Genomic DNA, 111,537 nt, shown 5'->3' on the forward strand with positions numbered 1-111,537 from the left:
TGGGATATTTACAATTGACAAAAAATTTTTGGTGCTCAACATTTGTAAATCCCATCGAGGAGAACTTGGTTTGAATTGGAGAAGTGGGAAAGTACACTGTACCTATCCAAACCACTATGACAGAAGTAAAGCAAAAGCAGACGGTGGCCAACCCAACTGTTTGAAAAGAGGTGTGGTTAAGAACTAGACATATGGTGCCAATAGTATCAGATATGACAATATATATATGTACATGGGATAATTGTCACCGATCTTACATGTAATTGCCTTACCCACAATATGTCAATAAGATATCCGTCCCATTTTTGCCTATAAAAAAGGGTTAGTTTTTTTTCGTTAATGCGTAAAATAGTATTTAAATGATGTCTTTCCCTTTTCTACCCATTTTTCAAACACTGCAGTCCAAAAAGATTTTATGACTGGAGAATTTCAGGAAAGGTATCAAAAGTCTTAGCCTACGGGTACCGTGGTGACAGGACAATTTTTTTTAGCCCTCCCCCGTTTTCCCCAAAGTCCGTTATTTTTTGTTATCTGTTTTTCTTCTGTATACTATGAACATGCATATACTACTCAAAATATAATGTATTTACTGTTTACTACCAATTCAAAGTTTATTTACTAACCAGGTCAGTCACTGATATATTATATAGGACAATTTTTTCAGCCCTCCCCCTCTTATTTTTTAATTTCTGTATGTTCTGTATACTTTGAACATACATATACTAAAAATAAAGTGTATTTGCTATTTACTGCCAATTCCAAGTTTACTTACTATCCACGGCAGTCACTGATATATTATATAGGTCAATTTTTTCAGTCCTCTCCGTAATTTTTCTGTAAACTATGAACATACATATACTAAAAATAAAGTGTATTTGCTATTGATTACCAACAAGTTTACTTACTATTCTTCATCTACAGCAAGTTGTCTTTGTTCACCTGGAGGTGTCGATATCGACAACTAATTTAGTAAAAAAATCATTTACAGTAGGTTGTCTTGGTTAAGCTGGAGGTGTCGATATCGACAATTAATTTATTTACTTAAAGCATTATAATGTTCAATGTTTTGGATTAATCTTAAGTAAATGTTGTCGATATCGTCAAGTTAATTTCGCCCATCATTGCATTGAAATCTTATACATTGTATGCATATCAAAATAGTATAGATAAGCATATTTAATATTGATTCGTAATTTAAAAACGGTAATTCTGTACATTAATTACATTTCAAACCAATGCAATAATAATTTTAATTCAAATTTTATTTTTAATGTATAGCATCCATTCTTCAACTTGATTAGAGTATACGTTGTGTGCATCTTACAAAACTAGAGTCTATATCGTGATATTCATGAGCACCTGAGATCACCCCTGGTTTTTGATGGGGTTCGTGTTGCTGATTCTTTAGTTTTCTATGTTTTGTCATGTGCACAATGTTTGTCTGTTTGTCTTTTTCATTTTTAGCCATGACGTTTTCAGTGTATTTTCGATTTATGAGTTTGACTGTCCCTCTGGTATCTTTCGTCCCTGTGTTAGACCAATATTTCCTCCTGCATTTAAGAATATAAACAAGTGTGAAAAACAGATTATTTAAGTGAATTTTGTTATTTCAAGGACAAAAACACTTCGGCCAGAAGTAGAATTTTAATCACTTGGTGTGAGACCTTTTCTGAAACTTTTTACAAATCATCATCAAGAAATGAAATAAAAATCATATGTATTTCGTCTCATTTTTTACATAAAAAAACTACGTGTAGAAAAAGTGTTGGTATAAGCAAGGATTTGTATACAAATCCTTGATATAAGTTAACTGTTTGCAAAAGTATAAATTATTCGAAATACTAAGGATTTTCTCTATTCCAGGCATAGATTAACTTAGCCGTATTTGGCACAACTTTTTTTGAAATTTGGGTCTTCAATGCTCTTCAACTTTTTACTTGTTTGGCTTTCTAACTATCTTGATCTGTGTGTCACTGACGATTCTTGTGTAGACGAAACGCGCGTCTGGCGTATTTAATTATAAACCTGGTACCTTTGATAACTATTTGCAAACATTACATTAATTACTGGACCTGTGGCCGGTCTAGCTAGGAAAATACGGACAGTCAAACATAAAATAGCCCATAAAACATGTAAAAATAATCTTGATGTTCTTATTAGCAAATTTTGAAGGCTTAACCTGGTACCTTCGATAACTATTTGTAAACATTTATTACATTAATTACTGGACCTGTGGCCGGTCTAGCTAGAAAAACACGGACAGTCAAACATAAAATAGGCCATAAAACATGTAAAAAATATACTTGATGTTCTTATTAGCAAATTTTGAAGGCTCAATTCGTAGTCCGCTCTCTAAATTTAAATTTTATTGTAAAATAAATTTCATATTTGAAAAATCTAAAAGTCCAAAATGCGAAACCAGTTACTGTGTATTGCTACCTTATATTTGGCGCGGAATCAGGATAACAAATATCGACTTTATTTGATACTAGAATAGATTTTAGAGTTCTCAAAATAAATTTTTGCTTGAACTATTTTATGGTATACTAAATCCAATTTGGTATATACTTATATCATTTCAGGGTATTCTAAAATTGATTTAGTTCATACTTTAATCATTTTAGGGTATTCTAAAATCAATTTAGTACATATTTAAATTAATTTAGGGTATTGTACAATTTCGCATATAATGAATTATGCAGCTTATACAGAAACATTGGCACGGAATTCAGGCCATAAATAACGATTTTAGTATATACTAAAATCGATATGTATGACCTTGATTCCGCGTCATACTTACAAAAAATTATATTTGATCAAAAGGAGACTTTTGTATTTTTGTTTTCAAGTCAACGACAATATCATCACAGCTGTTCACATTTAAATTATTTGTCTGGCTATGCCAGTGACGTTAGTACCGTACCAGAAGTCATTTTATTTTATAAAAAATAAAAGAACAGATATGCAGCCAATCGTTATTGAAGGCCCTACTGTTACCTGAATCAAAGACTATATTACATGTGTCTCTGTCTGAATCGATGGGTAAATATTCACATCATTGGTGCGTGGATATTCAGTTCATAAGCCAACTCTCACCATGTAACCCTATTAAAAATCAAATCACAAAGACCAACTTTAAAGGCGACTATTAAGAATATACAAGTGATAAGTAAAGTTTAAAGGTGTTCTATAAATTGATGCTTAACATTTCACAATACATTATATATCGTTTTAAAAAAATATTCAGAGCTTTACTTCTTCACAAAGCGTAACTTAAGTGTATCATAGATGTTTCCATTGAAATTTTTTTAAAAACTCTCTTCGCCCCGATGCTCTTTGAAGTACTTAACCAATCGGGTTTTGTGTGTGTGTGTGTGTAAAAATTCATATCGTTGTTAAATATTTGTTTGCTTCTAGATTTTAAACGGTTCGCTATTTCCCAAAGAGATCACTGTAAACAAATTATTTGATGTTATGTTTTGCATATCTATCTGATCCAGGTTTAAACTTTTTTGGAAAAATAAATGGTCAAAAGATGGATTTACGATTAAAATTCGCATTCATGTCTGCTGTCACTCTAACATTGATGCCAAGAATTACAACAAACAAGCACCAAAGGTTTGAATGGACAAGTTTAAAACTTCGATTTAATATGTTTACATCCTTCCCCACAACAGAACGTGATGCTCTCCAAACTGGATATTCAAAAATATCGGAATGTGTAAGCAACCCTAACTTTAGAGGAAAGCAGTTTATGAAGAATGGGGATCCACAAGTTATTCTTCTGTTTGACGTTAACGGAAATATTGCAGGACTACAATCTGGAATTCCTTTTGATATAGATAACGAATATCCACCAGATAATATGCAGCCGCCATTTATCCGTGATGGAGAACTTTATTAACTGACAGCTTATTTCACAGACCCAAGCACTATTTGTAAAAGAGGGAGATCGCAACAGCGAATTCAATTGCACGGAATAGCCGAATACCTACTAATTCAGAATGGTACTGAACCGGAAGAAGATGTGATAGAAATTGCCTTAGAAGAGTCCAGGACAAAATGGGTAAATGGTTTATGCTTTCCCGGTATGGGATTTCATTACTTTTACAACATATATCTTGATATGAATTGATCTAACTTTTTCACGGTTGCTCTTCTGTATTACCACGAACAACTGATAGGATTTGTTTGGTCCTATGGAGCGGTGCTGAATTCAACAATTATTCCATATGAATACCCTGAACCATCCTTTTTCACTAAATTGATGGTGGAGGTCCCTCTTTGTTTAAGGAACCTAAGAAGATCCACACTTCATGTTTATTTTGAAGAAAATCCGAGCAAATACGACTGTGTTAATTTCGAAAAGCGATCGGAATGCAATACGTCCACTGCTGATATGTTAAAAGTGTCAACTCTTGTATGTGTTTTCTGGACATTTACGTTTACTTTGTTTCGAAACTAAATTTTGAACAGTCATAATACACTTTAATAAATTTTAGATTTCAAAAGTGGAAATGAATTAATCATCTTTTCAGGCCATAGAAAATATCATTACTGCATAAAAACCCTGACGAGAACTAAATTGTACAAGTTGCGAATCCATCAAGATCATGTTTAGTGCTCTTGTCATTTACTCTCATTGCATTGTCATTCACATCTAGAAATTTACAATGAGGGTCGGATGAAAACAAAACTGTACGACCAGTTGTGAACTTTTCATTTCTATGTTGCAACATTCCAGCAGCGCCTGCATACGGAGTATATTTCTCCCAATTGATACGATATACCCGGGCTTTCCGAATTTCCTATCCTGATTTCCTTGTTAGAGCGTTGGTGCTTACAAGTAAGCTATTAAACCAAAAGTTCCAAATTGTGAAGTTGAAATCATCCCTTCGTAAGTTTTAAAGTTGCCATCACGAGTTGGCTGACCGTTATGGAATATTCGATCCACACATGATATCGGATATGTTCCTTTTGTCGTTACTACCATCCCGTTCCCTTTTCACGAATGTGACCTACCGAAATAGACTTATAACCGGGTTTGTAATAGCATGAGTAACAAGACGGGTGCAACATGTGGAGCAGTATCTGTTTCCCCTACGGATTACCTGAGATCACCCCCCGTTTTAGGTGGGGTTCGTGTTGGTAAGTCTTAATTTTTCTATGTTGTGTTTTGTGTACTATTGTTTGTTCGTCTTTTTCTTTTTTAGCCATGGCGTTGTCAGTTTATTTTCGATTTATGAGTTTGAATGTCCCTCTGGTATCTTTCGCCCATTTTTTGCAGAGTGTAAAAGAACGAGACAAATATAAACAGAAGATGTGGTATGATTGCAAATAGGCCACTGTATGGCTTTCAGCAATGAGCAAAACCCATACCGCATAGTCAGCTACAATAGCCCCAAAAATGATAAATGTAAAACAATTCACCACGAAAACTAACGGCCTAATTTATGTACAAAATAATGAACGAAAAACATATGTTACAGAGAAACAACTGAAAACTACTGAATTACAGGCTTCTGTCTTCGAACAGGCACAACAGAATATGCGAAGTTAAACACATTTGAAGGCGCCAACCCTAGCCTAATCTGGAACAGTGTTGTAACAGTAAGAACATACCATAAAAATCAATTGAAAAAGGCTTAACTCATGGATATAAATATAGAAATACATCTAGAAAAATATACATGGACATGGACGGGTACTTCCCTACTACAATATGGAACTACAGATTTGAGAGTATTCGCAGTTACTGACATCTAGTTCAAAACCAATACCAACTTATAAAAAATATCATGCATCTAAGATTAAGTTATTAATCACTACACACCCAACAGCCAATGGATTTAGTGTAAAGACGTCAGAGAAAAAAACATGACATTGTGCAATGCTAAGATGCAGATATCGAAAGATTGTAGAGCCATGAATGTGTATATAAAAATCATATTTAGTTGATTTTAATTTACTGATAACAAAATCAATATTGATACTAATAAAAACATAAACTCATGGATCTAATTACAATTTTGAATAGGTAACCTTTTTTACTAAGTGTATTCAAAGAATCGATAAGTTTACCCGGATTATTTGTAAATGTTCGGGCTCGGTAAACGACATCTCCGTAAAATAAAGGATGTGATAAGATACAAAGATTTGATTTGGACGTTTGGCTGCAACCTTTTACAAATCAGTCGGAAACCCGGTTGAAATAGAACAAAAGAATCGAAACTCTTTGTTAGAGAAGGCGATAAATGCTTACTGTAATGTTTACTATAGTGACAAAAAATTCAAAAGTTAATAGAAACAAACAAAATTACAATTTTCTTCTCAATTACGAAGTGTTTTATTTTAAAACACCATTTGCATTAGTTTTCAGTTTATCTAGTACATAGTTAAGCAGAATATTTAGATATCAAGTCGACGACATGGGTATCTTTGAAGTTGGATGTAGAAAATGCATAACCTCCGATTTTTTTATTTTTTTTTTACCACGGACGGAAAACATATAAATCTATAAGTTCAGTAATTTTTTTGTCTGCCCTTCCATTATGTGACTCAAGAAAAAAATCCAAATAATGGGTAACAATTGTATCGAAAAGAGAAAATCGAGTGCACCTTTTTATGTTAGGGCTTGTTTTAGTCTCGATTATCCAGAGGTCTCATATGCAAATGTAGAGTCTGGATCCAATCGGTTCGAATGATTGTAATGAGATGGCGTGTCCAAATATGCAAACATACGAGTTATATATTTTCGGAATGTTTCTAGACTTATCGTTCCTTTGTTAATATTATAAAGATACATTACAATGAAAATCTAAGTATATTTCAAAACCAAATACTAGTTTAAATCGTGTATAAATTCAAAGTTTGTTACATCCTTCTAAAGCTGAAGATTACACTGACATATTAAAACAGACTATTTTGACCGTTATGTTAATTACTCTTAATTATAAAAGGAACGGTTTCATATGTCACTTGACTTTGATACCTTCACGCAAAAATGAACAGATTCATGCTGTGATGTTCACTTAACAGATTGTCTATATATTCAAGAAGGTACGGGTGCTATTTCATAATCATATCTTAGGCACTGGTCTTAGGTCATAAAAATAAAAGTCAATCAACACCTAGGCCATATGGTATCATAAAGTTTTACCTTAAACTATTAATTTCACAAGGCGACAGTTAGACACAATTAATATACCCTTAATAATCATAATCATGTTCTGACAGTTAGGTACCATTAATTTAGAAATATATGTTCAAAATGCTAGCCCTGATTGCATGTGTGTATTAGATTTATATAAAGTTTATTGTGCTTAATTCAAATGCATCAGATATTGACAATTTTTGAAAGGAAGGGGATCTGGGTCGTTCAATATTTTATTTTGACATATTTTGATGCATACATAATATTGTATACAGAATATCTTATTAATTTCAATGAGATTTAATAAGATCTTAAACAGAATAAAAGATACTTTCTTTTTGGTTGTATCTTCAGAAAGTGAATTTTCACACATATATATCTAGTTTGACATTTGATTACACACTTTTAATGAACAGTTCTGTCGTATATTTATTTTTGTGTCAGAAAATTCACGTTAATAGGTAGAAAAATTATACTAAATAAAAAAAAAAATATTGTTATATTACAATTACTATAGAAAAAAGACCCCCCTTAGACAGCAAGGGGGTCTTTAAGATTTATGGGTGAAATTACTGCCTACTTGGATCTTTTGACATACATTCTTCTTTTTGACAAATTTCGCGAAAGCGATACTTGGCGATCCTAGATTCCGTCGTCAGCATTTAGGTTCAGTCTGTGGTTAAGTTTTGATTTACATCAAAATCGTTGTCAAACATTATGGAATTTCGGGAAATTGGGACAGTCCAAAATAACAGTATCCGGGGCAAAACTTTGCAAATATTTATTTTCATTTTACCGTACGCGTATTTTACTACTAGGTGGACTTTGTTTTTCCTTAACAGTTAATTCCATGTTTTGTCTGAGGTTAAAGTTTTTTTATGCAGTCATCAATAACCGTTTTGTTTAATCGTCCAGTTGCAAGTTAAATGCATATCCATGCAGGTCAAGATCATGATAACTTATTTAAGTATGGGTGATCAAGGAACGTATATATTGTTCCAAGGTTTAACGATCAGACTATTTATACAATATTGAAAACATAACATTTATGAAGCCATGGTTATTCATTTTTTTAATACACCGCATAATATCATTCATGGTATCGACTATGTGTTTTACAAGCAACAACTTTTCAAAAAGCTCCGTTTTACATGAAAGTCAAATGGTTTAAATTGTTAATCTATATTCTCCCGAAACAAGCTAAAGAGAATAAATTATGTGGTGTCACCGTTGTATGATAAAGCTATTTTGGCAAATAATGCCTTACACCAGCATATTTCTAGAAATTATTCTCAATCGCCAAAGATGATATTTCTGCACATAAACTTCCTCATAGTTCTTAACAGCTTGCAAGGACTTGAAGGACCTTGTTCATTCTTTATCAAACATATTGATCGTTTTGGTAATTTGCAAGCCGTAATTTTCAAGTTTCCTTCAAATTTCTTTCTCAATTTTCTCCCGTAATTTTCAACACTGGGTCTCGAAATTTTTCACAATATTTTTTATTTTACTTTATTAAACATGAACATAAACAAACAAAAACAGATGACACTCAACGACTTCACAGGTAAACGGGAAAGCGGCGGGTGTTCTAATAAAACATCGAATATTGATGTGTACCATATATGACTTTGCCCCCAGTTCATCCAAATCTCGCATAATCTCGCATGAATTTTTAATTAATTAAACGCTTGACCCAATTCTAGGTCGCGAACAAGCTTTCCCAGAACTAGAGTATCGACGATAAATAACCACAACTAATCAATAATACACGCTTGAGCTATTTTACGACTATCTTAAATAGTGTTATTACACCAGCCAACTTTTGTATGAATTTCTTCTTGTAAATTTACATCAGTGACGCTTTCACGTCCTCGGTAACATGCAATTTCAAGCACCAAGTTTTAATTCATTCTATACACGTCTTGTCTACTAGAAATCAGGGCAACGTGTTAATTGAGGATGAAAACGAATTGTAATACGTGAAGGGCATACGATACAGTTATGATCCCGTATTTACATTTTGATAGAAAAAAAATCCATATAGACTATGTTTTACCGGATTAATTCAAATATGTAAGAAAAAATGTACCTTCATGTGTTACTTTTGAGTAAAATGAGGTCGTATATTTGCTCAAAATTCGGATTTGTGGCCGTATTTTCCTTTTCGAAAGAAAGACATAACTTTTTTGTTAAAAAGAATAAACACAAATTGTTTTTTTTGTTAAAAAATTTGTAATATCTGTTTTTATAAGTCTCCCAATTTTTTTTACATTTTTTATTCAGAAATAGCTCATATTTATCAAATGTTCATGAATGTAGGAAAAAACATCATTTGTTTGCTGTATATTTATCAACTTTAAAAAAGTTGCACTATTTACGTTTTCATGAAAATTGGCACACATAAACTTCTCGCGTAATCAAACCAAATGGCATCATACCCTTCCGGAGCACCCCTAGTTTTTGGTGGGGTTCGTGTTGTTTATTCTTTAGTTTTCTTTGTTGTGTCATGTTTACTATTGTTTGTCTGTTTGTCTTTTTCATTTTTAGCCATGGCGTTGTCAGTTTGTTTTAGATTTATGAGTTTGACTGTCCCTTTGGTATCTTTCGTCCCTCTTAAAAAAGGAGGGGTCCATGAACTCGTTTTCAAGCTATAGAAGTTTCAATGATAAAACTCAGTCGAAAACTGAATCTTTTCCCATAATTCATAGTTTGACGCGAAAATAACAATTTACGTTAGCAACATCATTACATCCCCTGTAACTGGATCGTATGCCCTTAATACAGATGAGTAAAACGGTTGAAAGTTGTTAGTGATTGCAAACCATTTTTGATTGGAGATGTACCATAACTTCCCCATCAATTCTCTCACGTTATCCGTGTCCCAATTAAAAAGCTAAGTTTCAAATGCGTGTTTGCTGCATTCACAGAATTTAAAGGTATATTACGGTCAGAAATGGAACAAATACCAGACAGTTGGCTCACATAATATATAATTAATTAACTTTGTTTTATAAGAACTTGTGAAACAAGTAGTAGTCACAAAAAAAACTACCTTTTATTAGAATATCTGAGTTATAAGGACTATAAATAGTTGCTAAATTGGACAGTCAATGGATACATATATAGATCTGTTTTCTCGTTTACTAAAGTACAAAGTTACAGAGATAATGATATATGTGTGAAAGTTGCATAATTTAAAACTGTACTCTAACCAGAAGTACAGACTTTCAGGGATATGTAATTTATAAATCTACCCAACTGTTCTATTAAGGTTAATGTGGACAAATATTATTACAGCATGGTGTGCATTCTTATATACTAATGCAGTGGACTCCTTATCATCAGTTAGCTGAGTAGAAGACTTTTGAAGCTGCTGCTGGTCATTTTTCTTACTGTGCTTTGTCCTGTGTGCCATTTAGTGTTTCTTTGATTCATATGACGTGACTCTGTATTTTCACATTCCGTCATTTTGGTTTGTTCTATTTGAAAGACCACCATACCGTTACAGTAGTTTCTGCATATACACATGCTTGCACCTACCTCGGACAATGGGAAGAAAATTTATTTCAAAACAGCAATTTACAACCATTTTCATATTGGAGATATGTTGAAGACATCTGGGGGATATGGGAACATGGTTTAGATGAATTAAAAAAATTTCACGAAATGTCAAATAGTTTGCATCCGCGAATTAAAACAGAAATGCGTTACTCAAATGAAAAAAATGAATTTCTTGATGTGTTTGTACACATAGAAAACGGACAACTTAAAACAGATCTTTATACAAAATCAACAGATAAACTCCAAATTTTTACATGTGTCGTCAAGCCATCCAAACTCTGTAAAAAATGCTATACCATATGGACTCGGTATTCGTGTCAACAGAAGAAGATTACAAAACAAGGAGAGAAGAAATAAAAACGCACCTAAGAAAACGTGGATACAATAACTCGTCCACTGAAGTTCAATTGAAAAAAGTCGACAATTTAAACCGAGAAGATCTATTACAGTACAAACAGAAGAAAGAAAACAACAGGGTTCCTTTAGTATTTACTTTTTCCAAAGCGCTTCCAAATGTACATTTAATTCTTAGAAAAAATCTTAAAATTCTCCATCAATCCGAAAGACTAAAAAAATATTTCCCGATCCGCCTATCGTGGCATTTATACGTTATAACAACATAAAAGACATCTTAGTGCACAAAAAGCATAATTTATTGTTTTATAAACAAACTAATGGATGTGGACCATGTGCACTATGCTCACATATAAATGAAACCAAGGTATTTTGTGACAACACCGGCAAAGAATATACCATTCAGGGACAAATAAATTGTAAAAAGGCGTGATATATGCGATTAATTGTACAAAATGTGAAAAAGTCATATATGTAGGACAAACGAATGATACTATCAGATTATTACATGGCATTTTTCATATGGCATGTATTATCAGCCTAGGTTCAATATCAGCACAAGAGCCGCATGGCTCGAGGGCTGATAATACATGCGATATGAAAAATGACATGTTATGATCTTTTTATCATATATATGCTTCAACAGTAGAGGAAAATAACAGATTCATATATTGATCCTTTTACGTGGTTCCCAAAAAGAAGTCGAAAGAGTAAAAAGTTCACGGACGTCGGACCCAAAATTTGATACATTCAAAATATGAAATCTTCCTATCATATGCCTGAGCAGAGAAAAAAACCCCACATTTTTATAATGACGAATCGACAAAAAATTTCAACAATATACATAATGAGCATTGTTTGGAAAAGTCAACTTTTTTAAAGTAACTTTCTAATTTATGTTTCAGGAAAACTTAATTAATAAATGCATTTATTTAATATATATATATAATTTTTTAATTTAACTTAATTATTTTACACAATATACTTACCAGTGTTCAAATAATTGTTTTGTACACTACTTTGTAATGTTTTTCACTGAAAACGTAGCATTGAGGTGTATTTTCCGGAATTTGCCGAGTATCACCGGAATGCCATGTCATAACGTTACGGAAAGGCATGTGATAACAATCGAAGCATGTGGTAAACTTTTCATATCAGCCCGCTAAGCACCAATTCGAAAAATTCTTGAATTTAATGCTATTATCACGCCGTAAAAATCATATGTTATTTAGTATAAGTATATGATAAACTATATCAACGAATGCTATTAAACCTTTCAAAAATACGAATAAAGAAAACAGAAGATCCAGTAGCCAACCATTTCATGCAGAACAATCATTCAATGACAAATTTCAAAGTTACCGCCATAGAAAGAGTATTGGGACAGAAACTAAAAGAAAAACTAAAGAAGCCTTCTGGATAAAAAAAAATAAAAACTCTAAAACCTGAAGGACTCAAGACAATGTATGAACGATAATAAATATATTTATATTAAAAAGCGAAAAACGCGGCAAATGAACGTCATAGAAGTTATTATAACGTAATGTATCCAAGTGATGTAATTGTTGTTTCAATGTTGTAATTTATTCCAATGAAGAAGGCCGTAATGGCCGAAACGTATGGGAATTTGTGTTATAGTTTTTATTCTAATGCAAATCTAATGCAATTATTTTGTAACATTTGTTCTGATTGGATGACAGCAAGCGTAAAATTCTCTATCTCCTTGTCTGTAACTAAGGAAGCCGACATTTTGAATTTCGGAATATATTGACATGTTATTTCTACAATAATAAACAAAAAACTCACTTGTTGCGCCTAAAAATCTTCTTTTTATCAAATTTTATTACATTTTGAAGCGGCACAGAAGCCAGAAAACGCCCGGTGTTTATGTTTGACGCCGGAAGCATACCTATGACGTCACTAGTGTAGGGACCAAAAAAGATAACATCTTTTCGCGGAATTTTCTTTAATGAAGATTTTACACTGAAATAATGGTTGAAATTTAATTATAAACTTGTTTTGCATTAGAATAGAGATAACTGTATTGTATTTGAAGCTTTTCGGACGTCCATCGGTAGTTTTACTGTCGCAAATACCCGTTTACCTGTCTCCGCTCCGCGTCGCCAGGGAAACTAAATTTGCGACAGTAAAACTACCGATGGACGTCCTTAAAGCTTCAAATACAAATCAGTTATCTTTTAATTATACAATCATTCAGAGACTTTATATATATAAATATCTTATATTGTGTGTTTTAAGTAAATATATGAAAATCTATATAGAATTGGCTCATGACTTGCTACATGAATCTTTATTTCATTTAAGTGTTGTTTTAATATTATAATTGTCTGTATTTGGATCACGCCTCTATTGTGCTCTATCCAATAAAATATTGAATTGAATAACTTTTGTATTCTTGACTTTTACTAATGTGCTTTGTCTATTTGCCTTGTGTTTCTATGATACACATAACGTGGATCTGTACTTCTACATCCCGTTATTGTGAATTTTTGTAATCTTGTCTTTCATTTTTTTCTAATGTGCTTTGTTACATTTTTTTTTAATAGTGATTATGATTATAACTCAAGATGTATTTTACCGCTGTAACCAATTTTGGTTTACATTACATTTTTTTATTTTGGTTTGTTGACAAATGGAGTTTGACAGGACCTGTGAGAGGTTTAGCTAGCTCTAAAACCAGGTTTAATCCTAAACTTATTATATTTGAAATTGTCTGTACCAAGTAAGGAATATGACCGTTGTTGTCCATTCGTTTGATGTGTTTTATCATTTGAATAGGTAATTGTCCTTGGAGTTCAGTATTTTTTTTAAAATTGTTTTTAACTTTTTTTCACTCAACAAAACGTCACTGCTGTCTTGGTAGAAAGTAGATGAACCGGGTTTATGTAAACTAAACGTCCTTTTCTGAAATGTTTTTCGTCCAAAGATACCAAGAATCTTACTTCACAGAAAGTAATAATTCCTTTAAATGCAAATATATTATAATAAACGGATAAATTGCTCCTTTTGAGGTATATTTCTGGAACATTAAAGCTTTTATCTGAGCGTCACTGTTGAGTCTTATGTAGACGAAGCGCGCGTGTGGCATATAACATTATAACCCTGGTACTTTTGATTACCACTGTCAGAACACAAGAATATAAAGCAAAGTCAGAGATAAGAATAATAATTCGTCACCTAAAAATTATACTGGTTAAGGTCCAGTTTTGTCAATTTGGGAAAAAATAAGACTTTAAGTTTATTAACTCGTATTTATTTTTATATTAAACTCAAGCTTTAATTTAAAAAGGTGTAATGCTTATACAAGTCCTAGGTGTATTCTTAGTGCTTTACATGATCTATTACTTTGATTAATTCAAAATAAATTGAAATAAGATATTTCAGATAGAACTTTGTTTGACCAACAAAGAAAGAAAATAAATAAATCTTATTAATGTGATTCTCGTATTGTTCTTAAATTCATCAGTTAAAAGATTGTTTTTCAAGTTGAATTTAAATTCTTCACATTGATCACAACTATCTTTTTTTTCGCAATGTGAAATTCTAAGTTGAATTCACTGTTAAAATACTTCAATAGATATGACTTTTCTAAACTTATATGGACTTGGATTGCCATTCTTCTGTATACAGCCGATAAATTTTACAAAGGGACAACATTGGTTTTAAGTATTTACGAGATGAATTAGCTCTTCAATAATGAGTTTCAACTACAGGACTGCAACTTGAATTTTGTACTTCATATGTTGTCCTCAAAATCATGATTCTAATGATCAAAATACCACTCTTCTCCGCGCATTTATATGTAGAGTGCTTAAATTAATAAAATTCTTTGCAGGCCGGCACTTTCATCAGACCAAGGATGCAAGTGTACTCATAAGAACATCGTTTTCTAGTGCGATGCCTTTTCTTTTTGTTTCGTTTGTCCCAATAATAAAATTAATGAACGTATTTACAATCGTGAGCTGGTTGGATTTCGGTTTCTTTTAGTTTCTCTTGTTAGCTCTTGTTACGAGTTTTTTGGCAAAATTTCATTTATTCATAATGGATGTGTTGTCTGCAATCTTGATTCCAAGAATATTCATACTAGTAAAGAAAACAAAAAGGACAAAAGGTTTAATGAGCATACAATTGTATAGTCTGTTCCAACTTAGGTATGGTCAGGTATATAGTTTGTAAGTGTTTTCTACATATTCAGGTTGTTCTTTTGTAGAGAACAATTATTAAAAAAATCAAATATTTTTTCTCATTAATTTAATCTAAATTCATTTAACAAACAAACATGTACACAACAAATAACAAAAAATGATATTCAGTTACAAAATTGATATATGATATATGAAAATGATATACAGTTGTATTATATGTCTCTGATAAAAGATATCTTTTATTGCAAACATAATTTAATAAATTAATCAATTTTATAAATGCATTAAAACGTTTAATCCCGCTGCAAATGTTTGCACCTGTCCTAAGTCAGGAATCTGATGTACAGTAGTTGTCGTTTGTTTATGTAATATATACGTGTTTCTCGTTTTGTTTATATAGATTAGACCGTTGGTTTTCCCGTTTGAATGGTTTTACACTGGTAGTTTTGGGGCCCTTTATAGCTTGTTGTTCGGTGTGAGCCAAGGCTCCGTGTTGAAGGCCGTACTTTAACCTATAATGGTTTACTTTTTGAATTTTTATTTGGATGGAGAGTTGTCTCATTGGCACTCACACCACATCTTCCTATATCTATTGCATGAGGAAATATGTTAATAAAATTAACGGTACCAATTTTCTTGCACCAGATGCGCATTTCGACAATATATGTATCTTCAGTGATGCTTGTGGCCAAAATATTTGAAATCCAAAGCTTATACAAAAGATGAAGAGCTATAATCCAAAAGGTCCAAAAAGTATAGCCAAATCCGTGAAAGGAATCAGAGCTTTGCATGAGGGAGATACATTCCTTAATTTATAATTTCTAATATTTTGTAACAGCAAATTTTAATAACACAAAAAAATCCGTATTTTCATGCCAGTACCGAAGTACTGATGAATGTTAAATGAGGATAAATACAATCTTTTATATTTACATCAAAAGTCACAAAACATTATATTTACAAAGTATTCGCTTCATTGTCCAGTTCAAATGAAGAAGATGGGATCGATCATCGGCTGCGTCAGAGTAATCTACAACGCTGATTAGTCCTTGTTGGAATCTTTCTTTCAGTAGTTGGAGTCTGGTTCTATTACTCTGTATTGTCATCTTTTTAGTGGGCGGGTTCCTCCTGTTGCATACTGGATAATGTTGCATTCTGTTAGTGCATGTGTCTTCTTCAGTAGCTCAAAGATCTCGTAGATGTTTGCGTGTGCATGTTTGAGTCTCTTCTTACGTTTGTTGTGCCACCATTCCAGGTGATTTGTGGTGCGGGATCCTTCTGTGTAATAGTGATTCCATATAAAAGGGTAGCTTTCAACCCAAAACTCTGTCATGTATTCTGTAAATGAAGTTGTAGCGGGTATGTTTAAGTTTCTCAAATGTCTTCTTTAGTGTTTAGCCAAATTTCCCCAACAAGGTGGGTTGGAACAAGAGGTAGTACTGCGGCCCCTCGTATCAGTTGAGTTATGTCTTCATTTTTTTTATACTAGGACTGTAGTCCGTATTTCTGTGACTATTGCCAAATACACCGGGTGAAGTGGAAGTAGCAGCCTTTCACATTAACCCCTGGCCACACTCTTCGTGCTGCGTTGTTGGTTGCTGTCTCATAGTCAGTAAATAGTTTTTTTTTGTTGAAGTTCTAACTGGTGTTGTTAGCAATCATGATTAATAACTGAACAATATTTTATCGTTGTTGTTTTTTTTTTTTAAAGAAAATGGTAGCTTGGATGCAGATGCAGATTCAGATTCAATATTTTATTAAAATGTCACTACTTGCAATACATAAATATACAGTACATACAGAGTATATACACAATATAAAACAGACAATACACAAATAAGAAATCCAAATACCATTATTATGAGAGACTGTAAAACAATTTTTATATAAAACTAGTTAAAATACATACGATAACAGATTACTGTTCAAACTGTGTCATATTTATAGCTTGATTACCGAACAGTTGCATTTATATTCTAGTTGTTAGAATTAATTGGATATGTTTTATATTAAATTTCAGAACAGTGTATTTTATTAAAATTTTAAAAAAAATAAGTTAAATAAAGGCCAAAATATTCAATGAGATTTATTCTAATAAATCGTTAGTTTCATTCTTTTACTTTTTATCTTTTTTTTTCATAATGTACCAATAATTAAACCTATTTGTTGATAAATTGGAATAAAAATTCATTTCAAGTGTACATATTTTTCCTGGTTTTTGTATGAATAAAAATACATTTTCCTGCCAAAAATACATAAAATTTAGAAAAGTTTTGCACATTTTCCTTGATTTAATAGCAGAATATAATGGTCTTTTAAACATTTACAGGTAAAATAAAAGGTAAAACATATGACTATATTTCAGAAATAAACTATAATTGTTAAAACAACAATTCCCTATAGTAAAAAGATTTGCAGACGATACCAAAGCTTATGCACCAACTTCTAAATTTGATGACTTACAAAATAACCTAGACGCTCTATACAATTGATTCATGTGATGGGATATGAAATTTAATGGAACAAATGTAAGCGGATCTGCTATGGAAGAATCGATCCTGAAAATGACTAAACCATGGACAAGAAAAGGATCTTAGGATTATTTTTCCAAAGGGTCTTAAAATTTCACAACACATTTCAATTAAGATAAATAATGCCAATGGTATACTTGGGTTGATTAACTGGACTTAACTTTAAAGATCAATATTTTTTTAAGACTTTACGTGGCATAAGTACGACCCCACGTCGAATATGGAAACACAACATGGTATCCGCATTTGAGAAAGGTGTTAATGCAGTTCAAAAGTGCAGATGTGAGAAACTTGATTTATTCCAGATACAAGACAATTGGGTTATGAAGAAAGACCAAATTTCCTTGAATTGCATTCGCTTACTTGCACAGGGCGAAGAGGTGAAATGATGCAAACTTTTAAAAATATGAAGGAATCGAGGAAAGATCTTAGGCAAGTTTCTAAATGTTATCAGGGATAATACCCATGGGTGCAATTGAAAATTATCGAAACCTAAATATAACTCTTCGTAATACAAAAACTGAGGAAGCTTTTGAATTTAGTAAACATCGTCATGTATCTGTTCAGTAATTGATGAGAGCACTCATTGTTTTTCTATAATGTTTAATTGTGTGAAATATTGCACCAAACCATGCCGGATTGATGTTTGTATCAGTTTCAAAATAAGATAGACCAAAAAAAAATATAGGATCCTTCCATATGAGTTCCACAACGTCAATGATATTACAGGTAGTGTAGAGGATTCTAGGTGTTGACATTTTAAATAGCGTGTTATAGGTTTCTTTTATATGTCTTTGTTAATTATTACCTTTTTTTGGTTATAATGACATGTACTGTTAAGCCCTTTTTTTTTGTTAATATCCCTTTGGCGTGGGTATTTGTCTTTCGTTTTGGCTTTAAATGTGCATTTCATAAATAAATAAATAAATAAAATTTAATATGTTTCGTCTAGTTGCCAATATTTAGATTTTCTTAGTTGACATAGTGGCAGGTTTTGTTAGCTTAACTTAAAGGTTTAGTTTTCTTTATAATGAAACGCATACAACAAATCGGGAATATGACAGTTGTTTTCCATTCCTTTCATGATCTTTTTATTACCGAACGTGACAGTTTTGCCGAGTGTGAATTCGTATTGCTTTAAGACGTGGCACAGTACTTTTCCATCCCAAATTAATTTGTTGAGTTTTGATGTTGTGTTTGTTGTTGTCATCGAATTTTGTCAAATGTCTTAACAGTTGTAAATCGTAATTTTTATATGTTCACGGGTGAAAAATGATCGTGAAAGAATATCTAACGGCGGTCAAGTATTCAAAGACGATCGTGAAAGTTCTAGTAACGGATCGTGAAAGACATTTAATCGAGAAGACATATGAAAGGTCAATAAATATTCTAATTAAATTAAATACACAGACAAATTAACGATAAAATAAAAACCTGTCTGTCAAAATGGTTCAACATTATGATCAGTATGTGAGAATATCCAGTTTAAAAGAACCGAGTTATTACAAACAAAAAAAGGCAGATTGCACAAAAATAGATTTTTCGGATCGTGAAAGATCACGTACCGCATTTTTGAAGATCGTGAAAGATCTGATGCTACAAAGATAAATTACTCTTCAATTTAATCATAATCAATATTTGTTATTGGTATTGTAAAATGCTAGATAGGTCAACATCCTCAATAGGTTTAAGTTTTTCAAAGTATAAATATTTTCAGAAAATGAAATAGTTGGATGATTGTAGGATGAAGCTTTTTATTGTCATGTGAAGTACTCGCTTATCACGAGTTACAGGATACCCACATTTTGTATATTGGATCCTATAATCCCGAGGGTATCACCAGCCCAGTAGTCAGCACTTCGGTGTTGACATGAATATCAATTATATGGTCATTTTTATAAATTTTCTGTTTACAAAACTTTGAATTTTTCGAAAATCTAAGGATTTTCTTACGCCCAGGAGTAGATTAGCTTAGCCGTATTTGACACAACTTTTTGGAATTTTGGGTCCTCAATTCTCTTCAACTTTGTATTTGTTTGGCATTTTAATTGTTTTGATCTGAGCGTCACTGATGAGTCTTATGTAGACGAAACGTACCTTTGATAACTACTATAAACTATATGTCCGTCAGACAGGATTCACCTGACCCCGAATTTGCCTCATTTAATGGATGAAGATTCATTTTGTGGTCAAGTCAGTATCGCTGATTCGTTAAGCTTTAGGATAACTGTCTGTTGTTATGATTGTAAGGTGTACATTTTAGACTTCTGCAAGGTTTCAAAAAACATCGCAATCAATATCCTGCATCATTCAGCAATGTTTGTTTTATGTTGTTTAGCCTTTTGGATATATACCTGTATGTTATAGCGCCAAGGTATTTCGTGTATAGTGTACAAGTCTGTCTGCATGTTTCATTTTCATATATGACCATCATGACTTTAATTGTATTTGATATATTGCATGAAAGTAAGATGTTTATGTCTTGCTGTCGGTCAGGGTTCTTTTACTTTTGACCTTATGTTCCGAATTAATTGTCCAAGCATAACTTTTACATTTGTCAGTTTCTAAGGCACTATAAGAATCGGAACACATTTATTTGGTGTACAGGATATTTGTAGAGATCTGTATGACATGGTATTCTGACCTTGAACTCTTTTTATGAACCATAAATGTAGACACGTTTTAGTTGGGCTTTCATTACTTTCGAGCTAAAGTGTTGAATAGAAAAAAGATAATAGTTTTAATGTCCATCCTTATCAAAAGAGTTACAGGCTTCAACCGGTTGCAGGTTTATCAAATGGTAAACAAATTTACAGATTTCTGATTACTAGTATAAAGTCTGGTCACGCATTATATTTCACGATTAAAATAATGCGTTGCCTGATCTTTCACTATCAAGTTTGATGGAAATTCCACAAATTCAAGGTTTTCATATAAAAATTAATGCTTTTAAGGAAAGAACATACTTTAATTTTACTGTACACTCATCAGATACAACAAAGATTAAATTTCAACTATATCATAAAAAACTGAAATATGACCCTTATAGGTACATAAAGCGTGTTATTTGTAATTAATTTCATAGACATGCATTGCGCCTTTTGTGGTTTTTCATAAAGTACTGCATATTTTCTTTATCTTATTTCACAGTTATGATGAGGAAGTTAAACCATCTTGACAGACACAATTCTTTGTTTGGATTTGTTCAGCGTTTTGAAAATTAAGCGATTTTTTCAAAGATTCTGAACTAGAATTTACATGAAATGTCTTTCACGATCCATTACGAGAGCTTTCACGATCGTCTCACAATACTTGACCGCCGTTAGATATTCTTTCACGATCATTTCTCTCGTTAAACCGAATGACACCCGTGATGTTGTATTCGTGTGTTTTGTGGGGATAACTACTCAGCCAGTTCATTTGGTAAATTTAATTATGGATCAACGAAATTTACACGATATATTTGGTTTGCAGTTTGATAAAAAAAAAAAACAACAAAGCTAGATAATACAATTAATTATCTAAGTATACCCCCGCTTTAAAAAAAGGGGGGTATACTGTTTTACCTCTGTCTGTCCTTCCGTCAGTCCGTCCCATGAATATTTTTCGTCGCATTTATCTCAGGAACTACAATACAAGGATTTCTGAAATTTGTTTTCAGGGTTTATCTAAGTCAGCTATACCGTGTGATACGTTTTCAGATTGATCACTTGACAACTTCCTGTTTACCGAACACTTGTATGATTTTACACATAACAGCCAAGTTGAAAATGTTCGTCACACTTTTCTCAGGAACTACAATACAAGAATTTCTGAAATTTGGTTTCAGGATTTATATAAGTCAGCTATACCGTGTGATGCGTTTTCAGATTCATCACATGACAACTTCCTGTTTACCGAACACTTGCATATTTTTACACTATTGATATTATCCACTTGCGTCGGGGGTATCATCAGTGAGCAATAGCTCGCAGTTTCACTGGTAAGTACTTCAATTAAATATTAATTATTATTATAACTTTCACTGTTATTGATATAAGTTACATAAGTCATACAAATCTAATCCTGAAATTCATCCAAATTCATTATTAATTTTCGAAACACGTTTTAGGAATTTAAAGGTGACGTCTCTTTGGTCCTCTTGGTGCGTTGCATTGACTATGGCTAACAGGGCTGTGTTTTGTAATGTATTCGTTTTTATTCTATAGCTATATTTTAAAAAGAAGATGTGGTATGATTGCCAATGAGATAACTATCCACAAAAGACCAAAATGACACAAACATTAACAACTATAGGTCACCGTACGGCCTTCAACAATGAGCAAAGCCCATACCGCATAGTCAGCTATAAAAGGCCCCGATAAGACAGTGTAAAACAATTCAAACGAGAAAACTAACGGCCTCATTTATGCAAAACAAAATGAACAAAAAACAAATATGTAACACATAAACAAACGACAACCACTGAATTACAGGCTTCTGACTTGGGACAGGCACATACATAAATAATGTGGCGGGGTTTAACATGTTAGCGGGATCCCAACCCTCCCCCTAACCTGGGACAGTGGTATAACAGTACAACATAAGAACGAACTATAAAAGTCAGTTGAAAAAGGCTTAACTCATCAGATAGACTAAAAATGCAAGTGGACGTGGCAGGGTACTTCTACATCCCGACACAAAAAGACACAATGAACAGATCTGAGAGTACTCGCAGTTATCTGACAGCTAGTTCAAAGCCACTAACAACTAATACAAAAAATTATGCCTCTAAGACTAAACACTCAATCCGTACACATCCAACATACAATGGATTTAGTGTAAAGACGTCATAAACAGCCAGAGAAGAACATGACCTTGTGCAATGCCAAGTTACAGGTATCGACAGATTGTAGATCCATGAAAATGTATATGTATATAACATACTAGTAATATTTTGTTAGCTAGTCAACCTCTTCAGTTTAGTCATGTTTATCTATTATATAGTCATTTTAGGTAGTATTCTTGATAATAATAATGTGTTTGTCTTTAATAGGCGGATAACCCTGGACTCACAATTTTTTGGAACTTTTGGTTCTCGGCGATCTTCAGCTTTCCAGTTGTTAGGGGACGACCATTTGATATTCTTGGGCAGGGGCAGGAGGATTTTTTTGGATCGGTTATTTATTTTTGTAAACTAATATGACATGTTATCTATTTTCTGCACTATTGAAGCAAGATTTTTCATTTTCATTAAAGCAAGGGACTGATTATTTATTCTTTCACAACTATATTTAAAATATTCGAAAACATGCAATTTTTAAATTATTTGTTTATAAATTATAAATCATACATGTATAGTTAAGTCATCATGTACCATTTAATCAGAATTAATTAAAAATCCTCTGCAGAAATGAATCTTAACAAGCTATATTTCCAATTGCATATACATGTATTGCTTCCTTATACTATATAAAAGATTGATTGTATCTAGCCTATTTTAAAAGTATTAAGCCCCCAGTATTGGCAAACATGGTACGCCGAGCGGACCTTGGCAATTGTTTTTTAAAGGGTTTTGTAGCCACTGAAGGCACAAGAAGCTTTAGAAGAAATAATACAAAATCATGCTTTCTTGGTGTTCCCCAGACCCTTTCTTATTTTTGGTCTCAAAGCAAAATGTATACATTCAGTGTAAGACTTAAATTTTTAGGGACAACATCAATAGACCAATATGCATGTTAAAGCAAAAATGTAATTCACATAGTTGAAGTCTGGGGCTAATGTTTTAAAAACTCATGATCAAGTTAATAACAAAATTACTAAATTACAAAAGGGATGCAACACTAACAGAATACAGAAGGACAATCAATGAACAAAAGACAAATAAATAAAAATACATTGATCCCGAAAAATATGGGGCTACTTCTTAGGGAGAACAGAACTTGCTTCTTGCAAGGCACTCTACATGAAAACAATTTGACATTTTTGATATGGAGACAAGTTAGAGTTTGGTTTTGAAATTGAGGCATTTGCCTTAATGTAGTTACAGCCCTGTAATAAAAGTGAGGTAAGTGTTTTTGAGAAAACATAGTTACCTCAAGTTAAATGAAGCAAATTTACAGAAATTTCAAGTATATTTAAAAAATATTTATACTTTTATTATTAAACAATTTGGCAGTGTTTGCCGAAGGTGATTTTTTTTTGAAAAAAGATGAGTTAATGAAGAGTCTGGTGCCATTTCGTATTTTCAATTAATAGTTCTGCTGAGTTATTTATTTTCAATACATTGCAAGTCAATTTATTTTCAAACTACCACAGAACAAACAATTTACTTTTGTGATTATCAAGGCCGAGTTTTTCATTTTCAAAATCCTCCTGGCCCCCCCTTTTTTGAATATCAAATGATCGTCCCCTTATGGCTAGCATAATTTTGTGTGGCCGTAGCGCGCTTCTGGCGTATGAAAATATTTGTTAACCTGTTACCTGTTGATGGATATTATTCGTTTGTTTCTGTGTCCTGTGTCCTATATTTTCTCCCTTTTATCTGTTTATTTATTGTAACCCAGTCGTGTAATGTTGTCATTTTAATGTGATAATTAACACAGCCATTAAAGCAGTAGGTTTGGCATACCACAAAACAAGGTTCAACGCACCGTTTGGTTTATAAAATGCCCTGTACCAAGTCAGGAAAATGGCCATTGTTACATTATAGTTCGTTTCTGTGTGTGTTACATTTCGGTGTTATGTCTCTGTTGTGTCGTAGTTCTCTGATAATCATAGTAACGTTTCCCTCAGTTTTAGTTTGTAACCCGGATTTGTTTTTTCTCTATCGATTGATGAATTTTGAACAGCGGTATACTACTGTTGCCTATATTTAATATCTTTTGATTTTGCCATTGGATAAAGGATTTTTCTGTTTGAATTTTCCTTGTAGTTTAGTATTTTAGTTATTTTATTTTTTAATACAACTGTTAATTCCTTGATCAGAGTACAACGCAATTTTTATTATTGTCTTCATCTATCATCCATTATTCATGCAATTACAATAGACAACAGCATGAAACCATGTGAATAGAAGTTAAAGCAGCTTGATTGGAGGATTTGCAATAAATACGTGAATGAGAAGGAAAAAAAAGTGTCTGAAAATGATGATGATGATGGTAACCGTCTTTTAAACTTTCTAAGTGATTGTATCCATTCATCATGCATTGAAAACAAAAGATACCAGGATTTAAATTTTGTATTTTCGCAAGACGCGCGTTTCGTCTACAAAAGACTAATCAGTGACGCTCGAATAAAAAATGTTAAAATGCCAAATAAAATACGAAGAGCATTGAGGACCAAAAATTCCTAAAAGTTTTACCAAATACAGCTAGGGTAATCTATTCCTGAGGTAGAAAAGCCTTAATATTTCAAAAATTCTAAATTTTATTAAGATACCGTCTCTATAGAATGTTCCACCTATAACTATATTTTGTCAAGGCTTTAGTTTTTAATTAAATTGATGATTGGAAAAAATCTAAATCTTATTTTGTAAAAGATCAAAAGTTGCTTTTATGACACCTATCCGTTGGGATATGTATTTCTGACATGTATCTATATGTGTCTAATTAATATGACTTTAGTTTTACTGTATAATTGATAACAGTTTCAGGATATGTAGAACGTCCACTGCCACTTACTATGCATGTTTCGTCTATATATTTGATCTGCATAAACATCTGAAAGTGATTAGTTCAGGCGTACACAATCAAAAGTTTTAAAAGCACAATTATATCCTTCAAATAATCACGAAGAATATCAGGGTCGTAATTACCGTTTAAGGCAGGGGAATCCCTCCCCTGCCTTTTCTACACCAAACGTTTTTGTTTTAAAGTAATTAAATGAAATATTGATAATATGTACACGAAGAACTTGAATTTATCTAATATTGATAAACAACACAAGTTGACAGTTTTAAACAGTGATATCATGATACGTGATAATCTGTCATTATCCGGATTTTTAAACGAACTTGTAAGAGACAATTTGCAGTTAGTAACGACGGTTACAGGCGCAATTTCTTATGTTTACCCCGACTTGTATCCAAATGTCAATGTGTTATTAAAGTTACTTCTGACACTGCCGGTCGGCTAGTGTTTATGTGAGAGAATTGTCTCTGCTCCTCAACGCTTGAAGACATGGTGCACAGCTACATTAACAGAAGATTGGCTTTGTGATTTGACATTACACCATAATGACACGTAGGGCAAGTTAAAACAGAAATAGTAAATAGTTATCAACGGTACCAGGATTATAATTTAGTACGCAAGACGCGCGTTTCATCTACATAAGACTCATCAGTGACGCTCATACCAAAATATTTATAAAGTCAAACAAGTACAAAGTTGAAGATTTGAGTGGAAAACAGTAAGATACATCTTGCGTTTACCGCCGATTAAAACTTCAATAAAACATTTTCAGAAGCCAAAATTGCATGTTTTTATCGAGGAAACATTTACCAATATAACAGTATGAATACAAGAGGATGCAGTATATGCCAATAAGATAGCTGTTACTCTCCATTTAAGTTACAAGTTAGGAAATTGAAGGAAGTAAACGGCTCATTTTTAGCAATTTTACTGCTAAAAAATCGGTAACTAACCATATCTTTTTTAGGACACCCTATATCAAATATACAAAGTCACCATGTGTAGTCTTTTAACCAATAATATCTCTATAAATCTATACGAGGTAAGATAAACATACTTACACCAGCGTCTACCATGTTTTCATGCTTGAGACGAAGGCAAATACTATCACATACTATCAAGTTCTGAATTGTTGTTTGCCGCAGGTATTCTCATAAGTCACTGTCACAATTTGAACAACTATGATGGCTATGTAAATTTACCAAGTTAAGATTTCCATTCTACAAGAAGTCAGCCAAACTCAGAAGACCATTTCTTGTCCATTCGTTTTTGATGCGTTTTTTTTTTTTGATTTTGTGATTATGGACTTTCCAAATTGATTTTCCTCTGAGTTCAGTATTTTTGTGATTTTGGACTTTCCAAATTGATTTTCCTCTGAGTTCAGTATTTTTGTGATTTTACTTTTTTCTAAGGAATAGAGTATGAAATTACGTAGCCGGGGCAAAGACACTGTTAAGTTTTAATACGTGTTTGTTGAAATTATAAACTTAACAGGGAAACCACAGTCACAAACTAAAAAAAAATATGACAGATAGATACTGGTGAATACATTTACATAACATTCATCTAAGTTCATGAAACAAAGAAAAAACCAAGTATGAAACCAGAAGTAACCCAAAATAAACTATCAATAAACCTATTAAGGAAGCTCGCTTGTCCTGTTTTGGAATTTTTGTCAGATTTTCGGAATCCTCTGGTTTTATTCATTTGAATGCCTTAACAAAATTTGCCCGGTGACCCCCATTTTTCTTTTTATAATTCTTTTACATGTATAATGATAAACAGTCTGTTAAAGTCTTATAAAATTTTAATTACTTTTTAATAGTTTTTGAGAACTTAAACTTGTCAATGATAAAGCTATGAAAAGTCAAGAGAGAACATTTTCCCGCAAAAATTTCAATGGCTAATATCTCGAAAACAAGCATGGTGACATATATATATTTTTTTGCTCTTTTGATTCCTTTATTAATCCCCTATCAATATAAGCTAGTGTTTTGAAAAGTTAATTACTTTGAAACTGAGAAGCCAGCTCCCTTAAAAGTGATCCGAGTTGCAAAAAATATGTATGCTTAATTAGATAGTCAATGAATACATAGAGTAAACTACATATTCACAGAGATGATAATTGTGCTTTTAGCCAGGACAGACTAATTATACTTTAGCCAGAAGGAACGACTTTCACGGATATGTATTTTTATGTGGACTTGACAAAATTTACGCAAGAGTAAAAACAAACCTTTCATTATGGAAATGTTAAAAGGAATAGCATGTCCAAGATAAATATAGTTAAAATGTTTTTCATGTTTTAGAAGATCTAAGTCTAAATCTTGATTTTTTTGTGCACTTTTACATTTTTACAAAATTTGCAAAAGTAAACAAATTTCAATGAGAGTTTGCAAATCTTCCACTAAGGAAATATTTTGTTTAAACTAGAAATATGGGGACAATAGATAAATGACAATAATTGGTGATTAAAGCAGTGTCAATGAGTGGACCATATTAAAACTCACCTGTTTGTTAATTTTAATGTTGTGTCGTTGTTCTCCTCTTATATTTAATGCGTTTCCCTCAGTTTAAGTTTGTTACCCCGATTTTGTTTTTTGTCCATGGAATTGTGAGTTTTGAACAGCGGTATACTACTGTTGCCTTTTGGCTTTATTTATTATGTTCTAATTCGCCCGATTTGAACGAACATAAATTATGTATACAATAAAACTCAACACATGTTTCAGAAATGAACTCTCCCTGTTAGGGTAGCATACTTTTTATTAACCAATCATAATAAATCCAAATCAAACAGAACGTTTCAAAGTCCATTTAAGCACACTATGGCTTATTCTCAGTCATTACTGAGACACTTAAACAGTCATTCTGGTTTAATCACAGCCAGCAATCCATTAATAAATACAATTAAAGTAAGGTAAGGTAAGGCAGTAGTACGGCGTTATTAGAATAATAACATTATAAATTACTTTTTATTTATATCAAACAAGCACGAGAAACACGAGCCAAAATTATGCGATACCTAGAATACCTGTTGCGACAACTATTGTCCAATGGAATACATTGTAAACACTACAGGTATTTTAAAAACATGTGTTGATGTAATCAAACACACGTGTTTTACATAAACAAATACATGTGTTTCCATACTATTATTAAATATATTTATTTTCTGCAGGGACGAACAAAAATAAACTGTTTTGTTGTGTCGTTTTTGGATTTCAATGAACGGAATCGTATGTATTACTCAGTCTGGTAATTTTTAAAATGTGGATTTCGTTACCACAAATAAACTAAAACCTTAACTAAATTCATTCATAGATATACAGATTTCGTTTGGGACGGTGTGAACTTTGAGTTGGCTCTACACTCTGTTGATACCTTTGTCTAAACATTTCACAAGGTCATGCTTTTCTCCGACTGTTGATGGCGTCTCTACACTAAATACATAATTAGATTTTGGATGTGTACTGATTCACATTTAAGTTGTGGATGCATGTTTTATTTTTTTAATTGTTAGTGGCTTTGAAGTTGTTGCCAGTATAAGCGAGAACAATCAGATATTATAAAAAAAAAAGGTATGGTATGATTGCCAATGAGACAACTTTCCACAAAAGACTAAAATGACAAAGACGTTAACAAATATAGGTCACCGTACGGCCTTCAACAATGAGCAAAGCCCATACCGCATAGTCCGCTTTAAAAGGCTCAATGTAAAACAATTCAAATATGTTCTTTACTGTCTTTTTGTTGTGGGGATGAAAAAGTACCATGCCACATCCGCTCTGTGATTTTAAAAGGTTAGATATATTAATGCTTTGTAACGATCTGATGAGTTGAGCCTATTTCAACTGAATTTTACAATTTTTATCTTGTACTATTTCACTATTGACCAGGTTAGGGGAGGGTTGGAGTGCGCCTTTAAACTATGATACCATGCCCATCATTCTGCATGTATTAAAAAAAAAGCATCAGCCGTTTGTTTTATCGTTTGAATTGTTAAACTTTTGTCATTTGGGATCTCAATTATAGCCGGGTATGCTTCATGGTTTTAACTCTTGTTGAAGTCGAGCCGGGGACAAATAAGTGTTAATTATTGTCAATGTGTCATTTGGACTCTTGTGATGAGTTGTCTGATTGGCAATCAAAACACGTATATTAGGCGATTGTTAGTATCTGCCAAATTAAAACCCAACAAATCTCGAGTCTAAAGAAATCATCACGTGAACAAATAATGCGTTTGTGTGTAGTCTATGTCATAGCTTAATTTTGACAATATTTTGCCAACTTAACTCACTTCTACACTGCACTTATGACAAGGGTAAAATTGATTTTTTTCTGAAATTTTAGAAACAAACTGATGAGCTTTGATAATTGGTTGCTAGCTGAACCGTGAAATCATTATTAGGCAAGGTATATATCCCTCCTTACGAATTAGCCTAGTCCTATATTTTATAAAATTTACTGTTTGCAAAAGTATAAATTATTCTAAATAATAAGGATGTTCTTATCTCAGGTAGAAAACCGTGACCGTATTGGGCACAACTTTTTGGAACTTTTCTTTTGGTTCTCAGTGCTCTTCAACAGTGTACTTTGGCTTTGTATAAGCGATCGACGATAGCTATAGCTATGCACATCCGCCACAAAGTAGTGCGTTTCTCTGTCCTGAATGTTCTCTCATTTATTTGTCTTGTAGTCCTATCATGTTATGTAAAAATTAACATTGCAATAAAAGCGGGAGGTTTGGCATCGCAAGTATCTCGACCTTTGGCCTCTTTTGGTTCCCCTTCACAAAAGAAATTGTATTCTCGAGCAAGTAGCTCAAAATATTTTCTCTCGGTTTTTCTGGCCTAATTACGCCTTCCGCTTGTTCTTCCCATTGCTGCTTGTAGTTACTGATAAATCATTGCTATGGTACATGGAAGTTGAAAATCAGAAGAATGGTTTATTTCGAACTGTTTACTGTAAGTAGGAACCGACATTCTGGTGTTGTTGAAACCCACGTTCTGCAACATGTTCCTGTTGTACGGTACAGACGGAGGTCATGGGACGCTTGAAGAGGTGCAGGTAAAGCATTGACAGGGTTTTGAGACATTTCAACAGCGTTAGATGTGACAGTTTGATTACTTGGCGATTTTCCTTGAAGGAGTCACGAGTATTTTCTCTTTTAGGCTTCAGATAAGTTGGCATTCTACGAATCGATCTGCTCTCACACTTATGCCCTGTTATTTTCATGATTTCCCTGTTGGAAAACCCAGCATGGGACAAGATAGTAACTGTGATCGCGCGAACACAGTTGTTTGTGTAAATTTTACTGAGTTTTGCTTCTGTTTATCTGGCAATTTTCTCCGACTTTTTCGTTTATTGTATTTATTTTAATATCACTGGGGTTAATGTGATGTCCGTAACTGCGGTTACGTATATTCAAAGACGGCGGACGATGACTCTGGTCAATTCTGTAATAATTATGTAGTATTTTTATTAAACGTATTACTAGGCTTGAAAGTAAAATACAAAGGTTCTGTTAATAGTTCAACCGCTACATGTAGAAATCAGCAGTCCAAAATATCATGATGATAAGAGTAACTGAAGAAGTTATTTTTTAATGATATACGTACCTCAGAATATTGATATCCGTAACTGATTTTATCATTTAACAATTCAATCATGTTTGAAACGAAATAAATGTCTCCGTTTATCGGAGTGTAATAAATCTGAATCTAAACTGTTCTTGGAAATCTTACAAACATCATGTGAAAATATATTAATTAGGCTACCAATTCTGTATTTCCACAATGTCAGCAGTTAAGTGAGCTAGAGGAAGGAGTTTGATAGTTTATATTATTGCGGATGGAATCTAATACAATATTGGTGACAATCAAGATATCCATATTACTTATATACTAGTAACAAAAATGAAACTCAATAAAACAAGGTAAAATTTAGAACGGGTGGTTCTTTATCAAATGAATTGATAACAACTGTCATATTCTTGATATGGTACAAAAATTTCCTTATGTACAAAATAGTAGATCAAACCTGTTTGTATATGATAGAGAAGCCACTCACTTGTATGAGAGCAAATAATTCCATTGTAATTAACAACACTTTATTAACAAAGCAAACAGACATGTCTGCTCCATAGTCGGGTTGTTGTCGTTTTGACACATTCCCCATTTCCTTTCTTAATTTTATGATAGCTTAAAATATCAAAATTCAGGGTTCAATGTATCACAGTCTACATCGTTTTTTTTTTTTATTCTTAATCACTATAAATCAAAATGTAAAACTTTTAACTCATCATTTGGATGCAAATAAAAATAAATTTAACACAAAGTAACCGTGGGAAGGTACTTGTACACCCCAACATCAAACACACACTTATTACATATATGAGAGTAATGACAAGTACTGAAAGCTAGTTCAAAGCCAATAAAAACTTATGTAACAAATCATGAATCTAAGACAAAATTATGAATCATTAACAATTCCACGTTAACATCCAACGGATTTGGTGGAATATGTCATTTACAATATTACATATTTCTTATTTTGTAAAACCTTAAAATATGCATTATCTATAAAATAATATCAATTATATTGTGGGCATAGTTTATTTCATTTTCCGATCAATTGTTATCGTTATCGTTTGACGAAAAAATGACAGTTTTATTTCCGAAAAAAAAAGGATCATCCGAGCTATTAGATCGAAGATTATGAATGAAGCAGAAACAACGATACTCAACAGTTACGATTATCTTTTTCTGAACGTTAACGGATATCAGATTATCTTTTTCTAAACGTTAACGGATATCAGTCTATACAGTTTCCTGTATCCTCGCAATTTTTTGGACTGCTGATTTCTTGATTTAACAGTTGAACTATGACGAAGAAACTTTGTAAAAGATGGACGAAAGATACCAGAGGGACTTATGGCTAAAAATGAAAATGACAAACAATAGTACGCATGACACAACATAGAAAACTTAAAAATAAGCAACACTAACCCCACCAAAAACTAGGTGTGATCTCAGGTGCTCCAGAAGGGTAAGCAGATCCTGCTCCACATGCGAGATCCTGCTCCACTTGTGGCACCCGTCGTGTTGCTCATGTTATAGAAAATCCGGTAAACGGTCTTATTCGGTAGGTCACATTCATGAAAGGGAAGCGGATTGTAGTTACGACGTAATGAACATATCCGATATCATCTGTGAAACGCTTATTCCATAACGGTCAATCAACTCTTGATGGCGTCCGTAAAATTTACGAAGGGATGATTTCAACTTCACCATTTGGAACTCTTGGTCTAATAGCTTCCTTGCTAGCAGCAACCCTCTATCAAGAAAACTATGATAGGAAATACACGCAGGGGAATTTCGTATCAATTGGGATATATACTAGTATACCCCATATGCAGGTGCTACTTAGAAATGGAAGTTCACAATTGGAAAGCTGAAATCATCTCTTGTGTCGTAAAGTTTTGTTTTCAACCGACCCTCATTGTCAATTAACATAACTTGAAGCATTTGTGCATAGCTCACCAGCATTGTATAAAGTAATTTTGCATTGATTCTCTCTTATAAATTTATGACAAGAATGGTTGTATATTTTAGAGAGAGGACCAACACAACCAACATCAAGAGGTTAAGGTAAATGACTTGTATGAGCTGGAAGAATTAAAAGAATAATGATGTTTGCGTTAGCCCAGACAATTAACTAAGGATACATGCGACAAATGGTCATCATATATTTTAAGAATCGGCTGTTTTTCATACAGACCTTGAACAAAGCGAATACAATGAGATTGAAGATAATTTTAACTGTATCAGTGTTCGACATTCCGGTCGGTTTCACATCACCAGTGGTTCTAGGTGTACGTTCCTGAAGTATTTCCTGTCTCATGCGCTGGCCAGCTAAGAAAAGAAAAGGTTGTATTTGGGTTCCAATAGCATTGCCAGCAGCTATGATGGTTCTAGTTTTGTCTCTCTCTGATGAATTTATATTATCATCAGCAACAACCTTAAGCTCTGGATGAGTGTTCTGGGGAAATATCCTTTACGTCAATGATGATATACATATGATAATATAACAATGGGGTTTTTCAAGTCATATTTATTTAATGTATTCTTCTAACTCATCAAAAAATGGATCAATTACTTCCTTAGAAGCACCTTTGGACCTAGATTTTGACAAAGCACGTGGCTTCTGTAACTTTAAAACAGGTCACCTTTCTAAAAATGATCTAAACCACTAAATTGACAGTTGTCAGTTTTTTCATTTAATCTTATGCTAACAGCGTAATCAGAACTAGAGCTGTTACTTCCACTCGTGTATAGCCATATCTAATGTGGCTATTTTTTTTTAATATGGTTTACCAAACGAGCCTCTTGTTCAAAAGGGAGAGTGGTGGTGGGCCAGATTTCTTGGTTTCAGGGTCCACCTGTCATTATAAATATTGATTCTTGAATATCCAGCGGCGAATATTTCATGCATATTCAGGCCTAGGACAACAATATAGATTTTAATTCAATGGTGTTGATATGTATAAACATACTTTTTAAAGATATTTTTGTTAAACCACTAAAAAATGATAAAAATTCACCATTCCTGTCACTATGATATATTTTAGTTATCAATATTTTTTTTAATTTAATTTTCCTTTAATTTAAATATATAATGTATTTATGAATTGTGAAATTTATCACTGGCTACGCACCCTGCCTTTCACTTTGTCTATTAAGGTAGTAAATGGTATTCCATAAATAACTAACCCCTTATAGGCAGAAATCTCATTTGCAAAAACCTTTTGCAAGGCATTGCTCAATATTGTTGGTGAGTTTTGCCTGTATCTTTGCCTTTGACACTTGGTTTTTAATCTAAAAAGCATTTTCCAAATTTTATAAATAAATATAAAAAGTTCCAGTGTTTTTATTTTTATTTATTAAGGTTGTATTAAAAAGAGTGTCAATTAAAATACATATATGTATATTGAAAATATTGAAAAATGGATTTTGGACAACCTTTTCATTTGAGAACCATGTTCATTTCATCTTGCTGGTATGTAATAAGTACGACCGAAAACCACATGACAGTCATGTGACTTGAAGATCTGGTGTCTTACTAGCAGACAAAATAGCTGTATTTCATATAACGCTTCAGAATTTTTTACAAATAACTTTTCTAGTGGAGCAGAATTTTGACCTTAAATAAAAAATGGCTGAACAGGTTACTTTAATAGATTTTTTACTTACTTCTTAAAAGCCACTTTTAATATATTTGACAACTCTCACGGTGTATAGTTGTTATTGTTACTATTACTATTCCGTTTCATCTGCAATATAAAAAGTCGATGGTCTTGATTCTTGTGACTGGTTTTGTTTAACCTATTTATAACGTTATATAAAATTCTTTTATTTAATTTTTTTAATATTTTTTTTAATGTATTTTCAGAGATGTCCATTTGACGTTGATCGGTACTTGTACATCTTGTAATTGTGTTATTGAACTATGGCAAATATTTGTGTTCTTGCCTTTCATTTTTGATGGTGTGCTTTGTCTACATAAGTTTGATTTTATAAAGTGTTTAAAATTATAACACAAGGTTGACTGCTGTACCCTTTTTTAGACATTTTTTACATATGCCTGTTTATATTGTTCACAAATCGTTGTCAATATAATTGAATTTAATGCGATTGTCATAAAGTGAAAGGTTTAGTTAGCTATAATACCAGGTTTAATCTACCATTTTCTACAGAAGAATTTGCATGTACCAAGTCTGAATTGTGACAGTTGTTATACATTCTTTTGATGTGTTTGCAATTTGAATTCTGTTTTGAGTCGAGAATTTTGAGTGTTCTTCGGAGTTTGTTATTTTTTATTTATTTTATTTGATCACTGGTGCGTTTGTGACTTGCTGCCAGTCAAAATTACTGTCCCTATGCAACAAATATACTCTCATTTTCCAATTGGCAGTTGACAATTCCACGACCTTCAGTGCAGGACTTACCTATTGCCTTTATTGTTAATTTGTTCTCGTCTTGAACATGCATGAAGTATTTGCCACTTGATGTTAAGAAAAATAAATCATCATGATGCTGTTTATTAGCATACCTATGTGTCTCCTGTTTGGTAAATTACAAGATCTTGTTTTTAAACTGATTTTTTTTAACATGCATTGTGTATGGATCTTAAACGGTTGTAGAAACATAGTTAAAAGTCAAATTTGCCTATGAAAAAAATCATATCTGAACATACATCTAAACAATGACCACAAGATAAAAACTTATGTGTTTCATTTTATATATATGTCTCGTTTTATATTAATGAATAGGTGAAATTGTAGGGCAATCTATGACAGAATTTGTTATGCATTAAAAAAAATATATGGCATAATATAAGACATGAATTTTGAAAAATTCTGGGTCAATATTATCTACATTATTAAAAAAATCATTAAAAAATGATAAATTATTCAAACATTCTCAAATTCTTAACGGACTGGGATATTAGCTTCTTAGTGATAAAAAAATCATTAATTAATGTAGAAGTGGTAATCTAGTATGATTTCCACAAATAATTTTATTCAAAACAATTGTCTTGACATCATTCCTCTTTGCTGTGCCATCAAAAGTTTGGTTGCTATTAATGTTGCCCTTACAATCTTCATTTCCAATTTCCTCGATATATATTGTTCTTAAAAATGATATCTTTGAGGTTAATTCCAATATCATAAAATCAAACTGGATGTTATATATTTAACAGACTGACAACAACAATTATTATACTTCATGTCAAAATGCCAGATTTTGATTGACTAATACGAGGGTGTTATTTTACTCTATTACCCTTCATGGAGACGTTTGATCAAGTGTGCACTTTATTAAATACGATTCTATCCTATGACAAATAGTCTATTTTCCTTCACGGAGACGCTTGATCAAGTGTTCGCTTGATTAAATACGACTCTATCCTATGGCAAATACTCTATTACCCTTCACAGAGTGTACAGAGCGTGCGCTTTATTGAATGTTGTTATGTATTAGACGTCATAGTTTAATTTAATCGACTGTAATAACAGAACATTCAGTATAATAAATTAGATAACACATATCTGAGAGGGTGATAGAGCAGATTGTTACCCCTCGAAAAGACATTGTAAACCTTGGCTTCGCCTCAATTGAAAATATTTTCTCGGGGTAACAATCTGCTCTATCTCCCTCTCAGCTATGTGATATTTATATAATGTTGTTATGAAGCTATCATGGAAACAGTTAAACAACATTTTTAATATACTTAATGTGTGTTCTCTTAAAACTCGATTTCGACAAAGTGCTCTATTCAATTTTCCTTGGCAGTTATTAGCTGGACTAAGATAAGGAATCATCAGGTATTTGGTACATGGATAACCAGAGTCGCCTAGTAACACTCATTGGTTAATTCCTGTTGAATTAAATGTGGAATGTTTCCACTTCATAATATTCACAGATTGAATTTCCCAGTTATTTGTAGTCATTTACATGACCAAAGGAAAGTAACTACAAAATCATCACCCTTCTGTTGCTGCATAATTATAAATTCATAAGATACAAGCACAATAATTACTTGTGCTTGCCTTCTAACTATCTATATGATGATTTTATAATTGTAAGGAACATTTTGATGAACTTTTGAAAAATTTGACATTAGTTTTAATTACAAAAAACATTCAAAAGAGATTAAGTTACTATTTTCAAATTGTTGACATGGTCCACCTGTCACCCGATACGACTCAGGTTTTCCTATTCAATAGATGTTAGGTTATGTGGGGTTATGCTGTTCAGCCGATGACATAGTATACTATGTTACTATATAGTATCGGGTTATCCTGTTGAATAGAATAACTTAAGAGGAACTATAAGGTCTTTTCGAGCATGCGCAATTCCATTTAGCTAAGCACGCTGCATTCAGCATCACTGTTTTTGGCGGCCATTTATAGATTAAGAAAAAAGATAAAAAGTAAGTGCCCATATTTATAAAAACACCTTTTATCTGTAGGATAGTCTAAATATTTATGATATGTTGAAAGGCTGTTATATTTTTTTTCTTTGACGCCTTACATCGACGCTGGGAACAGTATATCTAACGTTATATGTTCCTGATCGACGGACAGCGTTATAGCAAAAATAGAAAATATCCTTCCAACAAGACGTTACAAGGTGTCTAGTCCATATAATTATGACGTCTTGAAAGGCTATTATAATTTGTTTCTTTGACGCCTTACGTAGAAGTAATGCGTCAAAGAAAAAAATTATATTAGCCTTTCAAGACGTCATTATTATTTGAACTACAAGGTGTCCAGCTAATCATGCCGTCTGCTGCGTGTATTTTTTTTATTTTGCCTTTGTTTTTTTTTATCCCACATTGACAAGGAAGGCGTCAAAGCAAACAATAACAATATTAGCCTTCCTTGACTAATTTGTAAGGGTGATTGCCACAGGCACTTGTTTCTACCCATCAGTGTCCATGGAAATAGTCCAAATCGGTGGCGGATCCAGAAATTTTCATAAATGGGGGCTCACTGGCTGCCTAAGAGTAGGCTGGTTGCTTCATGCTTCAGTGAATCCCTAAGCAACAATAAGAAAAATCTGAAATGGGGTCCCTTCCCCCGAGTCAAATAATTTAACTTTATATATAACTAATATAGTACAAAGGTGTAGATTAGAAATTACACCACTCCAGGCTCTTGTTTTCCACGTAATTAAAATTGCCAATAATTAAGAAGTTCTGGATTGAGTCTGATACCGATACCAATACCAATAGTAATTATATTCACATGTTACCAGTTACCTTATTTGTACGTTCCGCATCTGACAGGCGCACCACAAAACGGTGTATTCAGTATTAATATGCTATATTAATGCACGGGTCATAATCACAGGGTTGACACTAGGCCACATTTTAAAGAATGTCTGTTTCCCCTCCCCGGTTCTACCCTTTGTAAACAGACCAGGAAGGCAGGTTTTTTGGGTTTTTTTTTTTACTGGACGTGCTTGTCATTGCATGGTCACATGAATGGTTTGATTTGTCCAGTCCAGGCCACTTATCAGTTGTTTGTGCTCAATTTGAGTGTATTAATTTAGATTATCAATCCTTCTGCTTTCAAGCACTTTCCAAAAATGGAAACAAATTATTTTCAGGAAAAAAATAATTTTGATTTATTTGTGGAAAATAATATTTTGACCCGGGTGGGGGGAGGAGAAACAAACATATTTTTAATTTTGGCCCTACTAAATTGTCAAATTGTTACCTATTATAGTATTTTAATCAGTAAGACTTTTTAAGATAACAATAGGAATACTTAAAAATAAGGCGTATAGGTACATGCAGTTTTCAATTTGTTAGCGGGCATGATGTAAAACAGCGAATCAAAGAATTCAACTTTATTTATAACTAATAAAGGACAATGCTGTTGATTAAAACATACTCCATTCCACATTTGTTCCAGGACCTTTTGTTTTCCAAGTAATTAATATTACCAATGATTGATAAGTTCCAGTTCTACAGGTTCAAACAGAAAGATTTAGATTTGAAAGCAGAGAAAACTGTGCATCTTATAATCATCATGATATATCAGATGACAATACTTATACTTAAATAAGGCTTGCGCATAGTTATATACTTTAATTCAGTCACAGACCCGCAATATCATTGGTGTGTTCTAGTAACTATTAAAAATACACAGGAAAATACATATAATAGTTTTATGAACATTTCATTAAAGACTACTTACATAATATTTATTTGAAATTAACCAATGGCTCTGTAATAACACTGCACAATTAAAATAGCCCATGATCATGATGATTGTCACAATTGTAACATTTGAACATCACGAATTGAATGATATTTTAAGGTTGCAGTGCAAACCATGAATTATTTGAAAAACCACACCTTTTAACAAAGAGTGATCAATTACTTGTTTTACTTCACATTTATTACTTTTTCAGATGAAAAGGATTCACTTAACAACAAAACCACCCAAAATAAAGAGGACTGTTTTTGATGGGGCATCTTCCAAATTCCAAACAAAACATGTCAGGATGACATATAATGGTTCTGATGTTAGTAATAGCAACAATATCAACCAAGAAGTGACTAACCAACTTGCCCAAATAGACTATTCAGCTGACCAATTTGATTTTCAATGTGAAGGTATTTTTGTATTTTATATAATTGTCTGACATTTAGAATTTGTATTCTTGAAGAAGTATTCAAATAAATGTTCTATTAACATAAAATATTTAAGGTAATACAGTTATTCTTATGGATTTTTACCGGATTTTCTACTACAATGTAAACATTTATTGTACTATACACCATTTTCACTATATTTTTTATTATTGCATCTGTGGACAATATCTTGTAAAGATTGCTTGAAATTAGTCACAAAACGCAATTCACTCTGACTCAAGAAAGATGGCTACTGTTTAAAGTAATTAAAAGTGTTGGATAACAACAACGGTAAAATTGTCTGATTACACATTTTGTATTTTACTTTTATACACCAGTTTACAGGACGTATTATGATATTCTGTGCCTGGTGTGTCTACTCGATCATGTTTAACCAACAAAATGAAAACCACAAATTAAAAACCTGCGGCTGTATGAGTGTTTATTTGTCTTGTTAATTTGCCTGCTTTGTGAACTGATCGAATTACAATGATTATGATAAATTGACTGTTTTTGCAGATAATGTGAACAGTAATCCTGGAAGAATCAATCTTACATATGCAGAAAAAAGGAAAAGGGTAATGGGAGCATGGGACTTGCTGAGAGACAAGCTCATTGAAACCAGGTTGGAGGAACAGTCCCCAGCAACTCATTATTGTTGCTTTTGTGAATCATCTGTTGATGATGTTATTTTTTGTCAAGATTGTGGTCCCTCAGCATATTACTGTGATACTTGCTGTAAGAGGATTCACCAGAACATTTTGTTCCATAAACCACACCAGTGGAAGGTAAAATATGGCCACAATATATAAATAAAAAAAGATGTGGTATAATTGTTAATGAAACAACTCTCCACAAGCATACAAGAGACCAAATGACAAAGAAATTATTTACTATAGGTTGCTGTACAGCCTTCAACAATGAACAAAGCTCTGAAATGACAATGTAAAACAATTTAAATGAGAAAACTAACAGCCTAATTTTTGTAAAGAAAATGAACGAAAAACATATGTAACACATAAGCAAACGACAACCATGGAATTACAGGCTCATGACTTGGGTCAGGCACATACAGAATGTGGTGGGGTTAAAATGTTATCAATATTATCCCAACCCTCCTCTAACCTGGGACATGTTGTAATAGTTTAACATATGAACGAACTATAAAAATCAGTTGAAAAAGGCTCAAGTCATCAGATGGATAAAAATACAAATGTTACTAGTACAAGTGGACGTGGCCAGGTACTTGTACATCCCGCTACTCGCTACATTGAAGACATGTCAGTGACCTTCTGCTGTTGTTTTTTCCATGGTTGGGTTGTAATATCTTTGACACATTTCCCATTTCCATTCTCAATTTTATAAATTTTAGTCAGTACAGATTTGAGAGTACTCAGCGTCGCAGTTACTGACAGCTAGTTCAAATCCACTTACAACCAATAAAAGAATCATGCATCTAAGACTAATGTCAGTTTTTCATGTGTTTAAATGTAGTTTAAAAAACTTAACCATGTTAACTGAAAACTAGGATAGAAATGCAATATTGCAGCTTTTAGAAATGTTTAAAAATTGATATACTTTGCAATGCTTTTTGAGGTTATCTAATGAATATCATAAAACCGTTAATAAGTTTTAAAAATTGAGAAGTTATTACTCACTATTTTCAATAAGAATGTTCAAATGCTTAAAATGTACACACAAAAAAACACAATGAAATTCATTGAAAAATTGTTAAGACGAGATTGGTCTAATCGCCTTCAAGATACAATGTATATTGATCCAAAGATTTTTTATTCCATAAAAAAGAATAGGTTTGTTTGTCCAAACGCTACCTACCCAGAAAAAAGCTGCCTACTCAAATTCTTTTATTATCCTGATTTGAAGAAGTTTTTTTTTAATCAGATAGACATAAAGACTAATAAACACCAGATACTTCAATTTCTTTTTCGCCTACCTACCTACTCACTGTCTCAACCTTTGAAACCAAAAAAATTTTAATTGTGACATTGCCCTGTACTAATATATCTTTTTCAGGTTTATATTTAATCGTATTAACCTCATACAATAATACTATAATTTATATACATACTTTACCTCTATTACAGCAAACCATGTATGTACCTATTCAAATGACTAATGAACTTGCCAGGAAAGACCACATTTGTGAATCATCATACTCTACTTCCATATATGCTGTTGATGTAAAGGGTAAATATTTTTTTATGCTGCCCCAAAATAAATGTTCCAAATAATGGGTTCTGTATGGTTACTTTAGTATCCTCTTTTTCTTGATTGAAATTAACTTTATACAGATGAAATAATAATTTTGAAGGGGAAGAAACTGAATTTATTACTCTTTAGAGCCTCTAGTTCTTCTTTATTTAATATTTTTTTCTCATTTTGCAGGTTTACAACATACATGTAAAATCCAGCTATGCAGATGTGAAGATCCTGCTGTCACTTTTTTGCGTTACAGCTTATGGCCAGCTACACCTACAAGCCCTAAAATTGGCTTTGATCTCAGATTTATGGAGCTATTGTCTGTTTTGCAACTTGAGTGCTGTTTACCTGCAAAATCTTTTTGTGATGCTTTAGATACTATGCACTCTAACTACATCAAATTAATCTCAAACGTTGTAAGTTAATTTTAACAGTTTTCTGATGTTGGAAAGTGTTTTGTCTCTGACATTACTCATTTGTTAGAAATGCATCAATATAGACCATTAAAATGTTGATATATTTTAAAATTATTTATTGTCACAATGTGCTGTCTAGATGTAGAAAAAATAAGAAAAAAGATGGGAATTGTGGACTAGAATGTAAAGATATTTGGTTCACATTAAGTTTGTAAAAAAATGCTGGTATACCCTGTATATTGTGGGTACATTAAGATTTGTTTTCAACCTCATCAATGTATATTGTAAATACTTGGTATAAAACATAAGAATAACATCTTTCAAATATAACACCTAAATTATTATATCAATATAGCTTCTTGCGATCATTGGTTTAGTTTTACTCACTGGTTCATGCTACCGCCACTTCCCTTTGCTCAAAGCGAAAACAAGTCGCCCTGTTGTTTACAATACTCGCTTTCAGTAGCTTAGTTACACCATCAGACATTTGTTAAAACCTTAATTTTTTTATTGATAATAAAAGAAATTCAAACATAAACAATTCATTTTCTGAAGAAAAGAGGTTACAGCATTGACTTTACAGTGTGTAGCAGGTTACTTCATTTGAATCTGTTTTAATAAAATTCTCTTCTCTTTTCTTTTTAGGAAAAAAACATATATAGAGCTGTGGTTGGTGATTGCCTCACTGAGTACAATTACCATAGGTATTCACTGAATACCCGAGCAAACATAACAGAATCTTCTTTTGCCACAGAATGTCCGATATGTGTTAAGGTAAGTTTCTAAAATAAGTTTATATTATTTCTTTTTGAATTGATTTGTTCCAACAAACTTTAACTTATCATATCATTTTGGAAAACATATTAGCGATTTCATGTGTCATGATAAATTTTACAAATACAATTTTGTAATTGGTCTGTCTCGTTTGTCAAATCTGAAACAACGTACGCTATAATTGTTTTAACGATTTAATTTTGAGTTCTATATGACTTTATAATCTTTTCACAGACACCATCAATAGTTTCCATGGATGCCAACTTTGGTCTTGTTCACAAACAATCGTCAGGATCTGGTCAAGACAGACAATCAGCTAGACATAAAAACCTATATTTTCTTGATCATGGGGATCTCAGAAGATTTATCGATGATTACGCTCTTGACAGTAAAGCACCAAATAGTGTAAGTTATTTTAATTTCTAGCGACTGTGTATGGTAGCCATGATCCATCAGTGGAATGAAACATTTTTTATTAACTAGACTTGGGTAAAAGGTATTCAGAAAATAAGAACCAAATTCACATTTAACGTGTAACTATGAAAACAAAATATGACGAAAGTTCTATAGTTGGTTTTTTTAACCAATTTAAGTGTATTTTAGATTGTCAAATTATGTGCACACCCAAGAATTATACAATAACTAATCAAAGAACTTTAATAGATACAAATATTAATTAAGTGACTGAACAACACATTAATTCACATTTGCGGATATTAATTTTCATCATGTTCATTGTTTAAATGAAAACTTTGCATTTAATGCATTATTGAGACGACATCATGTTTCTCCATATTTTTGTTCTCTGTGCATTTCCATACATTATGTGCAAATTTGAAATAGTTGTCCAATGTTTTATTTCTTTGGCCAAAACTTACCCTTAAATACCCCTACTCCTTATATTGTTTATGGTTCCACCATGATAATTAAATTTAAAATGTCCTTTTTCTCAGATTTCTCTTTTTTACTTTCATATTAATATATGATTTTGAAATGACAATACATGTACAGTATACAATTATATTTAAAAAAAAAAATTGTACATTAACTAGAATATACTCCAATTTTAATCACATCACATGTGTATAAACCATAGATATAGATGAATTATAAAGTTATATATACATTTTAGGAATGTTCAAACTTCCAGGCTGGTAATGCCATTCGCTCTAAAGTGAAAAATGGTAAACTTGATGTTACAGGAATATTCGGCAGTGTATGCAAGCATGACATTCCAATATATTTTGCAGATTTGGTTCATGGAGAAAGGTATATGTACAAATGTATATTCTGTTACAACTGTTTTCCTATTAAAATCCTATTAAAAAAAGGCTGTTTGGTTTGGTTATTTCTCAGTTTCATTATTTATTCTATGGACAAAGTTAAGAAAAAAGTAGTATTTATTACCATGCAAAATTACCAATTAATAAACTTAATAAACAATTAAAAAAATCTGCTTTAGTTAAATTTAGTTGTAAGAAAAATGTCACACTCTTGGGAACCCTTGTAATTTTAATCATCAACTGTCATCTTATGACATGTTATTTACCCTTGAATTAAGAAATAATTTGTCAAACTATTTTATTTTAGATTTACAGTAGCATAGTTTTCATTTTTTATTAGTATCTAATGCTTCTGCAAATTGATTCATATACTTTTTTGTCTTCAAGTCTTTCCTTGGGCAAGTAAGAGTAAGTATGATTGTTTACTGTAAAAATATGATTTTCAAACAATTAACCTTAAAGGTGTAAATAAATATTTCCATAAATATTGTGAAATTTTCCATCTTTGTGTATGTTTATATGTAGAACTTCTTTAAATTCTTTCTCTTTTCAGATTGAGTTATCCAGTCTATATGTTAAAGTGTATATTGGAAAATAGGTCATCAGATAATTTGGTTGTCATGTATGACATTGCCTGTATGTTGCATAAACATTTGAAGGTAATCTTTAAAAAATTGTTTAATGGATGTTTGAAAAAAATATACTGTTTAAAGTTTTTTTCCTATTTAGTATTATTCATGGGATTAGTAAGTGATTTATTTCTTTGGAAAACAACATCAGTTACATGTATTATGGATTCTAAAATAAAATATACTCAAAAGAGTCTGATTGATTAACTGTATATACTCCCTATATATCAGCCCAACAATGCTCACACCACATCATCCTTTATCTAGATCTGTACATTTGTGAAAGCAAATATTTTGTTCTTTTAAGGATGTCTGACATTGTTGGGCTAATTTTAAACGAATTATCTATACAGAATGTATTGTCAGCCTTGTATCACCATCCCTGCTGGTGACCTGATGGATAAAATCTGCTATAGAGTTTGTCATTGGTTTAGAGGTACTTGTATATATATATATATGTTTTTATACAACGTAATTGTAGGTTTGAATGTTTTCAATTTAGACTTGTGTCTATATATATATATATATCTATATATATTGTTCCTTCTTATGCTGTTTGTATACATAAATTGCATAATTTACTCTCTTTTCATTTCAGAAAACTAATAACATTGATGTTTTAGAGAGATGTTCCTTTGCTGTCCCTGTTTTTCACAGTTTTGCACACAATACAGAATGTCAGGTAAACTTATCAATTTTATGAATTATGTCCTAGTCATATGATGATGGTAGCAATTTTTTTTATCTGTATGAAAATGGGGAATGTGCCAAAGAGACGACAACCCAACCATAGAGCAGACATGTTAGGTGTCCCAAATTTCATTCCCAAATTTTTGTGTTCTAAGATAACAAGACAATTGTTTGGACATTTCTTTAGTGCTAGTTTTAATTTTAAAGGCTGTTCAAAAGTTAAAATTGTTCCCCTAACTGCAATTGAATAGAAAATTCTGAAATTTCGTTGATTTTACTTTTAATGTTCCGGTACAACTTGATTCAAATAAAATGGGACAATTACATTTTTAGCTTTTGATTCAAACCTTATTCAAATGAGTTACTTCTTGAGTGTTATATTTTTTAATGTATTTTAGTCTTTCTTGTATGCTGTTGTTGTTGTAAGGTTAATTTTAGGAACTTTTGGAATGTTTTTTTATAGTTGATGTATGGTCAGAGATTTGCAGACGGAACAGGTTTGACAGACGGAGAGGGAATTGAAAGGCTGTGGTCCTATCTGAGGGGTTTTAGAAAAATAACCAAAGAAATGACAATCAATAACAGGCAAGATCTACTAACGGAAGCTATGTTGCACCACACAGAAAAACAAATATGGAATCTAGGTATGTAGCTAATATTAGATTTTCATTTAATTCATATATATGAAAATCATCTTTATGTTAGCCAAAAATATACCCATCGTCTGTCTGTAAGCATGTCCCAAAATTTATTTCCATTCTTCACCTTTACCTTGACTCAATATTATAATTCAAAATAGGGTTCTTAACATAGATATACTTTCTTCTTTTTTTCAGGAAAAAGAATGGTAGAGAAGAAGAAACGATGTGAGCAGATATTGAAAGAAAATGAGGCCATTATATCTGGAATTCTTGTTGATATGAAAGGTAGGATGACCTTTAAACTATTTATTGAAATTTGTATTATTTTGAAATATAAAATGGGTATCCATAAATGCTGGTTCATATCAGTTCAAATTAAAAAAAAATAACCTACCCCTTTATCATGCTGGCCTAAATTATGTTGCCTTTTATAGGCAATGTTTAGTTTTAATGTAAGTTAACCCATTTTATTTTATTAATATCAAGTAATTTGATACCCTGTTCCAATACTTTTTGATGAAATTATGCAAGATATAGTTCTCAAGAAGTACATACATAGGTCTTTTTCTCACTGGCACTCAAACAATATATTTATATTGATAATATACAATTATTGACTTTTGATGACGGTGATCTCGAGATTGTTGGATGATTTTAAGGGTCATAAATTTTTTAGCTAACTTGATGAATCAAAATATGCTAACAGATCAATGTAAGAATCAATATTTATTAACCCGAGATATGATATTCAACTAAAATCAAAAGTTAACTATTGTTTTATAGTCATATAATAACATGCTTTTTTTGTTATTTTATTGAGTAATATTTATTGACAGAATCTTTACCAATTTTAAAAATGCAGTATAATAGTCAAATTAATTTGTAAAAGAAGTATTCATAAAAAAGCTGATTGATAATATATGAGCTTCGTCAGATAGAAATAGACCTTATGCAAGTGCACATTGACATGTATATAACTTTGCTTAGTTTAAGGAAAATTTATCATGTTCAAGTACAAAGTAAGATGAATTTTGTTCTTTGTTAAAGGGTTCTTATAACAACTCGATTTATAAACAGTTCCAGACTTTTGACTGAGATTTAATTTCAAGTCGTCATGGCCAATATATTTATTCAAGAGTAGACAGAACTTTAAACTTATTTCTTTATTACAGAATCTAAAGATGTGATTCAAACCTGGAAGGAAGAATGGAAAACACAATCCAACAGAAAAGAAAGGAAAGGTGAGGAATAATATGAATGCTTTTTGTGGTACGGCTGGTATAATGCATAGTCCTCTGCATAAATGTTTGACTAAGCGTGATTCAATATGCAGTTTACAGGAAAGACCTTGGGAAGTAAACTTATATAATAGTTCTTGAAAAACTAGTCATTATCATGATATATGGACTGCCCACAGGACAGTGGTATTGACTATGATATTGATAATGACTGAGCTGAAGGCGAGGTTATTATTGCTGTTGCAGTCAATACCACCGTCCTACGGGCAGTCCATGTATCACAATAATGACCAGTTTTTCAAGAACTATCATGTTTATTTCATTAAGAAACCATGTTTTGGGAAATTCTCATAAATTCAAAACACCTAAAGCGAACTCAAGCAGTTGTACGATTTCTATAGCAAAGAGTGAAGACCAGTCGTAGTAATACTGCCATTCATTTTAATGCAACTTTTCAGTATATAAATTCTTAATTGAGTTCCCCTTAATTTTACTATTAACGAAAACATATAATAAACAATTCAACAACTTAAATGCAATATTAAAAACAGGAACATGCTTTATAAAAAGTACATCTTTCTAAACAGAGAAACCACGCCCGATTGGTCATTAATAGCAGAGAAACCACGCCCCAACAGTCATTATCAAAGGGAAACCACGCCCCAATGGTCCATATCATGTAAAAGTTCATTAACGACCGGTTTTCTGGTCCGTATTGTTCTGTTTATGACCGATGGAATTTATTACTGAAGATTAATGAATGTCATGTGACCCCTTTTTATCCAATAAGAGAATCTAATTCCCAACCGATATGAAATAATTTATAATAGTTTTCATTGGTAGCCTTCCATAAGAAATATTTTATAATTTTGAGTTGTAACGTGTAATTAATGTTTAGATTTGTTGTGCAGCAACATCCTGCACATACTACACATTTGCCACTCATTCAAAGTAAAAGCCTTGACAGGTTAATTTAGTTTCTATGAAGAATGATCTAAGATATTGGTTGAAAATTAGTACAGTTACACAATAAAATTGAGAATGGAAATGGGGAATGTGTCAAAGAGACAACAACCCAACCAAATAAAAAACAACAGCAGAAGGTCACCAACAGGTCTTCAATGTAGCGAGAAATTCCCGCTCCCGGAGGCGTCCTTCAGCTGGCCCCTAAACAAATATATACTAGTTCAGTGATAATGAACGCCATACTAATACAAGTCCAGAATCACAAAATACACTTAATACTATTACCTCACAATCTTTTCTATTTTTGGAAAAATGCAGGCAACTTTATATTATTTATTTTCAAATATATTATACTAGTTCTTAAAATTTATTCATTTAGCTCTGCCTTTGACTACTGATGAGCAGTATGCTGAACTCCTGCATCAGATTGAATCCAAAAAGTGAGTTTCAAGTAGTTGAATTGAGAACTTGAATGAAAAACAAATCATGTGGCTCATCCTTTTAAAACATTTAGAACCCATTGTGAAATAAAAAAATAAAAAAGGTGGATTGAGGGTTTATGTTCTTAAAAGCTAGTTTTGAAAACTAACATGATCTTAGGACAGAATATAATGTTATCTACAACTTTTTCCTGAAGGCCAAAACAAAATTAGAACTTTGATGGCTGAGTGATTTAAGTTATTACTATAATCACTAGTGAGTCAACATGGAGGTCAGGAGTTTAAACCCATTCTTGCTGCTCTTATCTTAAATGACTGGCTGCCTTAAAATGCCCCAAATCAGTGTTAGAATAAGTCTTAAATCAAACCCAAAACAGAATATATGTATGTTACAGTAAGCCAACCAACTCTTATTGTAGAACTAGCTGACTACATCATTTAATTTCTGTTATTTAGGAAGTAACTAATTGAAATTGTTGGACACAAGGGGTATATCTGGGTATTTTGCGAAAAAGGACCATGGCCAGTTATTGGAATTTTAACACGGTTATCAATGAAATTGGGAAATACAACCAATATTCCAGGTGGTAGTTAAATAGCAACTAGTTCATTTAAAAGATTCTTTTTTTTTGGGGGGGGGGGGGGGGAGATAAAATAAGAAACTACATAATTCTATTTTCTGTTCCTTTTTGTTTTTAGATTTAACAACAAGACACTCGAGTTTATTTTAGTATCAAATAAAAAAAAACATTCAAAATCTACTCATTAAATACACAGGTCAATTTGGCCTATAGACAACTCAGACCATGGAAATATGAATCACTTCATCCAAAATCATAGTGCCAAAATAAGATAAAAAAAAATGAAAATACTGATGACTTACCTTTCCTTTTTTTTTAATGATTTAATTTAGTCTGCTGTGGTAGTTCCTGCTACAACTGCTACAATGCTTGTGCATTGTTGTGACATTATTGTGGTTTTTTTTACAGGCAACTATTAGATATAACTGAAGCAGATGATGAAAAGGTGGAAATGGAAAGACACATTGAAAGGTGAATTTGACACATATATATGTAACATTTTTAATATATTATTGTAATATTCCTTATTATTTTGTAAGCACTAGCACTTTAACCTTTTCTGCAATCATACAGAGACATTACAAAGTTTTCTGGCATTTGTTGATGATTGTTTGTCATAGATGAAACATGCTTTGGGAAAAAAATGTGTACATGCATTAATTTGAATATGGATATTATTACAGTCATTAAGGGATAACATCAAAAGATCAATGTAAGATAAAAAAAAAATGGGTCAATCTTTTTTTCCAAATTAAGTTTAGAAGGAGGGGGGTCAGTGAAAAAACTATACGAATTAAGTTTTTTTATCCTTCATTGAACTTTTGATGTCATCCTTAAATATGTGAACTTTTCAAATATCAGCTCATGGACGTATAACCTATACAACTGAAGAAATGTATTTAACCTTCAAACTAAAAAAAAACCACAAAAAACTCAACTGCAAATGGATGAACACTTCAACTTTTAATTTCAACTTTTAAAAAAAATTTGGTTTATTTTTTTTTATTTCTATTAAGGGTTGCACTTAAAACATGTGATGATACTTTATCTGTTGATCATTAGATCTTACGCTAAATACACTTGTGATTACAGTATAGTTGTGCAATAAATAGAAATGTTATAAGTTTTCAATTTTACATTATGGAGTGAAATTTTAACCCCACTTAAAAACAAAATTCATTTTTTCTATTATAATGTCTTCTTTTCTAGGCTAATATCAGATTGTTCAAAGTTGAAGAAAAAAACAAATTTCACCCAGCTTCAGCTTACTTCAGATCAAGGACAACTGCTTTTAGAATCAGCTCAGACAAAGAGAAAAAGCGCATGCTTAGTCAAATTAAAGGAACTTGCAACTGACCGGCAATATTTGTCTAGCTTGATGAAGAAATATGCAGGTATGAAAATGTATAACTAGTATTATATTCATAAGAGCTGTTCTACATGTTTTTAAACTTACATGGTACCAACGGTAGACAATTCAAAACTTAATTAATCACCCATAGAGTCAAATTTATAATTTCAATTCAATTTTCAATTAATTAACATTTTTTTTTCTGTAATTATGTATGGCTTTCTAAGAAGTTGTGATTCAAGCTTTATACGTCAAGCTATACAATGTGTTAAATTTTAAGGTTTACCCCTCAGCAACTATTTGTAAATAGCCATATAGGAATTTTTTATTGCATTTTTCTCAAAACTACAAATGAGTCCTTCAAAATTCAAAATCAAGTGTCATATAACCTGCTTTTCATTGCGAATTGTTCACAAATGTTTTTCTGTACAACTCTCTATTTACCGTTTTACTTGACACATAAATAACATGTTACCATTATTTTTATCAGTGTTATGTCCTTTTTTCTGAGAGCCAATAAATAATTTGTTATATCAATTTTTCAGAGGGTCAAGCCATTGGAATCCGTATAAGCAAACAGTTCTCAAGCAACTTTCTAAAGATAAAAAAAGAAGTGGACAAACTGAATGCTATTAACAACACAAATTTGGATTCTAAACAATTTTTGTCACTTGAATCAGAAATATATGATCAGTTGGAATCGAGAAAGATATCTGAAAACCAACAAAAGGCTGTTCAGTCCAAATGTTTGATAGACCATGCAGAAGAAGAAAGTAATAATATTGACATTGAAATAAAAAAGTATTTACTTTATTTAAGTAAACAGAGTAAGGAAATTATTGACACAATCAACAATCTTTTACCTTTAGAAGGAAACCGGTTCCATTTAGGCAAAATTAATTACCTGTTTGTGAAACATTTTAATATTGAAACTCTTTTTCATTCATGTTTCACATAATTTGAACACACTGTTACAGATGTTTCTATTGTACCAAGAATAGTTCATGATAAATTGAATACTGAATTGTCAAGATCCTTAAATTTACCAACCAAAGAAGAAATGACAACAATATTTCAGGAAATTGAGCAGTTTGAAACTAATGATTTGAACAGTATTTATATAGAAAAGGACAGTGATGAGGAATTAGATGAAGATGATATTTAAATTGATAACAGTGGTTTTTTTGTGTTGATGACACAATTATTAGATCGATAAATAAAAGAAAAGCTTAAACCATGTCAGTTAATAGCACTTGGTTTTAAAACTCAATTTTTCAAGGGGTCAAGCCATTGGAATCCGTATAAGCAAACAGTTCTCAAGCAACTTTCTAAAGATAAAAAAAGTGGACAAGCTGAATGCTATTAACAACACAAATTTGGATTCTAAACAATTTCTGGTTTCAAAGGGTCAAGCCATTGGAATCCGTATAAGCAAACAGTACTCAAGCAACTTTCTAAAGATAAAAAAAGACGTGGACAAACTGAATGCTATTAACAACACAAATTTGGATTCTAAACAATTTCTGGTTTCAGAGGGTCAAGCCATTGGAATCCGTATAAGCAAACAGTTCTCGAGCAACTTTCTAAAGATAAAAAAAGACGTGGACAAACTGAATGCTATTAACAACACAAATTTGGATTCTAAACAATTTCTGGTTTCAGAGGGTCAAGCCATTGGAATCCGTATAAGCAAACAGTACTCAAGCAACTTTCTAAAGATAAAAAAAGAAGTGGACAAACTAAATGCTATTAACAACACAAATTTGGATTCTAAACAATTTCTGGTTTCAGAGGGTCAAGCCATTGGAATCCGTATAAGCAAACAGTTCTCGAGCAACTTTCTAAAGATAAAAAAAGACGTGGACAAACTGAATGCTATTAACAACACAAATTTGGATTCTAAACAATTTTTGTCACTTGAATCAGAAATATATGATCAGTTGGAATCGAGAAAGATATCTGAAAACCAACAAAAGGCTGTTCAGTCCAAATGTTTGATTGACCATGCAGAAGAAGAAAGTAATAATATTGACATTGAAATAAATAATTTACCTTATTTAAGTAAACAGAGTAAAGAAATTTTTGACACAGTCAACAATCTTTTACCTTTAAAAGGAAACTGGTTCCATTTAGGCAAACTCAATAACCTGTTTGTGAAACATTTTAATATTGAAACTCTTTTTCATTCATGTTTCACATAATTTGAACACACTGTTACAGATGTTTCTATTGTACCAAGAATAGTTCATGATAAATTGAATACTGAATTGTCAAGATCCTTAAATTTACCAACCAAAGAAGAAATGACAACAATATTTTTTTAGGAAATTGAGAACAATGATTTTTTAGTGTTTAAAAGATTAGATCAATTTCAACAGAAGCTTTTAAAAAAAATTATGTCAGAAAATGTACCTGGTTAAAAAAAAGGTGATTTTTTTTTAAAAGTTTATTAATATTCTTAAAATTTCATGCCTTTTGTTCTTATTGGTGGGCCGTCTAAAGTTAAAATTATTGCATTTTTTATTCATAAATTTTGCAATATAGAAAGGTTATTTATAAAACAAATGAGTTGTTGCTTTTACTTTTTAGAGGAACTTGCTGTTGAGATTAATCAGGTTGAAATTTTAGGAGTGGGTGCATAAAATGATTTGCAGAACAGGATATAACCCCCTGGCGCACTGTGAAAGGTCGTAAGGTTATAAGTCCCTGGCATGGATGGAACAAGCCTGTAAACTTGGCCTGCTGCAAATCAAACTATGCTTTTTAAAACTTTTATTTATAATTGATTGTTTTTGGAATTAATACAATCTGGACAAGTTTATATGCAGTTTAAACATGTCTGAATAGATCATGTGAATTGGTTGTAATCACAAAATGCTTTGTGTTGCTTGATGATGATAAATTAAAAGTAACCCTTAACATTATTGTTTTAATATAGAACTAATAATATTCTTGACTATAGAGATGTTTGTTTTGGTAAAAAAAACTTGCTGTTAATATATTTCAGGTAGGAATTTAAAGAAAGTTGGGAGGGGGATTGCATGTTATGATTTGCAGAACAGGATATAACCCCCTGGCGCACCGTGAAAGGTCGTAAGGTTATAAGTCCCTGGCATGGATGGAATAAGCCTGTAAACTTGGCCTGCTGCAAATCAAACTATGCTTTTTAAAACTTTTATTGCTTGATTGTTATTGATTTAATGATATTGTACAGATGTTTAACAACTTTAATGGAACCTAAATATCTTTAAAAATAAATTTATGTAACCTATACCCAATGTTGTTCTTTACATTGAATAGTAATTTTGCAGACTTGAGACAGGATGGTACATTTTTTTTTGCCCGTCTTTTAGTGTATATCAAAGAAAATTATTCCAGTGACTAATGTAACTTTAACCTCGAGTCAAGGTCTAATTCCGACAGCTGACACCATACAAATATTTCTTACATATAATATGTCAACAATTGCTTATGGTATATTGGAAGAGAAAAATATGGAACCACAATAAATGACTATAAAAATAATATGAAGTGTGTACGTGTGATATTGAGGCAACTCTTCGTCAAAGACATAATGTACTTATCTTCCAATTCATGAACTGAAACCAGCATGAAATAACATGCTTTACTCTCACATGACTCCACTTGCAGAGACGAGCATAGTTTATCATTCATATACTAGTATGTGTAATAAATTGGAATATTGAATATTGGTGTAAATACAAGGAAAAGGAAACCCAAAGTTAAAATACCATAATTATCACTCAAGAAACCAGTCTTAAGATCTCATTTCCATAATCGATGACTTGGACCTACACCTTACAATATGTGTATATCTATATCAATATAATATAACCACATTACTGTAATAAAACCTGAAAAATCACTTCATTTCTTGCACACCATCTAAACAGTACCTCATGTAACTAGGGAGACAATTATTTTACAAGTAATTGTCCAATTATTGTAGAATCAAGTTTGTGTAGGACAGCAAAATTTAGTTGTCGTCTTCTTAAACTCACTCTTTCGATTATTAACAACAATCAAACAAACCTTACTATTAATAACTGGGACTTGTACATGAGAAGAACAGGGAAAGTAGAATTAAAATTTTTTTAATTTATATAAGTAACCAGAGATATGAACTATATCTGTAAACATCAGCAGTTGGCTTCACCTATCCAGCACACTAGAAAGAAGTCGTTTCCCATATAAATCTGATTCAAATTCTAATCTTTTATTACTCGTCTTTGTGAGCATAGCATGATGATATTTAGATTGTACTTGTACATACAATATCCATAAAAACAAATAACTAAAAAATACTGAACAGTCCGAGGAAAAATTGAAACGGTAAGTCCCTAATCAAAAGAATGGATAACAAATGTCACATTCCTGACTTGATACATGCATTTTTATGCAACTGCCAAATTTTTTTCGGACAATAACTTTATTTTAAGTGAATTGATCTTTGATTTTTTTTAAGAAGGTTCAATCTGAGACTACTATAACACAATAAACACATAGTCTTGGGTTCAATACAACAAAAGTTTGGATTGGGTCCTAACCTTTTAGGAATAAGTATTTTGACTGCTCTGAAATTTGACCACAAGTGGAAGGTTGGGATTTTTTGTGTGCTTATGGTTCCAAAAGATTAGAAATTAAGGACCAAAAACAAGCATTTTTGTAGTTTCCGAAAAATAACTTGTGTGTATGGATCTCGATAACATCGTACGACAAGGTCACTTATCACAAAGGGAAGACTGGGATTGAGTTTGAGGATTATTGGCCCAAACATGCCAGGATTTCGGTACAAAAAAATCCGAAAACAAGCATTTCAAGTTTTCTATTTTCCAGACAATAACTTGTGTATGGCATGGGTCTCTCTAAAATTGTAAAACAAGGTTCCATATTACAAAAGAAGGATTGGGATTGAGTTTGAATTTGTCCCAACTGTTCAGCGAAATAATTTTATGTTATGTGCAAAAAAAATCTTTTAAAAGAAGGGACGTCGACAAAGTATAACACATATTAAGTAACAATAAATCCGATGTGTTGACGGTTTCAATCGGTAAAAATCATTAAGTAGATATAGGAAGATGTGGTGTGAGTGCCAATGAGACAACTCTCCATCCAAATAACAATTTAAAAATTAAACCATTATAGGTTAAAGTACGGCCTTCAACACGGAGCCTTTAAGTCTATTAGAAAGTAGCAATCAGCCAAGTGATTTTTCTTACAATCTTCCAAGTGGTTCAATAAAAACAACGAACGCGGTGGCTTTGAAATAATTATGTATCCCATTGTTGTATGTCTCATTGGTCTGTTGGTGTATGGACGATATATAGCGTCTATATCCATGGAATAGTATATGCCTCATTGGTGTTAATGGTGTATGAACTTTATATATAGCTTATACGAATCGAATAACTCTGTAGAAAAATGGAAATTCATTTGGCATTTCAATTGAAGTTGTCTTTTAGTGTGTCGTTTTACCAGATTTGCTACCGGTCTTGTAACCGCTAGATTTATTGCTTAATGTTTGCTGTACTTCCAGTAGCAAATATTTCATTCATGTTCAGGAAGAGATCATATTAAAGATGAATACAATAGTTAGGACATATTAATGCTAGACTAATTGATTGGTGTTGGCTTTACGTCCAGTGACAACTATTTCATTCATGTTCAGGAAGAGACCATATCAAAGATGACAACAAAAGTTAAGTCATGTAACCGCTAGACATCAGTCTAGCAAACTATTTACGTCCCGAGTTCAAATATTTTATTCATGGTCAGCGGAAAGATATCATATTACAGATAAATAATATAGTTAGGTCATGAAACCACTGCTAGACGTCTGTCCATCAAACTATTTACGTCAAGTAGCAAATATTTCATTCATGTTCAGGAAGAGATCATATTAAAGATAAATACAATAGTTAGACCATATTACCGCTAGACTGATTATTTGAAGTTGGCTGTACGTCCAGTGACAAATATTTCATTCATGTTCAGGACGTCGGATATCATATTAATGATGAATACAATAGTTCGGTCATGTAACCGCTAGACGTCAGTCCAGCAATCTATTCACGTCCCGAATTCAAATATTTTATTCATGGTCAGCGGAAAGATATCATATTACAGATAAATAAAATAGTTAGGTCATGAAACCACTGCTAGACGTCTGTCCATCAAACTATTTACGTCAAGTAGCAAATATTTCATTCATGTTCAGGAAGAGATCATATTAAAAATAAATACAATAGTTAGACCATATTACCGCTAGACTGATTGATTGATGTTGGCTGTACGTCCAGCGACAAATATTTCATCCATGTTCAGGACGTCGGATATCATATTAATGATGAATACAATAGTTCGGTCATGTAACCGCTAGACGTCTGTCCAGCAATTTATTTACGTCCAGTGGCAAATATTTCATTCATGTTCAAGACGAGATAATATTAAAGATGAATTACAGACAATACTTACAGACTATCTAAGAACCGCAGACTATACTTACAGACTAAATCTAATTATCTGAGACAAAACTTACATCTGTATATAGGTACCTCAGACAATAATTACAAACTGTATATGAATACCTCAGACTAGTATACTTACAGACTGTATCTAAGAACTGCAGACACTACTTACAGACTAACTCTAAGAACCTCGGACAAAAATTACAATTGTATATAAGAACCTCAGACAATACTTACAAACTGTATCTAAGAATTACAGACAATACTTACAGACTGTATCTAAGAATTACAGACAATACTTACAGACTATCTAAGAACCGCAGACTATACTTACAGACTAAATCTAATTATCTGAGACAAAACTTACATCTGTATATAGGTACCTCAGACAATAATTACAAACTGTATATGAATACCTCAGACTAGTATACTTACAGACTGTATCTAAGAACTGCAGACACTACTTACAGACTAACTCTAAGAACCTCGGACAAAAATTACAATTGTATATAAGAACCTCAGACAATACTTACAAACTGTATCTAAGAATTACAGACAATACTTACAGACTGTATCTAAGAATTACAGACAATACTTACAGACTATCTAAGAACTACAGACAATATTTACAGACTATCTAAGAATTACAGACAATACTTACAGACTGTATCTAAGAACTACAGACAATACTTACAGACTGTATCTAAGAATTACAGACAATACTTACAGACTGTATCTAAAAACTACAGACAATACTTACAGACCGTATATAAGAACTATAGACAATACTTACAGACTGTATCTAAGAACTACAGACAATACTTACAGACTGTATCCAAGAATTACAGACAATACTTACAGACTATCTAAGAACTACAGACAATACTTACAGACTGTTTATAAGAACTACAGACAATACTTACAGACTGTATCTAAGAATTACAGACAATACTTACAGACTGTATCTAAAAACTACAGACAATACTTACAGACCGTATATAAGAACTATAGACAATACTTACAGACTGTATCTAAGAATTACAGACAATACTTACAGACTATCTAAGAACTACAGACAATACTTACAGACTGTATCTAAGAACTACAGACAATACTTACAGACTGTATCTAAGAATTACAGACAATACTTACAGACTGTATCTAAAAACTACAGACAATACTTACAGACCGTATATAAGAACTATAGACAATACTTACAGACTGTATCTAAGAACTACAGACAATACTTACAGACTGTATCTAAGAATTACAGACAATACTTACAGACTGTATCTAAGAACTACAGACAATACTTACAGACCGTATATAAGAACTATAGACAATACTTACATACTGTATCTAAGAACTACAGACAATACTTACAGACTGTATCTAAGAATTACAGACAATACTTACAGACTGTATCTAAGAACTACAGACAATACTTACAGACCGTATCTAAGAACTATAGACAATACTTACAGACTATCTAAGAACTACAGACAATACTTACAGACTGTATCTAAGAATTACAGACAATACTTACAGACCGTATCTAAGAACTACAGACAATACTTACAGACTGTATCTAAGAACTACAGACAATACTTACAGACTGTATCTAAGAATTACAGACAATACTTACAGACCGTATCTAAGAACTACAGACAATACTTACAGACTTAGCTAAGAACTACAGACAATACTTACAGACTGTATCTAAGAATTACAGACAATACTTACAGACTGTATCTAAGAATTACAGACAATACTTACAGACCGTATCTAAGAACTATAGACAATACTTACAGACTATCTAAGAACTACAGACAATACTTACAGACTGTATCTAAGAATTACAGACAATACTTACAGACCGTATCTAAGAACTATAGACAATACTTACAGACTATCTAAGAATTACAGACAATACTTACAGACTATCTAAGAACCGCAGACTATACTTACAGACTAAATCTAATTATCTGAGACAAAACTTACATCTGTATATAGGTACCTCAGACAATAATTACAAACTGTATATGAATACCTCAGACTAGTATACTTACAGACTGTATCTAAGAACTGCAGACACTACTTACAGACTAACTCTAAGAACCTCGGACAAAAATTACAATTGTATATAAGAACCTCAGACAATACTTACAAACTGTATCTAAGAATTACAGACAATACTTACAGACTGTATCTAAGAATTACAGACAATACTTACAGACTATCTAAGAACTACAGACAATATTTACAGACTATCTAAGAATTACAGACAATACTTACAGACTGTATCTAAGAACTACAGACAATACTTACAGACTGTATCTAAGAATTACAGACAATACTTACAGACTGTATCTAAAAACTACAGACAATACTTACAGACCGTATATAAGAACTATAGACAATACTTACAGACTGTATCTAAGAACTACAGACAATACTTACAGACTGTATCCAAGAATTACAGACAATACTTACAGACTATCTAAGAACTACAGACAATACTTACAGACTGTTTATAAGAACTACAGACAATACTTACAGACTGTATCTAAGAATTACAGACAATACTTACAGACTGTATCTAAAAACTACAGACAATACTTACAGACCGTATATAAGAACTATAGACAATACTTACAGACTGTATCTAAGAATTACAGACAATACTTACAGAATATCTAAGAACTACAGACAATACTTACAGACTGTATCTAAGAACTACAGACAATACTTACAGACTGTATCTAAGAATTACAGACAATACTTACAGACTGTATCTAAAAACTACAGACAATACTTACAGACCGTATATAAGAACTATAGACAATACTTACAGACTGTATCTAAGAACTACAGACAATACTTACAGACTGTATCTAAGAATTACAGACAATACTTACAGACTGTATCTAAGAACTACAGACAATACTTACAGACCGTATATAAGAACTATAGACAATACTTACATACTGTATCTAAGAACTACAGACAATACTTACAGACTGTATCTAAGAATTACAGACAATACTTACAGACTGTATCTAAGAACTACAGACAATACTTACAGACCGTATCTAAGAACTATAGACAATACTTACAGACTATCTAAGAACTACAGACAATACTTACAGACTGTATCTAAGAATTACAGACAATACTTACAGACCGTATCTAAGAACTACAGACAATACTTACAGACTGTATCTAAGAACTACAGACAATACTTACAGACTGTATCTAAGAATTACAGACAATACTTACAGACCGTATCTAAGAACTACAGACAATACTTACAGACTTAGCTAAGAACTACAGACAATACTTACAGACTGTATCTAAGAATTACAGACAATACTTACAGACTGTATCTAAGAATTACAGACAATACTTACAGACCGTATCTAAGAACTATAGACAATACTTACAGACTATCTAAGAACTACAGACAATACTTATAGACTGTATCTAAGAATTACAGACAATACTTACAGACTGTATTTAAGAATTACAGACAATACTTACCGACTAACTGTAAGAACCTCGGACAAAACTTACAATTGTATATAAGAACCTCAGACAATACTTACAAACTGTATCTAAGAATTACAGACAATACTTACAGACTAACTTTAACTTAATTAAAATACTGGAAACTTCTGTATGTACATGTATCCATGGAGGACGTATTTCCTTTAAAAAATATCGCATAAAGCCTTGATTAAAAAAATGAAATAAGACCGACAAAATAGCAAAACTCTATATAAATCGCTATTTTGCCGGTGAAAAAGAAAAGTTGTAAGGCGCTGATACGCTTCCGTAGGTCACTTTGATTTTTTTGGTTTAAAAATATGATCTAGTCAACAATAATTTCAGACGAAGGACTGTGACTGTTTGACTTACGATTGTTTGTTACAAGTAGTACACGTGGAAACATTCCCTTGGAAGGAAAGGACGTTACTGGTACTACTATAGTAACATCAGGATAATGTTGTTAATTTATTGTAAAGGGATATTTCAACGGACCTAAATTGAGTGGAACTGTGAAGAGAAATGTCTCAAGATGTATAGCAGGCAAACTAGTATCCGAGTACTCAAACTGTACTCGACTAATCGGCCTTCCGAGCGAGTACTCGACTAGTCTACTCGGCCATCCGAGCAAGTACTCGCTGCAATCCCTTGTTCGTACACGAATAATAGACAGTTATTCCAGAGGTTTAGGTTCTATATAACGTTCACACACTAATGAGACAGAGTTATTCGAGGTTAATATGTCGTATATCTAGTTTATACACCACTGATGATGAGACAGAGTATTAGATTGGTATAGGTTATATTATGTTCAATCATGCACCAATGAGACAGTTATTCGATCGGTTTACCACTTATATAACGTTCTTATACACCAACCAGGCCGATATATTCGATGGGATTAAGCTCTATACATTGTTCATACATCAATGAAACAGTTATTCGATGGGTAGCGTTTTTGATTGTTGAAGGCCATATACATATACATGTACTTGATGATATCCACGATATCTGGTGTAGAGTTGTTTTACTGTAATTCTTCGGTAGGCCATGCATATAACATACAATTCTTGCTTGAATTCACGTTCTCTGGTTAAGAATTGTCTTATGGTAAAACAAGACCAGTGAACACGCAGAAATCTCTCGCCTACTTTACTAATTGATAATACTAAATTTGAAGGTTTATTAAAACTGTCTCATAATCTTAACATTAACCAAGAAAAAACTTAACATTGATCGATGAACCGGTAAAATGAGGTAAAGGTAAGATAAACTATGCCAGGCAAAATAAAAGTTTAACAAATATAGTTGAACTATTGCTTAGATTTTAAGAAAAACAGACCAAAACCAAAAACTTAACACTGTTTAATGAACCATAAAAATGAGGTCAAGGTCAAATAAAACATAGATCATTAAACATTTCCATACACCCAACTATAGTTGACCTATTGCATTTAGTATTAGAAAACAAGACATAACTAAAAAAACTTCACTTTGACCACAGATGACACCTGGCAACTAGACATACACACTTTACAATCATCGTATACACTAAATATAGTAGACCTATTGCATACAGTATAAGAAAAATAGACCAAAACAAAAAAAGCTTAACGATAACCATTGAACCATGAAAATGAGGTCAAGGTCAAATGCACCTTCCAGTTGAATATGTACACCTTACAGTCCTTAAATACACTGAATATAGATGATGACCTATTGCTTATAGTATCTGAGATATGGACTTGACCATGCACCAAAACTTAACCTTGTTCACTGATCTGTGAAATAAGGTCAAGGTTAAGTGAAAACTAAAGCTAACGCCTCCACCACCTGATTACTATCCCTATGTCAAGGTTTCTGATATAAAATTTGCAGGCTCGACAAAAACAATCATTGTTAAAGGCTAGATTACATTTAATTGCTAAAATCAATGTTTTCTGGTGGAGAATTGTATAATTGTACCGATTATTCATTGTTGAAGACCAAAATAACATCCAGTTGCTTAAATCCATGATACATTTTGGAGAGTTGTCTTATTGTAATAATCATCATTGTTGAAGGCTCTGGTGGAGAGTTTTCTTATTGTTTTGATTCTTTATTGTTGAAGGCTCTGGTGGAGAGTTGTCTTATTGTGATAATTCATCATTGTTAAAGGCTCTGGTGGCGAGCTGTTTTATTTCTTTATTATTCAAGGCCAGAAAACATACAATTACTTAAATCCACAATTCATTTTGGAGAGCTGACTTATTGTATCAATTTATCATTGTTGACGGCCAGATAACTTTTATTTGCTTAAATCCATATATGGATAATTGCATTTTTGTACAGATTATTCATTGTTGAATGCACAATATCTGTTGGAGAGTTGTTTTATTGTTACTATTATTCATTGTTTATGACCAGCTATGTAACATTCATTTTCTTAAATTCACTGTCTCTGGTGGCAAGTTGTTTTATTGTAACAATGCTTCATCGTTGAAGGCCAGATTACATATTATTGCTTGAAATCAAGTATTTCGGTGGATACTTGATTTAGTGTACAGATTATTAATGGTTGAAGGCCAAATAATGTACAATTACTTAAATCCATGATAACTGTTGAAGAGTTGTTTTATTGCAAATAATGTTCTTTCTTGAAGACTATATAACATTATATGCTCTGTTTTCGATAGAAATACACTTTATGCAATTGGATATCTGTTATCCTATTTTGGTTGGAAAAACAATCTATATCAAAAGTCTATAACTGTTTGAAACTTTAAGTTGTACTAAGAACATTAAATATTAGATATTTCATATTTGAACATGTTGAATGTTCCTAAAACCAATCACAGCTGTTTATATGTACATGTAAATGTGTACTAGCATAAGGTCGATTTCTATTCAACGCAGCTTATATATTGGCTTAAATCCAGGATCGCTGGTGGTCAGTTGTTAAATTGTATTTATTATATAAAAAATTTAAATCAAATTTTATTGGAAAAAAACTGTCCAATTAGACTTGGAGTCAGATTAAATTCTGGCTCCCATGAATCATGGTCATGGTTAAATCCATCCCAATGAATCAGGTACTCTCGTGAGTTTCCGACATTTCTCGTGGCAATGATGCCTTTCACTCCCCATTCTGAAAGAAAAATAAAACATTGTAGTTATATGAAAAATAAAGAAGTTCCTTTATTTCATAGCAAAGTGATCTATATGAATCTTAGTCATCTTTTTGGTGAAACTGACCTAAGTCTATATGTACAGCAATGTTAATGATGAATTTAAACAAAAACAAAATGTCAGTTTGTCAAAATATCAATTTTAATAGTTTGTTAATTAGAAGAAGTTAATTTTAACATTCAATTGCATTATTTCTAATCAAAAAGTTATATTTTAACTATGTCATAAACATCAACAACACAATTTGTCAAGATATTTGACATGTTATAAATATACCAAATACATAATATCATATAAATAATTTCTGTTCAAGTGAATTATTAGAAAATAACAGATGACTGATAAATCCACATAATGCAGAGCTTTTTCTGTGTCATTCTAGTTACAATTGAAATTCTAACTTGCACTTTTATTACCTTTGTTGTTCTTTCTCTTTTTAGTGGCTTTTGTCCTGTTAGCAGCTGTCCCCCTTGGTCTTTTGCTGGTATGTGTGACTGGTGCTGATGTGAGTGCTAGTGTGACTGGTGGTGATGTGAGTGTATGTGTGACTGGTGGTGATGTGAGTGCTAGTGTGACTGGTGGTGATGTGAGTGTATGTGTGACTGGTAGTGATGTGAGTGCTAGTGTGACTGGTGGTGATGTGAGTGTATTTGTGACTGGTGGTGATGTGAGTGCTAGTGTGACTGGAGGTGATGTGAGTGTATGTGTGACTGGTGGTGATGTGAGTGTATGTGTGACTGGTGGTGATGTGAGTGTATGTGTGACTGGTGGTGATGGTACTGTATGTGTGACTGGTGGTGATGGTACTGTATGTGTGACTGGTGGTGATGATACTGTATGTGTGACTGGTGGTGATGGTACTGTATGTGTGACTGGTGGTGATGTGAGTGCTAGTGTGACTGGTGGTGATGTGAGTGTATGTGTGACCGGTGGTGATGTGAGTGTATGTGTGACTGGTGGTGATGGTAGTGTATGTGTGACTGGTGGTGATGGTACTGTTTGTGTGACTGGTGGTGATGGTACTATATGTGTGACTGGTGGTGATGGTACTATATGTGTGACTGGTGGTGATGGTACTATATGTGTGACTGGTGGTGAAGTGAGTGCTAGTGTGACTGGTGGTGATGTGAGTGCTAGTGTGACTGGTGGTGATTGTACTGTATGTGTGATTGGTGGTGATGGTACTGTATGTGTGATTGGTGGTGATGGTACTGTATATGTGACTGGTGATGATGTGCGTGTATGTGTGACTGGTGGTGATGGAAGTGTTTGTGTGACTGGTGGTGATGTGAATGTATGTGTGACTGGTGGTGATGGAAGTGTTTGTGTGACTGGTGGTGATGGTAGTGTATGTGTGACTTGTGTTGATGTGAGTGTATGTGTGACTGGTGTTTTTTTTAGTGTGAGTGTTTGTTTGGCTGTTTTTTTTTTTAGTGTGAATGTTTGTTTGGCTGATGGGTTTTTTAATGATTTTTTGACTGTTGTTTTGTTTGGTTGTGTTTGTGTGACTGGTAGTGATGGTAGTGTATGTGTGACTGGTGGTGATGTGAGTGTATGTGTGACTGGTGGTGATGTGAGTGCATGTGTGACTGGTTGTGATGGGAGTATGTGTGTGACTGCTGGTGATGCAAGTGAATAAATGTTTTCTTCAAACTCAGGAGTCACCAGTAAATTATAGAGTAGTTCTTCACTTCCAGGTTCTACAAAAACAAAATCATTAATATGGTAATTTTCACTGCATCTCCAATATTTACTTTTCATTACCAAATTTTCTTGGTTTGAAAAAAAAAAAGTTTTTATAAAACAAAGTATTGTCCCTAAAGCATTGCTAAAGGAAATATGCATAACATTACAATCATTATCTGTATCATTGTGTATGAATTTGTTTTTTTTGGTACAGTTTCAAAAATAAATACAGTGCCATAGTTAGTTTTCACTTCGTTATTTTTTCAATGAAGTAACAGAAATGTCTGATTTGATCTCCTGCACCGTTCAAAATACAACATATGTTATGCACATGTTTACCATGATCTATTTGAATTTAACATGGCCATGTTTACAAAGCGAAAGAGGAGCATCTAATAAGAATTTGTGATGTTCACTACATTTCCCCATATCCAATATTTTGCTCACTAAACACATCATTTTCTAATTGTGATAAATATATTTCAAAAATGTTAAATCAATTATTGAAATTTCAGGCTAAGCAGGATTAAAAACCTGGTTTAAAATCTCAGAATTTTTGCGACAGTGTATTGTAGTCAGGATCCATCAGAAAAAAATACATTTTTTATTAACTAGACTTGGGTAAAAGATATTTAGAAAATAAAAACCAAATTCACATTTAACTTGTAACCATGAAAACAACATATGACAAAAGTTCAATTATAGTTTTTTTTTTTTTTTTAAATGGGGAATGTGCCAAAGAGACAACAACCCGACCATAAAGCAGACATGTTTGGTGTCCCAAATTTCGTTCCCAAATTTTTGTGTTCTAGGTGTAACCCCACTAATTCGGGCCCGGCAAGAAAGCACATACCAGAAAGTTATACATATTTAACACAAAATAGTTCCTACGCATGGACATAACTTTCAAAATATTTAGAATATTTTATTAATTTTGGTATCAAATGAAAGCTGCATGACTGGTGAACATTGAAGAACAATTTTTGACTGATAAATTTGAATAATAAAAACTTGACATGAAATTTAAAAAGGAGGGTACATTTTGCCTTTTTGTCAGATCGGAAGTACCTGTTTTGGTACATCCGAAGTTCCGGGAACCAGTTCTTTCTTATATGCCATGTAAGGTATGTTGATTTTTTCAGTATAGGACACCAAAAGGTGTTGCTTTGACATGCAATGATTGTCAGTTATTTGAACTTAAGATAAAAGAGCTGTGACCACTCGAAACTGAGGAATTTAACATAGAAAGCAATGGGGCCATTAATTAGTAGTGTACTTCCTATTACAGAGAATCACCAGAAATCTGTTTTGGTCAACCGTCCTGCTTATGGGAAATTTAAGCTCTTAAATTGGCATACTCAAGTATGTTAGCCTTTCATGGTCATACAACATGCATGCAGTTAAGACTTGAATCCATGTTCTTATTTTTGCATTTTTTCTGATTGAAATCAATAAAACATGTATTTTATGACTTCTATATGGAACAGAATAGCTCTTGGTCAAAGTAATCTTATGATTTTTCAAGTTTTTTTTTTTTTTATGGTAGCCTTTTACAATCTAGGCAAATGGTATATACTCATATAAGAATTCTAAAATCTCACTGCACATGCAATTTTGAACCAGTTTAGCAAGTTATATAGCTGAGGGATATATAAATTGCTCTTATCAATCTATGTTTTACCACAGAATAATGAATTATTTAATTGAGTTACTTTTTGAGTGTTATATTTTTTAATGTATTTTAGTCTTTCTTGTATGCTGTTGTTGTTGTAAGGTTAATTTTAGGAACTTTTGGAATGTTTTTTTTTAGTTGATGTATGGTCAGAAGTTTGCAGACTGAACAGGTCAATTGTTCAGCAATGTAAACGGATCAGACTAGATCAGAGCTGATCAGAAAATTTAATTTCACTTTATAGATGTATTTTAAGATATCAAAAGGTTAAAATATGATCATATAAGGTTAATGTATATAGGTAAGTATCATCATTGGATAACTAAATGAATATATTTTTTGCCCAGAAACTCATTACATATATAACTTAAAGACCTGCTATTTTTTGTTATCTTAAAAAGAAACTGACCTTCTGATAATGTAACAACAGTTGTATGAAGAAATAAATATATTTTTATGGAAAATATATATATATATTTTGGTACACATATAGCAATGAATGAAATTTGATAAAAATACCATTATGTAAAACCGGTTGGCAGATTTTTTGGGAAATTTGCTTCAATATTTTTAATTTTTAATTTCGTTATTATTAACTAATCACTAAATAAAATAAAATTACTACCAATCAAGTTATCCTCCTCAACAGCCTTCTGCACCTTCATATTCAATTCTGTTTCTATAGCTGAAAGATAATTGATAATAGACATAAACTAGAAGTTTTAATTCCAATAAAACTGCATGCACACAAATAATGCCCATTACAACCTGTCATTATTGTTTCAATCAAATCTCTGACATTAACAAAGTAACAGGTGGTTGCATTTTCATCTGAAAAAATTTGGAAGTTACTTAAATAAGAGAATGGAAACTCACATTTTTGTAATTTTTCCATTTATAAAGAGGCATAATTGTGGAATGGTTAAAGTCATAAGAAACCTCAAATCAAAAAAAATAATGCAAATGTTTTTTATAACTCAATGGATAGTTTTCATTATAAAACTTATGTACATATACTTTTTTCTGAAGAAAATTCTTTAATTTATTCATTTTTAGAAGAAGTTTACTTTATTTTAATTGCTTGCTTACAGCAACCAATTCCCCCGACATATTTTCCGTATGCAAAGTGACCTCAGTGTAACCCATCTCGTAAAACTCCGGTGATCACAATACGCATGGATGTCCTTAAAATAAACTATTATCTGAATACACATGTTAAACACGTGCTCTTTTTCCATGCATTTTTGTTTATTTTTTGTCGATTGTTGACAAACAGGTGACCATCGTTAAACTTCGGCTTCAAAACACGAACTTTAATTACCTGCCATATTTTCACAACAACACTGACCGATTGAAAAAAAAATTGACGATTATACGAAATTTACAAGAAAAAAATGACAAATTCGTGCACAGAAGACTAAGTTTATGATGTGTGTATGCATTGGTTCAAGAATTGGAAGAACATAATTTTTCACCGGTCACTCGTTTCTTATGACTTTAAAGTGACGCTTCCTAAGTTCAAACTTGATTTGTATTTTGTGGTAATAAGCATTGTGTATAAGGTTTCATAATATTTTGTTGAGGTACACTAAAGTAAGGGAATGGAAACGAAAAAATTGCAATTTTTCCATTTATAAAGGGGCATAACTCTAGAACAGTGACACCACCAATATTCAAACTTGATCTGCGTTTTTTAGTAATAAGCATTGTGTATAAGTTACATTTTGACTAAAGCTTGCAATTAAAATAGGATTGATTGTCATTTGCTGTGGCAAATATTTCAGGCATAATCAGGACAAAATTTATAAAAGACATTTAAATATAGTATGTTATATTTATTTACCATTGTCAACTGGTAATGATAATACCTCATATTCAGGAGATGTGGGCCTGAAATAAACAATAAAATTGAAAAACTGGTAAAATTTACTTCTAAAACATGCATAAATTTCTTAAGTATGTGCATTAGTTTATATACCTGTCTGTCAAAGGGCAATAACTATAAAAATGTATTTGTTGACTCTTTTCATATAGCTTTAATTAATTATAATTTTAAAAATAATTTGTGACATTGAAGATGCATGGTTGACAAATGGTATTTTATATCAATAAGCGTAAAATGATGTTGGTTTTCTAGTGTACAGGATGGAGACTTAACTAACTTGAGAAGATGTGCAGACCAAAAACACTGTTCACCATTGTTCCACTCTATTAATTGCAGGATGGATATAAAAGTTAAAATGTCTAATTGTACTTACACTTCAACCGAAATTTCCTTTATGTTTAATATCATTTTCATTTTTTTCTCCCCATAATTTGACATAGGTACTAGGGGGAGAACATCAAGGGGGATACCATTCACTTGTATGTTTCCTTTTTTAACTTTGGTGTATGGGAAAGCTTGTTTTTTTCCCACTGCTTTTGCTAAAAAAAATGTTATATAAAACAGTTTTTACTAAAACACATTTGATTCTGTTTCGTAAGCGTCCACAAATAGTCATTCTGTGGTTAAAGTTTTTTAAAATTTTAATAGCTTTCTTAAAATATCCTGAATTTGTAACTTGGACAGAAGCTTATTTATGATCATTAAATAGTATCCAGAAGTAAATTTTGTAAAAATAAAATTCAATTTTTCCGTATCTTACACGAAATAGACTTAGTTTTTTCTGCTGGGAAACATTAAATTCAATCTGTGGTTAAAGTTTTTAAAATTTTAATGACATATTCTTGTAAATAGACTTAGTTTTTCTGCTGGGAAACATTAAATTCACTCTGTGGTTAAAATTTTAATAACTTTCCTCAAATTCTACCAAACTTGGACAGAGGCGTGTTTATGACAATGAGATAGTATTCAGAAGTCAATTTGTTAAAAAGAAAATAAAAAAAAATCTGTAAATAATCATAAATTGACTTAGTTTTTCTGCCAGGAAACAATACATTCCAGAATTTGAAGATCTATTGGTGACCTTCTGCTGTTGTCTGTTTTGGTCGGGTTTTTGTCTCTTTGACACATTCCCTATTTCCATTCTCAATTTTATTCACTCTGTGGTCAAAGTTTTTAAAATTTTAATAACTTTTAAGCTATTCTTGATTTGTACCAAACTTGAATAAAAACTTGTTTATGATCAAAAGCTAATATCCAGAAGGAAGTTTTGTTAAAACGTTGTAGCGGTTTCAAAGTATTTAAAACATATATGAGATTTATAAACTCAGCATTAAAGTTTTCCACATTGCAGCTAACATTTCATATGAAGTAGAGTAAAAGACATTACACTTACAATACAACTTGTTCATGTGGGTTTGAGCCTCCTGTTGAAGACTTTTTAAGTCTTTTGGTACTTCTTTGGTTCCTACAGAAAAAAGTAATGTCAAGTCACAATATTAAAACTAGATTGTTAACCATACAAAAAGAAAAATAACTAGAATTGGCAAGCAATAGCAGATGTCACTTCATGATGCCAGGCTGCCTTGCCAATATTTTTTTTATTATATTTGAACAGTTTCCATGGTAACTAGGGCTATAAAGGACCATTCCATAGTTGGATGCACAACCTCACACATAGGAATAAAAGTACTCTAGTTGAAGTGATTTGACGGTCGTAAATGCAGTTCAACTGGTGACGGGTAGTGGACACAGTAAAACGGATATTTGTAACCATCAAATCAAAATTGAGGTGGCAACTCTTCAACTATAGTACTGTTATTCCAAATCTAATGCATTACAAACAAATAATAATTTGTAACAGTTGGAAAAATGTATAAACTTGAAATAAAATAAAACTCTGCAAAACTTCATAAATGATTTTGGTGCATAGATTTCATTGCTAAACATGACTTTATACAAATAAAAACTTACAAACTGAAAATAATTTCGTTACTTCTTCTATTAAAATTTGGATAAAATAACACTAATGCCACTAATGAATCCCCTTGAACCTAAGGGTGCAATCAACAGTTTTTTACGTGAGGTCATTCTGTAACAGGGCATGTAATAGTGGACCCATCATGCAGAAGTCAGATATTCATAGTTATATAGATATCTATACATCAATGGAAAGATAATTCTATGAACTTTCTGAATAAATAAAAAAAAATCCAACATCTCTTGTTTAAACATGCAAATTGGTACAAGTTATCAGCTGGAAATTAGGCATTTCCCCCCTAAAAAACCTTAAAAACAGACCCCCTTTGGACACACGGATCAGTAACCTGTGCATATATTTGAGATTTCTTATAATATGCATTTCGAAGAGCTTGTCCGGCTGATTTAAGAAAATGTAGTTGCAGCCTACGTTCGCCTGCTCCGAAAGGAGCTATCTTACCTGACAAATCAAAGTGTTTTTTGCAACAGGTGAAAATCAGCTGTTTATTGAGTTGCCTCCCATATAGTAGGAAGTCACAAAAACATTTTTTTTTTTTTAAATCTTGACAAAAGTGGCATTTTAATTGAACTTCAATATATGTTTTTCACATTGAACATAAAAAACAATCAACTTTTTCATTTAGTGGTATATAAATAGCAGGGAATTCCATCAGTATGTAAATCTCACTGGGGAAATACCCCTAGTTTTTAGTACGAAACTGTTTATAGCACCCTAATCACAAAATAAAACAAGTGAACAAAGCAAAAGTTTCAAAGTCAATAAACCATGACATAGGGACAGAGGAAAATATTTTTCATGGAAATAAGAAATGCCTACCATTATACAACTGCATACCAAAAGTGGTTAAACAAGAATGTGTCCTCAGTACATGGATGCCCATTTGCACTATCATTTTCCATATTCAGTGGACTGTGAAAATGGGACAAGAACTCTAATTTGGCATTATAATAAGAAAGATCATCACAGGAAACATGTATAATAAGTTTCAAGTTGATTGGAATTCAACTTAATCCAAAACTAAAAACTTCAACCAAAAACTTAAACCTGAAGTGAAACAGACAGAAAAACAAACAAATGCACAGAGCAGAAAACAAAATGCCCATAAATAGGGCATACAAATGTTAAAATTCTGACCTAGTGAATGAAAAGCAAACAAATTCTGCAGGATGTCCTCTGATTTAAGGAAGGCAGCAGATTTTCCATCTCCTAAAAGGATCTGGGATCCAGTGTTGGTGTCAATGCCTACCAGAGCTACATCTACACTATGCTTTTCAAGTTCAACAATCTGAAGGGAAAAAGAAAAATATTTGATTATGGTCTGACTGAGGATTAAAATAACATCAAACAAACCTAGATAAAAAAAAAGTTGCACACACTCACTATTTATTTATATTTATTTATACTTATTTATCAAGAACCTGGTTCGTGCACCTGTAATTTTTTGCTTAAATCTTTTATCAATAAATATTTTTGATTTTCAATATATATTAATTTGTGGCTTAAAAATGCCTTTTCAGGAGGATTGCGGGTATAAGATTTTCAGAAAAAAATAACATTTGTTTTTCATTACAAATTCTATTAATTACCTTTAGTAGTTGTTACTTTATCATATAGTATAAAAATAATTCAAAAAAAAAATTGGTGTTGGCCCCATGTGACACCTAAAATGTAGGTAAAATTGAAAAAGCTCCAAATTATCTCCCTTTGGTGCAAAAATGCCATTATTTGGCATTAAAATTGAACGGACAAAGATGATAGTGGATGCCAAGTTATGGTAAATGCTCACTTTGGCATGCATCAAAACACACACACATATTGCCGGTAACTGAAAAAATGTTGCCATCATATTACAAGTTGGGTCTTCAGGAAAGTTTATTTTATAAGCAAATCAGAATAAAATTGTTTAAATCAAATAATAATAAAAAAAAATTCAGTCTCACATGTTCTCTGATAATCTTAAGCCTTTTAAAGGCATCTTTCTGTTGTGGTTGAGGTGGTACCACTGGCTTTTCTTTGGCCTTCTGTTTGTATTCCTCCTTTTCCTCCTGCCCTAACAAATTCCAGGCAGGGGCCCAGTCTGCTATGTCATTAAATTGATCTTAAATAAACAAATATAAAAAATAGGTTAATCAACTGTCTAACCTGATTGATTCTTTTAAGAATAAGCAAACACAAGTTTTTCCATTAATATTTCTTTAAAAAAGGTCAAAAGAAAAACTTTTTAAACCTTCAATTGAGGCTACTATTCAAATTTCATCAAATTATATTTTTATGAGCAATAGCTCAAGTAAATATTCTTTAGGCTACTGCAATTAGTGAAGTCAGTCAAGCAGGCAAGGGGTAATCTTAATCAGCTGTAATCAATTACATTTTGCAGTGTAGTCCTATGTAATCAGTAATTATGTCATTTCTGATTACAAGTAATCACAATGTAATCAATTACATTGCAAAAAATAGGTGTAATCCTGATTATTTTTTGATTCCTTTTAGATTACATTCACATGATTACTTGCTGATTACAAATTTTGAATACTGGTTTATAGGAAAATAGTATTTGATAGACAATATGAAAGTGTAAAGCATGAATAAAAAAAATCATAAAACTAGTAATCACTATGATGGGACTTTGCTTTAATGTGATAAATAGTATCATCTTATAACCACTTATAACTTTATTGATATTGCAATAAAGACAATAAAATTTTAATACCCAAGCTCTATTGTTGGTTAAAAAATGAAGGTAGTGATTAACACCAGTACTGTAAAAACATATATGGATGTGTCAATTATGTCCTCACAGACAATAAAATTATACTTGATTGATTTTTCATTATTTGTCCAAGTTTTTTTTATAAATTAGGCAGTTGGTTAAAACTTGTAGAAAAAGAGCAAAGTTATATCTCTTACATAGAGAAAGGACACTTGTCTATAGCTATGTTATCAAATTACACATGTTACACTGTACTGGTCTAAATTCTTTTAAATAAGATTAAAAGAATATGGCTTTAAAAAAAGATACAAAAATTAGCTTTTTCCTGAGGATAAAAAGTTATTAGAAATTCTTTAATATTGCATATACAATGTAATCATCATTACTTTAAAGAAAGGTAATCTCATGTAATCAATTACATTTGAAATAAGGTGTAATTGTAATGTAATGGATTACATTTTATAAGCAAAGTAATTGTAATGTAATTGATTACATTTTAAAGTAATTGACCCCATCCCTGCAGTCAAGTGTAAGAAGTAACTGCATGATCAATAATATGTTATTTGCTTTTTTTTTAAGGAATTGGGATGCTTTTCTCTTTAATCAAATTTTAATTCAACTTATTTTTTAGAGTTGAAATAACAATAGATTTCTTTTAAATGCACAGTCATGAGTAAAATTAACTCCTGCATATGCATACTTTGTCAGATGTAAATTAATTTTGTACATGCTGACTTATCACTATACACAAAGTATAATAGGTGTACAGAAATAATTTTTAGTATAAAATCACCATGAAAATATATATATAAATATATCCACATGTAAATTGACTTCAAGTATACTGTATCTATCAGATGTAGCAAAAATAGCAGGCTGTAGAAATATAATAAACTGCATAGAAAATCACACTAACAATGTTAATATATATATCTGTCCATGACTTCATCCCATCCACAACCAAGGCTTATATAAAATAATCCATTTAGAAAGCCATAACTAATAATGGCTTATATCAAAAGGATTTGAGATAACATGGAGATTTGTTCCATGGCAAATCATACCACATCTTTTTTATTTATATATATGCAGTTATATAGGTGGTACAATGTATATATTTATACATGCATATAGATTGTCTTTTTCAATGGTTAATCATATATAACATTATTATACAATATTATCACAAAAATGTGAATTGGAGAAAAATCTAATGAATTAAAAGACTAATTTACAATTTAAATCTTTTTTTACAACACAGACTTATTAATTCATGTATATAATATATATATATAGGGTTGAAGATTTGAACAACAGTACTAATAATATACAATTATTAACTTTTGATGAGGTTGATACAATGTTTTTTGACACCATAATGAAAAAAAAACCCAAAAATAGGAACTTGCAAGACATCATGAATCTATATTTAGGTACATGTAGTCCAGTCATACTAAGATTTAACCTCAAACTAATTGCAACAGAAAATGTTTTAGTTCTAATCTTTAGCATTATGCCCTTTATATACACAGGAAAAAAGTCCATAAAATTTAACTTGAGAAAAACTCAAAATCAGCATTTTAAATTTCCTATGGAAATTGACATTGGAAGGGGAGATAACTCTTCATTTTTGGTTGTTTTTCTTGAAATTTATGTAAAGTTTAAGTATGAGACTTTGATTGGGTTAAAAGTATGTGTTTGACTATATAATTTGATCTTCTGCTCATGAAATGTACAAACCAAACAAAACCAAAGTGTTATGGGTAGTTTTATTTTTTTCGTGCACTTTTTGTTAAAGAAATTGCTAGTTTGGAGCTTTGTAACCATTTTGAAAAAATAATGTGAAAATTTGGTATTGTTTACATCTGTATATTATATTTTTTCAGCATCTTACTCTTCTAAAGAAACTGTAAACCACAAAAAGAAGAATACATGCTTAATTATTTTTATTAAATTTGAGATTCTTTACCTTGACATGTTGAAAAATTCAATAAATGGTCAACTAATGAATTACAAAATCTAGATTATAGTTTGACAAAATATATGAACACCTTTAAAGTTGTATTTTATACTCTAAAGACCGCTAAAAAATCAAGAATTGATACATTCTAATGAATAGAGGCTGTAAAGTTTTAATTTTGTATTAATTTTTATTGATATTTCTGCCTTTTCTGCAAGAGTTATCTCCCTTTTCAATGCAAATCTCCATAGGAATTTTATATGGTGATTATTTTAGTTTTCCTAAAGTTAGATTTTTTGGGACTTTTTTCTGTGTATATTTGGTGTATAATGCTAAAGATTAAAACTTAAAAATCTTCTGTTGCAATTACTTTCGGGTTAGGGTAAAATTTATGCTAGATTGACTGGACTAATGGATGCTATTCCAAATTTTAGGTGTAACACCACTAATTTGGGCCCAGCCAGAAAGCACATACCAGAAAGTAGTACATATTTAACACAAAATAGTTCCTACACATGGTCATAACTTTCAAAATATTTAGAATATTTTATTAATTTTGGTATCAAATGAAAGCTGCATGACTGGTGATCATTGTAGAACATTTTTTGACTGATAAATTTGAATAATAAAAAAATGGCATGCAATTTAAAAAGGAGGGTACATTTTGCCTTTTTGTCAGATTGGAAGAACCTGTTTCGGTACATCTGAAGTTCCGGGAACCAGTTCTTTCTTATATGCCATGATTTTTTCAGTACAGGACACCAGAAGGTGTTGCTTTGACATGTAATGATTGTCACTTTATTTGAACTTAAGTTAAAAGAGATGTGACACTTGAAATTGAGGAATTTAACATAGAAAGTAATGGGGCCATTTATTAGTGGTGTACTTCCTTTAGATTAACCTCTTGCCATTTTAGCCCCAGTTAAAATAACGATAGGCTATATATATTAACATACATGTATGCAGTTTACCTTTTTTCTCTCTAACAAAACAATTATACCCAGTCATTCCTTTGAGGTATAATGTCCGTGGCTGTGCTTCATATTTCCTTCCCTCCACGACTTTTTTATAATTGCCAATCCAGTCCTTAAATTAATAGTATAAAATAAATTTAATCAAGCACATATGACTCCAAAATGACAAAGGTGAAATTGTAAAAAAATCAAATTAGACTTTTAGTATCTCACAATTATTAAGCTATTTTATCTGATTGGTTACATGTTATGTAGAATCATTCAAGGTATATAAGGTCCATAATCAATTTTATTAATATGGATATATTTTTATAGTTTTTTTTCTGATTTTATTAGAATGACGCTATAAAATATCTATGTATATGAACGTAGATAACGAATTAATCCCCGGTCTTAGTTTGAATTGGGAGAGTTTAAGGGAAATTTGGGTATAAAGTGTTACGTGAAAACAAAGTTTTTTTTATTATCTAAAATAGTTTAATTGAAATTTGGAAATTTGACATTTTTTTTACAAGGTGTAGGGTTATTACCTTTGGTCGAACTCTACAGGTAGTCAAATATAAGACATTTTTTAATTCTGAGATAAAGAAACTGGATGGAGTCAAATTTGGCGCTCAATGTTGTGAGAGTTATGTCATAGATGGTGTGATGTGACTAACGTCAACGTGGGTCATTTGCATAGCTAGGTCAGTAGTCCCATCCCTTCAATGTGGCAGTCAAGTGATGCATTTAATGAAATGAGTGTAAATGAGTGGCATAATAGGACAAATCATTAATGAATTATTAAAATATTCAAATTACAGTCATCATGAATAATCTACAGAATTTTATATTTCACAAGCGTGAAGTTCCCTGGTATAATAGTAAGCAATGTCCAGGAATATGGGTTAGCAACACCCAGGGGCTATGGGTTTTGTAATGACTTGCGTTAACCAATCAAAATCATAGAAATATATTAAGACGGGGATAATATTTAATAGGTATGAATTTATTAATTGTTTGTTCAAGATTGATATTGCATGTGAGCAAATGCATGTACACTGTATTGTAAAATGACACAATGATACAATTAACATACATGTGAATTCCATCAAAACAGTTGAATAAAATATCAAAATCAGAAAAACTATTAACATGTGTAAACTTTGAATTAATATATATGACTGGATACACCATCTACACAGTGTTTTGGTATTAATCCAAATCCAAATCCTTTGTTACAGTTTGAAAGCCTAGTTAAAAATGAAAATTTAAAGTCCCCATTGCCAAGTTGGCATATAAATTAAATTACCTTGATAACCTGTAACGGCAGTCCTGTTCTTTCAACAGCCTTGTTGTGCAGCGCACTGCTTGTTATACCTTTGGAGTCCATGCCTTGGGCAAACAGCTCCTTCAAAATATCCTTGGTCTCCTCTGATAAGTTTGTTTTCTGAAAAATATTTACACTGTGAGTGGTTTTAGTATTAACTTTATCATGTTTATACTGAATACATTTCATATCGAGGTGAAACCTTGTGTCAAAGGAACCTGAAAGTAATGCTATTAAACAAGCATTTGTTCACTTATCTACATTGGCTAGAGGAATAGGGAGACGGTTCAGATCTCATAAACATGTTAAACCTGCTGCAATTTTGCGCCTGTCCCAAGTCAGGAGCCTCTGGCCTTTGTTAGTCTTGTATGATTTTTAATTTTAGTTTCTTGTATATAATTCAGAGTTTAGTATGATGTTCATTATCACTGAACTAGTATACATATTTATTAAGGGGCCAGCTGAAAGACACCTCTGGTTGCGGGAGTTTCTTGATACATTGAAGACCCATTGGTGGCCTTTGGCTGTTGTCTGCTTTATGGTCGGGTTGTTGTCGCTTTGACACATTCCTCATTTCCTTTCTCAATTTTATTTGTTACTGGTTTTATCAATGAAAAGAATATTACATAATTATAAAGGAAATATGGTTATCAAATTATATAAATAATATTTCTAATATCAGCATGATAAGGTCATCCATAAAAAAATATTTTACAAGCTTAAGCGACTCTTTTACACATTCCGAATCCGAATCCAAAGCCGAAGAAGAAGAAGTTGCTGTTTTTCTAACCACTATTAGAATACTATAGATGCAATTTGTTTTAATCTTAATTTTCAAACTTAGTGCAGTAGTAGAATCTTTATTTTTATAAATGCAACAAATCATATCATTGGTCATTGTGTCAAGTTTAAGAGTAAATTAAGATAATTAAAGCAATTAGAAATAAAGGCCTCAAGAGTCAAGATGTTTTCCTCTGCTCAGTTAATTCTGAGTATTATTTTAGATGTCAACACAGCCATAGTTCCTATTAAGTGGTAAGTTTGTTATAATAAGGCTTATATCCCTATAAACTATAAATGAGGATGTGGATAGGATTTAAAGAAGAAAAAAATAATGGGGTGGGTGGACATAAAAGACAGAAAATATCATTTGTAGATAATAGTAATTCAAGTGATTACATAATAGCCAGTGTTTTAAAGATATCAAAGGTGTCACATATATATGCATAATGAAATTAACATATGACATGACAATTGAATAAGGAATAATTGTATGTTTAACTGATGATGCCATTGATGCAACACTGTGATTGTCATAAAGAAAGTTTTGAATTTTCTGATGTTTTTTCCTTAACATTGCTTAAGGGAACTATGCTGTCTCAGCATTTAAACAAACTCTTTACTTTCTTCTATGTTTTCTTTTAACTATATCATTTCAGGTCTTAGTAGTATATTTTAGTGTCTATAGTATATGTTATTAAGATGGTATTTCTGCAAATCCTCCCTCTACACTTCCTATATTGATATTTAGGTATTCAGTCTTTGTGTACTTTCTCTTACTAGATTAAAAACTTTTTCAGATAGCACCTGTACAGCTCTCTTACTGTCAAAGTGCTTGCCTAGTACAAAAATGTATAAGTGTTTGTACCAGAAGATATATCTGTTAAAAATTGTATTGTCCATATATATGGTAGTGACAATGGTACTAATCTACCTAAAAAAAGTTACAATACTGGTACAAAATTTGTATATCAGTATTGTGGACAATACTGGTATACATGTACCAGTATTGCGATTACCAACTACAGGAGATCTAAGATAAAGAATAATATGTGAAAACAATTAACACTACAGAAATGAAAAGTTTTTCACCCACACCCCCCATTAACAAAAACAAGTGCGCGTGATTTAACATACGAATGTGGATAGTACCCCCCCCCCCCCCCCCCTTTTTCCATTGTCAGAAACTACTGTCTGTGTGAGTAAACGGTAGTCAATTCTATATATGATGGTTTAATATGTAATTTTTCAAAGGTTTGTAAGAAAATAAGCTTCCCGTTTAAAATCCATTGGAGGCCCTCCGATAAACCGCAACTCATATTTTTTGTAGCGGACACTTTCCTATTACTGGATGTCCGCCATTTTGACTTAACGGTCACGTGACAAAAGTAAAAATCCCGCCGCGGACAAATTCTTAGCATTTTACTGGAAAACATTTTAAAATCATGTAATTAATCTATAATATTAATAGATTTTTGTATGCGAGCATCATTGGTTGCAAGCGTCTATTTTTTTCAATTTCAATTGCTACGAAGTTTCTAGAAAGTAGTTGCATAGTCTGCATATAGTGCATCCAGTACGCACAAAGGAAGCACCGTTCAAATATCATTATTATAACAAGAAAATCTGCTTAGTTCATAGTACCATTATAGGGTATGGATAACGCAGCACTGCAACATCACATTTCAGTCTGCAATAAAGGTGGGCACAGGTTCAGCCCTGTAATATTTCAAATATCTCTAGTCGGACAGATGATAAAACATTAAAATAGCTTACCGACATGTCTACTGTAGTTGAGATGGATGAGAAATAAAAGGAAAACTTAATGAAACTTGAACGTGCTTTTTATGTAATTTGAAAATGGCTAATGTTAGAACTCTTTGAAAAGCATGCTGGGAAACTGCAATTGATTGGTTATAATTGCTGCATGAAATCATTCTATTCAACAGGATAACCCAATACTATATAGTAACATAGTATACTATGTTATCGGCTGAACAGCATAACCCCACATAACCTAACATCTATTGAATAGGAAAACCCCAGTTGCATCGGGTTCTAAATATTTTACCATCATTGATTGATTCTGATAATTTTGCACACACAGATGTAACTCAGAAACCTTATCAATTTAGCAGATTTGTTGTGTGCAATTTAACACTACATTGTGCCATATAACTATGTATTTTAGTTCCTGATTATTTGAATGTCCAGGCCTATTTGGGTTTTTTTCAAAATCTATACAAGGGTTGGACAATATTTCGGACTCCAACATCCCTGTCTGCTGTTGACTTGGGCATCCCCAGCATACACTTAAAGAGAGTCGAAAGATACCAAACTGAAAGGGACTTTTGAGATTTAAAGTTGAAAATAAACTGAAAAGATTCCAATACATTCAATGTTATAAATATCCAGATTAGGTTTTAATTCAGCTCTAACTATGTAAAGCAATCATACATCTTCTTTATTGAAATGTCGTAACGAGACATATCTATATCATCGACTTGACAAATATTTTTTTACCTTCTACATGCATTATCACTTTCTGTAAAAGTTTCCCATATCCAGTCATTTCTATTCTTGAAGCACTATCATGAAAGTTTTGAATCATCAGTAAATGAACACTCAGATTTACAAACATGATAAGCTGTGTTTGTCAGTCTTTATCTTCTCTTCATTTGATTTGTCAATATTGCTTGCACAATCTACTAATGGTCCAACTGCAATAATATCTGACTGGTCTTCTTTGCTTTTAGTTAGTTTTAGAGCAAACAGTTTAGCCTTTTCTTTTGACTTCGTTCTCTCATCAACTAATGTTTGATCTACTCTTTAATGAGCCACCAAGGAGATGGTTTGATCAGCATTCTGGGACATCTAGACACGTTTTACAAAACATGACCTTATTGCCAGACTCTTCTAAACACGCAAGGCGTACATAAGACATGGGAAATTCTTCAAGCTTGACCAGAAATTTATTTTGAGTTTTGTTTTGTTTTTGCCCCGGCGCTGAAGCCACCACGAACCAAAACTTTCGGAGATCCTTTTTAACTTTGTTACCGTCTCTCAGATAAACAATTTAATGCGTAAGTAAATACACCAGGCCTCTGCAAATTCCAACTTATTAAAACACGTTAAATATCGCAATTCCGACAACCAGGATCTCCCGGGATTAACCCTTTCTTTATGAACGGTTATGCCAGAAGCTGCTAGCATGTTAAATCAAAGAATCATTAATTTTTTAGGTGATAAATAGGTCTAGAAATCTGATATATTTTACATCTGACATCGGTTTTTTTAAGAGACAAGTAATAAGGTGAATCTACTTGCCCGACGTCCGAGTCAGCTTGTTCCAGACAAACGGTAATGTTGAGCCCTGGCCTTGAAGTCATAAAACTTTGCTCAGTGCTTCGAGCACAAAAATCATGCTCGAAACATGAAATCCAACTTTTTGATTGGTTGATTCTTGAGTCTGAGTACAAAAATCATGCTCGAAAGTTTTATGACCGTGAGGCCTGGTGTCAAGCTAATCAGAATCGATGTAATGCGTTACATGAAACGATTTGCAGGTTGAACAACATTGAGCATGCACATTTGAGAATTGAAACGTACGTTTCTAGCAAATTACAAACTGCAACGCTAATAGTCAACGCCATTGTTATAATTACGACACCAATATGTATTTGTGTAAGCAAGCTAGAGCAGGCACTTGTTACTTTTAAAAGGTGTATTTAAGGGATATGTATTTGCAATGCAATCAAAGTCTGGTAACTTCGTTCACCTGGGCAGGAACGGAATTACTTTATGAAAGAAGGTCTCGGCCGGTATAGTTTTGCATTTTATCGATTACAAATAATCTCTAGTCCTAATAACATACTCTCAATTACTTCTAGTTTAAATTTCATTGTTTTCGGTTACAAACATTTGATTTATCATGAAAAATAAATCGTGAGGCTTCCAGGAGCTTGATCAGTCAACTGGCAAAACGATGCTGTTTATATGAAAATTTAAAAAAAAAAAAAGGCGATTTTCCTGTTTGAATTGTTTTACAATAGCCATTTTGGGGCCCTTTTTCAAAACCCAATTTGAAAGACCATTGCATACTCATGTCGTATGCTTTTCGTAGTTTTTCTTTCCAACTAAAATATATAAAATATTAAATTATGGTGAATCTTCTAAAACTTTAAATTGGAAGAAAAAAGAGTGAATTTCATTTCGAAAATCTCTTCTTTCAGGAATAGGCTCATATGATTATTTAAAAAATCAAGTTTTTGCAACATTTATTTAAATTTTTTTAAGCCCAAAAATTTGGAAGTTGAAATCATTTGATTTAAAACGTTTTAAAGGTACCAGGATTGTAATTAATTGCGGAATATTAAGATACTTGAACTGGTACATTCTGTCATTATTGTTAATGATATTCTCGTATTCTTGTATTTTATTTTGTTAATGTGATTTCTTTATTTGCCTTTTAGTGTCACTTCGAAAACATGTTTAATGCTTGTCTTTTATTGTTTACTATGTGCTTTGCCTATATGCCTTTTAATGTTCTTCTTTACATATGGACGTGGCTCTGTACTTATAAATCCCGACTTTGTGTTATTGTACAATGGTAAATTTGTGTATTCTCGTCTTTAATTTTCACTACTTGGTCTGTTTGCCATTTTGTGATTCTTTGTAACATGTTTGTGTGTTGTTTTCTTTTGTTAACAAATTAGAGCACAATGTTCACTGCTGTATAATTGACACCTTTCCCTATTATGTCTGTTTGTGTTGTTTACGCATCGTTGTCAATATAATGAAATTTGAGATGACTGTCAGACAGTTGAGAGGTTTAGCTTGTGTTTACGCCAGGTTTAATCCACCGAAAATGCCTGTTTCAAGTCAGGAATATTACAGTTGTAATCCATTCGTTTGATGTGTTTGAGCTTTTTATTTTGCGATTTGATTAGGGAATTTCCGTTTCGAATTTGCCTCGGAGTTCATGTACATACACACCCTGTGGAGACAATCTAGACCAGGCTTCAACGAGAACAAAATATCTGCTCCTCCCCAAATTGATTCATAACATTTTATACAAAAAATCAATGCTCCTCTTATTGTAAGAATACTTTTTGTGTGTGTTACTTTTTGTGTTGTGTCGTTGTTCTCCTCTTCTATTTAATGCGTTTACCTCGGTTTTAGTTTGTTACCCCGATTTTTTTTTATGTCCATGGATTTATGAGTTGATCAGCGCTATACTACTGTTGTTTTTATCAGATCGACTTTAAATCCATCGGACAGCCATTGAAATAGAACACAAAAGTTAATTTCTCGAAATTTGGTCCATATTAAATGCTGACTAATTGAAGTATTTTTGGTAAACACTTTCAGGCTCAAATGATATCTTTATATTTTGTCACGTTGAAATAAAATATACTGACAAAAGGTGCCGGTAACTGCTCCTCGACCAGTATGGTTCGTCGACGAAATCGGTATTTTTCAATTATTTCTCGTCCTTTAAAGAGTCAGGTGCATTGACTGTACATACTTTAAAAATATAGGCCTAGGTAAGTTTCCATTTAATCGACGATGACGATTTCTTAGACAGTGTAAAGGACAGCAGACATTTTTATATAGTTAATAACTTTCAAATATTTATTGCCATATAAACTTTAAACATTAAGTTTGTGAAATACAAAATAAGTAAAAAATATAGCTATAACTCACATATATATATACACAACCATTCATTTTATTTCCCCGAGGGTACCACAAGCCCAGTAGTCAACACTTTTTGTGCTGACATAAATTGTCATTGATATGGTAACTTATATTTATAAACTGTTTACAAATTTTTGATTTTTTTTTAATTCTAAGGCTTTCTACCTCATGCATAGATTACCTTAGCTATATTTGGCAAAATATTTAGGAATTTTGGCTCTCAAGGCTCTTCAACTTCGTACTTTATTTGGCCTTTTTAACCTTTTTGGATTCGAGCGTCACTGCTGAGTCTTTTGTAGACGAAACGCTCGTCTGGCGTATATACTAAATTTAGTCCTGGTATCTATGATGAGTACGTTTATTTACATTAAATATTCCATTGTCCCCTGTCCTCAGTAATAATGACGTTTTGATGTAGGACCCCAATTTATTTACTTGTGATGTATGGTTTTAGCTGTACTCAAATATTTTAGAATATTCATAATTTAGCAAGAAATATCTTGAGAATTTTTTTATGGCGGTGTATTTTGCTGAGAATTGAAAAATGGAAAATTATCTATTTTAGGCGTCAGAGCCAGGAGAACTACTGAATAGAGATCGATATACTATTAAATATCAAAATCATCAAACTGGTGATTTTGGTAATTTCACTTTCGTCAATTCTTCAAGGGGAAGTTTAACATCACGCACAAGGTGACTGTCAATTATAGTTAAGTATTTTAGAAGACAATGTGTTTGTTCTTGTTAAAGAATCTCTTCATCCTAATTCTCCTTAACTTTAGGAATCTTGGCCAGTGAAACAACATTTTCTGAGAAAGAAAACAAATAGAATCATCCGTAATGTCTGGTCCTTATCTATAGGCATCCAACATCCTCTTTATTGCGAAATTCTCTGTTTTAACACCTGTCATTTGTGTACTTGTTTCTTTGAGTGAAATGTCTTAATTTTTCAATTTTCGCTCAATCTTCTTTGTATTGTGTTTTATGTACTATTGTTTGTATTTTTGTTTTAGACATGGCGTGGTCGGTTTATTATCTATCTATGAGTTTGAATGTCCCTCTGGTATCTTTCGTCCCTCTCTTATACAGTCCGCTCATTGTTTTAAGATCAAAATGTTTGTATTATTGTATTTCATTTTTACTAATTTGCTTTGTCTATATTCCTATTTGTGTGTCTATTTACATATGACGTGGCTCTGTACTTATACATTCCGTTATTGTGCTATTGTAACGTGTTGTCTAATTTTTCTATTCTAGAATGCAAGAAATTAAAACACAATGTTAACTGTTGTACCCCCTTTTTTTGGGGTTTACCTATTATATCTGATTGTTTTGTTCACAATTTTTACGCAAAAAAATGTCTAAACCAAGTCCGATATATGACAGTGGTTACAATTTCGTCTGATGTGTTAGAGCTTTTGAATTTTCCTCTGAGTTCAGTACTTTGGTTATTTTACCTTTTAAGCGTGTAATACAGGCTATAATCAGAGGAGGGGAACGAAACGGAAACATTATCTGTAACTCAACTCGCACATCAAATATCAGCAGCCAAGTACCCAATCGGAACTACTCGGCCTTTCTGGTTGCACGAATGAATAACCTCGTATGCACTAGTCGCCGGATAAATCGCACTTTTTTGTAAATCACTGAATATTCACATGACATGAAAATGAGTGAGAATTCTGTTTAAAGTCAATAGTTTTGTTGAATTTTTTAAGCCCAATCTTTGCATTGCTATAACAAGGCTAATGCATAGATATATATGTCAGGCAAGTGAAAGCAGACTTACTTCCTAGCATTTTTTTCCATAATATAGATTAGATCATGAGAAGGTAATTTAAACTAAATTAGGCCATATTTGTCTATATCACTAAAACCTTGTTAAGAGCTAAAGTGAAACGTTATTCAAAATTAAATAATATATACTGTTCTTTACAAGAGAACATCTTATATGTGTTCCGTATTTTTGATATTTGTCACTTTTGTTTACTGTACCTGCAACATTCATACATTGGTCCATTAAATTTTGTTTCATTGAAGCCAAAGTATTTTAGAAGCTGGATTACGAGACATTTATCGTTTGTCTTCCAGTACTGCACCATAGAGTCCGATAACCCTTTGCGTTTTTTGGCTAGATTAGTACTTATCAAAGTACATTAAAGCTTCAGATGTCTTGCCATTTCTTCCAGCTCTTCCATCCTCCTGAAAATATTTCTCTAATGTAGTAGGGGCCTAAAATGGATAGTTCTAGTTATTCCAGGTGCATCTAGACCCATCCCCAATATCACAGTTGCCAAAACCAACCTTACTTTTGGTTCCTCTTTGTGCAGTCCGAAGAGTCTGTTTCATTTGTGTGGTATAATCTTTTTGAAATTGTCCTAAAATTCTGTATTCAGGAACTGCGTATTACTCCTCTTAAAATTTATCAATTGGTAGAAATACTCCAATAGGTCTAGACTTTCAACTTAAACTAGCTATCATCCAAAAGGTCCAAAAAGTAAAGTCAAATTCGTGAAAGGAATCAGAGCTTTGCATGAGGGAGATCCATTCCTTAATTTATAACCTGTTCTAAAATTTTGTACAGCGGTATACTACTGTTGCCTTTATTTGTAACAGCAAACTTTCATAACACAAAACAGTCCGTATTTTCATGGCAGTACAGAAGTACTGGCTACTGGGCTGGTGATACCCTCGGGGACTAACAGTCCACCAGCAGAGACATCGACCCAGTGGTAGTTATAACATTAACGGTACCAATTTTCCATAGAATTACAAGCCACGACGTATTTAATGTTGACAAAGTACAAATGTGCATGTATGCATTCAACATGGAGCATTGGATCTCACCGGAAAGCAACAATAGTTAAAATATTAACATTACATTGCATTGATTTATTGATTGAATGTTGTCTTTGTTAAGTTCTTATGACAAATATTCCATACAATTGTTAGCACCAGCAATCTGCATTAACTCAGATTTATTTTGTTCTACTCACAGTTTGCGGCTTGGATTCATCAAAGTCCTCATTATCACTGCTGTAACTGTAAACTTCATTTCCTTGAAGATTTATAAACGAAGCCCCGATTCCCGTTTCTTTTAGTGTCATCACTTGATCCTGCATGATTGAAGTTAGTGGACATATAACAATAAGAGAGGGACGAAAGACACCAAAGGGACAGCCAAACTCGTAAATCTAAAACAAACTGACAACGCCATGGCTAAAAATTAAAAAAACAAACAGAAAAACAATAGTACACATGACACAACATAGAAAACTAAAGAATAAACAACACGAACCCCACCAAAAACTAGGGGTGATCTCAGGTGCTCCGGAAGGGTAAGCAGATCCTGCTCCACATGCGGCACCCGTCGTGTTGCTTATGTGATTACAAATCCGGTAAATAGTCTAATTCGGTAGGTCAAATTCATGAAAGGGAAGGGGATTGTAGTTACGACGTTAGGAACATATCCGATATCATTTGTGAAACGGTTATTCCATAACGGTCAACCAACTCGTGATGGCGTCCGTAAAATTTACGAAGGGATGATTTCAACTTCACCATTTGGAACTCTTGGTTTAATAGCTTCCTTGTGAGCAGTAACCCTCCTTTTAAGAAAATCATGATAGGAAATGCAAGCACGGGAATATCGTATCAATTGGGAGATATATACCCCGTATGCAGGTGCTGCTGGAATGTTGCTACTTAGAAATGGAAAGTTCACAATTGGAAAGCTGAAATCATCTCTTTTGTCGTAAAGTTTTGTCTTCAACCGACCTTCATTGTCAAGATATGAAGCCGACTTAACTGTATCTGTAGTATCCTTTATCTCCAATTCGATGGGATAGATGCGATCCACATAGTCACCAAATTTTGAATTGTTTAGTGAAAGAACGTCATCTATATAGCGGAAAGTAGAGTTAAAGGATATTGCTAACTTCTTATCTTTCTTCCTAAGAAGTTCCTGCATGAAGTCAGCAAGTAGAGGGGCACAGTTTTTTCCCATTGGGATGCCGACAGTCTGTTGAAAAACACGTCCTCCGAACGTAACAAATATGTTGTCAATCAAGAAATCAAGCATCTTGATAATATCGGTTTCAGAGAATTTTTTGTTTGAATCAGAATGGTTCTTTACAAAGTATGATTTATCCCTCCCTAAGACAAGATACTTGTATCTACGTTGGCCATTCTTTTTTATGAAGCTAAGTAATACCAACTCTTTTAATTTGTCTTTTAGTTTGGAATGTGGAATACTTGTGTAAAGAGTAGAAAAGTCAAATGTTTTAATACTGTTACAAGATGAAAGAGAGTTAGATTGTATGTACTCTAAAAGATCTTTGGAATTTTTAAGTATCCACATCTGATTCACGCCACCTCTAGAATAGGCAGTTTCACAATAACTTTGAAGCCCGTCTTTGATTGCTGATAAAATGGATGTTAATAATTTAGAAAGGGGTTTCGTGGAGCACTTGGAAGACAATAACAATTCCAGCTTCCTCTTTCGTAACTAAGGATACATGGCTGCATTTAAAAATCAAACTTTTCCCGTATCCAGTCGAATCAGTCCCAAGATGTAAAGCCTGTAAAGTATCCATTTATTTGTCTTTTAATGGAACAATTATATGTTCAGTTTTTCTCTAGCGAAGTTTATTTTCGACTCCATCTTAGATTGGTATTATTTTAGAGAAAGTATTTTTTTAAAGCGGGGAATATACTTCCGGCGAACAATATAAAAAGAACTTCTCTTTAATGTACACGAGGTTATTGTACTGCATAGCGAGAAAAGCCGATTAGTTACGATTGCCCAGTGTCCTGAAGCGGTTATGACAAAAAAACGTATAACTGTCCTTTTCAATGTATTATACCTGTTACTCCGGTTTAAATCAGCGGAGCTGAAGCGTGATACATCATGGAAATCATACCAATTATCAGTTCAATATCTAAAAAGAACCCCGATAAAACTTATTTTCAAAGTCTATTTCCTGGCTGAAATACCAGGATTGTAACGAAGCTTAAACTCGTTCAGTAACTCACCATGCAGAAATCGCATACCAAAAACTAGCCAATTCCCGGGGCCATAAAAAGTATTGTGATAAAGCTGGTGGCAGCAAAAATATTCTTCATCTCAGGCAAAGATTACCTCAGCCGTATTTGGCAAAACTTTTTGGAATGTTGGATTGTCAATGCTCTTCAACTTTGTACTTGTTTGGCTTTTTTTACTATTTTGATATGAACGTCACTGATGAGTCTTGTGTAGACGAAACGCGCGTCTGGCGTATTACATTGTAATCCTGGTACCTTTGATAATTATTTTGTCTATATTTTACACTTGTACTGTTTCACTAATGACTATGTTATGGGTTGGTGTGAGCCTGTAAATTATGTTACCAATCCCCATCATTTTTGTACAAAACATCAGCCGTTTGTTTTATCGTTTGAATTGTTATACTTTTGTCATTTGGGGTCCAATTATAACCGGGTATGCTATATGGTTTTTTAACTCTTGTTGAAACCTAGCCGAGGACAATTAAGTGTTAGTTATTGTCAATGTGTCATTTGGACTCTTGTGGTGAGTTGACTGATTGGCAATCAAAACACATATCTTCGCCGATTGTTTATCTGCCAAATTAAAACCGAATAAATCCAAATAAAAAAAGATACGTCTAAAGGAATCATCACGTGGACAAATAATGCGTCTGTGTGTGGTCTATTTCATAGCTTAATTTTGGCAATATTTTGCCTATTTTACTCACTTCTACACTGCACTGATGACAAGTGTAAAATTATATTTTTTTCTGCAATTTTAGAAACAAACTATTAACGAGCTTTGATTGTCTCACTGGCAACAATGAGATGTTAAATTGCTTGCTAGCTGAACCGTGAAGTCATTATAAGGTAAGGTATACATCCCTCCTTTCGAAGTAGCTTAGTCCTATCTTTTATAAAATTTAGTGTTTGCAAAAGTATGAATTATTCTAAATAATAAGGATGTTTTTATGTCGGACAAAAAACCCTGGCCGTATTGGGCACAACGTTTTGGAACTTTTGGTCCTCAGTGCTTTTTAACTTTGTACTTGTTTTGGCCTTGTAGAAGCGATCGACGAAAGCCGTAGCTATGCACATCCGCCACAAAGTACATGTATCTAGATTCTTTTCTCTTTCCCTTTTTATCATTCTGTTTTAATTTCTTCTCATATTTGGAGGACTTAGATTTCTTTCTGAAGAAACAAAAGTCTGAATCTGACAGTCCGACTTTAATCGTTAGGTCTTTCTCTTCCATCAAACTTGTTTTTGTTTGTAGAGAACATGCTCTTTTGTACATTTTTCTGTCATGTATGAGACTTCATAACCTTCCTCGTATGTTTCCGTTTCAATTGAACGATTGCCAATTTCAGCGTCTTGATCCTCTTGGGGTTTAGCATTGGCTTGACTCCCACTTAAATCCACTGTGTTAATGCTTTCTGTACAGAAAATAACTTGATCATCACCGTCTTTTCCACCACACAAAGACATTTGGTAAGTATCGAGTGATTCCCACTGGCAAGTATCTTGACATTTGGACTCTTGTTTCCCCTTCACAAAAGAAATTGTTTTCCGGAGCAAGTAGCTCAAAAGATTTTCTCTCCACTTTTCTTGCTTGATTACGCCGTCCGCTTCTTTTTCCCGTAGCTGCTTGAAGTAACTGATAAATCAATCTTTACTTTGATCGCTTCGTCTTTGCTGAATGATTCTTTTGAATATTCAATTTGCAGAATATTGAAAGAGGTAGTCACAAAAACGATGGCGATTTTCGAACTTTTTTCATCTGAGCGTCACTGGTTAGTCTTGTGTGGACAAAACGCATGTCTGGCGTATTAAATTTTAAACCTGGTACCTTTTGTTAGCTAGTATTCGTGTGTTTCTCTGTCCTATATGTTCTCCCATTTATTTGTATTGTAGTCCTGTCATGTAATGTTATATTTAACAGTGCCATAAAAGCGGGAGGTTTTGTATGCCACACAACCAGGTTCAATTCACCATTATTTTTCTTAAAATGTCTTGTACAAAGTCGGGAATGTAATCGTTGTTATTTTATAGTTAGTTTCTGTGTGTGTTACATTTAAATGTTGTGTTTCTGTTGTGTCGTTATTCTCCTCTTATATTTGATTCGTTTCCCTCCGTTTTAGTTTGTAACCCGGATTTGTTTTTTTCTCAATCGATTTTTGAGTTTCGAACAGCGGTTTACTTCTGTTGCCTTTATCTACATACAAATAAATTGTTCATCTATCTAGCTAAAGTCGAACGAATTCATAGTATCTTTATTCCTTTTGAATTTTGTTTAGGCGGCCGGGACGACTTTAGATATTGGGCCTGATTGACGTGAATGCGGATCGAGCTATATTTAAAAGGGGGTTCCAGCACAGGATTAAAAAGAGGCTCCAACCATAAGTCTCTATACAATAGCATCAGTGGTTGTTTGCTGCTGTGTAACATATTTGTTTTTCATTCATTTTTTTAATTCATACATTAATTAGGCCTTTAGTTTTCATATTTCATTTCATGGCCTTTCATAGAGGACTATGCGGCATATCATATAGTGACTTTTAGCTGTTTATTTCTTTGTCATTTTGGTGTCTTGTAAAGAGTTGTCTCATTGGCAATCATACCACATGTTCTTTTATTATAATATCCAAATATACTTGATCTGTTTCATTGTTTCTATACTGCAAGCGCAATGTGGTTCAGGATATCTACATTTGATGTCCAAAATCTCTTATTTATGATGGCGGTAATATCCTGAAAAAGTGTTGTATTCATGTATACTACTAGAAGTACTCTCGTCTGTGGGACACTGGTGATGTTTTCTACCCATACAATTTTCTTGATGTATTCCTTCAATCTGTCATCTATTCCAAGAAGAAAGCAAGCTCGCTGACTACAACACCAGATATATTGTTTCAATTCCAATTGTAAATTTAAAATAAAGAATAAGTTGGTTACTGGAGATACAGTTTGTCCAAACATTAGAAAATACCGGTAAATATAAATTTGTTCAGTTGACCATTATACAGTCAAAGAATGAACAGAAAATATTGTTTTAACATTTGGAAGTTAATCGCATTGCTTATCCTTGAAAAGTTACGAAAAATAACTATTTTGGTAGATAGTGAAAGACATTAAGTTTGAATAATTTCAAAACAATGAATTTTGTCTTCAGTCTTGTCTAATTTTTTTTCTCTAATATGTTGTCTAATGTGCATTAATGTTAGTTGTATCTTCAAAGTTATAGTTTACATTGCAAGTGATACAAGTAAAACTAGTACATTTATTAAGTTACACATTCATACTCTGTCATATGCTAACCACGTTGTGTGACAATATTAATCTATACATTTATATACAATGTTTACAGTATTCAAACAAAGCATTAATATTTTTTATATATAATCATGGTCAAATTGGTATTTAGCCTTAATCATACTGATTTGTACCTCTCCTCTTAGATAGTTTTGGTGTTCAGTTGGGTCTGGAAAGGCTATATAGAATTGATGCTGTATTTTGATTTGCTTCTTTTCCATAACCAACTTCTTCATCTCATCGAAATCAAATCTTTCTCAAATTATAATAATTATGTAGTACTAATTTCAGTGGTCTAAATGTTGAACAATTATTCATTTTAGTTTTATTTAAATCATAACGACATGGACGATTTTAACATTATAACCCATTAAAAAAAGAACTATTATGTTGTGTATTATCAGAACTCACTTTACATAATGTGACCTACCGAATTAAGACTATTTAACGGATTTGTTATCACATAAGCAACACGACGGGTGCCACGTGTGAAGCAGGGTCTGCTTACCCTTCCGGAGCACCTGAGATCACCCCTAGTTTTTGGTGGGGTTCGTGTTGCTTATTCTTTAGTTTTTTAATGCTGTGTCGTGTGTACTATTGTTTGTCTTTTTCATTTTTAGCCATTGTGTTGTCAGTTTATTTTCGATTTTTTAGTTTGACTGTCCCTTTAGTATCTTTCGTCCCTCTTTTACATAACTGTCTGGCAAGAATTTCCTGATCAGAAAACTCAACAACTGACTAAGACATCTTTTTGTCTAGATATTCATACTTTAATGACAAATTCTGTCTTTCAGTTCCATTATTTGATGAATAAGAAAAACTAAAGGATCGAAATTGTCAACATGAATCGTGATTGTTTCACTGCAGGTTTTCAATTCAAGCAATTTGAACTATCATGATTACTAAGACAATTTAATCTGTCAAAATAAATGTGCGTTTCACTTTAAGCTGATCTTTGTTAACTTCAACTGTTAGAAAATACATGATAAGTTATTTAAAGAACTAGAAATATCAACGTTTTAAAGAAACAATTCAGATAAAAAAAAAAAACAATAAGAAATTAAGACAATTTACAGAAAGAAGATTCGTCTTGATATACTGTAATTGACATTGTTTAAATTTCTAATTTTGCAGGTAGTCCAAGTCTATATATACAAATGTATTGCTGTTATATAAATTTCTTTTCGTTATAAGGCTTAACGAATACCGTTATGCGTAGTAATTTGCACGGGTAGATTCACCCGTGCATACCTAAGCGGGATTTAAATCATTCGACGGTTTGCATTCAATCAGTCTACACGTTTAATTCAATTGCTGTTAAGGTCTGTTTGACTTTTTCTCCTTCATGTCTGACGAGGAAATCCAAAGTACTCATGGACTTGCACCTGCAAGAAGTCATCATAGGAGTGAAGATGACAACCCTACAGCTGATGCTTTCTCGTTGTTTTCCACTGGACATTGGTCGTCTAACTGTCCCGAAATAAGCGGTCTTACAACACCAGCAGTTGCAAATGAGGTATTATCTTTGATTGACTTCAATTTATGTTTAGACATATATGAGTATGACAACGAGTTGGTACAAGTTTATAATGTAAAAGGTCAATTATATTATAGCCTACATTTTTGGAAAGAAAAACTTTTATTGGCCGAGTTCAGTTTAACAAACTTAGTTTTGCCTATACTTGAATCTGGCTATTTTTTGAAAATTACCGATGCACCTACTTCTGTATTTTTGGTATTTTACGGGAGTCGCTAAGGAAGTTAGCACTCCCCCTTTTGTTGTTTTAAAATCCTTTATCGGTGTTGATTCTTGACATCAGACACGTAGTGACGTACTTCAATACGAAATGTTATATAAAATTAAATACGAGGTTGTAAAAGAGTCCAAAACGTATGCAGAAAATTAAAAATTTTGCATTTAAGTTTGATTCAAGACATCATCGGGGTACCTTCATATAAAAATGCATGTTGTATCACAAAATTTCTTGTGTTTTTCATAGAAAAGTTACACTCAAGTTAAATATAACACTTCAGCTTTGTCTTTTGTGCTGAGCTCAGCTTGTTCCATTTTCACTAAAATGGTACGCCCTCTTGTAAAATTTGGGCATAGAAAATGTACGAATATTTTGAATAGTATTGTGTTTAGCACTTATAAATCTTTGTAATACGACTGCAAAGAAAGTTGCAGCGGATATTGGTAAACTTATTGCATTATCACCCGTATTAGGTAAATTATGTATAATGTTGACAAGACACTTTCATCATTAAGTAAATTATCGATCCTCTTGGGACTCTGGAGTTAAGTTAGATCTCGTGTCTCACTAAAATTTCAAGGTCAACTTTGCGAGAATTTAAGGCAGTGATTTTGACTTGGAAAGCATTCGGATCATTTAAAATAAATTTTAAACTACACACTGATTTACAAAATGTAGCTAAAATATCTGAAGTTGGCAGTATGAAACTGGATTTGCCCAATCTAGCTATTGAGATTTGTTATTTTTGTATAGAAAATTCGATGTGTTTAAAAATTGAGTGGATACCAAGAACTTTGAATACTACCGCGGATCAGTATAAGACAATATTTGATTTTGACGATTGGTCGTTGTCCGACAGAATTTTCCATTATTTTAATAAAATATTGGGACCTTTTAGCTTAGATCGGTTTGCTAAAAGTGACAATGCTTAACTCCCAAGATATAATTTAAAGTTTTTTTTTTTTTTGTTTTTTTTTATATCCTTTAACAAAAGGATATTTTTATAATTGATGCATTCGCGTTTGACTAGTCAATCGATAATAATTTGCTCTTGTCACATGTATCGTTAATAGCTTACACTGTAAAACATAATCAATTATATGTAAAGCTAACGGTACATTGGGTATCCTTTACATGAAATCAACAGTTTTCTGGCCGATACTGGAGTCTGTTGACACCGGCAAGTTTGTTGGTTTAGTGCAAGAGTTTGATGAGTATGAAACCCCTTCTAATTTTTACAACGGGGGATGTGCTGAGAATTCGGTTTTAAACGAATATAGGTTTATTTCAAATGTGCTTGTATTGAAACTTGTTGCTAAAGTGAATGAATGAATTTTGGGGAAAAAAAAGTCTTTATGCGGACCTTGCCGCTTTTTAATTTTTGATATTGTAACTGTAGATTGTACAGTGTACATGTGTTTTATATGCGGACCTGGCCGCTTGTATCACGGACCTGGCCGTGATTTTCTGTCCTTGAAGGATAGGATTTTGCATCTTTTTATGTCTTGTATTGAAACTTGATGCTAAAATGAATGAATGAATTTTGGGGAAAAAAAGTCTTTATGCGGACCTTGACGCTTTTTAATTTTTGATATTGTAACTGTAGATTGTACAGTGTACATGTGTTTTATATGCGGACCTGGCCGCTTGTATCACGGACCTGGCCGTGATTTTCTGTCCTTGAAGGATAGGATATTGCTTATCTTTCCATGTCTGGATTTAACTACGTCATCCCGTTTCCGGGACCAGATGAGATGTTCGTGCGCATGTGTAGCTTCAGTTCGTAGCTTTATTTCATAGAAGGCAGACGTGGTCTGTAATTGTAGCTTCTATAATGAAATATTTTATCACAATAACTACGAGGTAGTTATTTTTTGTTTGTTGTTTAATATGTAAATAAACTCGAGGGGTTTATTGTTTATATTAATTTTTTTATATTTTTCTCTGTTGTAAATTAACGATAAATAGACCGTTTTACGGCAGTTGATATTTTTTGGTGTTAACAATGGCGGATGCCATGCTCTCGAAAACTGATTCAAAATCCTTGAAGAAAGGTTCAAGTGCTTCAAATGAGGCAAAAGGTAAAAATCCTAAAAGAAAATCATCCGGTGATGATTCTCGTTCAAAGAATGACGATACAAGTAGTTGTAGTAGTGGTGCAAAAATTGTCAGCTCCGGCGAGGCCGGAACTGTTGCTTCAAGACTTAAAGGTCTGAGTCAAAATACTGGCGAAGCTAGTAAAGAGCCCACTTTAGCTGAGGTTTTTTCAGTTCTGAAGAACATGCAACAGGAACAGAGTTCCCAAAAAACTGATTTTGTGTCTCTCAAGTCGATGGTCGACGAATTGTATTACGTTGAGCCTGAGGGTTACGAAGAAAGCCAGGGTGCAGACCCTGAGGTTTTTGATGAAAATAATAATGACAATAATGATCATGTTGGTGATACTGAGGTTGCAGAACCTCCAGCTAAAAAACAAAAAACTGTTGACAAAGAGGGTGACAATGTTTTTAAAGCTGCTGCTCAGGCTTATAGGTCAAAAGATAATGTTGATACAAGTGTAGATGACACTTTAGCTGACACGGTTAATGAATGTTTCCGTGAGGGAATATCTGATGAAAAATACAATGAACTGATGAAATCAGTAGCTAGACCAGAGAATTGTGTTTCTCTTACAAGGACTAGAGTAAATCAGCTCATTTGGGATTTACTCTCTCCTCAAACTAGATCTTTTGATTCGGTCATACAACAACATCAAGAGACTGTTGTTAAAGCATCATGTAACATTACAAAATTATTAAATATGTTGTGCAAACTAAAATCTGAATTGGGTGACGACTGTCAACAAGAAATGCAGTCTTGCATAGATTTGGGGATTGATTCCATAGCTTTACTGTCACAATATAACAAGATGACTAATATAAAAAGAAAGGAATATCAAAGATTTGATTTAAGTCCTGAATATCATCATTTAAGTTCACCCTCAATTCCTTTCACTGACATGCTTTATGGTGACAATGTCCATCAAAAGTCGAAAGAAATTCAAGACATGAACAGACTTGGTCGAAATTTAAATATTAATAATAATGCAAGAGGTAGAGGAAATGGTTTTTCTCGAGGAGGTAGTTTTGGTAGAGGACGAGGTTTTGGTAGAGGCCGTGCAGGGTCTCGTCGTGGTGGATACAGAGGTGGTCGAGGCCGTGGTTACGGCGGTAGAGGCCAGTATTCAAATGATCAAGGTGGTTCAAAAAACTTGAGAGGTGTTCCAAGTTTCCTGAGGAAGTAAATTATGCTAAACAGGTAAGTTTAGCGGGTGTCTCTGATATTAAACCTTTTACAGCAGGTAGATTGAAAAATTATGTTGAAAACTGGTAAAAAATTACTTCTGATAAATTTATTTTGGATACAGTTGAACACTGTCACCTTGAATTATTGATAATTCAATACCCATTCAAAGTCTCACACCATATCAAAGAATTTTTGATAAAGGCCAGGAAAAGATTATAAATGACGAAATAGAAAATTTGAAAAAATTAGGTGTAATAGTGGAAGTTAAATTTGATACAGATCAATATATATCTCCAATTTTTACAGTTCCAAAGAAAAATACAAATGAGCATAGAGTGATTCTTAATTTAAAAGAATTGAATAAATTTATTATTCCCCATCATTTCAAGATGGACACTTTTGAAATGGCTTTAAAATTGGTGAAACCAAATTGTTTTTTCAGTTCAATTGATTTGCGTCATGCATATTATTCTGTTCCTATAGCAGAGGAACATCAGAAACTATTACGTTTTATATGGAAAAACACTATTTTTCAATATACCTGTTTACCAAATGGTTTGCTATCAGCACCTAGAATCTTTACAAAGTTAATGAAGCCTGTTTTTGCAACTTTACGGCAATTTGGTTATATGAATGTAGCTTATATTGATGACTCTCTTTTGCTTGGAGATACTGAAGATGAGTGCATAGAAAATGTACAAAATACAAATAATGATTTAATGGAGTGGCTTGGTTTTATAATTCATGAAAGAAAATCTGTGTTCAAGCCTGCTAAACAAATTGTCTTTTTAGGCAATATTATTGATTCTGTATCTATGACAGTTGTGTTGCCAAAAGAAAAAGTAGAAAAAATTGTATTAGAATGTCAGAATCTGATCAAGAAAAACGTAGCTAGTATACGGTTAGTTGCCCATGTTATAGGCTTGCTAATATCTACTCTTTCAGCTGTGGATTTTGGTCATTTATATTACAGAAATTTAGAAATTGAAAAGATTCAGGCTTTTAAAATTTTCATTTGGGAATTTTGATCAAAATATGACTATAACATTTGCCATGAAAGCAGATTTAAAATGGTGGGTTGAAAACTTACATTGTCAGAAAAGAGTCATTAATAGGAAAAATCCAGATTTTTCTATGACAACTGACGCCTCATTAAAAGGCTGGGGTGCTTTATTTAAAGACCAAAAAATTCAAGGAAGATGGAATGATGTTGAGCAAACTTATCACATAAATGTTCTGGAATTGTTAGCCATTTCTTATACTCTGAAGGCTTTTTGTAAAAATTATTCAGATATACATGTGAAGATTTTTTGTGACAATTCTAGTGCAATTGCTTATGTTAACAATATGGGTGGTATAAAATCCAAGCAAATGAATGAAATAACCAAACTTTTGTGGGTTTGGTGTATTGAAAGAAATATATGGATTTCAGTAGAACATATTCCTGGTAAATATAACGCTGCAGATGTTGAATCAAGAAAAATTGACGATCATTTAGAGTGGATGCTTGATAAGCAAGTTTTCCATAAATTAGTGGAGATTTGGGGTACTCCAGACCATGATTTATTTGCCTCTAGATTAAATTGTCAAGTTAAGAGTTTCTCGTCGTGGAAACCTGACCCTGAGGCAGTATTTGTAAATGCTTTTAGTATTTTATGGTCTGATGAGGTATTTTATTATTTTTTTCCCCCTTTTTCTCTAATTAGTAGATGTCTACAGAAAGTTCAGAAAGACAGTGCAGAGGTTCTGATGATTGTACCATTATGGCCGACTCAGGCATGGTATCCAGTTTTACTAGAAATGTTGATAGACTTTCCAAAAATGTTGCCTCGAAAGAAAAGACTTCTGTCCATTCCAGGAACGGAAAAGATTCATCCTCTTCACAATCAGTTAAAGTTTCTTGCTTGTCGGTTATCAGGAAAAATTTGGAAAACCAAGGCATTTCAGACAAGGCTTCCAAAATCTTTTTGGCGTCTTGGCGAGACAGTACGAAAAAGCAATACTCAACTTATGTCAAGCAATGGTTCCGTTTCTGTAGTAAAAGGAAAATTGATCCACTTCAACCAGCTTTAAATGAAGTCTTAGATTTTTTAACAGTGCTTTTTGATAAAGGATTAAGTTATAGTACGATAAATTGTGCAAGATCTGCATTGTCAGCCTTAGGAATAATGTTTAATGGAGTGACAGTTGGCTCTAACGCTACAATCATCAGATTTTTAAAAGGTGTTTATAATTTGCGACCTTCAGAACCTAGATATAGTGAAACTTGGGACGTATCTAAAGTTTTTAATTTTTTACGGAAGTTATCTCCCGTAAAGTATATTTCGTTGAAAGATTTAACATTGAAGTTAGTAATGTTAATTGTTTTATCCACGGCTTGTAGGACACAGTCGTTGTTTTTGCTATGTTTAGACAATTTAGTTAAAGGAAAGGATAGTTATACTTTGTTTTATTCAGGTTTATTAAAACAGAATAGACCTGGGTTTAATGTACATTTTGTTGAACTTTTTGCTTATCCTCCAGATAGGAGATTGTGTGTTTTTACTGTTTTAAAAGAATATTTGATGAGAACAGCTCAAGCTCGTAGTAATAGTCAGAAACTTTTTATAAGTTATGTAAAACCGTTCGTTTCAAGAGAAACAATTAGCAGATGGATCAAAACTGTGATGTCAAAATCAGGAATTAATTTAAAATCTTATTCTTCGCATAGCGCTAGATCAGCAGTTGTTTCTAAGGCTTTCCATAATCTGATTCCTGTGGAATGTATTTTACGAAGAGCTGGTTGGACCAGTGAAAAGACTTTTGCTAAATTCTACAAGAAGCCGATCGAGTCAGATGAACAACGTTTTCAGAGAGCTGTTCTGAGTACATAGAACTTTATTTGTAAATGAACTTTGTATATAGGAGGGATATATTTGTTTTTTTTTGGGAGGTTTTTAATATAACTTTTTGACTTATCTCAGGGCTTGTGCTCTTTGAAGTCTCATCTGGTCCCGGAAACGGGATGACGTAGTTAAATTCCAAAACTAAACGAGACTTACCTTGGTAAAAGTTGAAGTTCAGTTGGAATTTAACGTAGTCATCTTTAGTTGTAGGGATCAGATGCCCTCCCGATATCCCTCCCTCTTTTTTGTGATGTTGTACTTAGTACTTTTGTATGCACAAACCCTTCGACTTTGAAGACTGAAGCTACACATGCGCACGAACATCTCATCTGATCCCTACAACTAAAGATGACTACGTTAAATTCCAACTGAACTTCAACTTTTACCAAGGTAAGTCTCGTTTAGTTTTGGAATTGGAACTTGATGCTAAAATGAATGAATGAATTTTGAGTAAAAATTTCTTTATGCGGACCTTGATATTTTTTTTTGTTTCTTTGATATTGTAACTGTAGATTGTACAGTGTACATATGTTAAATATGCGGACCTGGCCGCTTGTATCACGGACCTGGCCGTGATTTTCTGTCCTTGAAGGATAGGATATTGCATATCTTTCCATGTTTGTATTGAAACTTGATGCTAAAAATATCTTTATGTGGACCTTGCCGCTTTGTGCTTTTTGGTGTTGTAACTGTAGATTATACAGTGTGTAATATGGGGACCTGGCCGTGATTCTCTGTACTTGATGGATAGGCGAAACCCATACAAAAGAAAGAAGTTAACTTTCTATTTAACCTGTATCATGATAATTCTAACCTGTCCAACTATATATATGTTACTTTGTATGTTATAATTGGCGTATGCTTGATTTTTTAGATACAAAGAATTCTCGCTTATAATATTGAGTGATATCAGTTTTCATAAAACACACGTTGATACTATAGTTCACAATAGCAAGACCGATATTTATTGACAAGGTAGTATAGTTATGATAGCAAGTACTGATAAACCAACTTATTCACTTAATTAGCAAGTCTTAAGATTGATTCTTCGGAGTACATTTTTGTTCTTTGCAGCCACAAGAAGATACCTTAGTATTGAGTAAAATATGTAAGCCTGCATCTTATACTAGAACCAGATAAGCTTTAAGCGCAATAGGGTTAGACAAAAACAATTTAGTTAGTACAGTTTACGATGAGGAGGCGCTTCTGTTTCTTATACCTTGGCACTCTTTCGCCTTTTGTCTCGACTGGATGCTGCAAACCTACATCCCATAGTATATTTGTGCTTTGTATAGAAAAGAAATGTTTTATGTTCGGTTGAACCCGTGAAAAAGAACATAAATAAATTTCTTTTCGTTATAAGGCTTAACGAATACCGTTATGCGTAGTAATTTGCACGGGTAGATTCACCCGTGCATACCTAAGCGGGATTTAAATCATTCGACGGTTTGCATTCAATCAGTCTACACGTTTAATTCAATTGCTGTTAAGGTCTGTTTGACTTTTATCTATTTTTGTTTTGTTTGTTTTGAAACAAAAACAATTGTTGTTCTATAGGACTGGTACTGTCTTTCACACGTATATTAAGATTATTCTTATAGAATTGTACAATTCAAAAGATGCACATGTATACTGTCCAAAGTTACAGTATTTAATCAATTTTCTCTTTTCATTCATTTACATGTAGTTGTTACAGTATTTAATCAATTTTCTCTTTTCATTCATTTACATGTAGTTGTGAATTGTTTCTAATTTTTGTAATTATATTTTGTAGATTGTTCAGGCTGTTGATCATATTTCTAGTGAAGATAATGTGATAAGGACTGTCTTTTGGCGTAATACCTGCCATTCTAAATTTTGTTTTTTCACATGTTATTATGTTCCGAATGAAATTATTAAAAGACTGGATGCTGCAAACCTACATCCCATAGTATATTTGTGTTTTGTGTTATTAAGCCTTGTATAGAAAAGAAATGCTTTATGTTCGGTTGAACCCGTGAAAAAGAACATAACAATTGATGAGTATCACAAATCACTGACTTTAATATCGCATTTTTACAAAAATAAACTGAAGAAAAAAACATCAAACAAGGATATCAACTATATTATACATACATTGAAGTCAAGGAAATCTAACAATATACCTTATCCTCAATTAAACTCCACAGTTCTTCTTCTTAGTTGGTTGAATTTGTCTCCTCTGTCTACCGAAGTCATGGTCATCCTGTAATTTTGTAACATAATTACAGTTATTTATATATATTATATAAATTATTTTTAATATACATGATTTAAAAAAAAATATATATGTTCGGAGCACAAACAAGGATTTTTTGAGTCATTTATAAAGTGTCTAATTTATCAGGAACTTTGTATTACTAGTACTTGCATGCATGCTTTAAAAATATTTTGTACTTGTTTGGCTTTATAATTATTTTGATTTGAGCGTCACTGATGAGTCTTTTGTAGACGAAACGCGCGTCTGGCGTTCTTAATTATAATCTAAAAGGTACTTTTGTAACTATTTACACCACTGGGTGGATGCCACTGCTGGTGAATGTTTCGTCCCCGAGGGTAACACCAGCACTTCTGTATTATATCAATTATGTGGTCATTTTTATAAATTTCTTGTTTACAAAACTTTGAATATTTCGAAAAACTAAGGATTTTCTTGTCCAAGGAATATATTACATTAGCCGTATTTGGCACAACATTTTGGAATTTGGGATCCTCAATGCTCTTCAATTTTGTACTTGTTTGGCCTTATAACTATTTTGATATGAGCGTCACTGATGAGTCTTCTGTAGACGAAACGCGCGTCTGGCGTACTAAATTATAATCCTGGTTCTTTTGATAACTATTTTAATAGTGAACAAATGAGTTAAAGGATACGAATAACAAAACAGCACCAGCTTATGTTTTACTAGAACATTAACTTCATTCCTAAAAGTTAAAAAAAATGAACTCTTAAAATGGCAATTACAAAATGATAATCAGTAAATTGAAGTTAACAAGCTCGGGTGATTTATTTTTTAAATTCCCTCCAATTACCATCTCTCACTCATTAGCTAGTTGAGAGATCTCATCTTGATACAGATACTTGAGGTAATCATGGAAGTATTATATTGACAACCGTTTCACAAATGATATCGGATATGTTCCTTACGTCGTAACTACAATCCCCTTCCCTATCATGAATTTGACCTACCGAATTAGACTATTTACCGGATTTGTAATCACATAAGCAACACGACGGGTGCCGCATGTGGAGCAGGATCTGCTTACCCTTCCAGAGCACCTGAGATCACCCCTAGTTTTTGGTGGGGTTCGTGTTTATTCTTTAGTTTTCTATGTTGTGTCATGTGTACTATTGTTTTTCTGTTTGTCTTTTTCATTTTTAGCCATGGCGTTGTCAGTTTGTTTTAGATTTAGGTAGCAACCATTTGATTTTCTGGGGGGGCTATGGTTTTTTTTGGAAAAAAAAGTTTGTTTCCAGTTTTTGGAGAAAAAAATAATTTGTTTTTGATTCTGTGAAAAAAAAATCGTTTGTTTCACCCTCAGCTGCCACTATATGTAATGCCAAAATTGAAAGAAAAAAAATGTTTTCGAATTGTCGCGAAAAAAATAGATTGTTTTTCGCCGCAGGCGAAAAAACAAATTTGTCCAGAAAAAAACAACAACTGTTGTAGTAAGATTGGAATCAATTGGTGACTCCACCCTTTGCAACCCAGTAAAACTTGTGCACTATTTGTAAATGTCGACGATTTTCTCTTGCGCCTCTGATAAGGGATTTGGTGGTGGACCACCGCCATTGTCCCTCTAGTCACGGGCTTTCTCTGTGTATGCTTTTTAGCCTCTTGGTTCAAGTTGGACCATTTAGTCTTAATTTCTTTGGTGGACCTTGGACACACACCTGAAGAGTTGACCCTTTCGGTAATGTGCTCCCAGCTCAACCTTTTTTTTTCACTTGTCATGGAACTGGTACCGTGACTGGACTTAAATTTATCACTTTTTATTGAAATATTTTGTTGCATCAGTTCCGTGATTAAGGTAATTTCTGACGATTCAAAATTTTTGGACCGATTTCTTGTCCTAGTCCCTTCCATGTCCATAGTCAGATTAACTTCAGATCGTTGTTGATGGTAGCAGACGACGGATGTTTACATCATGTAGAATTGTGGGAAATATTTATGGGAAACCCATTACATCAGATCGTTGTTGATGGTAGCAGACGACGGATGTTTACATCATGTGGAATTGTAGGAAATATTTAGGGGAAACCCATGATAGTTTAATGACGCATCCGTCATAAGATGCCCATTAACTAATCTAATGGGCATCAAAATATTGCTTCGTTCAACACATTTTAATGGACTCATTAACTAATTTCTTATTAAAGAGTTATTGAATCATAAAGCCGTAATGACTAATTAATCTAATGATTCTTTCGTACAACAGGCTGCATGTAGAATAACATCACAGACTGTTCACTTTAACACGTTACACCTCGTCACATACAAATTTGTGTCATAATACATTGTACTGTACAAGTAAGTTATTGAAAAGATAAAAAATATACTTAACATTCCTTTCTCTATCTAACCCTTTGTGACACTCAAACAACTTCTTTCCAACCGCAATAAAGGGTACACTAGTAGATGGTATAATAGGCACTGCATCTGGCTGGGTATCCTTGAAACCAGGCAGATCCTCTTCATAACAGCAGAAAAATCTTTCAAGATACAACAAGTCTACAGTATTAATATATCTAAAAGTAATCTTTATTTTATAGTATAATATAAAAAAACGTAAATATGCAAAAGCCTGGTAATATGTTAATGATAAAGTGTGTATAAATTTTCGTAAACGAAGTTACCCGTTTACTTCCCCAAGAATTACATTTGAGCGCAAAGATCTGTATGTGTGATTCGGTTTATCAAGGTCAAGGTACAATTGAATTTTAAACCTGATACTTTTTGTTATCTATTAATCATGTTTTTCTTTGTCTAATATGTTCTCCTATTTATTTGTATTGTAGTCCTGTAATATTATGTTGTCATTTCAATGTTAAATTTAACTTTGCCATTAAAGTGCGAGGTTTTGGCATGCCATAAAACCAGGTTCAACCCACCACTTTTATTCCCCTTTAAAAGTGTCCTGTACCAAGTCAGGAAGATGGTCATTGTTATATTATTGTTCGTTTCTCTGTGTGTTGCATTTTAACGTTGAGTCGTTTGTGTTTCCTCTTATTTTTGAGATATTGAGATAAGACGTGGCACGGTACTTGTCTATCCCAAATTCATGTATTTGGTTTTCATGTTATATTTGTTATTCTCGTGGTGTTTTGTCTGATGCTTGGTCCGTTTCGGTGTTGTGTCGTTGTTCTCCTCTTATATTTTATGCGTTTCGCTCGGTTTTGGTTTGTTACCCCGATTTTGTTTTTTGTCCATGGATTTATGAGTTTTGAACAGCGGTATACTACTGTTGCCTTTATTTATACAACATGTTTATATTAACGGAATTTTTTGCGTTGCTAATCATTGAGGCCACGTGATTGAAGCCATCTATTTTTATTGCGGGTTCCACATATTTAATAGTATAATATTAACACAAGAAATCTTTGGCAAATGGTGTGAATTATTTAATCGCCACAATTAATTATTATTTTTTTGCAAAATACGAAAATTGCGACCGACAGCGGACACCCTGTCCCCTTTATATCGGTATGTGAAATTATAGGAATTAGCTTTTTAGGACTTCCTTTTTTTGTGAGTTTCTGAAGGAAATCTGACTCATGAAAGAATGATAAGGTCCTAAAGGAGATTCTTACAGTACGTAATAAAAAAATGCCGACAATCTGCTGGAAAAACTGAAAAAATGTGTTGCCAATGTTAAACTTTAGCATAAACTTGTTATTCGGTGAACTATAAAAAGCAAAAATACCTGAATCAATAAAAATTGCAAAAATACTTCAAGGAAAATTCAAAACGAAATGTCCTTCATCAAATTGCAAAATCACAAACTCAAATACATCAAACAATTGGAAAATAAATATCATAATCTTGACTTTGTAAAAAGTAAAATTACTATTATACCGAACTCCGAGACAATTTCATAACGGAATCAAAAAAGCTCAAATAAATAAACGAATGCATTTAATCCGTCATATTCCTCATTTGGTACAGGCATTTTCTTATGTAATAAATGGTGGATTAAACCGGTTTGTATAGCTTGCTTAAAACTCACTTTTATGACGCTTAAAATTCTATTTTATTGACAACGATGTGTGAATAAAACAAACAAACATAACAGGTAAATATGTCAATATAGGGGTACAACATTCAGTATTATGTTATAATCTTAATCACTTCAAAAACAAAGAAACAATAAAGGCATATGGACAATATGATCATAAGCAAAGATGAAATACAAGCATTAAATAACACCTTTACGGGATGTACAAGTACCAAGCCACGTCAAATGGATATCACCGATAATAGATTTAACCGTAAAAGAAATATTAAAATGAACAAATAAAAAAAAATTATATAACGTTTTAAAGATTAAAACAAAGAGTAACCAGAATCTACTATTCCATGCCATCGTGTACAAATTGCGAGGTTGATACGGAATAGTTATCAACAAGGTATTAGTACCTACCGATGAAATTTATTTTTTTAGAAAAAGGAAGAGACGTTCCTTGATATAGCCCTGGTTCATCAACTACTGGGACGCTTTAAAATCGAATAAGTTGTGAAATATAAAAAAGAAGATGTGGTATGATTGCCAATGAGACAACTATCCACAAAAGACCAAAATGACACAAACATTAACAACTATTGGTCACCGTACGGCCTTCGACAATGAACAAAGCCCATACCGCATAGTCAGCTATAAAAGGCACCGATAAGACAATGTAAAACAATTCAAACGAGAAAACTAACGGCCTTATTTATGTAAAAAAAAATGAAAGAAAAACAAATATGTAACACATAAAATGTATATAAATGCAACAGTAGTATACCGCTGTTCGAAATTTATAAATCGTTGGAGAGAAGAAAAAAAACAAATCCGGGCTAAAACTGAGGAAAACACATCAAATATACGACGACACAACGACATATCGTAGGTAGGGGAAACTGATAATTTCAAAATTAAAATCGTCTCGTTTGTCATAGATTATATAACTGAGATGACCGTGTATGTCAAATTCGAGGTATAAGTCTAAAATTATGCGGAGGGAGCCGTGTCTGTTGTTTCTTTAATTTTTAGTTCTGATGAATATTATAAATGGAAAGAACATCATCACTATATCTGAATGATAAATTAAATGTCCTGGCTTCTTTGTTCGTCTTGCTTTTGAGAAGTGTCTGAAGCTCAGACTCATATGAAAAAAAGAAGAGGTCCGCAAGGAAAGGCGCACAGTTGGTTGCCATGAGAATGTCGACAATTTGTTAAAAAAAAAAAAAGGGTCTACCTCCAAATTCAACAAATAGGTTGCCAATAAGAAATTCCAGCAAACTGTCTGTGTTCCTTTGAAGCATGAAGCATGGTTTATCTTTTTGTTCATTATTAACAAAATATGCAGTACGGTATCCAAAAATAATAAACTAATAGCATATGCTACCATTTTAATGTTGAAAAGCATTGTGGATTATTTCTTTTTGAAGTATGCTCAAATAGTGTTGTCTTTGTATGAAAATCGTACTAATACAAGTGACTGTAAAAAAATAATGAGTAAATGACAATCAGGAACTCAAACTTAAGTACTACGATTTGTTGTCAAAGACATTTTTAAAGCTATGTCCGCAGGAACAACAACATACTTATCGTGAAAAGATATATTTCGCATTCTCTTTCTCGCTGTAAATAAACTCATCATAGATACCAGGACTAAATTTTGTATATATGCCAGACGCGCTTTCGTCTACCAAAGACCCATCAGTGACGCTCGAATTCAAAAAAGTTAAAAAGGCCAAATAAAGTACGAAGCCTGTAAACTGCCTTTGGTCCATCATTAATACAGCTTTTCAATTTATGAATGAGACATTTTATCAGAGATCCGATTGTGCTGACGAAGTTTTCAGTTCAACTTTTCGTGTAGTCAATGCTCTGTCGGAACCCTGAATGGAATCCATGACTATTAAGTTATTGTTTCAATTGATGTGTTGGGAATCTCTAAACGGTAACACGATTCATTCCCTCTATTCCCACTTTTTAAAAATCTAGTAAGAAAAAGTAAAATTTCAAGTGGGAATAGAAGGAAAACTTGTTCAAACAAAGGATTATACTGTAAAAACATTTTTTAATCAACTGTTCATTGACCACTGTTTTTTTATTGTTAGAACAGGTAGTAAGTTATTTTGCATCTATGAATTCTGTTTTTTTAAAACAAAATAAATATGAAAGAAATTAAAACAAATATAAGAAAATTCACAAATTCATCTTAAGATTCAAGCAAGTATAATATAACGCAAATTATACAACAGCACTAAATCAAATCACACATTGTAGCACAAACATTAGACAATCACTGTATACAAGTCTATTAAAGTTTATCGATCTATTCCACGTGAAGAAGGCTTCATCCCCAAACTCTACTGTTGGGACTTCTGTTTAACCCAGTATGTTGTTACATAGTGATATCTTTGATTATTGGTCCAAGTAATTATATTTTTAGAGTATACTTTTATTCCACATCTTAAGATTATACTTGGTTATAATATTATTTATATCATGATTTATTAGTACAGCACTCAATTTTTCAAGGTTACGAATTCAATTTTTTTTTAATAAATTTAACTCCAATCTATTTTTCATAATTTTTCTTTTTTTTTAAGAAAAAAATCAAAAATTTGAAAATAAATCTAACTCCAATCTATTTAGCATGACATTGATTTCAGTTCATAATATGTAGTTATGCCCAAAAATACTCATTTCCATTTTCTGTTCTGGTAATAGAAGATACAATTTGGTTGAAATGCACAAGAAATTAACGAATAAGGGGAGATAACTCTTTAATTTGTTATCATTCTTACCAATTTTCTAACCAAATTATTTGATTTTACCATACACACACAAACGAAAGACTAATATTTTTTAACTACGGATGATGGTTAGTTTTAAAAAGCATGATAATATCGGTGGGTTTTTTCTAATCATGTTTTTGATTTTTACCTAAATTGCCTGATTCTTACAAAGACTGGCACTTAAGTACAAGTTTGTTTTTTTTTAAATAAATCTTAACTACAATCTATTTATCATAATTTTTCTTTATTTTTAAGTATTTCTTTGATGAAAAAAGAAACATATTACAAATAAACAAGGAATTATACCTAAATAGTGTACAAAATATGTTATGGTTTGAAATAAATATAGGTAAATCTTAGGTGACATTCTAATTAACCTTGATTGTTTTAAAAACAAATTATTTATCAAAACATCTATTGTTATTTGCAAGTGGGAATAGAAGGAATAGTATTTTTTTAAAGTGGGAATAGGAGGAAGACACCCTCTAAACTTCATGAGATGTCACTTTTAGAAAATGTTTGGTTCATTTATGTTTGAATCCACAGTAATAACATAGCCAGATGAGCTGTAAATATAAGGTGAATGGTAACTGTCGCATATCAGAGAATTTTTTTTATGAATTGTTTTAAATCAAGGTTCTGCAATACTGGTTTGTAGTAAAATACTTTGGTGCAATGGAAATACTTTGGTGCAATGGTTTTTGTGTAACTGTAACAATAGGAACAGAGTGGTTTTGAAGATAAATTTGTATTATAGATTTTACCACCTTGTGATGTAGATCGTTGCTGATGTTTATTGCATCCATTCATCATTCTTCATGTAAAGCGTCCGATACTGGTTTGAAAACACGATAACGAGCTACAACACAAATCATACTGACAAAGTCTGTATATTAAAGAAAATGTATTTATGCATCGTTTGTCAAGTGAATAATATGTCAAACATTTTTGAAAACCTATCATCGTTGAAGAAGAGGGACGAAAGATACCAAGGGGACAATCAAACTCGTAAATCGAAAATAAACTGACAAAGCCATGGCTAAAATGACAAACAGACAAACAATAGTACACAACATAGAAAACTAAAGAATAAGCAACACGAACCCCTAAAAAAAAAAACTAGGGGTGCTCCAGAAGGGGAAGCAGAAACTGCTCCACGTGTGGCACCCGTCGAAGATAGATACAAAATTCTGTCAAGCATTTGATTATAAAGAAATAAGATGGAGATCTAAGAAAAAGCTAAAATAAAAAACCATCCAGTGAGAGGAGAAGTGAGCAGAAAGGAATATATTTCTAAGTTATTCATACCAGCCTTTGCTTTTATGTTGGACAGAGACATTTTATAGTTTAAACTGTATGGGTATATGAGTGAGCAATTTAATTCAAGTGACTTTAATCCGCCAGTCGGTAACCTATCGGACTCTAGCCTGAATTAAAGAGGGAAGTCATGCAATAATTTAAAGTAGTATTGGCGAATATGATTTCGTGTTTG

General features: G+C 32.5%; 4 protein-coding genes across 4 annotated transcripts; 3 read left to right on the forward strand and 1 right to left on the reverse strand.

The window, feature by feature from the left end:
- Positions 1–37,316: 37,316 nt before the first annotated feature.
- LOC134707574 (uncharacterized) lies at positions 37,317–54,149 on the forward strand. The gene is made up of 17 exons (XM_063567468.1): positions 37,317–37,435; positions 39,427–39,631; positions 40,169–40,437; positions 41,755–41,857; positions 42,056–42,285; positions 42,931–43,059; positions 43,294–43,464; positions 44,192–44,328; positions 44,896–45,001; positions 45,570–45,653; positions 46,125–46,305; positions 46,498–46,587; positions 47,475–47,543; positions 48,886–48,946; positions 49,936–49,998; positions 50,737–50,921; positions 51,424–54,149. The coding sequence occupies exons 2-17, from the start codon at positions 39,427–39,429 to the stop codon at positions 51,834–51,836; spliced, it is 2,496 nt and encodes an 831-aa protein (XP_063423538.1). The 5' UTR covers positions 37,317–37,435; the 3' UTR covers positions 51,837–54,149.
- A 9,726-nt stretch (positions 54,150–63,875) lies between these two features.
- LOC134707575 (mucin-17-like) lies at positions 63,876–80,202 on the reverse strand. Its single transcript, XM_063567469.1, has 10 exons — positions 78,258–80,202; positions 76,964–77,078; positions 73,263–73,420; positions 72,457–72,607; positions 70,717–70,788; positions 69,697–69,862; positions 69,282–69,328; positions 68,064–68,123; positions 64,497–65,780; positions 63,876–64,039 (listed from the first exon to the last, which is right to left on the reverse strand). The coding sequence occupies exons 1-10, from the start codon at positions 78,462–78,464 to the stop codon at positions 63,882–63,884; spliced, it is 2,418 nt and encodes an 805-aa protein (XP_063423539.1). The 5' UTR covers positions 78,465–80,202; the 3' UTR covers positions 63,876–63,881.
- Positions 80,203–96,851: 16,649 nt separating this feature from the next.
- On the forward strand, positions 96,852–98,129 carry LOC134705866 (uncharacterized). The gene has a single exon (XM_063564581.1). It carries the CDS (start codon positions 96,852–96,854, stop codon positions 98,127–98,129), a length of 1,278 nt encoding a protein of 425 aa, XP_063420651.1.
- On the forward strand, positions 97,939–101,004 carry LOC134705867 (uncharacterized). The gene is made up of 2 exons (XM_063564582.1): positions 97,939–98,143; positions 99,841–101,004. Exon 2 carries the CDS (start codon positions 99,841–99,843, stop codon positions 101,002–101,004), a length of 1,164 nt encoding a protein of 387 aa, XP_063420652.1. The 5' UTR covers positions 97,939–98,143.
- The last annotated feature ends 10,533 nt before the right edge of the window (positions 101,005–111,537 follow it).

This window comes from Mytilus trossulus, chromosome 2, assembly GCF_036588685.1.
Source record: "Mytilus trossulus isolate FHL-02 chromosome 2, PNRI_Mtr1.1.1.hap1, whole genome shotgun sequence".
Classification (NCBI taxonomy): Eukaryota; Metazoa; Mollusca; class Bivalvia; order Mytilida; family Mytilidae; genus Mytilus; species Mytilus trossulus.

What these genes read in the sequence shown, in the direction of transcription:
- LOC134707574 (XM_063567468.1), top strand. Translation starts at nt 39,427, where the DNA reads ATGAAAAGGATTCACTTAACAACAAAACCACCCAAAATAAAGAGGACT. An exon ending in TCAAATTAATCTCAAACGTT is followed by an intron (nt 42,286 to 42,930) that starts GTAAGTTAATTT and finishes TTTTCTTTTTAG; the next exon opens with GAAAAAAACATATATAGAGC. An exon ending in CACACAATACAGAATGTCAG is followed by an intron (nt 45,654 to 46,124) that starts GTAAACTTATCA and finishes GTTTTTTTATAG; the next exon opens with TTGATGTATGGTCAGAGATT.
- LOC134707575 (XM_063567469.1), bottom strand. Translation starts at nt 78,464, where the DNA reads ATGAAATGTATTCAGTATAAACATGATAAAGTTAATACTAAAACCACT. An exon ending in TGCCGTTACAGGTTATCAAG is followed by an intron (nt 77,079 to 78,257) that starts GTAATTTAATTT and finishes TATTAATTTAAG; the next exon opens with GACTGGATTGGCAATTATAA. An exon ending in AAGGAAATTTCGGTTGAAGT is followed by an intron (nt 69,329 to 69,696) that starts GTAAGTACAATT and finishes TGTTTATTTCAG; the next exon opens with GCCCACATCTCCTGAATATG.
- LOC134705866 (XM_063564581.1), top strand. Translation starts at nt 96,852, where the DNA reads ATGGCGGATGCCATGCTCTCGAAAACTGATTCAAAATCCTTGAAGAAA.
- LOC134705867 (XM_063564582.1), top strand. Translation starts at nt 99,841, where the DNA reads ATGTCTACAGAAAGTTCAGAAAGACAGTGCAGAGGTTCTGATGATTGT.